At 39.2% G+C, this 134,856-nt stretch overlaps 12 protein-coding genes across 13 annotated transcripts in view; 6 read left to right on the top strand and 6 right to left on the bottom strand.

Moving 5' to 3' along the window:
• The first annotated feature begins 4,298 nt into the window (after positions 1-4,298).
• Positions 4,299-8,911, top strand: LOC108668763 (protein takeout). Its single transcript, XM_018156014.2, has 6 exons — positions 4,299-4,561; positions 5,458-5,553; positions 6,384-6,531; positions 7,036-7,169; positions 7,692-7,832; positions 8,139-8,911. Exons 1-6 carry the CDS (start codon positions 4,492-4,494, stop codon positions 8,354-8,356), a joined length of 807 nt encoding a protein of 268 aa, XP_018011503.1. The 5' UTR covers positions 4,299-4,491; the 3' UTR covers positions 8,357-8,911.
• A 3,322-nt stretch (positions 8,912-12,233) lies between these two features.
• Positions 12,234-21,602, top strand: LOC108668775 (protein takeout). Its single transcript, XM_018156029.2, has 6 exons — positions 12,234-12,422; positions 16,258-16,353; positions 17,452-17,599; positions 19,348-19,481; positions 19,848-19,985; positions 21,150-21,602. The coding sequence occupies exons 1-6, from the start codon at positions 12,356-12,358 to the stop codon at positions 21,380-21,382; spliced, it is 816 nt and encodes a 271-aa protein (XP_018011518.1). The 5' UTR covers positions 12,234-12,355; the 3' UTR covers positions 21,383-21,602.
• A 9,062-nt stretch (positions 21,603-30,664) lies between these two features.
• On the top strand, positions 30,665-38,321 carry LOC108668761 (protein takeout). Its single transcript, XM_018156011.2, has 6 exons — positions 30,665-30,806; positions 32,237-32,332; positions 33,664-33,811; positions 36,269-36,402; positions 36,672-36,812; positions 37,446-38,321. Exons 1-6 carry the CDS (start codon positions 30,728-30,730, stop codon positions 37,709-37,711), a joined length of 864 nt encoding a protein of 287 aa, XP_018011500.1. The 5' UTR covers positions 30,665-30,727; the 3' UTR covers positions 37,712-38,321.
• A 1,364-nt stretch (positions 38,322-39,685) lies between these two features.
• Positions 39,686-45,880, top strand: LOC108668755. The gene is made up of 3 exons (XM_018156005.2): positions 39,686-39,876; positions 44,445-44,540; positions 45,729-45,880. The coding sequence occupies exons 1-3, from the start codon at positions 39,810-39,812 to the stop codon at positions 45,878-45,880; spliced, it is 315 nt and encodes a 104-aa protein (XP_018011494.1). The 5' UTR covers positions 39,686-39,809.
• Positions 45,881-47,794: 1,914 nt separating this feature from the next.
• On the top strand, positions 47,795-50,190 carry LOC125177582. Its single transcript, XM_047879535.1, has 2 exons — positions 47,795-47,941; positions 48,302-50,190. The coding sequence occupies exons 1-2, from the start codon at positions 47,896-47,898 to the stop codon at positions 48,532-48,534; spliced, it is 279 nt and encodes a 92-aa protein (XP_047735491.1). The 5' UTR covers positions 47,795-47,895; the 3' UTR covers positions 48,535-50,190.
• Positions 49,319-56,740, bottom strand: LOC108668772 (protein takeout). The gene is made up of 6 exons (XM_018156024.2): positions 56,553-56,740; positions 53,551-53,646; positions 52,232-52,379; positions 51,842-51,975; positions 51,234-51,374; positions 49,319-51,056 (listed from the first exon to the last, which is right to left on the bottom strand). Exons 1-6 carry the CDS (start codon positions 56,617-56,619, stop codon positions 50,842-50,844), a joined length of 801 nt encoding a protein of 266 aa, XP_018011513.1. The 5' UTR covers positions 56,620-56,740; the 3' UTR covers positions 49,319-50,841.
• A 2,788-nt stretch (positions 56,741-59,528) lies between these two features.
• LOC108668762 lies at positions 59,529-61,332 on the bottom strand. Its single transcript, XM_018156012.1, has 2 exons — positions 61,190-61,332; positions 59,529-60,100 (listed from the first exon to the last, which is right to left on the bottom strand). The coding sequence occupies exons 1-2, from the start codon at positions 61,275-61,277 to the stop codon at positions 59,856-59,858; spliced, it is 333 nt and encodes a 110-aa protein (XP_018011501.1). The 5' UTR covers positions 61,278-61,332; the 3' UTR covers positions 59,529-59,855.
• Positions 61,333-71,302: 9,970 nt separating this feature from the next.
• Positions 71,303-77,978, bottom strand: LOC108668768 (protein takeout). Its single transcript, XM_018156020.2, has 6 exons — positions 77,792-77,978; positions 76,256-76,351; positions 75,689-75,836; positions 74,314-74,447; positions 73,706-73,843; positions 71,303-73,477 (listed from the first exon to the last, which is right to left on the bottom strand). Exons 1-6 carry the CDS (start codon positions 77,859-77,861, stop codon positions 73,230-73,232), a joined length of 834 nt encoding a protein of 277 aa, XP_018011509.1. The 5' UTR covers positions 77,862-77,978; the 3' UTR covers positions 71,303-73,229.
• Positions 77,979-82,643: 4,665 nt separating this feature from the next.
• LOC108668767 (protein takeout) lies at positions 82,644-95,913 on the bottom strand. The gene is made up of 6 exons (XM_018156019.2): positions 95,700-95,913; positions 89,310-89,405; positions 87,955-88,102; positions 86,523-86,656; positions 84,693-84,830; positions 82,644-84,452 (listed from the first exon to the last, which is right to left on the bottom strand). The coding sequence occupies exons 1-6, from the start codon at positions 95,905-95,907 to the stop codon at positions 84,205-84,207; spliced, it is 972 nt and encodes a 323-aa protein (XP_018011508.1). The 5' UTR covers positions 95,908-95,913; the 3' UTR covers positions 82,644-84,204.
• A 4,795-nt stretch (positions 95,914-100,708) lies between these two features.
• Positions 100,709-111,046, bottom strand: LOC108668754 (sodium-coupled neutral amino acid transporter 9). The gene is made up of 12 exons (XM_047879539.1): positions 110,660-111,046; positions 109,847-109,918; positions 109,258-109,522; positions 108,733-108,833; positions 107,636-107,793; positions 107,257-107,436; positions 106,533-106,778; positions 105,095-105,262; positions 104,527-104,561; positions 103,400-103,477; positions 102,939-103,109; positions 100,709-102,674 (listed from the first exon to the last, which is right to left on the bottom strand). Exons 1-12 carry the CDS (start codon positions 110,872-110,874, stop codon positions 102,438-102,440), a joined length of 1,926 nt encoding a protein of 641 aa, XP_047735495.1. The 5' UTR covers positions 110,875-111,046; the 3' UTR covers positions 100,709-102,437.
• A 5,336-nt stretch (positions 111,047-116,382) lies between these two features.
• LOC108668753 (prostatic acid phosphatase-like) lies at positions 116,383-124,352 on the top strand. Its single transcript, XM_047879537.1, has 8 exons — positions 116,383-116,636; positions 118,680-118,778; positions 119,645-119,896; positions 121,100-121,285; positions 121,483-121,515; positions 122,240-122,360; positions 122,810-123,021; positions 123,201-124,352. Exons 1-8 carry the CDS (start codon positions 116,523-116,525, stop codon positions 123,498-123,500), a joined length of 1,317 nt encoding a protein of 438 aa, XP_047735493.1. The 5' UTR covers positions 116,383-116,522; the 3' UTR covers positions 123,501-124,352.
• A 9,112-nt stretch (positions 124,353-133,464) lies between these two features.
• Positions 133,465-134,856, bottom strand: part of LOC108668774 (nudC domain-containing protein 1) — an 8,916-nt gene continuing 7,524 nt past the window's right edge. Inside the window, exons 9-11 of one of the 2 annotated variants that reach the window (XM_047879543.1) lie at positions 134,827-134,856; positions 134,108-134,280; positions 133,465-133,831 (exon numbers count right to left, since the gene is read on the bottom strand). The exon at positions 134,827-134,856 is cut by the window's right edge and continues 143 nt beyond it. In XM_047879543.1, the coding sequence (XP_047735499.1) occupies positions 133,587-133,831; positions 134,108-134,280; positions 134,827-134,856 (448 nt within the window). In that variant the 3' untranslated portion in view covers positions 133,465-133,586. Of the gene's footprint in view, positions 133,832-134,107; positions 134,281-134,822 lie in introns of both variants that reach the window. The other variant, XM_018156027.2, reaches the window with a different exon arrangement.

The raw sequence follows: 134,856 nt of genomic DNA, 5'->3' as shown, positions 1-134,856 counted from the left end.
ATCCTATGCGCTAAAATTTGAGATGAAGCATTTGTATCAGTTGCTAGCTTTGCAATTTGGGGTAGGTGAGTGAGAGAGTGGAAGAAAATACGATAACAAGTATGTATATTCATAGGACCATAATCAGAATACTGTTGTGTATATTCATGAATAATGGGAAGAAATAAAAGTCAATGTACGTCCTCATCTTGATATAATAATGTGTTTGTCAAAATTCCACACCATATTGACCTGCAATTGATGCGGGTTAAAGAGCATATGTAAATCGTTATTTTTTTCTAGTTTGCATTTGAAGTGATTAATTATAGTAATTCACCTCACACTAAGTTGTGTTATGTATGTTACTATGTTGAGTCTCATTTCAATGAGTCTCAAACAATGAGCCTCATCACGTTTCTTTATTATCACTTCTTCACTTGATTTAAAACATCCGCTGCTATTTGCCGCTCGTTAGTTCCAGTGTTTGCTTATTCGTTTGTTTATTTTTCGTGTTCCCTACAGTGACCTGCAGGCCATTAAGCACTGCACCTACAACAGTCTTCTTATGATCTTATGATGAGTTTGGGACTTCCTATATAGTCCCCGGTCACGCTGATGCGCCGCCTTCGTCGTCCTCCGTCTCCGAGTCGTCGCTAGGCAGATCACCCCGCCCTAGGGTCCCGGATGCAACATTGGACGTGTTCCGTCTATATGCCCTCCTTTGGGCCAGCTGATGCAAGATGTTGTTGCTTGTCACTTGCTGAGGGTGGTTTCCCATTACCAGACAATCCGGGATCTTTCTCAACCAATTGTCCAGTCGGGTCTTGAATGTTGCAAGGGTGAACTCCCCTCCTCTCAGCACTTTTGGCAAGGCATTGAAGAGCCTCGGTCCTACCACGGACAGTGATCCCTCACTAAGAGTCTGTACGCTGGTCGCGGCTTGGTTATTAAATGGGGGAATCCTGCACAGTCTCCTCCTCCTTCCGTTGTAATGTGTCACTATTCCGGAGGTTTCACTCTCAAAGTTGGGAGGCAGTCCGGTTAGCATCTTCCAAGTGTACAGTATGATATACCTTTCTCTTCTCCTCTCCAGTGAGTACAGCCGAGGTGTTTCAGCCTTTCCCAGTAGTTCAGGTCCATCTCCCTCATGCTGCTGATCCTGTACGTGAAAGTACGCTGCACTGCCTCCATGCGTTTCTGCACCGCACCCGCCTTGAGTGGTGCCCAAAGTTGGCAGCAATACTCAAGATTGGGGAGCACGAGAGCTCTGAAGAGTGTAATCATTGGTGCTGCTTCTCTCGTTCGAAATGTCCGCCATATCCACCCAATACCTTTTACGGCTGCGCGCGACCATTTCCTCGATATGGCGATATGGGCATCGAACGTGGCTTCAGTACTCATCAACACTCTGAGATCTCGAATTAGTTGCTTCTCCTCAATATCTGTGCCATCTTACAATGAGTCTCATCACAATGAGTCTCATCACAATGAGTCTCATGACAATGAGTCTCATCACAATGAGTCTCATCCCAATGAGTCTCAGCACAATGAGTCTCACCACGTTTCTTCTTTATTATCACTTCTTCACTTGATTAATTTTAACATCCGCTGCTATTTACCGCCCGGCAGTTGTAGAGGTTGCTTATTGTTTTTTTTTATTTTCCGTATTCTCTTCAGTGACCTGCAGGCTAATAAGCACTGCACCTACAACAGTCTTCTTATGACCTTATAATAAGTTCGGGACTTCCTAGTCCCTGGTCACGCTGATGCGCCGCCTTCGTCGTCCTCCGTCTCCGAGTCGTCGCAAGGCAGGTCATCCCGGATGCAACGTTGGACGTGTTCCGTCTATTTGCCCTCCTTTTGGCCAGTTGATGCAAGATGCTGTTGCTTGTCACTTGCTGAGGGTAGTTTCCCATTACTGGACAATCCGGGATCTTTCTCAACCAACTGTCCAGTCATCTATTGAATGTTGCAAGGGGGAACTCCCCTCCTCTCAGCACTTTTGGCAAGGCATTGAAGAGCCTCGGTCCTACTTCGGACAGCGATCCTTCAGGAAGAGTCTGTACTCTGGCCGTGGCTCGGTTATTAAATGGGGGAACCTCGCACCGTCTCCCTCTCCTTTCATTGTAACGTGTCACTATTCTGGAGGTCTCACTCTCAAAGTTGGGAGCCAGTCCGGTTATCATCTTCCAAGTGTGTAGTATGATATACATTTCTCTTCTCCTCTCCAGCGAGTACAGTCCCAGGTGTTTCAGCCTTCCCCAGTAGTTCAAGTCCAACTCCCTCATGCCGCTGATCCTGTACGTGAAAGTCCTCTGCACTGCCTCCACGCGTTTCTGCACCGCACCCGCCTTGAGTGGTGCCCAAAGTTGGCAGCAATACCTACTAAAGATTGGGGAGCACGAGGGCTCTGAAGAGTGTAATCATTGGTGTTGCTTCTCCCGTTCGAAATGTCCGCCATATCTCCCCCATCCGTTGCCGGCTTCACGCGACTATTTCCTCGATATGGGCATCGAACGTGGCTTCAGTACTCATCAACACTCCGAGATCTCGAACTAGTTGCTTCTTCTCAATTTCTGTGCCATCTCCAGATGCCAAGTAGCGATGTGGCATCCCGATCTCTGTGAGGACTCTGTATCTCATTACTTCGAAGTTGGTGCCGTTGAACTGCATATTGTTCACTATAGGGCCCAATCGTAGATTTTCGATAAGTCATCCTATAACCTCTGGCAGACTAGGTCATCTGGGATCTTCATCAGCACTCTTGTATCGTCCGCAAATGACGATGTAGATGCATGGGTAAGTTCTGAGTCGATATCAGCAATGTGGATGAGAAAAAAGATCGGTCCAAGCACTGAGCCCTGTGGAACTCCGATTTTCACCCTCGCTTCTCTCGATTCCGAGTTTCCAATTGCGACTGCTTTTACGCTATCTGTAAGGAAGTTGTGGATCCACCTCAACAGGCTTCCTCCTATACCCCCAACAGCTTCATACACAAGTACCGCACCCCCAACAGCCTCCTACACAAGCACCGCACCTACAACAGCTTCCTACACAAGCACAGCACCTACAACAGCTTCCTACACAAGCACTGCACCTTTAACAGCCGCCTACACAAGCACTGCACCTACAAAAGCCTCCTACACAAGCACTGCACCTACATCAGCCTCCTACACATGCACTGCACCTACAACAACCTCCTACACAAGCACTGCGCCTACAACAGCCTCCTACACATGCACTGCACCTACATCAGTCTCTACACCTACATCAGTCTCCTGCACCTACCTCCAGCAGAAGTGTTTGTTGTCGCTCTCACCTCAAGGTTGAGTTGCCCGTAATGAGGCTGGTCGCTACTGGGCACCGTAAGCGGAACAGTTCAGCTGGACCCCCAACTCCTTGCAGGGTAATTCGCGTCCAGCATTTCTGGGTTGCCGAGGTCGAGGACCGCTCTCTGGTCTACTGCAACATTACAGAAGTACATTATCCCTCGTGAACTACGAGTTAGTAAGTAGAATTATAAATAGATCATGATAGCCTAAGTCATGCATTTCTCGTCTCGAGAAACGAAATACCACTTCATTTATACTAATATTGAGAGAGGTGATAATTTATGCGTTTTGTATTGTCTTGTATGTTGTGTGAGCATTATTATAACTTACATATGTTAACTCTTTTAATCTAAAAAATTTTTCTTCAATATTGTGTAATATTTTGAAAATTATATTTAATCGATATTAATAGTAATAATTGAAATGCAAGATTGCCTGTAGCAATTAACAGTATTTAATAATAGTGATTTTGAAACCGAATTTTTTCTGTCTGTGATGCAGGAAATAAAAGCAGATTCTAAATGCACTGTGAAGCAAGTCATACACTTCCTGGTAACACTCCTCCAATTACACCCAGAAGTCGTTACCCAACAGCAACAACTAAAGATTTGAACTGCTACTTTTTTTCTCATAACATCAGTAATTGCATCACTTCCGCACGTCACATGGCACCGAGATTTCACCCAAAATCGTCAGAATCAAATTAGATCACCACGCTATAGAACAATGAGCGCCGTGTGTATGAGAAGTCCTTTTTTGGCAGCACTGCAATCAGTTCCTGGAGCTCGAGAGTTCCTACATGGAAGTTTGCGAACTGTTGAACCTCTTGTCGCGCACGAGGCTTTGTGTCGAGAATCATGCCCGGGTTTTTGGAGTTGTTTTTTGGTCGAGAGATTCCGTGTTGTTACTCTCCGTATTGAACGCAAGCATTGACCTTCACTGGACGCTATAAACTGACCATGCGAAGTCCGGCAGGCAGGAGTTGTACTTGGAGAGCCGCCGTATGACAAGCTCTCTGTTGCTCTGTTCCCTGTTGCTGTGGTAGCCGACGCGTCACACACCAAACTCAATACAAGTTAGCATAACGTACGAAAATAGAAGGATTTTCACAGCAAGATTGGACTTGCTCCAATTTTTTCGAGACTCTTCCTACAACGAAAAGCTTTAGAAATCATCCAAGATGATGCTGAAAATTAGCCTTGTCGCCGTCGTGTTCGTTTTCCTGCAAGCGGCTTCTGCGCAGGAATTCGGTGAGCCCGTTAATATTATTTGCTAACTTTATTATCAACCGATTTGATTCAAATCGATCCTGAACTGAAATAACGAAAGCAAATATATTTTCCAACTTAAATTGACTTTAACGTTCAACCCAGCAAAGTAAAAATGTCGGCTGCAACTAAATTAGAAAAGCTCGGAAATGCTTTTTCTCTTCACTCAAACGGTTAAATTAGGAAAAAGCCGACAATTGTCATGGGAAAACCGAAGAAAATTAACATGGAACTCTCACGGAAAACTTTATAAGTATTCTAATATTTTTTCCAGGATCTGTTATGCGTAAGAAAACTCTAGATCATTTAGAGGGAAAAATAATGAAAATGTTTTTCTTTTCAATCAAATGGATCTAACAGCCAAGTATACATTGTCTTCAATTTCTCTATATTTCATTCATTTTTTATAGAAATTTCCAAAGAAAAACAATAAAAAGTTATGTGAGGCATCAAAGAATATAATTTATTATGTGAATAAACATTATGAACATTGAAGCTAATTTATATTGCGTAAATAAGAGTATCAAATAAAAACGTGCAATTATTTGAATAAATGCAATGAACATATCAGTTTTATCGTATGGATAAAATTTAGTAAAATGCATAGCTATTCTATAAAAGACCGTTGTAAACATAAATAATTGTTTAACATGTTTAAATGACGGAATTGACGTTTTGCGCGAGAGTATAATAAATGAATGTTTAGCTCGTGAACGTTATGTAATATAAACGTTTAGCTTTAAAGCGATATAATAAACATTTAGCAGTATGATGTCATGTAATAAACATATTTAAAGATATGTAATAAATATTTAGCACTTTACCGTGACACAGTATACGTTTATACATTAAAGTAATGTCTTGTGCTCATATTGCAGCCCTGCTGGTGAGGAACTGCAGAGACAAACACCTGTCACGCCTCAACGAGTGCCTCGTGAGCGCCATAAAGCGCATCCAGCCTCAGCTGGGTGACGGTGAGTTGAGAGCATCCAGCCTCAGCTGGGTGACGGTGAGTTGAGAGCATCCAGCCTCAGCTGGGTGACGGTTGCTGGTGAGGAACTGCAGAGACAAACACCTGTCACGCCTCAACGAGTGCCTCGTGAGCGCCATCAAGCGCATCCAGCCTCAGTTGGGTGACGGTGAGTTGAGAGCATCCAGCCTCAGCTGGGTGATGGTGAGTTGAGAGCATCCAGCCTCAGCTGGGTGACGGTGAGTTGAGAGCATCCAGCCTCAGTTGGGTGACGGTGAGTTGAGAGCATCCAGCCTCAGCTGGGTGACGGTGAGTTGAGAGCATCCAGCCTCAGCTGGGTGACGGTGAGTTGAGAGCATCCAGCCTCAGCTGGGTAACGGTGAGTTGAGAGCATCCAGCCTCAGTTGGGTGACGGTGAGTTGAGTGCATCCAGCCTCAGCTGGGTGACGGTGAGTTGAGTGCATCTAAAGAGTGCAAGTAAACTTGTTACAGTTAATGTTACATATTATACAGATATAGAATACTCCTGCCATGCAAATAAATTTAAGGGACGCCTGCTGAGGGCGTCGGTTCCACATTATTATTAAAGTGCTTCTTTGCCTTAGCTCAAGTCTATGATATTCATTCAATTATCCTGTGAAAATTATCCTGTGCCAAGAAAAATTTCTAATACAAATAAGTTTACTACAGATTCGTTGTTATTTTACTGTGGTTAACTTCTTTCGTGCTGAATACAACTAATATACGTTGCACTTCATCGCCGAAAAAAGTTTAAGAACACACTTTATATTCGATCATCGCATATTGATAAGATTATAAGATGAAAATTTCCAGGCATCCCTTCCCTGAACATCCCCCCCATGGAGCCCCTGCTCCTGGATGACATCCTCTTCCGGCAGGCTGAAGGTCCTGTGAATATCGAGGCGCGCTACCGCAAAGTCATGGTTACCGGCGCCTCCATGTTCGACCTGAAATACTTCGAGTGAGTGCTTCATTTGCAAGATACAGGCATCATATTTTTCATACATACAGGGAGGCATCATATTTAATTGTGGGGTAGGTGTCATATTGCAGCATAAGAATAATAATAATTTTAGCAAGAGTGAATAGATTCGCCCTACTCAAAGGAGGACTGCTAGAGAGCGCTGGTGTTATGCTGTTGTTTATGTCCGTCATTTTGGTAGAATTCGATATGAAGAAGAGTGCTAAAGCACACAGTGCTCGTGCGCTGTATTTATACAAAAGAAGTAACACTAATTGTAAGCTTGAATTTTTAAGTAGGCTGAGATATACTTTCTATATTAGCGAAATAAGGGCAACTTGTGAAATTTATTGAAAGACAGAATGGGCAGCACGCAGAGTAGAATACATTTTCGAAATGGTCTGGACATAACCAGAAGCAAGTCACGAATAACATACTCGAGTTTCTCACTATATTTGCATTTCCAGTGGTTGTTTTACGAGAGATGTTTGGATTTCTGTGCAGTTGGTTTGCTGAGGAAAAAAAGATGTTCCTCGGCATGACTTTCCCCATGATGATCATGACTGGTCAGTACAACCTCACTGGCAACGTCTTCCAACTCCCAGTCGAGGGCAACGGCGACTTCGTTGTTATGCTTGGTTAGTTGACAACTTAGCAATATATTTATTAAACACTTGGTTAGTTAACGACTTAGCAATATATTTATTAAACACTTGGTTAGTTAATAACTTATCAATATATTTATTAAACATTTGGTTAGTTAACGACTTAGCAATATATTTATTAAACCATCTCAGTTGCTTCTGTAAGCAGCTAAAAGGTTCTGATGAGCATAACACAGTTACCTGTATCTGTCAATTACTGTGACCTGAACAAGTAGTTTATAGTTCTCAAAACTTACTTTCATTGTATCAATTCGTATGAAATGGCTTTCGAAAAACGCTCGAAGATAAATTTTTCTAGCCCACACTCGATGCTACCGTTCAAATTAAAATTAAGTTTGAATTTGAAAATTTAGTTTCCACCTTGAATCGGCATTTTCAAATTAAAAGTTCTCTCTTTGCGCAATTCAAACAAATAGTCCTTTTCCAGTCTGGATTTATATTGACCTTATATCAGTTTTTTAGTTAACACGTAAAAGGTTCTCTCAAAATTTGCAGATGGCATCGTTGCTCAGAGCGTCGGTGAAATTTCAGTGGCTGCCGATGGCTCAACAAGACTTTCCAACATGAAGCTCAACTTTGACATCATGAAAATGAAGAGCAAACTCATGAATCTCTTCAACGGCAACCAAGTTCTCAGTACGTATACTCTCTCCATGTCTCTGCTTTCCATACTGTGCCTTGTTGTATGTCAAATTCAGAGAGATAGAAATATATAAATATCGATAGAACATATAAATCCAAAACGTAAAGCAACGTTTTTAAAATGATCTCTGCGCTCCAGGTTATTCATTTATTTTATTTTTTAATCTGAAGTGATCACTCGACCTACCCTTGACTTAACGTTGAGTTTTTGCAGAAAATGAAAAGAGGGTTTCTTTTTCATGACTCAATATTTTCTACAGGACAAGTGATATATTTAATTGCTATGAATGTTTTGCACAGGTGAGACTCTCCACCACTTCCTGAACAGCAACAGTCAGGTCGTCCTTGACGAAGTGCGTCCAGAAATCTCGCGTCAGCTCAGCGGTTTCGTCACGAATTTGCTGCAGGCGCTTATCTCTTCGCTACCCAATGAGGTGTTGTCCACCATCGAAAACTCCAATACTCAGGACAAACACAGACAAAGAACCCTGCAGGTGCGTGCCGGAAACACCGTCTAGACTCTCTAACTGCGCGGTGGTTCATCGTCTAGACTTCCAAACTGCGCAGTGGTTCATCGTCTAGATTTCCAAGCTGTGCGGTGGTTCATCGTCTAGACTTCCAAGCTGCGTGGTGGTTCATCGTCTAGATTTCCAAGCTGCGCGATGGTTCATCGTCTAGATTTCCAAGCTGCGCGGTGGTTCATCGTCTACACTCCCAAATTGCGCGGTGGTTCATCGTCTAGACTTCCAAGCTGCGCGATGGTTCATCGTCTAGACTCCCAAATTGCGCGATGGTTCATCGTCTAGACTCCCAAACTGAGCGGTGGTTCATCGTCTAGACTTCCAAGCTGCGCAGTGGTTCATCGTCTAGACTTCCAAGCTGCGCGGTGGTTCATCGTCTAGACTTCCAAGCTGCGCGGTGGTTCATCGTCTAGACTCCCAAACTGCGCGGTGGTTCATCGTCTAGACTCCCAAACTGCGCGGTGGTTCATCGTCTGGTGGAAAACTGCATTGTTCACCACTGAGTGGTGAATTACGCAATATATAGCTTAAATATAAGTTATTTAATGTAAATGGTGGCCTTCACTACGTTGCTTTGCTTCACTGTAGGGCAGTGATTCATGGCGGTGTATTGCTTTATTGAGGTGCACTGCTTCACTGGGATGCACAGATTCACTGTGATGCAAGGCTGAATTGAAGTGATTTGCTTCATTACGGTGCACTTCTTCACTGTGGCTTAATGCTTATCATAGGAGTACTGCTTCTCTATGATGCAATGCATTTCTCAGTTGCAAGGCTTCACTTAACAGTACTGCTTCACTTAACAGTACTGCTTCACTTAACAGCACTGCTTCACTTAACAGTACTGCTTCACTTAACAGCACTGCTTCACTTAACAGTACTGCTTCACTTAACAGTACTGCTTCACATAACAGTACTGCTTCACTTAAGTACTGCTTCGCTTAACAGTACTGCTTCACTTAAGTACTGCTTCGCTTAACAGTACTGCTTCACTTAACAGCACTGCTTCACTTAACAGTACTGCTTCGCTTAATAGTACTGCTTCACTTAAGTACTGCTTCACTTAATCAGTACTGCTTCACTGTGGGGAGTAGCGTCTTTGAGGTGCACTACTTCACTGTGGTGAGATGCTTCACTTTATAGGAGTACTTCTTCTCACCAGTTCACTTCCTCATTAAGGCACAAACTGCTTCATTGTGCGTCACTGTTACTCATGCAGTACGCACGGCATAACGGCAATGCGCTGCATTATTGTCTAGGAATCTTCTCTACTGATGAGCTTTTCATTCTGGTAAACTGCACTGCACTGCACTGCACTGCACTGCACTGCACTGCACTGCACTGCACTGCACTGCACTGCAGTGATGCACCACTTCAATTGGTGCACGGACTTCCTGAAGAGTCTTAGCTTACAATTTCTGAAAATGTTCTCTCAATTGAAATGAGTGCACGGCATTTCAAAATGGAGATGTACTACTGCTGTTTTGTGATGCAGAGCTGTACAGTGTACAGTGGAGCAGTGTGTAGCTTCGGCAAGTGTCGTGTTGCTTCGCTGTCGTGCCTGTCACATCTTTTATTAACATGAGATCAGTTTTTGTCAGGGAGTAAAGTTGATAGTGGACGTACGAACCGTGATTCATGCACACAAGTACACCATCGTTTGGGTACAGATAAAAATGTTACCGATTTAAATTTTATTTTGGGTAATTCAATTCTACTTTAATTATTTATAATGCAACCAATATCTAGGGTAAATTTTTTAACATCTTAGTTCCGAGCGGATGTCATATCGGTAAAAAATATTCGCCACACGTTCGGGTCAGAGCATGTGAAATTGTGCGTCCAGAAGGTTTTCCAAGATGAGCTGCCATGGCTCTGCGATGGACCATAAACTGTCCTCCACCAATCAAAGAGACGTCCACATTTTCGAGGGCTTTGGAAGAAAATGTTTCCAAACATTGCGTGCAAAAAATGCGTGCATAATAGGATATCAGAACCTGTCCGACCTGCAAGTTGACAGTCATTCGCTAGCATATTATACTCCCAGAAAGGGTACATGAATGTTCTGTTATAATTTCTAAGACACCAATACCCAGAAAAGAGTTGTTCTTTACTCTACTCGGCTCAACACTGTGATAAATATTTTGAGTGGAAGCTCATGGACACGAAAATTATCACTCACTCTTCGGCGTGGTAAGATGATGGCCGAGTGGTTACAGTTGTGGGTACCAAGATTGGAGCAGTGAGTTGTGGTTTTGATGCAGCTACCTGCGACAGTACTGGTCAAAATAGCCGAGGTGGCTGGACAGTTAGGCAATGAAAAATTGGAGCAATGAGCATTGTTTGTATCTAAAGGACAGTCAAATATTCTCATATGAAGCTTCGGTGCTTCCTTAATGCCGATGTTACACGACAGAGGGACACCATGAAGGTACTGAATAAAAATCAGAATTTGATTGTTTCCAGTGAAAAATTGTATACCAAATTATGATTTGTCCTAATTGAAGCCCTAAAAGGCCACAACCAAAGGCTCAATGCGTCTGAGTAAGTGTTTAGCTGAAGTGCTAGGCATAGCAATGTAAATGTGACACCCGCTTATACATGTATAGCTTGTACAACTCTCAGCAGAACGTAATAATCTATAGAGCAAAGTGAGTGTGTCTTATTTGGTCTCCTGGACAACAGCATTACAGAGAATAATTTTTAAGGTTCAAATTCGATCGTTAATAAAACCCATCGCAATGAATTTAACTTTATCAGGTAAAAAGAGAGTGCAGGTATTCATTGCATATGGCACTTGTGAGGTCGTCGTTCTTGGCTTTGTGCTACATAAGGCAACGCGCCTCAACGTCTCCACGTTCTACAAGAGCTTGGAATTTGCAGAAGAAATTTACTTGTATGAATCTTTGTGCAGTCAAACTCAGTATGGAATTTTTGCAGTCTTAAAGTGAATGTTTTACAGTTCAATTAAATATTGACGCGTTGAGAACATGACTAAATCAAGTTTTTCATCGTCCAAGGATGAATGGAGAAATTTGAGGGCATTTTCCAATGCCAGCTACCGATAACTCAAGTGCATAAAAAAACAAAGCAGAAACTGCTGCCTGGGCCGCGAGTGACGTACATTAGAGTTATTATTATAGATATTTTGGCATTGAGGTAAGTTATCTCACCTAAGGCAAAGTATTCAGAAATGATTCATTAAATTAAAGATAATTTATAATTAATGTTGGTTATTCTAAATGACTGATGATTAATGCAATAAAATTTTGTTAGCACGGCGAACCTTCATGCGTGTGCGATGCGATGCTCCACCGAGTTAATTTATATCCGCGGCAAGTTTTTTTTGTTCGAGTCGAAGGATATTTTACATAAATTTTTACCGTTATTTTGATATCGTGAAGCTGAATTGAGCGTCTGTGCAAAGTACCGCCGCATCCGACAGAAGCAATAATGAATAATTTAAACATCAAAATTGAAATTTAAGCCTTTGATTTTATCTTTCACTAAAATTTAATCAAAATTACTAGTAAAAATTGGTCCTGATTTTTATTACCGAGTTATGAGCTCAATTCAAATGTTGGATACACGTTCGCTATACGCGCAGGACTGCGACAACGACACCAGAGCCTATACGTACTTTCAAAAAAAGTTAAGAGATCGTAAGTTCATCAGCCAATCGTTGACGGCCTTCCAAGCCAAATCCACCAATCATAGACAAGAAAATAGAGCGTAAGTATTTACGTTCACATAGCGAATTTTTAAAGTATGGCCCCTTTGCGCCTGCAGCTGGAGTTGCGCTGTACGTATGGCCTTCAATGGGCCGCGGTATAAGATCGAAACGCGCTCCAGGCTTCAGTCGTTAGTGCCGCGGCTTCAGGTAATGATCCCGTGAGCTGCGTCTATTGTCATTGACTTAAAGAAGACTGAAATTTATCTGAATTTGAATGCATAGAAATTGAGTATAGATCTGGAATATTAGAGCTGTTTTTGAAGATGCGTGAACTCAGCGTTCTGATTGTGGTGGTCCTAGGCGTGCATCTTGTTTCAGCTCAGCAATTCGGTAAGCATATAATGCAGTTATTCGATCGTCTTTGCAACCCTGCAAGATTATAAAGAATTTTAAAACACTAATATTATCTAGGAATAACGATTGTGATATTTTCTCATTGTATGAACAATTGGAATTGAGAAAGTTTATAACTGGACATAAAAAGAAATTCCTAAATACCGCTTCAACACCAATGTACGGTTCCATTAAAAAAATTAATTTCAATTTGCACAGGAACCTTCGCGAAGGTTACTAACGAGTGCTAGTGACAGGTCAGCGTGAAATTTCGACAATTATCCTAAATTCATATGAAATAAATAGTAATAATGAATATAATATAAAAAGAAATCTTACAGCTAATCATTGCTGAACAAGTTTAGATATGAATGTTTTAAAAAAACCTGTCTCATGAATTCCAATCGGATGCATTGGAGAATGGCCCACGGTGAAATTTAAGGAAAAGCTCTGCTGTTAAGCACATATAAAGTATTTTAATTGCTTGCAATCAGTTAAATTGCTTTAATACATTGAATGAAATAAAAATATGAATGAGTGAAATTGTTGTTACTGATACAAATTAAAATCTGACAAAATGAAATAAAAAAGGTTTTAATGAAACAATTCATATCTAATAAGTCATTAGACCTCATGCAACCGCGTTGACAAATAACAAATGTTTCACCGTCACCACCCACCGCCTCGTTACGCTTATCTAAGTTATTAACATTTGATATTATTTTGTCTGCTCGGTTTCAAGTTATTCCTTAGGCTGAACAAACTTATGGCTTAAGAATTGATAACAACTCCCACGAATGCAATAAGTTTTCAAGTTATCGGGCTCCGTTAAAAGTACCAGCCAGTCCAAGGACGGCCGACGAGTGGTCAACGATTAGCCACTGAATCAGCCGCCAGACTCTGGACCCTTATGAGTCACAGGGTAATCGTTTATCTCTTGAAAGAAGCTTGGTCCTTAATTGTTACGTGTTTACGTATTATACTGTTTCGAATAGAACAATAGTATTGTCATCAGCAAGTTGATATAAAGCAGAATCGCTAGGCGATTTCCTTAGCGAACGTAACAGTCTTGTTATATCAAGATTCGTATATATTAATCACTTGCTCAAAAAGATTACTTACTCATTAATTCATTCGTAACATATCCTCACCTAATCATTAATTCACTTCGTAACAAATCATTTCATTTTGATTTCAATTCTATTTACATAAATATTTCATCATTAATTTTAATCGTATCACTGTTATATGTAGCTCAGCTTCCTGGACATCAAAACTTCCTGTTATAGACGCTGAGGTCAACAAGACTAAGGGTGGCGGAGCAAGGTAAAAAATTAAAATATTCGACCTTGTGAAATATGATCAATGATAAATTTAAAAATATATATTTTTTGTAATTATCTTGTATAAAAATGGAAGATGAGGCATGCAGTTTGTCGACGAATTCATGTAGCTGTCATAGAGCCGCTTTGATAAGCGTTCGTCTAAAACTCTAAATTGACCGACTGGAAAGATTTGAAAAACTTCACTTCAAATTTATTGTTCGTGAAATGTCGGAGCTGTATAGGCGTTCCGTAGTAAGGCAATGTCAAATATTGCCATGTCACCAAACGCTCCTCCGTTTATTATGAACAAGATCCAGTTTTTATCTGACCAGACAACATTTAGGTCAGAGAGTTCGATGATGTAGAACATCAGGAGTGTAATGAGTGCTGCATATTGAATTAGGCCTGAGTTTCCTTGTACCCAAGACTCACGCGTGCTTAAATTTGACTCGTCCTTCTAATACAAATAAGTAAATAGTATCAGTTGCTAAAAATTTAAAAGCAAAGAATAGTCCACAAAAATTCATATCTTTATAGAAAATGTTTCGGAGTCCAGCTCCATCGTCAGTTCGTAGAATCAAGAATTTACATCGAAAGTCACAAGTTAAGGCAATTGAAAGGACAGGACAAAATTAAAACTTAAATTTACAAGTAATAGGGCATGAAAAAACCTATCTATTCTCAATTTCAAGGGGATAGGAGCTAACAGCTGAATTCAAACTGGGCCTAAGTTTTAAAAATGTACAATGATTCTAAGATACGCAAATCGGAAGTACCGGAGAGGGAAGCTAACACCCTATAAAGTCACTATCAGAAATAGAGACCTGCTCGGCGTGAGTGCGCACAGCTGAATGAGGAGGGCGCGATAGCAACTGTCCGGTCCTACAACTCCTGCCATTATGCTCACCGACCCTGGAATAAAGATTGCGTGACGTCATCCCGATTTACGCAGATGCACATTCTGCACAACGAAATTGGTAAACCAGGGACGATCGCATATGAACAGGGAGCACATCTTTATATCTAAAGAAAGAACCGATTTTTAAATTGTTTAACAGAACAATAAGAAGTTTGACGTATGAAAAGTATTTATTGAACAAGACTTTTAATTCTCTTGACATAGCTTCGGACGCAGGGCCGAAGTATGGAAAAGAACAATAAATAACGTTCCTACTATCGCGCTCGGGAGCAACCTCGCTGAATCGCTTCGACATGAATTTCTTGATTTAAGTATACACCAAACTTGCCGGTGTAGTGTGATGTCTCTATTTCTGACAGTGACTTTAGGGTGTTAGCTTCCACCTCCGGTACTTCAGATTTGCGTATTTTAGAACCATTGTGCATTTTTAAACTAAGGCCCAGTTTAAGTTCAGTTGTTGGCTCCTATCCCCCTATCCCCTTGAAATTGTGAATAGATAGGTTTTTTATGCCCTATTACTTGTAAATTTAGGTTTTAATTGTGTTCTGTGCTTTCAATTGTATTAACTTGTGACTTTCTATGTATATTCTAGATTCTACGAACTGACGATGGAGCTGGACTCCGAAACGTTTTTTGGTATCAGTTGCTTACAACTTAGTATCAGCTGCTTTACAATTTAGTATCAGTTGCTTTACAACTTGGTATCAGTTGCTTACAACTTAGTATCAGTTGCTTTACAACTGATACTCATTATCGCGACAAAAATGTAAAGTTGTAATTTTTGCATGGATCACCATTGCATGCATCGTCATGCGGTGCCCCAATGCTACGAGACTGTTGATAGCGGAGGCTTTCATCATGAAGGACGAGTCTCCTGCTATCAATTTACAAACTGCCGGATTCGTCAGGACGTTGATATTATTCTCGGATTAATTTGACTTTCGATTTTAAACCGTATTTACGATACCTTCTGTATGAACTTATGTCATGTCCAAATTTCAATTTTAAGCGTTGTAATACCTGTTCACTTGCTTGATAATGAATATTGATATATTCGAAACGTCGCATTCCAGTAAAATGTCACTTGGTAATCTTCTTTTTGATCTCCAAGCACCAGCAAGAAATTTCGTTCGGCTTATCGAAAAAAAAAAATTGTTAATAAAAAGTAAGCTCTGGTCTTCAATCAAACCTATATATTTTTATAAACTTGGGCCAGTCTATAGTGCGACGATTTTGAAGTAATTCTGCGAAAGTAGGTATAATTGTACGACGAAACCCGCTTCGCACGGTTTAGCCGGTAATTAGTTTCTGTTTATTGCGTTACAACGAAAAGATGAACGTTATTGGGCGACATGCCATGTAATGCCAACCTATTTAGGTTAGAGTTATTGTTAGGGGTGTAAAAAGGGTTAGATTAGGGTTAGGATCACAACACTGCAGGGGTTAGATCAATCCGGGTAAAGTCTTTTCGTAAATTTAAATATGGTTCAAAAATGCCAACATTATTGACACGGAAAAATCAATTGGTTGTTCCAGCACATACGTAGTATATATATTTGTGGCTCATTGTTGTCATGTTTTTCTACAGCCACGTTGATGAAGCAATGTCACGAGCAGTTTCTGGACCGCTTCAACGAATGCTTCATCAGCGCCGTGAAGCGCATGCAGCCCACTCTCGTCAAAGGTGGGTGATGACGTGTGCGTACAGCGCTGTGAAGCGCGTGCAGCTCACTCTCGTAAAAGGTGGGTGATGACGTGTGCGTACAGCGCCTGAAACGCATTCAGCCCACCACCGTCAAAGGTGATCACATAGCGCGCTAACATGTGCACGTGTAGCTCTCGCACATTGATGAGCACACAGTGCATGAAAGCTGTAGCAATCCCTCTGTACACATTGTTGTAATGTACGGGTGTTGAAGCAAAACATGTTCGTATTCACATAGCACATATGTCGTATCCAGGGGCTCGCCACATTTCATCCCATCAAGACTTCTTGCTAATTGTCTGAGCATAATGAGTTCATTATTATCATTTAAATCGATTAAATTCCTCTATACTCTTGAACGGCCCTCATTAACTGTTCTTTCAAATGACGACTTAATTTAGTTTAAGAGAAATTTTGGTAATGTGTATTATTGTGTATGTGATAAATCAGGAAGCGGTATGATATTATCTCGAAACCAAATCGATAAAACAAGCAGCAATAAATTTTAAATAGAAACGTTATACTATTTTAACCAAGCTAAATTGTATCTTGATTTCTGAGACCTGACATTGCATGGGAGCATGAATGAAACATACTAGTGTAAAATCGACGTGAGAAGGATACATCATGTGGTTGTTTATTGATTGATAAATTATATTCAATTATTTATTACACATTAAATATTGTTTATATGATTCATTATTTTGAAATCAAGACACACTGGATTCCACGTAGGCAAGATATAGGTTAAAAGGGAGTAAATTGAATCTAATGCATCCCTCCAGGTAAATGACGTTAAAATAACATTGAGCAGGAATTGATTCAGGATACAGCATTCATTTAATTTTATTTTATTTAATTTTTATTTTATTTATTATACGCCTGGTTCATGAAATAGAACTTAACTAATTGACTAAGTTCTTTCAGGACTAATGTCTCCGCAGTCTATGACCAATACTCAACATAATAATATAAATAAATAATACTAACATGATAATAAAATAAGTCAATCAGTGACCAACTAAAAGTAATGGCATAAATAAACTAACCAATAAGGCCATTTTAATTTTAACCTAGGCAACCCGGAGCTGAATGTGCCCAGCTTGGATCCTCTTCACATGGGCAACATCTCATTCACGCAACGTGAAGGACCGGTCACAGTCGACGCCTTCTACTCCGATGTCGCCGTGTCCGGTGTGGCTGATTTCGACATCAAGTACTTAGAGTGAGTGAAACAAGTGCCTGGGGACGATAACGAGTAGTAAAGAAATTCATAAAAAATATAAATAAAATTACTTTATTTAAAACTTATATTTTTTCGAATTACCGCAAATTTATTCCAGTTTGGGTTTCACCTTCAAACTACATTTTGAAAGTTATGGTGAATAATTTGTAGTGCAAGACAACTATAGAAAGACAAAATCTTGAGTATACAGGGTGGCGCAGAACCGATTGAGTAGTTTTGAGGCGGAATAAAAGAGTAATGGAGGTACATAAAGAAGAAAGTCTATTTTCCTCGATGTTAATTTGCATAACATACCATTTATAGAATACTTGTGTTTGAAAACAATATCAGGAAGATGGTGGCCGTTAGCTGCAAGACAATGTTGGAGTCGTTCTCGGAAGTTTTCTACAGCACGTTCACACATATGGCGAGGTATGGCCATAACCTCTGCTACAATAATCCGTTCCCTTAGCTGTGGTAGGGTGTGAGGGCGACTTCTGAAAACCCTTTTTTTTAGATGTCCCCAAAGACAGAAATAGAAAATGCTCAAATCAGGTGACCTCGCAGGCCACTGTAAATCACCCCTCAGAGACCAGACCTCCGGGAAACATGCGTCTCAAAACATTGAATAACACTCGGGCTGTGTGAGCTGAAGCCCCATCCTGCTGGAACCACACGTTTCCCAATGCTTCATTTTTAACAATTTTTTCCATCCTGGGCTGCAAGAAATTTTGCAACATTGCAGCATAGCGTTCGGAATTCACTGACACGGTTACTCCCTCCTCCGAGAACGACTCCAACAGTGTGTTGCAGCTAACGGCCCCCATCTTCCTGATATTGTTTTCAAAACATAAGTATTCTAAATAACTAAAAATTTAAAAGCAAAGAATAGTCCACAAAAATTCATATCTTTATAGAAAACGTTATATCATACGTTTTCTATGAAGATATGGATTTTTGTGGACTATTCTTTGCTTTTAAATTTTTAGTCAACTTGCGATTTAAGCAAATAAGTGACATTAATACTATTCTAAATAAATGGTATGTTATGCAACATCGAGGAAAATAAACTTCCTTCTTTATGTACCTCCATTACTCTTTTATTTTACCTCAAAACTGCTCAATCGGATCTGCCCCACCCTGTACTTTCAAAAATTGAAAAGAGATATATATGAGCGCAATCGTTAACTGCCATCACTCACCACACGGTTCTGTGGAATAGTAATAATTTTCTTCATGCTTGCACACAATGTTCTAGATTTGAAGGCGAAGTTGTCTTACTTCTTTTTTAGCAAAGCACACTTTTTTTACTAGAATTTGAATTAATGTTTCAATACAGAATAACATTTTAGAATCATTGCTGCCAAATAAGCAAGTAAAGACTAAATGCCGGCAAAATTCGCCTTTCGGATCGCTCGTCGTCAAACTACAGGCAAGGCCACAACATTTCCAGGTCGCGATGAGTGTCTCATACGATCATTCAACTACAAGTTTTCGTCTTTTAATTGACAAACTTGATGAGGTAGGAGGTAATAAATCTGTTTTATTGCGATATAACACAACTTGAAAGCATGCCAGTGCTGTCAAATATGCAAATAAGGTAAATGTACTGAAAATAAGCTAAATCGAAAGTACGAATACACTAGAAAAGGAAACGACCGTTTTTATTATTTCTGTTGCCGACGTAATTGACTGCCTGACGCTTAATTAATCTCGTCAATCTCTCACATCTATTTTCTATATCTCAGCCTGAACCTGCAGAATGGCTCCATGCTTTTTGGCGTCACGGTTCCATCCATTCTCGTCCGCGGACAGTACAAAATTGGCGGCCGCGTCTTCGAGCTCCCGGTGGTGGGAGAGGGCGCCTTTGGGACAAACCTAAGTAAACATTAGTTTGAATCATTTCCCGTTTTTATTTTCCTTTGTAATTATTAACTTGAAATATTTGAATCACATCTTCCCCTCATTATAGCTATTGGCTCTTGTTTCTGATTACCTGCTTCTTGGTGGCGTTAAGGCTGCCATGTACTGTTCGCAAAGCGTGTAGGACTGTAGGTGTATCCATTGAATCATTCTGCGCATTTACTGTCCAAAATTTCTTTGCTTTAGTTCAGGAATGAAATTATGTATAATGTTTTCATTGCACTGCAATCGATGCAATTATTCATTTGTAAATAATCTCCAACTTTTTTTATCGAAGGGATGAATTTATTGATAATATCTCATCTGCCTCAATTTATGCATGCAGCGGCCTTGACAGTGAGTGGTTACGGCGAAGTGAGGCCTCATCAGGGGTTCCTACGAATAGGCAACATTGTCTTGGACTTCAGTTTCAAGACGTTGTCGACCAAGATGCATAACCTCTTTCCTGACAACCAAGTTCTCAGTGAGTATCGCGTGCTCCGACATGTATAGCGGTTATACGTATATATAGAGGTTTCAGCGTTTATTAGTCCGTTGGCCTGTCGCCGATTCTTAACATTGCAGAACATTCACAGCTTGTTGAGGGCTTGAACTCGCAACCCACTGCTTCAATTTTGCTTTGCTTAACCGCCCGGCCTCCTCGTCGATTCTGACCAGAAACTGGCGCACAGAGCTGGGGTCGGACCCGCGCCTCTCTGCTCCAATCCTGGTACTCTGAACTGTAACCACTGGGCCACCCTGCCATGTCTACTTTCTAGTAACAACACGTCGTCACCCAAGATGCGTAACCTCTTCCCTGACAACCAAGTTCTCATTGAATATGAGTATTGGGTGTTCCTCTTTGTAAAACTTGTACACTTCCTAATTTCAATATATTGTCAAGCACGATGCATAACTTCTTCCCTGACAATTAACCAAGTTCTCAGTGAGTATCGCGTGCTCCGACATGTAAAACTTGTACACTTTCTAGTTACAACACGTCGTCACCCAAGATGCATAACCTCTTGCCTGACAACCAATTGTACCACGTATTTGAACATGTAAAACGTATACACTTTATGGTGCTGCAATCCGCTGTTGTTGCTTGCTTGGAACATAGCTATTGATCTAGGGAATATTTTTGGATTGCAGAATTTTTAAAATAAGGCTCCAACCATAAAGTTGCTGTCATAACGTTACAAGAGCATTTGTCATAAGTACCAAGAATGATATTTGAAAGTTAATTTATTTTAAATTGATTTATTTGGAAGTTAGAAGAACAATGTCTTCATTGGTATTCTAAGAAACGCCTCTATCAAATTGGGGCGATGAAAATTAGTCGCATCAGAAAAATCTTGATCAATATCTATTTATAAAATATTATACTCTCCAGGTGTGTAACTATTTTTAGGGAATATTATATAGAACGAATAGGAGGAAGTAAGACAGTGATTAGGTTATTAGATATTGATTAAAAGATTTTTAATTAATTCTACTTAGACCAATTGTTCTTCTAAATTGTAGACGGTTACTATATTATATAATGACTCTATGTATCATCACTTGGAATCCTATCATCTTTGCAATCACTATGATGTAAAATTACATGATTACATTAAAAAAAGCAATAAGCCATAATTGTTTGCAGGTGACACCATCCACCACTTCTTGAACAACAACCACGAAGCGTTGGCTGCCGAGATCAGACCTGAAGTGTCGCGCCAGCTCAGCATCTTCTTCGCTCAGATCTTCAACCGTATCCTGCCTACGGTGCCAGCTGCAGTGCCACGTGGTGCCAGCATCAACACCAACGACAAGCACAGGAAGAAGACCCTTCAGGATATGGCACTTCGCCGCAATGATCAGTCCGTCAGGGGCTGAGTGCTGACTTTAGCACTCAGTTGTATACGTCGGATTGGCGGGAGGCGTTGACATGTATATTCTAGTTTCCAGGAGTTTCCAATGGCAAACTAGAAACTCAAAAGTGTCTGATCGTGAGATACTTGATGCTTTCAAATACATAGACGTAGTGATGCCGAACTGCTTTTTCAGTTTTGTTGTAACGTATGACTTCGGAGCCGCGATAAACTGTTCTTTGATCTGTGATAATTTTTTTAAAACATTTCTTTATTTAGATAATCCTTCGTTTAGTTTTGGATGGGATGGCTGTAGAGATTTCCGCAACAACTGTTAATAGAAAAAAATATTGGCTCGTTTGCTGGAGCACGACCATGAAAGCACGATCGGCATAAGGTATACTCAGTTTCGATCTCAGAGAGATTTTTTCGAAATCCTGTGCAGACGTTCGATCACTCGATTGGACTGAGTGTGGCGGTATGCAGTGGCGTTGCGTCAATTAAGCACCACCAACACTAGAAGTTCTTTGGTTTGAAATAGAATTGTATGTCTAAAATTGTGAAAACAAATTCTATCGATCTGTATATTCTATGATCAATCTATTCTATTGAGATTCGAGTTGATCCTACTAAACTTTTGCATTAATATGTCAATTAAAGTAACAATTGTTTCGGATAAAAGGTGCAACATGAATCCAACTTAAAGCCAGTTAAAATCAAGTGTTATGGAAGAATTCTAGTATCGCCTATGGCTCTCTTTGCGGAAGTATACCGCCGATGTGAAGTTGTACGCTATGGAATCTCTTCGACAGCAAGGCTTACTTTAATTGTGAAAATCACCAATGATATGAAAGAGGCTGCATTGTTGACATTATTTCAGTGTTACAAAAATTACAAAGAATTAGAGCACAAGAACATTTGCTCAGGCTCACTAATAGGAAGAACAAAATCAACTGGGATCGATTCCACTTTTCCTGCCGTGAGCCTTATATCACTAAAGGACTGAAAAGGGGAAGTTACACAATAACACTTGCTAAGCACTACCAGAATAATTGGGGTAAATTTATATTCTGGCACACGAGCGATAATGTTTCACAAATAACCGCCTTCTAATACACAATGCAATTAAATTTGATGTTAGAAAATCAATTCCTAAAATAAGAGGAACATAATGATTGGATATTGCAGGGAATACTGACAAGGTCAAATCATTCATTTGAACACCCTGAACATTTACTGCATAAGTTGCCTTTCCCAAAGTCCTGAATTGTCCATTACCAACAACACGATACATATGAATGTCATTAATTATTGGGAGTTGTAGCTGATTGGTTAGTTCTAATGTAATAAGTGAACTTTCTGCTCCCGAGCCAATGACAGCAACTACTGACTTACCATTCAGTGAGACAGTCACTCGGAGTAATATCGTTCCCAGGCCTATGATGTTGACCACCTTCCTAGGAATAAGTCTCGAATGCCTTGAAGCACCAGGTAGTGGAGGTGCAGAGGACATTAATGGCTCAGAGGGCAATAATGTCTCAGAGGGCAATAATGACTCAGAGGGCAATAATGACTCAGAGGGCAATAATGACTCAGAGAGCAATAATGACTCAGAGGGCAATAATGACCCGAAGGAGCCATGGGAGCCATCACAACTAAGTCCTGCCATGGCATAGTACCTGTGGCATGACCCTTGGGACCCCACTTGGGCCTTGACAGAATTGGGAGAATCCTTTTTGCTCCCAGCAGTTCTGCCGTCCTGTTGTTCCTGATGCTGTTCTGGTATAGCTGAAGATGCAGGCTCAATAATCTCATCATGTTTTGCATCGAACCTTAATGCTTTGGATGGCAGTTTGTTTTGGTCTAAATCAATGAGGGATGTTTCCTGAAAAATTACAAAAATTGAACAGATTGGTAGGGTGATAACAAGGGTAGATGCCTTCCGGCATTAACAGTTGATAAAAATAATATAAATGTAAAATTTCATAAATGAGATTTCGTTTCATTACTAGGTATATGTTTAGTGTTGAATCGCAATTTTTTCTAATTTGTGAACTTTAGTTCACAAATTCATTGTATAAGTATTACTTGAACCATCCTTTCGACCCGAAACTAAATATGTCAACTATAAGACCGATAGATGAAATAAAGTCTATAGTCTATATGACTGTTAATCACGTAGCAGCCTTGTTACTATAAATAGCGTTTGTGAACATTTACCGCGCATCGCTTTTACAATACAGTCGTATGCATTCTAATTCCCTCAAGTTTTATTGCTCCCAGATTTATAATGAAACTATAGAACTAAATACCGTGGACTTTTGGGTCTGAATCCAGGCAAGATGGCCCAGTAAATTCCGCAGCCAGGAGTTCCATCAGTTCTGACGAACCTCCTGCTGAACTGATGGAACTATCGATGGACAGCAAACATCGCTTCAAGTATTGGAACTGGCAAGCAAAATAAATAGGAAAACGTTGCAAGTTAGACTTTCTTGCACCGTTCAACTTCAAGGACGTCTAAGCTCTAACTCAATATTCTCTATCGCATGCGGTAAACCGGACGTCTTAAATCTTTAAATACAAAGTGTTGAACTATGCAGGAAAAGGCAACTACAAACCATGGAGCGTTGACGTGCATCCTAGTTTGCGCCCAGGATGCGCACTTTGTTGTGTTATGTTGAGATTGGTGATTATTCGTTATTATTTCATATATTATTATATTAGGTAGGTATTTTATTTATTAAAAGGTATAACTCGTATAAGTTACGATCACCTTACGTGTTAAACAAGAGTGATTCTATTGATACATTAATTCAATATTACCGATGTACTTCCGAACTTTCGGGTAAACTGGTCCTCAATGTAAAATACGATACAGAAAATTATCAGTACAATGGGAAAAAATAATTGCTTTTATATCTATTTTGCCCCAAGCCGCGCAATCCAGTACGAACCAGTGCCAACTGTCAATTAATGCTTGCATCCTGAAAGTTGTAAAAACTTGAATTTCGAGAAGCATGCTTGAGCAAATTATTATAAGAACTTGAAGCCTGTTCTCGTTTTTTGAACGGAAAATCCCGGGCGCTTAAGACAACTCGGGTTCAATGATATTTTTTATTATTTTAGCACCGAAATTTATTCCATGCTTTTTAAGGCCCGAGCAAAAAAGGTGTTTGATATGAATTTAGAAAGATAAATCGCAGCTCTGGTAAAAATTTTTCAGATCACTGGTTATTGGAACTGATCAATTTGAAACAAAACAAAACAATTAAGACTCGAATCTACCAATACTTAATTTAATTTTCTGCTCAAATCGCAAGTTCTCTAAGAATTAAAAGGCAAAGAAAACCTCAAGCAGCTTCACCATTTCTTTAACTTTAATGGAAACGTTTTGGAGTCCAACTCCAGCATCAGCTAAAATCTTTTATATAATGCAAGGTGAAATGTCGAATCCACCAGCTTCAGTGTCGAAACATGAGCTATTTAATTAATTTCGGAGATAATATTATTGCCTACTTCATCAAAGCAATCATACGGGAAGAAATTGCAGAAAATTTCAAGGTTGTGTGCTAAGTTGACGGCGCAACTGATGACGTGACAAAGGGAGAAAGATGGTGCGCTTCTAGATGCGAGTCATTAATTAAATTGTGTTGTTTGCATGGACTTAAAATTTAAAAATTTCTGTCTGGAATAATTATTATTATTATAGTTTCTTCGTACTAGCTCCAGCATCAAAAAATGTAAAGATTATTTATCCCTTTTTCAAAATTTCTGAAAAGGGTGAAAATGGAACTGTGATTGTCGCGCATGTCGATGTTGTGACTTCACTTAAGAAACATCTTTTCTGTCTTTGCGTTATCTTGTGGTTCATCATTAATCACTTGTAACTGATAGACGAAAGATTGTGCGCTGCTCCAGAACATTATTTCCATAACACAATATCCAACTCATTGACTTTATATTGAGGATAATCTGTAGAGAATATGCATAAATCAAAATTATACGTTATAAAATTGCAAAATTACGTTTTTGGCTAGCAAGATGTAATAAATTATTTATTACCAAAAATTTAATAAAATTTAACTGGATTGCGGAACCGAATTTCGTTTGAACATGCGAAAACAAACTCACGATTAAACGTCTGAAAACTCTAACTGAAAAGTGTTGAACTATGCATCTAATAGATGCATGATACATAATATCCTGATCTCTGACTGCCTTCCCAGCTAGTATAGTCAGAGATCTGGAGCCGTACAGGGTAAGTAGTAGCTATCAGTATTTTACACGGAACAAGTAGTAGCTATCAGTATTTTACACAGGGTAAGTAGTAGCTATCAGTATTTTACACAGGGCAAGTAGTAGCTATCAGCATTTTACACGGGACGACTAGTAGCTATCAGTGTATTGATTTGAACAGGAAAGTGAGGTGGTGGTGCATAGATGGGTTTAGTGGACTTTGAATAAGAAGCATTTGTAACAGATGAGGACATGCAAATATTTCTCCTGTTCGCACTGTGTGGGTTAGATTCTCATGTCAAACGTGGAGACGCCGTCGTTAAATATGCGTTGCACATATGGTGGTATCTGTTGTAAATATTTTAATTACGTGAGTGAATTTCTGAATTTCGAATAATAATATCCTGTAGAAGTATTCAGTTTTGAAGTCGTCTCTGCTTTTATTTCTGCCGCCGTCATTATTCCAATATCTTTTTTGAGTAGTCAAAATGTGGGTTGTGAGGATCAGAGGTCTGGTGGATTTCGGTTCGTAGATAAATTCGGATTAATTCGGTTCCCAGATTAATATTTCAGTGGCTTTTTAACACGTTTTTCTTAGCTTAGCTTCGCGTTTGTTTGTTTGTTTGTTTTGTTGTTGTTAACATTGACAACGAAAATTAGCTCACTTCTGATTGCTCTAGAGATCTGAAATTCGGCATGCAGGCTATTTTCGCCTAACATTTTCAGATACAATCATAAAAACTAGCAATTAGAGACCTAAATTAGCTTAATTGAGTATGGGTAAATAAGCTCATTATCATTTAATAGCTCATTATCATTTAAACCGAGTAAATTACTCTTTACTCCTGAAAACGGCCCTCAGTTTTTCTTCCAAAAGATTATTCAATTTAGTTTAAGAGAATTATTTTGAAAGGGGTATTATTGATTTGTGATGGTGATAAATAAGGACGCGGCATGACATTCTCTCGAATCCACATTAATAAAACAAGCCGCAATGAATTTTAAATTGAAACATTATGCTATAATAACAAAGTTCACTTAAGACTTAATAGCAAAGAAAACTCCCCAAAATTCATATTATCTTTATAGAAAACATTTCAGTGTCCAGCTCGATCACCAGTACATAAATTCTGTAACAAAGAAGAATCAGTAATTAGCACAGTCAAGATTACAAAAAAAACTAAACGGTAAAACCGATCTATTAACAATTTTAAGCGGGTTGGAGCTAGAAGCTGAATTTAAACTAGGCCTCTGTTTAAAAATATATCATGATTCTGAAATGCATAAACCGGAAACACCAGAAGTGGAAGCTAAAACCTCGAAGTCACTATCAGAAATTGGAACATCGCACTGCTCGGCGCGAGTGCTCACAGCCGAATAAGGGGGGCGTGATGGTAAGTGGCTTAATGTTCTGCGATCATCTCCCTATGTTCTGCGACCCTTGAATAAAGATTGCGAGACGTCATCCCGACGTACGCAGATGCACAATGTGCACAACTACATTTATAAGTTAGGGACACTCGCATATGCATAGAACATATAGGGGACCCAAAAAAGAAGAGATTTAGAAATTGTTCATCCATAAAACACGAAGATTAACATATGGGAAGTAAATTGAGAACAAAAGTTTTAGCTCCCTTGACATAGTTTCGGATGCAGGGCCGAAGTATGCTACTGGGCAGAATTTATGTACGTTTGTAGAACGCCTAAATGATTTTACCGACGTTCAGGACCTAACTATGGCCTATTTTGACGTTGAAAATTTCTTTACTAAAGTGCCTTTCATGAAACCATTGAAATCTGCCTGAATTCTCTGTTTAAGGATGTTATTGACCTCGTTATAGGTTTGAAACGTAATTTTTAAAATCTCGTTTGGAATTATCTGTTCTAAACTATTTTTTTCATATTTTTGGACAAGTTTTACCGACATATTGCCTGTTTGGGCATGGGTTTCCTCTCGGTCCAACCTTTGCAAAAATTTTTTATGTGTTTTCACGATTTTTGGCTGTCTTGAGTGTCCAATTGCTCTCTTGATTTTAAGCCAATATTCTACAACAGATACGTTAATGACACTTTTTTTAATTTTTATGTATCCCTATCTCGACAAACTCTTCTTCGATTATCGAAATTCGAAACATAAATCCATCAAATTTACTATGGAGCTCGAATCTAACAATAGCCAATTCATACGCAATGTCTTCTCGCTTAATGGATTTCCGACAAATCTGGTGTTTACCCAAATAAAGAAATTCATGTCCAAGCGGTAAAATGAGGTTGCTCCACGTAGGCAAGACATCGGTTATAAAAGGGAGTAATTTGAATCCAATGCAGCCCTCCAGGTAAATTACGCTGAAGTAACATTGAGCAGGAATTGATTCAGGATACAACATTCAATTAATTCTATTTAAACATCAGGCAAGGCGCCTGGTTCATGAGATAGAACTTAACTAATTGACCAAGTTCTTTCAGGACTAATGTCTCTGCAGTGTATGACCAATACTCAACATGATATTAAAATAAGTCAATCAGTGACCAACTAAAAGTAATGGCATAAATTAGCTAACCAATAAGGCCATTTTAAATTTAACCTAGGCAATCCGGAGCTGAATGTGCCCAGCTTGGATCCTCTTCACATGGGCAACATCTCATTCACGCAACGTGAAGGACCGGTCTTGCACCGTTCAACTTCAAGGACGTCTAAGCTCTAACTCAATATTCTCTATCGCATGCGGTAAACCGGACGTCTTAAATCTCTAAATACAAAGTGTTGAACTATGCAGGAAAAGGCAACTACAAACCATGGAGCGTTGACGTGCATCCTAGTTTGCGCCCAGGATGCGCATTTTGTTGTGTTATGTTGAGATTGGTGATTATTCGTTATTATTCCATATATTATTATATTAGGTAGGTATTTTCTTTATTAAAGGGTATAACTCGTATAAGTTACGATCACCTTACGTGTTAAACAAGAGTGATTCTATTGATACATTAATTCAATATTACCGATGTACTTCCGAACTTTCGGGTAAACTGGTCCTCAATGTAAAATACGATACAGAAAATTATCAGTACAATGGGAAAAAATAATTGCTTTTATATCTATTTTGCCCCAAGCCGCGCAATCCAGTACGAACCAGTGCCAACTGTCAATTAATGCTTGCATCCTGAAAGTTGTAAAAACTTGAATTTCGAGAAGCATGCTTGAGCAAATTATTATAAGAACTTGAAGCCTGTTCTCGTTTTTTGAACGGAAAATCCCGGGCGCTTAAGACAACTCGGGTTCAATGATATTTTTTATTATTTTAGCACCGAAATTTATTCCATGCTTTTTAAGGCCCGAGCAAAAAAGGTGTTTGATATGAATTTAGAAAGATAAATCGCAGCTCTGGTAAAAATTTTTCAGATCACTGGTTATTGGAACTGATCAATTTGAAACAAAACAAAACAATTAAGACTCGAATCTACCAATACTTAATTTAATTTTCTGCTCAAATCGCAAGTTCTCTAAGAATTAAAAGGCAAAGAAAACCTCAAGCAGCTTCACCATTTCTTTAACTTTAATGGAAACGTTTTGGAGTCCAACTCCAGCATCAGCTAAAATCTTTTATATAATGCAAGGTGAAATGTCGAATCCACCAGCTTCAGTGTCGAAACATGAGCTATTTAATTAATTTCGGAGATAATATTATTGCCTACTTCATCAAAGCAATCATACGGGAAGAAATTGCAGAAAATTTCAAGGTTGTGTGCTAAGTTGACGGCGCAACTGATGACGTGACAAAGGGAGAAAGATGGTGCGCTTCTAGATGCGAGTCATTAATTAAATTGTGTTGTTTGCATGGACTTAAAATTTAAAAATTTCTGTCTGGAATAATTATTATTATTATAGTTTCTTCGTACTAGCTCCAGCATCAAAAAATGTAAAGATTATTTATCCCTTTTTCAAAATTTCTGAAAAGGGTGAAAATGGAACTGTGATTGTCGCGCATGTCGATGTTGTGACTTCACTTAAGAAACATCTTTTCTGTCTTTGCGTTATCTTGTGGTTCATCATTAATCACTTGTAACTGATAGACGAAAGATTGTGCGCTGCTCCAGAACATTATTTCCATAACACAATATCCAACTCATTGACTTTATATTGAGGATAATCTGTAGAGAATATGCATAAATCAAAATTATACGTTATAAAATTGCAAAATTACGTTTTTGGCTAGCAAGATGTAATAAATTATTTATTACCAAAAATTTAATAAAATTTAACTGGATTGCGGAACCGAATTTCGTTTGAACATGCGAAAACAAACTCACGATTAAACGTCTGAAAACTCTAACTGAAAAGTGTTGAACTATGCATCTAATAGATGCATGATACATAATATCCTGATCTCTGACTGCCTTCCCAGCTAGTAGTCAGAGATCTGGAGCCGTGACAACGATGCAAAAATGAGTCCTCATGAACAAACTGTTGCACAATTAGAAATGCAATGCAAATCTTGTCAAAAAAATTATGACGGAGAAATGATCGAACAACCTATCAGGTTTGTTCGATCATTTTTCCACAAAAGTTTGAGTTTCAAAGTCCCTGTAATTTTGATGATATTTAAGGAGGTGAAGTTCTTACACAGGATTTAAAGTTATTTACGACCTGTTGAAAAGAGCTGCAGCTTGTAGGATGGTCATTGAAGAATTATTTACTATGTGCTGAAAAGAAATACAGCTTGGAGGAAGGGAACTAAAAAATTTTTGCGACATAATTCTTTATAATTTTTCCAGATGTAATGCATGGCCTTTAAATTTTACGATGTTCGTTGGTTACGACGCAGTAATAACATAAATTCAAGTTCGATTGCCGGCGCATGATTTCTATATATTGCTCGGACATTTCGAATTCGTTACGATGTAGATATTAAGTCATCATTTTTTTATTCTATAACAAAGAGCATAAAATAAAACATGTAAAAGAAAAAGAACTAACATTAACGTTTTTTTGAGAATGCAGCTGATGAGCGGACAGTTTCCGATATATGTATTTGAGGCGAAGCACCAAAGCTTCTGCAGTTCTAAGAAGCAACTCGCTTACGGTGGTTGCGAACCTTACTGCGCTCTGGCAAAACTTCTGGGGTTGGTTTTTATGCTCAAGAAGATGGCGGTTATCAGGACGGTCGTAATCTTGCTGGCCTTGCAACTTGCATACGCCCAGGAGGACACAGGTGAGATTTGAAGGTTAATACGTAATTTCACTGAAATTGCGTCGAGAGACCGACCCGCGATAAGAAAAATACACGAATTAATTTATTTTAATATAAATATATTTTATCGGTTAAACATTTTGAAATAAATTTCAGATAATATCGTCCAGTGAGCAATCAGGACGTTGGAACCTCTAGTATACAATGAGATCAGGACAGTAGTCGATTTTATCAGAAGCTCTCTTTTTTCGTACACTGCGCACTGCGGTCATTCATCTAAATAATATAATGAATTTTGTTCGTAAATTCTGTCTTCCAGCGTATACTAAAAAATCTAGAAACGTGTTTGCCGAAAAAAAATACATAAAGTTGTGATGCTATGCAACCAATAGCAGCGTTGCAATTCAGTTGCCGCTAAGGTGCGGGGCATGTTGCAGCAGCTATGTACGTACGTATTACGGGCTGCAATAAGTCGCCGCCTCAAGTTTTGCCCGCGAATAGGCTTCTACACGGGGCAAGTAGTAGCTATAAGTATTTTACACGGGGCAAATAGTATCTATAAGTATTTTACACGGGAAAGTAGTAGCTATCAGTATTTTACACAGGGTAAGTAGTAGCTATCAGTATTTTACACGGAACAAGTAGTAGCTATCAGTATTTTACACAGGGTAAGTAGTAGCTATCAGTATTTTACACTACGTTCACCATCAAATTTCCAAAATTCGTGTGTTGTGTGCTTTTCGCTTTAATCATAAATCTGCCCGACACACGTTTTTTGGGGCGAGCCACAATTTATTTTCTACTTTTTATTTTGGAGGTCAGTTTGTAGCTATAGCAGAGGCACCATTAGTCACGGCGCAGAATCCAGGTGCGGAGTCGGTTGTCTGATTTGAGGAGGATTAACTTCTGCGGGACGCTTCGAATATATCGAATCTGTCAGTTATTCTCAGGTCTGTCTCCGGTCTATACTCATTTAGTTGAACCCTGTATGACTGTTGTATCGAGCTGTCGGGTTGCTTTGGTGGCAGATGAGTCGCTCCGAAGGATGATGAAAACGGAAGATGTGATAAAGATGGAGGTAGTCGAGGTTTTATAGATTAGTTCATAGTTTCATCTAAAAATAGTTTTCAGTGGCAAATGTGTGTTATTTTTAGTACTGTTCAGTTCTCATTACCACACAAAGGAAACAGTTGGCATGGCAGCGGTACCCAATCTTCGTGTGTATATATGTATACACGAATCTTCTATTCATCCATCAGCTTCTCGCGATCTATTGAAGAATATTTTCAAACAGGGGATAGCATATGACATACATTAAGCTATTTCTACCATCGCGATAATTTTATACCTAGAATTATTGGCAACTGTGCGCATCCGCAGTTTACTTGGTTGACATTGATCAATGACAAACGATCAATGAACAAGTTCAACATGAACTATTTTGTTGGCAGCTACCATGTTGACAAACTGCAGGAAAAACCACATCGAGCGTCTCAACGAGTGCCTCGTAAGCGCCATCATGAAGATGAGACCTCAGATTGCCGCTGGTGAGAAATTGGGTGTGATGCGCGACTCTGAAGTTTGGGGTGTGATGCGCGACTCTGAAGTTTTGGGTGTGATGCACGACTGAAGTTTTGGGTGTGATGCGCGACTCTGAAGTTTTGGGTGTGATGCACCACTCTGAATTTTTGGGTGTGATGCACAACTCTGAAGTTTTGGGCTGTGATGCACGACTCTGAAGTTTGGGGATGTGATGCGCGACTCTGAAGTTTTGGGATGTGATGCATGACTCTGAGGTTTTGGGATGTGATGCATGACTCTGAAGTTTGGGGATGTGATGCACGACTCTGAAGTTTGGGGATGTGATGCACGACTCTGAAGTTTTGGGATGTGATGCATGACTCTGAAGTTTTGGGATGTGATGCCCGACTCTGAAGTTTTGGGATGTGATGCACGACTCTGAAGTTTGGGGATGTGATGCGCGACTCTGAAGTTTTGGGATGTGATGCACGACTCTGAAGTTTTGGGTGTGATGTAAAACTCTGAAGTTTGGGATGTGATGCCCGACTCTGAAGTTTTGGGATGTGATGCGCGACTCAGAAGTTTTGGGTGTGATGCACGACTCTGAAGTTTTGGGTCTGATGCACGACTTTAAAGTCTGGCCGGGTATGATGCTCGACTCTAATGTTTGAGGAGTGATGCACGACGACTCTGAAGTTTGGGGTGTGATGCATGACTATGATGTTTCTTCACACAAATTTTGATTCGATTGACCGGCTACGGCTCATTTTAACCAGCCCGGAGCCACCGCACGAGGCTTTATCATGTCTGTAGGACGTAAAAGCTACATTTCTTTTGGAACTTAAAACATATTGTTGATGATTAAACACAAGAACATATAATCAAATGTAAGTATACAACGTAATTTGCTCAAACCAACGAATTTTTTATTACACTTAATTTTCAAAATGACCTTTACATTACCACGCATGGTCTGCGTTAATTAAAAAATTCCGCATCACCGATATTTCCCCTCCAGGATCTCATCGCGAGTTTCACGTCATAGATAATTCAAATACTCCACAACTCCCTCACCTCCAACTACTTTCGCTAATTTCATTCCAAAGCCAAAAGTTATCAGCTATTTTATCCCAATTGATAATTAATGGCTCCTAAATGCATTATGAACATGCCACACATCCCAAGCCATTGAGTTCACCTTATGACCACTCAAAGATTCCTTCGCCTACATTACCAAACCGAAAATCTCACCCCAATGTCAAAACTTCTCCTCAATGCCACTTCGTCATGTTCCCTCCATTACAGACGGTTTCTGCCATTTTATCAAACGCCTTATACTTCTCAACCACACGCGCAGGTATTCCACGGCTGAATTTTCCTCCCATGGACCCCCACCGGCTGGCCCCTATCGTTTTCAACCAGCTGGAGGGCCCCGTGCAAGTGCGCTCTCGCTTCGATGATATCGTCATAACCGGCTTGTCCAAGTTTGACATCAAATACTTCGAGTGAGTGACTGTCATGACCACTTCTTGAGGTAGGAGATCAATGCGTGACAGTACCAGCTGCGTCATAAGGCAAGAGTTCCATCAGTGACTCTAATGACCACACCTCCAGATAGAATTTCAATGCGTGTTTGCCTTGGCCGCGTCATGTGGTACGAGTTCAATTAGTGACTGTCTTGGCCGCGTCATGTGGCACGAGTTCAAGTAGTGACTGTCTTGGCCGCGTCACGTGGCACGAGTTCAATTAGTGACTGTCTTGGCCGCGTCACGTGGCACGAGTTCAATTAGTGACTGTCTTGGCCGCGTCATGTGGTACGAGTTCAATTAGTGACTGTCATGGCCGCGTCACGGGGCACGAGTTCAATTAGTGACTGCCTTGGCCGCGTCTTGTGGTACGAGTTCAATTAGTGACTGTCTTGGCCGCGTCACGTGGCACGAGTTCAATTAGTGACTGTCATGGTTGCATGTGACAGGTGTTTAAACCATGTGACAGGTGATTAAACCTTGAGGTTATTAATCGGTTGCCATCATTACAATGTTTCTAAACGACGAAATTCCAGGGAATATACTTAAAAATGTTTCACAGTCATGGGGATATGAAAATTTTGGTGGAGGTGCGATGCTATTAGGAAGAAGGAGAATGTGGGGCGACGACAGAGGGGAAAACGAAGGAGTAGCAGAAATAGAGTAAGATGCTGAATGGTGTTGGTCGGTATTAAAGGAATTAAAGAACAATCAAGGCAATAGTAGGTTGCGACTGCTGGTGTAGTAACGTAAAATATACACAGTTTAACTGACGTATTGATAGTATTTTCCTTTCTTCCATTTAATTTACAAATATTTTAGTATATCAATATATTGGCATTACTCACATGGATGAGAGAAGGTTTTGATCTAATTCGACGAGATGATTCGCTCCAGACCTGCTGGGTTGAAAAGTTTTTTTAGCTGTTTGCATAAGGTTGCTCCAACTGTCATTGATGGTTCGTCCTGCCGCTCTGTGTCTCATGTGCAGGGGCGTCAGCAGGTTTTTAGGACATGTTGGGGCTAAGCCCCCCGTATCTGTTAAGCCCCCGAATATTCATCATGATATTTCAGTTTATAATGACTGATTTTATGATTATTTATCTAATCTTCTATTCAGTTCACATTAAATTGAATTTGTTAACATTTTTTTAAAGAAAAAAGTTAGAACATAAAATCTCAATATTTTAATATAAAATTCTTTTACGGAAATCGATAATATTTTTTCATTTATTCATTTTGCGTGAGGCCAATTGACACCATGCTGCATCCGTAACTTTCTGGTGAGTTTCCCTACTGTTGCACGAGTGTGGGTAGGAACGTTGAGGATCAATTACCAACGTTAAGAACAAACTTGTAGAGATTGCTGCCCTTCTACCGCCCTCTGTGCAATGCGAAGTTGGACTCGCGTGTCGGCGCTATGGTTTTTGATTTTGGTATATCATATGGTTTTTGCTAATAAAGAGGGGTTCTGGGCATAACGCTCAAGTACCTCAGTACATTTTTAGCGCATTTTCTCATTTATGGAAAAAATGCACTGTTGTGCTCGCCATGTCCGTCTGTCTGTCTGTCCGTCTGTCCGTGACCTCAAGTTTTCGTCGACGAGAAAATGTGCTCTGTCACTCACTGCAGTGAGTACTGAGTTATATTTTTTGAGCTTTTGAGCAGTGAATAGAATTTGTGAAGGGTGCATGATCGATAAGTGAGTTTTTGATATTGTTTGGATCATTCGTGCGCGAATTTTTGTCGTCAATCAAAATATCGGATTTTCTAATATTCGGTTGGGATTAATTTTAATTTAGTTGCGTTGGGCTCTATTTCTGTATTTGATTTGACAGCGCTAACTTGTTTGAAAGTGACCCAGGATTGTTGTGATCGACAATGGCGACTATTGGCGAGTGGATGTCACCTGCACGATGTGGCATGCGTGATGTCTGGGATTTCGATGAAGTGAGTGATAGAGAGCGCATTTTCTCGTCGACGAAAACGTGAAGACACGGACGGACAGACGGACATGGCGAGCACAATAGGAAATGTGGTTTAGGTACAAATTTTAATTGACGCGATCCCGTGTTTTATGCAGGCTAATTGTTTTCTGCTGAATTAAATGTGCATGTCGAGTTGAGTGACTTTGTGAAGCTAGTTTACTCTATTCGATCAAACCAAACGAAGATGACATCTTGAATGACCGGTTATTGTGCTCGTGGGTGAGGCATATGAAGATTATTCCATGTAATGCGCTGAGTGCAGCGTGTTCCTGTTGACTGTATATAGTAATGTGCCTGTAGTAGGTATCTTCGAAATTTGAGTTGTCTGGAGTTTAATGGGTCATGTGTCTGTTTACCTTGCTAGCAAATGGATTTTCGAGTATTTCATATTATAATTTGCAATGTTATATAAGTATTTGCATTCCACTGAAAATTTTTGGTTTTACAGCTGGAATATCAAGCTGAAGAAAATGTTTTTCGGCTGTACCATCCCCTCACTCCTGCTAAAGGGCAAATACAACGTCACTGGCCGCATCTTCGAGCTCCCCATCGAGGGTGCCGGGGCCTACACATCCCTCCTGAGTACGTAGGGTGACACTAGTACGAAGTGGAGGAAAATCAATGTCATGATAAAACTTTGCTTGGTTTCGGAAAAGTTAACATTTTTATCTATTATAATTCAACCATTCCTTAATTCATTGACCGAACTCACGAACCGAGCTCATATCGTGGAGGCTTTAATAATTATTTGAGACAGCGGCTATTTTGACTGATGAAATCGCAACAATTTAGTGTTAACTTATTCCTGAAGACAAAATTTGTAGAGGCCAAAAATTGTCGGTATGTTGCAGCTGGAATCGTGATCGAAGCCGAGAGCGACATAGGATATAGGCCAGACGGAAAGAGGTACTCGGAGAACTTCGAAATGAGCTTCAAGATAAAATCATCGGATGCAAAGTTCGACAACCTCTTCGGCGGTAACAAAGTCCTCAGTGAGTATATATACAGGTTATTTTCGAATTTGCTTGACGAGGCATAATCTAGCATCGGTTGATGGAAGGCTGCACCAAGCGACCATCAAGCTCCTGCTACAACTACTGTGGAAATGTGAAGTCTGATTTCGTTGAGGGTCAATGAGTTTAGTTTGCTCATGAGCCGCTTTGCTGATTGTTGTTGTGATATGACGTGGCCTATATCACATTACTTTTTGAACCATGGGAAGCCTTTCCCAGGCAGCTCATCAGTTTAGCACCCGAGCCCTGTAGTGCCTGCCTCAGGTAATCAGACCGCAGTCGTTTCCGTGGGTTTCAAAGGGAAGGAGCTCCTTTGATTGTTCCTCTGCTGGTCCCATTGCAAAATTCAGGTAAACCAGCACCACTGCTTGTTTTTGACGCAGGTCTCCAGGTACTGTCCGGTGTCTATTGTCCTATTTTGTATTTTTTTATCTAACCCAGGCGGCGAGTGATGGTAGTCATGACTCAAAAAATTTATAACAAATTGTAATTTTGCTTGTCAAAGAAGCATTAATGAGAAGCATTCATCGTGAGATTTTGCTGGAAGATTAAATGTATTTTTCAAATATTGTACCTTAGGCCCTGAGTTTTATGCTACACTTTTCTGACCAGGCGACACCATGAATCACTTTTTGAAAGAAAACGACGCACTGATTATGGAAGAGCTGCGACCAGGCCTGCAGAAGCAGTTCGGTGGCCTGCTGGGGGTTATACTCAAGGCGTCTGTTGAAGCCCTACCAACCGTGGGCCCGGCGCTCACTGATCTTCCTAACGAAAATTCACAAGATAAGCATCGGCGCAGAACCAATGAAATATTAGCAGCTAAAGCTCAAGCACAGGCTCAATCGTCTCAACGCCTGCAGGGACAGCGTGGCTGATGGAGCTTTTACCCTGAAATCCTATTCGTGCATTTAGTTGTAACTGACGGTGCGAACAATTGAACAAAGGATGAACGTTTCAAGCATGAGCGCTATACATCATACACATTTCTTTGAAACCTCCGGTAGCTTTCAAGTTCAATTTTAAATCACTTCATCACATGACGTTTTAATAACTACTTTGAGGTAATGAGCCGTTTCGTTTTCGTTTTAGTGATTTGCGGTATTTTCAAGTGAGCATCAAATCGTTTCTTTTTTTTTCAAATTACTTACTTAGGCAGTTTAGGCTGCGTTGTTCCGTAAATCAGTTATTCCCATTGTTTATAAGTATAAGTAAATGGCGACGGCATTACCGTCGCCTTTTGCTATCCTGGCATAAATTATAGAGTAACAATCATTGCAATAAAGACCAAGCAGTGTATTTTGAACCAAATGAAAGACTTACACAAGTTCAGAGTAAAACCTTACTAAATTTGATATTTCTGAGTTACGTGACATATTGCCTATTCTAATTAAACTATTTTCTCACCAATACTACTATTAGTCTTACTAATGCTCCAATTTTAATGCTAATACGGATATTCTACTAATTCCATAATTCAATAAAATTGTGGAAAATTTTCAGGGAATTTTCTTTGCTTTTTATTTCTTGGTTTTGTTAATATGTATATGATAATTATATTAATACCATAATCAAAAATTTTCTTGAGGGAAATAATCAGTCGACTAGCCCACACGAAACTAAATCCTCGCAACTCATCATTCCTTTCTCAATTTGCTTATCGTACCGCGCGCAACTCGCCTTATGAAACTCGCCCCAAGAAATACATCATTTTGCCCCCCTGAAGGTCGGTTTTCCCCTCCCCCCAATCCCAAGCAAACCCCTAAAACTAACAACCAACCCAATAATGTGCTTTCCACCTTCAACTATTTTATCAATTTCTCCTTTTTTCTGACTACTCTATGCCACCTCTTGTTCTCTTCCCCTTTCCTATTGGCACCGCTACAACAAAACATTAATAATTTTCAAACTGGAGACCGAAATACACGTTGCGCTATCGATGACCATCGGGTTACAGTTGCGGCCTATGCAACCAATATGGAATGCTTAAGAATTTAAGAGACGGACTCAAACCTATCGGTATGTTTTTAAAAATTTCAAAAGAGTTATAGGAATAAAACGAAATCTGAAACAATAAACGAGTTATACGAAATTATGGAATAAATACTTAGATGTTCCGTGTACAGCAGTTTTATTTGTATCGATGTTTTTTTTTTGTTACATGTGTCCAAGTATCAATAATTTTCTATTCGCTTTTTGGAAGAATTGGTATACTTACCTTCCCGACTGGATTCAACTGTGTCTTCCCCCTCGGAGAAAATGGGCAGCAAAAGCGATAAAAAACCTGAAATTTTTTTGGGAAACAGAATGAGCATAAATTATTCGCGGGGAAAAAGTTTCAAATGCAACTAAATGTTACTTTCGTAAGAGTGTAGGCAAACAATATTTCAACTACACAGATGTCATGAACAAGAGATTGAGTTCGCGACGCTCAATTGCATGGACATGCGACAAGAAACTGAACAATCAAAATTGAGCTGTTGCACCACTCGATGATATAGAAAGCCCAATTAACAAAAGAAAAAGCCTTTTTCTTTTGTTAATTGAAATCCGTTATGAAACTACAAATCAATGCAAAACATGGCGCATTTTCTATCAAGTTTTCTGTCATGCAAATCTATCGAGTTCTTTGTCATGCAAGTCACATATGACATCTTGTGGCAACATATAATGTGCTAGTTGAAATTAACATAAATCTCACTCAAATTAGGACAAATTGAAGCGTTTTCATAAGGCTGAGAAGTTGCTGCAAAAAAATCATGAGTTACAATATCGCTGCAGGCTGCTATAGTGACCTTCAAATAGCCTGTATAATAAGACCTGAGAGCGCTCGCAGCCTTCAGTAGTTAGCATCTCGGCGTCAGGCTCAGGCAGTGATCCCGTTGCTTGCATTGGCTCCAAGAAGACTGAAGTATATCAAACTCTGAAGCAATTAAACTCGAGTCAAGACCGAAAATATCAGATCAGTCTTGGACGATGCGTGCCCTCAACGCCCTGGTTGTGGTGCTCCTCAGCGTACACCTTGTTTCTGCTCAGCAACTTGGTAAGAATAAACTGTTAATCGTTGGCGTTATAGTTACAAACAAATTTACGGAGGAATTCAAGGTCGATCACTATAGCGCGATACTAACGAACGTAGAAATTTGTGCACCGAAAGCTGTATTTGATTTGATTCTTAACAAGATCCATTATTCTCGATGCATTGATTTATGATCAGAATTAAATGAATTGCAGCTAGTCTATCTATGGGCTCAACAGATACAAATCACATCGAGAATTCCTACACGCGTGAGAAGTTATCTTGAAATTGAAGATTATATCTAAGTAATCATAGAAGCAACATATGATTATTGTTATTAAAATTCTCTGAATAGTTTACACGCATTTACAGGTGCAAGTTTTTATGTTAAATACGAGGCATTTATATTTGTATTAATTTTATGATGTCACGTCATCATCATCTGAGCTATCAAGTCATTGCAGGACATCTGAATAAGATGTTATGTCATCATCATCTGAGTTATCAAGTCATTGCAGGACATCTGAATAAGATGTTATGTCATCATCATCTGAGTTATAAAGTCATTGCAGGACATCTGAAGTAATGTTCTGAACAAATAGGTTCTCTGGAAGCGTACTGGATCCTTCTAAGGTGCAACCATGCAAGTGCGCATTATTGCGAACGGCCCTACCTCTGTCTCTTATACACATCTAGATGTGTATAAGAGACAGCCACAAGGTTAAATGGCCATCATGATAGATTTGTATAGTTTTTGATCAAATTATTGTTGTTTCTAGTTTTACATATTACTGCTAGCGGTCAAGAGTAGAATAGTGACAATTTTAACTCCTAAAGTATAAGAAAAATTACCTTCATTTATACCGCATAAGGACATTATTATCGTTGTATTAGAAACTGATCCAGTCAAGTTGATGATCATTTACTTACCAGATGTGGAGTTCGAATCAAATTCTGATCAATTCATCCATTACCTAATACTCAGTAATAAATTCACCTAATTTAAACAAAGAATTGTCGCACCATGTCCCGACGTAATTGATGCCAAACTATCGAAGTTGCACAAAGTTCACGTGCGAAGGCTTAAATTGATGCGAGTTTTTGGCAATAAATGTGAAGAAAATTAGCCCGCTTCAGATTTTTTCTTTGCCATGAAGTCGACAGCTTCAGTATTTTTCTTTTACATTTTTGAACTTTTATTCGCCTCTTGCCACGCCTCGGTCGCACGGTCGCACCTCGTTGAAGACCTTATATTTTGGTCGGCTTGGCGACAGTCGCACTCAGGGAAACCAGTGAATCACTTCGTCCACATTACGATGCAGTTTTCGCCCCTTATGGGTCATTCTGACCCAGTTTGGCCTTACAATAAGACACATCAGGACAGACAGTAAGACATATCGACAAGTACTCCAAATGAAAAAGTACTCCAAATCTAGGAGGAATAGGAGCATAATTCAGATCTGACAGAAAATCTTAGATTTTACAGGCATCAAGTTTCATGCGAAGCTAGCCACAGAGGTGTAAATCAAGGACACAACAAACAGGTTTCTGCCACATTTGGAGGTCACACAAAAAGTGCTGAGCCCGGGATCAGACTAACAAAGATTGATTAGTGAGTTTATCACTGTAATCATCTTATTTAATTCTAATTAATTGAAGACTAATACTAAATTCTAATTAATCGAATACCACCAATGGAATATCCACTGAAACCAATGACTTCCAACATTACCATCCATCACAAAGACATAATGAACAAGCTTTGAATTGGAAAAAGATGTTACTTCACTCAAAATTTGCAATTAAACTCGTACCCACACGCTCATTGTTTCAATAGAAAATTTGCACCTCACAAAATGTAGGTACCGCAAATGTCTAGACCTGCAAGATTTTCATGACTCTTATGTATTATGAAGATACATTTTATCGACACACGACCACCCTGAAGTGTTGATGAAAAGAAATGCTTTAAAATAAATGAATGAGAGAATGAATACTTCTATGTGAATATATAAATCTATCAAAAATATCAAATATTTCAGTGCTTCGATCGACTGGTTAACGAATAATATAGAAACGAAAGCTTGTTAAGGAATTAGAAGCTAATTTTGTCTTGTTATCTTCAAGATTGACAAAAAATTCATTAATTTTAACCAGCCAGCCATGGGTATTACTCTTTATTAGTAAAAAATAATGTCTCCGCGTTGCGTGCACCACCGATGAGAACATGGTTCACCGTTCATCTGACGCGAAAACGTTTGTTAAACGTTTTCATTCAATAATTTAATGAAAAAATGAATACATTTTTTGGTAACAATATTATTTCAATGCAACTTTATTTCAATTAACCTAACCGAACTAGTATGGGTTACCCCAGGATTAGATACAGTAAATAAAAGTTACAGTTATTTTTATGTTTTATCTTCCCTACATGGATGTGAACTTTAATCTACCAATCTAAGAAATTATCCACACATACATATAAAAATCAGTCTTTTTTTTGTATATATATATATGGATTATTTTTGAGATTGGTAGATTAAAGTAGACATCCATGTTGGGAAGGTGAAACATAAAAATAACTGTGTAAAAATAACTGTAAGCAAACTGAAAGATGAAAAAACCTGTTAGTGGTAACTGGTAACAACTTAACAAGTAACAACTAACATGTTGATACTAGTATAACAGGCTGAGGTTGACAACATTACACCGAAATCTTTCGTACAGTTTTATTCTGTAATTTATATTATGTATTCATTGTAATTTATATTATATTATATTACTGTAATTATGTAATTACTGTAATTACTGTAATTACTGTAATTATATTATATATTACTGTAATTTATATTATCATGCTTGTTTTTAAATAATATTTAATACTATTAAGGGACCGGCTACCCTCCAACAAAACTTTTTTGTTTACAGACGGATCGTTTTGAAACTTGGTACACATATGTAAAACAGAAATCTAAGAACTTTTTGTTCATGTAAATTTAAAAAAATTAAGGAAAACCTGGAATTAATAGAAACGGCTAATAAGGGGTACTCTAAAAAAGTTTATAACTTTAGCAAATCACATGCTACAATGTCGAGACACATATCATTCGATTTGTAACAAAAATACCTAGCGACTGTATATAGAGCCCCGATTTTTTATTTTTTTCATCGTTTTTTCGCGTTCTTCCATTTTTTCACATTTTCACCCTCCCCCACCTTCCTCCCTCTCCCATATATAAGTCAAACCATGCACATATTAAAAAAAAGGCTTCTAGAGTTGCTAGGTGTTGTTTTTACAAATCGAATGGTATGTCTCTCATTGCCGTTTCTTAAAAGCTGTTGGAGTTATAATTTTTTTAAGATGGCGTTTTTTGGATTTTTAAATTGTTCAGGGGAGCCAAATAAAGTAAAATTCGTTGAAAACAGAAGAATATGCCCAAAAAGTCTTGATATTGTAGCCCAAGCTTTCCCATTGCAAATTATTTGCATTCAAGGTACCAGCACGCGTCTTTAGACCTATTTATGTTCAATTTAACGTGAGTAATAGGCTATAAATGGGACTTTTTATATAAAAATATACATATAAAATATTCATTTTACATAACTTTACAACTGCATTACGCAATAACTATTGCATGAACATCCATGAATAGTAAGTTTATCACTGTAATCATCTTATTTAATTCTAATTAATTGAAGACTAATACTAAATTCTAATTAATCGAATACCATCAATCGAATATCCACTAAAACCAATGACTTCCAACATTACCATCCATCACAAAGACATAATGAACAAGCTTTGAATTGGAAAAAGATGTTACTTCACTCAAAATTTGCAATTAAACTCGTACCCACACGCTCATTGTTTCAATAGAAAATTTGCACCTCACAAAATGTAGGTACCGACTCTAGACCTGCAAGATTTTCGTGACTTTTTTGTATTATGAAGATACATTTTATCGACACACGACCACCCTGACGTGTTGATGAAAAGAAATGCTTTAAAATAAATGAATGAGAGAATGAATACTTCTATGTGAATATATAAATCTATCAAAAATATCAAATATTTCAGTGCTTCGATCGACTGGTTAACGAATAATATAGAAACGAAAGCTTGTTAAGGAATTAGAAGCTAATTTTGTCTTGTTATCTTCAAGATTGACAAAAAATTCATTAATTTTAACCAGCCAGCCATGGGTATTACTCTTTATTAGTAAAAAATAATGTCTCCGCGTTGCGTGCACCACCGATGAGAACATGGTTCACCGTTCATCTGACGCGAAAACGTTTGTTAAACGTTTTCATTCAATAATGTAATGAAAAAATGAATACATTTTTTGGTAACAATATTATTTCACAAATGACGACAGCGGCGGCGTTATCATGCACGCAAAAAAATCCCCTATTGCTATAGAAAAACGACACTCGGTACGTCAACGAAAACATCTCGACAATAGTTAAAATTTCGATCGCAACATTTAGTTAATGTTTCATAGTTAGTTCAAATGATGAAGTATAATTTATGTAACTATTTTCTACCATTGTTTGCAATTTCCGATGTTCATTGTTTGTTGGTTGACCCGCAGGCACGCTGATGAAGCAATGCCACGAGCAGTTCCTGGACCGCTTCAACGAATGCTTCATCAGCGCCGTGAAGCGCGTGCAGCCCACTCTCGTCAAAGGTGGGTGATGACGTGTGCGTACAGCGCCGTGAAGCGCGTGCAGCCCACTCTCGTCAAAGGTGGGTGATGACGTGTGCGTACAGCGCCGTGAAGCGCTTGCAGCCCACTCTCGTCAAAGGTGGGTGATGACGTGTGCGTACAGCGCTGTGAAGAGCTTGCTCATTAAATTAACATCGTTGACGTTATTATAATCGTAAGCTGAAACATACTATGTTGTGGGTATGGGTAATAATCCGATGTTAATCATGTACCGAGGTTTAAGCCTAATGCTTTGCTGCGCGTTGACGTGACCGCGACACGTAGTTGTCTTATAGGAGGTCGCGGCGCGTCAATCGGCCTCTTCTTGTGTCAACCTCCTACTGAAACACATGTGTGTGTCCCTGATCGTGTTTCACTGACTCGAAGGCTGATACAAATCAGAGTTAAATTATATCAACTTATTGTAATCTTAATCTGGAAAATGCCGAAAATCGCCATCGAGAGCACGTGTGAGAATGAGCGTTTTGATGTCTATTGGGCACGTATTCTCGTCAGCTTACTATCATAATATTTATAGCATTCATCGCCAGAATGACGTAGGAAAAAACATCGCTCATTCACGTGAAATGCGTAGCGTTTTCAGAGTTTGGAAAGTAAGAACAGTGGACAGGGTGGCCCAGTGGTTACAGTTCAGAGTACCAGGATTGGAGCAGAGAGGTGCGGGTTCACCTTTCTGGGCGGGGGCGGTTTAAGCAAAGCGAAATTTGAGTAGCGAGTTGTGTGTTCGAAACAACAACAGGCTGTGAAAGTTCTGCGATGTAGAAAATTGAAGGCAGGTTATGAGGCCTAATAAACGCTGAAAACACTATTACTAATATTATTATTACTATTGTTATTATTATTGATATTATTATTATTTACATATTATTATTATTATTATCATTTTGATAGCAAACCTTGAAAATATTGGGTGGCCGTAAGTTTTGGGTCCGCGAGACCGTATGCATTGATATGATCTTGTTTTACTTAAATAGGGTAGCATAGAACTATTGTTAATTTTAATCAATGATAAACATATCCAGTATCAGATTTGACTACATCCAGAGGAAAGTTTTCACCTATTTACAGGATATTTCTAGATCATTGTTAATATATGTCTGATAAGTACGAGTGAAGACCAAGTCACAGAGCCTTGCCTCGTTTAACCAGGCAACCCGGAGCTGAATGTGTCCAGCTTGGATCCCCTGAACCTGGGCAACATCTCATTCACGCAACGCGAAGGCCCCGTCACAGTCAACGCCTTCTACTCCGATACCCTCGTGTACGGCGTGCCCAAGTTCGACATCAAGTACCTCGAGTGAGTAGCGCATGTACCTCGAGTGAGTAGCGCAAGTACCTCGAGTGAGTAGCGCAAGTACCTCGAGTGAGTAGCGCAAGTACACCGAGTGAGTAGCGCAAGTACCTCGAGTGAGTAGCGCAGTATCTCGAGTGAGTAGTGCAAGTACCTTGTGTGAGTAGCGCCAGTACCACGCAGTATTCTTCGACCGTACTATGCGGCAACTTCGACTACTTGACCTTCAATTATTCCTTTGTGTGAGGATGGTAAGTACGTCTTGCTAAGAGGGCGAATAGTTCAAGTTAGTCACGACAATTTACGAGTATATCTTGAATTGCATACATACGTCGAGCTGCTGAATTAGTAACTCGAGTAAGTTCATTCAGAGCTCAGAATGAGTAGAGCAAGTGGTTCGAGTGAGTTGAATGAGTGCTCTAGTTTATTTCAAAGCATCTCGAGTGGTTAACAGATCTGGCAGGGATCAGGGATATTCCTAATCGGAAGGAGGAAACGAATTTCAATAATCAAATTTTTTTACGAAAAAGCTTTAATTTATATCAACAAATTATTCATAGTAAATGTAAGTAGTATATACAGTGAGCCTACCACGCCATTTTCCATAAACAGCTTAAATCATAGATTACCACAATCATTTACCCCGAATATTACCCAACAAAATTAACAATTACCTTCAATATTATTACGAACAATTACCCCCGAATCTTCATGAACAGCTTAACAGGGTACCTATCATGAATCTTATCCAACAAAATTAACCAATTACTCCCGAATCATGATAAGCGTCATGGGCTGTTCCCAAGGCCAGCTGACTGAACTGACGCTCCATATTGCCATCACTCAGTTCATTGTTAAGACTCATTTCATTGTAACGCCATTGCTCAATAATGTATTGCAATATGTTGTACAAGTATTGATGATGATATTCAAGTTGGAAAAAATTAATCTCAATTCATTCAAGCTTATTCATATGAGGTATATAATTTGCAGTAATTCATGTGTGATTATTTATGATCATATTCATGAGTTGATATGAATTCTTCAGGTAAAACAGATTTTTATAAATAATTTTCGGTCATTAACCTGGGGGGTGTGAATAAGTTTTGGAGCGAATGCCCAGCCTCAGAGACAATAACTATACTCAGCCCCACAGCTAGAAGCCGCTGACTACGCCGGAACATCGTAATCCAAACTAGTGAAGCATTGGTTCAAGATAGTAACGCCGTAGTTTTTCAGCCAATACTTTAGCATGCTCAATCATAAGCAGGCACTTCTGCTTACGGCCTCGCGAACTCCGGCCTAACCTCTCCTTGCCTAACCTCTTCTCGCCTAACCCTGTTCTGGCCTAACCTCTTCTGGCCTAACTTGTTCATATTGTCCTTACTCACAACGTTCTTGCAGCCAATGACAGGCCATACCAGCTCACTCGCTCTACCTCTCTAACCACCGTCAGCCAATGAGATAAGGTTAGATCTGCTCAGGTTTGTTTTGGGTATAGAATTGTAGCGACGTGAGTAGGTTAGGCAGAAAATGTTAAGCCGGAATCGGTTAAGCCAATGCAGTAAGACCTGCTCAACTTAAAATGCTGAAGCAGTGGCTGTGCACTTATATAACTAGAACTTTGAAAACTTGAGCTCAAAGGCTGCTACGTCCTCTAGCGTTCTTACCCACGGAAAGGAATATGAACGAAAGTGTGAAGTTAGGCATAACTGCCCTCCGGCATGCTCCTCATTCACCTGAAGTAATTATTTGGTCCAATTTATTTGCCAATATTTAAAGGGATGGAATATTTAATCGCAATCATGTGTGCAATTCAATTCATGCGAAGTAATTCAGGTAATAATTCATTTGTGGTCACCCATTTAATAGAATTTTTAGTAGTTTTTGTTATAAGATTTCGTGTAAAATATACAATGCGTTTTGTGCACAGCCGGCATCTCTGTTGAGGGTATCGGCGAAGTCAGGCCCCACGCAGGCTTCTTGCGCATAGGCAACATTAAGCTGGACTTCGATTTCAAAACCATGGTTACCAAGATGGAGAACCTCTTCCCTAACAACAGAGTCATGAGTGAGTGAAATGCATTAAATTTTGCATGCCTTACCTGCACGAGCTTTATGTTATGCGAAATCCAAAAAGGTATTAATTTATTTAGCTTCATTCACTTTTGATAAATGCAATATGAATTTAGTGATAGTTGCATTAAAATGAATATAAATATATTCATTGCAAGTCTTTAATTTTTTTTGATACCATAATTTCCAAATATAATAATTTTCTAATATTTTTAAAAATTTAGAAAATTTTTATTCGAGTTATATGATCCGACACTTCTTAATTGAACAACTGACATGGTAGATAATTTCTAATTGGAGATATTCTTCACAGCAGATATCATAATACACAATAACAACTACCAATCGTTCGCAGGTGACACTGTCCACCACTTCCTGAACAACAACTACCAAGCGGTAGCCGACGAAATCCGGCCTGAAGTGTCGCGCCAGCTCGGCATCTTCTTCGCTCAGATCTTCAACCGTATCCTGCCTACGGTGCCAGCTGCAGTGCCACGCGGTGCCAGCATCAACACCAACGACAAGCACAGGAAGAAGACCCTTCAGGATATGGCACTCCGCCGCATTTCTTCTGCGTCGAGAAACTGAGTGCATCAAATTCTGATTGAAGAACGCCCTTTGAGATTGACCCAGATTTACTGATAGTCTTTTGAAAATTTGGTTAGCAAACTTGGAAATAAGTGCAATGACCGCGAATTATGAACTCCAAAATTTTGTTCATTGATAATTGTCATCTTGTATACGGGATTCGTAGCTGCCATATAGGCAGTTGCCAGTTAATTTACGCATTCTGTAATCGGCACTTAAACAATGCTTATAAAATACTTGGTTTCAAAACCTTCGACAAAATATTAAAAAAATCGTGATAACTAAAATATCTTATGAATTTGGATTTGCCCGATCAGAACTGATCATTCACACAATAATTTAATGTCGGTCGATAAAGACGCTAGGGCTTGTGTCTCGAATTCAAAGTAAAAGATTTCAAGGTTTTCACTGAAAATAAAACCTTTTAATATTTCGGATAACCTGTACGCGATAGATTTCTTCTAAATAATAGGACAGGCAGTTTTATTGCTGCAGAAGTATCACCGCCTGGACGATGCATTAATTTATTCCCCTAATATTTTGAGCCAAAACAAATCTCGTAAAAAATACAAATGAGAGTCGCCCATACTGGAGAATATCAAAAAATTATAGTCCGAAGCTCAACCAAGAAGCGGTCAAATTTTTACACAAATTGGTTATTAGTTCTGAAGGATTCCTTGCGGTCTCCTCCTATTAGCGTAGTTTGTAATAGTTATTTAGCACGACTGGTTTTTAGTGTCCGTTTGTTAATCAATTTTGTTTAAGGACAATTATAACGCTCGCCATGAGTTTTGAGTTTAATTTAGCTTTGCACTTGAGTGCCTTTATCTTTAAATTGCTGCACCGAGAGCATTATTTCTATAGCTGAGGGTCTCTTTGATGACGATGAGTGGAGTCCTACTATTGCGAGAAATGTAATCAACCCGCAGATGCAATCCCAATCCGATTATTATTATAGTTTGAGTTTTGTGTACAGTTTCACATGAATTTTCAAATGGAACTGTGTTTAGAGACATTATTATAAATTGGTATACAGTCAGCCCGTAGTATGACTCGTCATATTTCGAGCTGACTCTCAAATGACCGTATATCATTGCATATTTTTGGGAAGCTTGTTTGAGTCTATGAATTAATTCAGATTCCAATAGTTTCAAAATGAGCTTTTATAAAAATAAATTTTACACATCAAATGTGGGCAGACTGTAATTATGAATATCTGTAAAATTCTCCAAGCTGCTTATAAACACGCGTGTACTGTCTTCTGCATTCTGGTTAGTCACTATATAGACAGTTCAAAAACGGCGTAACAAATTGAAATGTTCAAAGCTAGGAGTGTTGTGCAGTAAGAACTGCTCGGAATTTAAATTTCGAAAGAAAATAAAGCTTCTGAATTTCGGGCGAGCATTAAAAAATGCCAGGCGATAAACTTGAGGCGTAAAAGTCTAAATAACTATTACAGAGAAATCATTAGGTTTTCGCAAATAGTAATTGATTTTGGAGCTGAGATAAATGCGGTAAGGCTACTGTTGGAACGATTTCGATCCATCAATACATTGTCCTTGCCATTATACGGTTTAAAAATTCTTCATTTTGTTCATTTTGCGCTAAAATTTTCAATAAAAGCGTGTCGCTGTGTTGTTGATTAACAGACAATAACTTTTTATGTAATTTGAAGCCATGAAATTGACTATTCGCTGAGCTCTGTAGGTTGCCAAGAATTTCGAGACGATTAGATGTAGAAACATTTTTACTTGCTAAAAACGAGCCTTTCAGAGGATATTGAAGGTATAAAAGTCCGACTTAAAAAGGGTGTGGATAAAAACCAAAGCCAACAGCAAGCAAGAACTTGACTTGGTGTTCCTGGAAGAGTAATTGAATAAGACTTTGTCTGGGCTATAAATATGAATTTCCGGTGGATGCCGATGTCATTATTTTTTTACGTTGTTCTGCGAATTTCGAATATGCCAAGTGCTTGTACCTGTATTCCAGTATTTCGGTTTTGCATGACGATAGAGTTAGACTTCGTAACGTTTTTTATAAAACGTTGACGGTGGTAACGGCAAAAACGGTGAGTTTTTGGTGGCATCAACCTTGTTTTCAGTTCATTAATTTTAGTTTTTATATAATATTTATTCTTCAAACAGTTCGAACATTTGTACGGGTGTAACTTACAGTAATCACCCTTTTACAAACAATAATCGGTTATTGCAATTTCACCACATTAAAACTTACGCTTAAGTAGACCGAAGTATCGTGAAATTCTATAGTCACTGACGGAGATCGATGCTAGAAAATTTACATAATATTTCATGTAGCCTTTGTTTTGCGTTGCAGCGTCCTTTGTCTGTGCTTGTCTTTGCTACTGGCGTTGGGCAGAGAAGTGAGCAGGTCTTGCGGTAGCCCTGACAGAAGATTGTTGACGAGGCCCTTGACGTACGAGCTGAACGTTTTAGTCAGCTCCGGCGTCAGCTCGTCCAACACCAGCTGACTGTTGCTGTTCATGAATTCCGCCACTGTGCGACCTGTAAAAACGAAAGAAAATCTTATTATCAAACCTTCATGTATTGCATTGGCATAGTTACATAGGTTTCACGAGGTATTGTTTTCTCTGTTCAAATAAGAAGTTTATAATATTTTGCCTCTCGACTAATTAATTAAGTCACTCGTGCGTTTGCACGAAGCTGAGTTCCGCAATTCACTTAGTATTTCGTTTCCATTGAAGAGATTTTTGAGGTCCATTTTCAAGTCCTTAAACTTGAAGTTGAAGTTGATTCCAGTGACGTAGAGTTGTCCTCCTGGGGTCGCCTCCATCACTCCGTGGCCGTCCACAAGCATACCCTCTGAAAATGCGGTAGAATTAATATCATGCCGCGGCAATTGATATTTCTAAACAATATTGTCGGCCCAATTAGATTCTTGAACCACTAACAAGAATTTGTAAAGATTAAATTCATGAAGTATTGGCCAAGGGCACCTTCTGCCATTAATTGTGGCATTTTCCTTGTTTTTAAATTCGTTTAAGACAATATGGTTTGTGTCCCGCTGGCTGCATCTAATTTCATATTGGAAAACGATACAGTTTATTTAGAAAAGATTTGCAACAGCGTGCATTATAAAAAGTACGATGAAAATCTCATTCTAAATCTGTTAAGTTTAATTAGTGGTTTAGATTGTCGCTGGTAAAGTCGACTCGACATTAATTCATGTGCGCTGGCAAATAACTTAACTTAATTGTATTGCTCAGCAACTCATTTAACTAGCCTGTACAAGCATTAGGATTTTTCATATATGTGCATGTTTGACTCACTTATTTTGCCAATGAAGTCGCCTTCGCCATGGATGGGCAGCCCAAAGACCCGTCCCGAGATGTTGTAGTCACCCTTAGCGATGACGCTCGGCACACTCGCTTCCACATGTGTCTTCAATCCTTCGAAATCGATGCTGCACACGGGTGTATACGTGAGCTATATTGGAAAACTATCTCCATGGCGGAAAAGATCTTTAGATCATGACTTAAGGATGAGATATTCAAATTCTGAGCAGCCTGAGTCAAGTAAACTAATGCGAGCTCTGTTTCAATATAAACACAAGTGTAGTTTTTTTTTAACCCTGAAGATAACGAAACTAAGGTATAACTCAGAATCGACTTTCGAGTGAAATCATTAGCAAGAAGTATGTTATCATCAAGAGAGCTCACTCGAAGTGGGTCAAGTCAAATTTGCTGAGGCCGGCGATGTCCACCGCGTTGCTGTGGAACTGCAGCGACGCGAGGTCCGTGTTGCTGCTGAGGACGAAGTTGTTGATGCGCAGAGGGTCTACGCGCTGCAGGTTCAGCTCAGGAATCTCTGCTCAGGTTTCTACCCTTGATCAGCAACGAGGTTGAGAACGAAACGTAACTCACAATTTCAAATAATATAATGAAAATAACAATTTCAGCATTTATTAGGCCGTAGGTCTGCCGCCGATTCTTAATATCGATGAACATTCACAGCTTGTTGCGGTCTCGAACACGCAACTCACTGTTCCAATTTTTGCTGTGCTCAGTCGCCCGACCTCTTCGCCGATTCTGACCAGAAACCATCTTAGGAATCTTGGTATCACCTCCATGCTCCGATCCTAGTATTATAAACGGTAACCTCTTGATCTCCCTTTTTATTTACTTACAACCTTCCTGTAGTAATTGAATTAGTGAATGAAAATGTTGGCAATAACCATCACCACATGTCATTGCTATATCCTCGTCTACCAAAAAAACACATGCGTCTACTTTTCTATTTACAATTTGAAGTTGATTTTCTTATGAATTTACTAAAATTATTGACATTTTAGGTACTCACATAGTTTTAGAAAGTATTAACTAAACCGTATTCACCTAAATAAAAAAGATTAGACTCTTGTTGTGGATTACTCCGTGATACTTATTTGAAAAGAAGTGGTTTTCTTAATTATACAATTTTTATTTTATCATAATGAACTCAAGTAGACTACATGCGGGTTGTTGGACAGTATTAAACTTTCAAAATATCACAATGACTTCATGGAATCTACCAACCCCAGATTGGGACGAATAAACTCTTACTGCGTCACAGCATGAAGACTACCTGCCGTGGGTGGGCAGTATCAACTTTAAATATATTATATTATGATGACCACAAGGAGACTACCTGCCGCGGTTGGGCAGTATCAACTCCAAATATATTATATCATAAAGACCACAAGGAGAGTACCTGCCGCGGGTGGGTAGTATCAACTTTAAATATTTTATATCATAAAGACCACAAGGAGACTACCTGCCGCGGGTGGGCAGTATCAACTCTCAATATTTTATATCATAAAGACCACAAGGAGAGTACCTGCCGCGGGTGGGCAGTATCAACTCCAAATATATTATATCATAAAGACCACAAGGAGACTACCTGCCGCGGGTGGGCAGTACCAACTTTAAATATTTTATATCATAATGACCACACGGAGACTACCTGCCGCTGATGGTAATTATTAATATGAGCTTCGTACCACGACTCAGGCGAGGCTGCAGTCGTCGCACCGCCTGCACGATGCACTCGTTGAAGCGAGGTGCGTGGTTCTCCCGACACTTGCGCACCATCGTACCTGCAGGAATATTGTGTGTGGTAGTAGCTCCAACACTGGTACATGTGTATCATTATTACATGGATAAAGCCTAAAATGTATTCTGTTTATTTCACGCTTTCTTGATTGCAAAGTTTTGAGATATTTCCTTCAGATTTCGTGCTTCAGCTCCTGGCAAAGATTTGTTGCTTGAAATTTTCGCAAGAAAAATTTCACTGTTTTAGCCTGAGCACAAATTACTGAAGACGAAGCTTTGGACGATTTTCTACTTTATAAATCTTCCTTCCCAAAGCTAGTGTGTAGGTGGAAAATATTTTGGAGACTTGCGTTAAAATCAGGACCCTCGAAACAATATATAGAATTATGCGTTAGCTGTGTACCTCGGATAGGTTTCACATATCGCTTTGATGCACGCAAGCTCAAAGTTAGGTTTCAAATAAAGCCGTTAACTCTAAAAAAAAATTATTAGGAAAGAAATTTTACAATTTGTTTTTATTTTCTACGGTTCTAATAATTTCAGCAGCACGCAGCCACCCCTCTCCCTGTCATGCTTCCTGTCGGCAAGTTTTCTTGTCTGGATTTCAAAGATTTCTACCGCTTTCCCATGCAATTTTTTCAATAAAATTAATGAATATTCAACCAGAAGGAAAATTTTTTACATATATTTTTCAATTAATGTCGGGAATTTTATATTTCATTATACAAAAGCGCATATGTTGATGTCACATGCAGTTGGGCTCATTATTTTCCAGGCCGAACCAAGGTACATGTGTAAAACGAATTTGGAAACCGAGGTACATGCTTAAATTAGTTTAATAACTCTGATAAAATAAACAAAAATGTAGTTTTTTCATTGCAATTCTGTCTCACGATAAATATAAATTCAAATTAAATTTTCATTGCAAATATATATAATAGATTTATTTTTTCAATAAAATTTTGCTGCAAGCCTTGGAATGCTATAATTCTGGATCAATGAAACTCAAAGGATATCATCAACAATAGACGATGGCGCTGCTCGCGAAGTTCTATTATATGATTTACAGCTATAAACTATATTAATATCACGCAGATATTGTTTTGTTTTTCGCTTCCATTGAGCACTTTGTCAGGTCGGTATCGTGCGTATATACAAATATATTTAATCTGCTCCGTTACCGACGTGTCCCTGGCCTGTTAAGTATCCTGCGTTATACTATTTGCATATACAGTAACTATCATAGTTATACTATTTGCATTTAACTCTCCTAGCTATACTATTTGTATAACTATAGTATAGACAGGATACTGCTACGTATCCTATGTTCCTCTCATACATTTGCGGGGCATTTTAATTTAATTAGTGAGTACTTCAACATTTGTGCGCTCAGCTAACTCATCCTGGTCTCTTACATTTATACATTACCATTTAGGATATTATTGTCCTATGTTCGACCATTCCCATTATTTTGCTGCCGCGTCATGTGCTATCATATTCGACTAGACAAAATGCTTATATTATTAATCCCAGCAAAATGTTTATGTGAACGTATGTACTGTATATGCTGCATTCAGGCTATAAATATACATACATTATATGTGGGATCAACAAGTGAACAAGTGAACCTACCAAGTACATTCAGGTCTCGTTCATAGCCTTCTCTCATGTACATCCCAAGATAATTCCAGATATTATATCAATGGTCTCAACTACAGCCCTCATGGCCTTCCCTGCAGCCCTCATGGCCGTCCCTGCAGCCCTCATGGCCGTCCCTGCAGCCCTCATGGCCTAGTTATACTATTTGTATAACTATAGACAGGATACTATATTAAGTATCTTGCGTTATACTATTTGTATATAACTATCCTAGTTATACTATTTGTATGTATATGCTGAACGTATGTATATGCTGTACTCGGGCTATAAATAAATACATAATGTGGGATCAACAAGTGAACCTACCAAGTACATTCAGGTCTCGTTCATGGCCTTCTCTCATGTATATCCATGCATAGATAATTCCAGATATTATTTAGGTGGTCTCAACTACAGCCCTCATGACCGTCCTTGCAGCCTTGCAACTGGCCTTCAGTCAAACTCCCAATTATTTGGCCAATAAAAAGTGTTAACCTTTTATAAACACTTCATTTCGGAAAACATGTTGCCTACTTGTTTCAAGGTGAGCGAGTGGACGTTTACCGCTACTTAATTGGACAGGATCTTATTGCGACGCCTCCTGTATTTACGCTTGCAACTATAGTATCGAAGTTACTGATTTGCTCCTCAAATTTTATAAAGGAAATAAAACGAGATGTTCATCTGACATTGGGTTGAATCTAAGTGAATAGACTTCTAACATACGTTACAACGTATTAATATTTTGGCACTTGAGAAGGCCGGACTATAGGAATGCATTATTTAATTGCTGATGTATTGTTCGTATCCTTCTATCGTGCTAGGATATCAATTAGAAACGAATGATTGCCTTACAAACTAAACGTAAGCACGCTTTAAGTCACAATTAAGTGGCTTCATGAAACGTTTGCTTCACTGCAGTATATAAAATGCACTCACTGATCTTAATTCAAACATTGCATGCACCACATCAGCTTGATTTGATTATCAATTTGGCAATATCAACGTGTAATAAAACGTCATCCGAATCGGTCATATCCTACTTTTCATCCATAATAATTGTACAGGAACTACTTTTTTGAGCCTAAACTTGGAAACCGATAACTTGGACAAACTCTACATCGAGACATCTGAATATTTTAATTCATTAACTGGGAGACCGCCCTAAAATGAGTGAAATATATTAGGTTTTTTAAGCAGGTGAATATGAACTTGAAATAAGCATAGTTCAAAGTCCGAGATTTTTATTCTATATAGCGAGACGACTTCATGGCAATAATGCCAGTATGGCGTTTAAATAACTTGGTCTCACCAAAGTCCTGAGCGGAGACGAGCTTTATCACCATCAAGGCCAGTATTATCCTGGGTACCCCAGCCATGTTGTTGCGGAACGCAAAAAAAGCACCAAGGTCCTTTTTACAGCAAATATTTGGACGACCGCTTCATCCGAGCAGCTGCCTAGAACTGTTGGACGCTCGAGCAACAAGACGTGAAGATCGTGACCTCGCGGTGCTGGAACACGGCATTTTTATAATGACGCATGTAGAATAAACTTGAAATACAAAAAAAAAACTAATAACCCATAAGCCAAATTTATTTAGAATACGCGAGATTTATTGATTGCACGCGAGGAAACAACATTGGTTGTTAATTTTAATTAATTCCTGCCTGGCATCAATTACCATGATTAACCTCTACACTTACGGTCCTTGCATGGTTTAGTTTTATCCGCACCTGCCATGCATAATCGCTGGCCTATCCTTGCCAGGTAAGAGAATTTTGCCTGGTGTTAGTTTAGCTGTGCCCTTTTTACAACTAACTTTGAGAAGTAATTTATATCGTGGAACAGTAATGGCAACTTCATTTTTCGTCAGTAACATTTGGCACCGAATTGTATAACACGAGCTTATTGTAGGGAGACAAACTAGTGTTCTGAAGTAACATGAAATGTCATTCGCAGGTGAAAAATTGCTATTCTACTCAATAACATGAGATTCTGAAATCATTAGCCGATATAAAAATGCTGCTTTTCATAGCTCCAAAACACATTACAGTGTCTGATGCACCAACAATAATTCATTTTCTATTCATTTTTTCGTACCATAGGGTGCTTGTACTCGCGGATAGTGCAGACCATGGTTGATATGCAGACATATTAATTCAACCATGGTGCAGACGGCTAGTGAATCTGGCAAGTGTCGGTCACTTCGTTACTATCCGGCAAGTAAGCCTGTACACAAGGAGAGTATAAGGTGCCGCTATCTTCTCGCAGGCTCCCGCCAGTGCCTCGTTAGAAGCCGTTGAGTGAGGTCTGTGGAGATGGATGGATTGTGGGATCACCTTCAACAACTCGAGTCTGTATGTCGTTTTTATTCTCTTTATTCTAGCCCTTAAAAATGCAACGTCGGGAACAACTTAACCATGACTAATCTTTGTTGGGCTCTTCTTAGAACCATTATCGTTCAAACAAGCAATGATTCACTTGACTCAAAATACTTCACAGGAGCGGCACAGATAATCTCACCATGGCTGAATCAGCGCTACTAGCCACTTCTTCGGTGCAGAAAACAACACATCGTTGTCCCTCTCGGCCGCGTCTCGGGTACTTTGCCGGCGCATATGCCTCTGAAGCGGCTGAACCCCTAAACACGAGGCTAGTGGCGTGGACAGTTCAAGCGGCGGATGACCTAGCGGCTAGTACTATCCCTGTGTTCAGGCACCTATACGCACCAGTTTTTGTATTGCAGCGTTTCCTAGAGGCATCGCTACTTCAAGCTACGGTAAATTCAGTCACAGCTCCGTCTTGTTATTTCATAATCTCGATTATTTTGGGACCAATGCGTTAGAAAGCAATAGCTAGGGAGGTACTCTCAAGACTCGCTCAAGCACAGGTAGAGGCTTTTATCTCGCCTGGGATTGAGGAGTTTAGTTTGGAAAACAGTCAGTGTATGGCTGATGGAGGAACAAACTATATTTAATAGTGCGACAACAAGACAGCATGAATTCAGAACTGATAGTAAAGATATGGGATGATATGAGACCACTGAGTCTCATTGAGTCTTTACCATCCGACTATTGTGATGAACCACCTCAATGAGTGGCAGGAGAAAGTTCATATAGCCGCTCCAATTTTGATTTATCTTTCTGTAAATTTCATCTCTAACATTAAAATTCTCATCGAAAAATTGACGATCGTCCATCTTGTAGAATTAAATTGTCAATAATCTATGAATGGTTGAGTATAATTAAAGCCTTTGGGATACAATGATTTGTGTCATGAAGGTTCGAACATGCGAATTGCAAAAATTCATTTATACTCTATAAATATAATTGAAATATTGTTAAGAGTGGATGAAATGGTGCGTGTTTACATGAGTCTAGTATAAATATTTCTGGATCTCAATGTTTACTAGGGGACTTAATTAATAAGGGAAGGAAGGGGAATTTTTCAGTAGTATCCTCCCCGAGCAACAATCAACCATCAAACTGACTTGGACCTCCGCGGAACATCTATGATCACGCACATTTTCTACTGAATGCCAAGAATATAAGTGAAAGCAAGAGAGCTCAACATTATTCAATATTAACGATGCTTAATTGTCAAAATATTGATTACATTACCATCAAAGTTACGATTTTTGTGAGGTGAACAACCTCACTTCCCAAGAAGATGAACTTCTTGGATGAACTCTTCTCGATGACCTTGGAAGAAGACTTTCCAAGGTCTCTTTGCTCTCACACTCTCAACATTGGTCTCTAATTGTCCAAACGTCTTGTGCTTGCAAGGTTAACAATTTTGAAGTTTAAAACACAAAAAATAAAAACACACTCTTGTGAATATCATGTCTATCGTTTCCTCATAATCTTCGATTTTAAGTAGCAGCGATTGAATGCCACAGGAAATCTATTTTTTAAAGTATGAAGAGTCTATCTAAATTGAACGAAGCTCACATATAATTTAACCAATGGGAAGGCTAGTTGTACAGCTAGATTAATCGTATGCCACTAATTCGTTTGCTACTTCAGTTATTAGCGCATTTTCTCATTTATGAAAAAATGCACTATTGTGCTCGCTATGTCCGTCTGTCTGTCTGTCCGTCCGTTCGTGATCTCAAGTTTTCGTCGTCTTGAAAATGCGCTCTCTGTCACTCACTGCAGTGAGTACTGAGTTATATTTTTTTTCGTTGCTAAAACTTTATGTTGGAGACGACGTTAGCCAAATGTAACAGGATCAGGTATAAGCAGATAACGCTACAATTTAGTTACCCTAAGGTAAATAAGCTAATACAACTGTGTAATAATTTATTTGCTACAATACTGTAACTATAAACTAAATCAGGCAATACAGCAATGGCTTTGACATGCCAGGGATAATTGCGAACAATCCTTAACAGAGGAAAAAGTAACTTTGTGTTAGCACTTAATTTGTGGCACTGGGTGACAAGAATTAGCACGGAAAACTTGAAACATTTTGCCATGTCGTTTAAATTGAAAACTTTCATTTCACGCGATTGGATAGACCTGTTATAATTTCAAAATATTTGTATCAGAAGACAGGTACAGTGCGAGAATTTGCGACTGACATACATGCTGGGACTTAATTCTTCATCCGCGCTCATCCTTGACGTTGTGCGGGCGCTTGGGCTCGAGCTTTGGCTGCCAGTTTTTCATTGGTCCTCCGACGATGTCTGTCTTCTGTGTTTTCGTTGGGAATGTCAGTGACGATCTCCTTAGGAAGGGAGTCAATGAGAGCTTTGAGGATTGCCCCCAACAGGTTGCCCCACTGCTGCCGCAGGGCTGGTCGCACCTCCTCCATGATCAGGTCACCGTTCTGCTTCAGGAAGTGGTTCATGGTGTCGCCTGTGATAGGAAATAGTGAACACAAAAGCAGAACGCAAGGAAGCGTACTAGCAAATAATGAACTGTTGTGGATTTGATAAAAGGGAAAAGAAAAATTGATGAAACAGGCTTCCTCTTCGAACTCACATAACCTTTAAGTCCTACACAAACCAAAATTATGTAACACACGTGCTTTATCAATTCCATGAACATTATCGCCTATCAAAAATTCCTTGGTCATAACGAAGCAGCAGGCAAGCCTTCGATTCTCTAGGCAAATCAAAACAATAGACATATTAGTATCATCAGGCAGACTTTTTAAATAACTTCTGTTTTCTTATTATTACAGAACTTGTAACATGATCATGATTTCATCGTTTGAAGGTCCCACCATAATACTCGTCGATAGATCATTTTTAATCAATCTTTTATCATTTATATACTTCTCAGATTAATTATTTATTTTCATGATCAAAATATTTTTCTGCTGAGAATCTAGACAACTGCATATTTTCTTGCATTGATGATCATGTATGAAATGCAGCCAGCAGAACCTAACAATCGTTGGGGTTGCGGTGGCTGAGACATTGACTCATACATTGCGGTACATTGACTCATAATAACCGCAATTATCTTCAAAAACAGAAAACTGTCCACTGGAAACCTGGATACAAATTATGATTAAATAAACAAGCATTCAGCTTCTAGCCAAACCTACTTAGATTTGGCCATAGACAAGTGTTTACGTAATGACGTTATCATGACCATTGCGCACAAATATCTTCAGAATCGTAGATACGTTTTCTAAACCACACTCCTACTGGAACCACACCGACAATTAAAAACGTCGAAACGATAAAAAATCATCATACATTTAATATCCAAGTATAATTACTAAACATCTTGCTGTAATAAAATATGAAAGAGATTTCACTGGCTGCAATAGCTGCTCCATGTCGAACTCTCTATACATATATAAAATCTATCCCATGGGACGATGGGGCCGGATATTTTCAAAACAAACTTTTCTGTTGCAGACATGGTGCCAAAATTCGGCATCATCACTGAAATTTTGCTCATTAGAAAAAAAATCTGTCACAAGATACTCACTGAGGACTTGGTTGCCACCAAATAGGTTATCGAGCTTTGATTCGGATGCCTTAATTTGAAAATCCAGGTTGAGATTCTTCATGAACATACTATTGTCCGGCCGCACGCCCAGGTCGCTGTCCGCCTCAAACACGATCCCATCTGCAATATTCGCACAGTTTTTAAAGCAAATCACGATTCTCTAGTAATAAAATATGAGATGACAATGATGGAAGACACTGCCTTATATCAGATGACACTGATGGAAGACACTGCCTTATATCAGATGACACTGATGGAAGACACCGCCTTCTATCAGATGACGCTGATGGAAGACATCGCCTTATATCAGATGACGCTGATGGAAGACATCGCCTTATATGAGATGACAATGATGGAAGACACCGCCTTATATGAGATGACAATGAAGGAAGACACCTCCTTATATGAGATGACAATGATGGAAGACACCGCCTTATATGAGATGACAATGATGGAAGACACCGCCTTATATNCTCCGAAACGTTTTCTATAAAGATATGAATTTTTGTGGACTATTCTTTGCTTTTAAATTTTTAGTCAACTTGCGATTTAAGCAAATAAGTGACATTAATACTATATTAGATTTAATAATATTCACTGATTGCCGAATTTTTGGTCTTACTTTGCATAAGCTAAACAAGTAGCAAGGCTAGAAAGCCCAAAAGCAAAAATACACTAAAATAATTATTGCTGCAGAGATTGTAGATATGAAACAGTCGTTTCCGCATCTGAGCCGGCTCCATTGCCGAAAGTTATTATTAATATTAATAACTTAACATTTGTTACTGATCATAAACTGAAATTGCGTCAGGAACTTCTGAGTCATGTTCGTACTCACCTACGGCAATTTGCGGCCGTATCTTCATGATGGCGCTCACCATGCACTCGTTCAGTCTGGTGGTGTGGTTCTTCCTGCAGTTCTGCAGCATGGCAGCTGGAAAAAATTGTTATTTTCAGGTTTACTAGAGTATATAAACTACGTTTTGTTCACTGAATCCAGATTAAAGTTGCTGACTGAAACTTCAATTGAGAAGCATTACTTAGGTGGCTATTGCTTCATTTCCGTGACACAAAAACTTCGGGAGAAACTTCGTCTATTAAAAATTTTTCGAGCGCACTGGCCGTCTAGGCGCTTTCTAATTGCATATTTGAGAGTTATAATTATTTTGCATTATTTATTTCCGAATCATCCGAGGGGAAACCATTATCTTATGACCCATGGATGGTCAATGCATGATTAGTTAATTGCTAAGCAAAGAATGCACATTCGTCGTAAGAGTTTTTTGCTTGGTGTGAAGGAACTTGCTGATCATGCATATGAGTGCAGAATGGCAGATGACCGCAAATTTACTAATATGAAATTTGATGATTATGTTGATAATGACCATGATGGTGATAATTTTGTCACTCTTGATAATTTTGCTATTCATTACATGCATTAGATTGATGTTATGACAAGTAAAAACTTCGGCTATGCCATAATTATGATTTCTTCACCATTAGTGAAATTGGTTTTAGGCTCTAAGGAAGATCTTTCAATGAGGAACATTTCCTAGTTTATAGTAATTCTTAGACTTTGAATGTATTACAGTTGCAACCAAACTAATCTCGAACAACGTGCTTTAATAACATTTTAAAAATCTAGAATTTCGAGAGGATTGGGCTGCTCCACTGTTTTTTTGTGTGAATTAACCAGTCAAAAATTTTGGCCGTGGTGGCTGCGGTTTGAGGGCAATGAACTAACCCACGTTCCTATCGGCCGATCACTTGAGTCTGATATTACCGACGAATGTATGAACTATTATCGACCAAGACAACTGAAGATTCAAGACTCTTCGAGAACGAGAAGCTACCTATCAATAACATCAGGCATGTAACAATCCTGTTTAACTAACGTAGTGCACGTGATTGAGATCTCTTCGAAAATTTTACAAGACCGGACTAAATTTTCTGAAAAAAGCTACTGTTTCTGAAATATTAAGAGAACGATCGACGCATTTAATTAAGCAGCATTAGCAGCGCTTGTGCCCCTACGCAAACAATTAAAGCAGCAGTAAAATCAATGCTGAAAATAACAGCAACATAAATTACTACAGGAAACACAGCAAAAATAACTGTAACAATATCAGCAACATCAAATATTGCAGCAGTGCTAACAGTGAAAGCTACGAAAACAGCAATGTTTAAAACGGCTACTACAACAGCAAAGGCGAGAAGTTGATTTGCTCACTATAAATCCTGCCTTCATTGCAGGTTTCAATATCTGTTTCTCATTTTAAGGGCAAAAGTAAGATACTGTTTTAAAATGTGATCACTGCAATATTGACTAAAATAAATACTTTATTCTTCTGTTAACGGACTTATTTCTCAATATAAACTATTTTATACTGTTTTGTTTCGACACGAACCCTGTATTCTTGTTTGCATCAAACAATTGTCAAAAGAAGACAAAAGTTCTCTATTTATTTAAGGGCAGTTTTTTATAAACTCGACTAAAGCCGAAAATTTATTTTTTTAACTTAACAGTTTCTCATTGAGGAGAATAAAGGTAATTTTTCCTACTGTATTATTTGATGGTGTTACTTATCTTGCAGTAGCCTTGGAACCAAACTCAGTCTACTCTTCCATCGGTAGGCGCAAAAATTACAATCTTCGCCATTATGATACATGATTCAAGGTTCCCTATGTCAATGATGATGAATGATATCACGTCAAATTATCCAGATAATCGTAACCGGGAAAATCCTCACCTTGGTAATCGTTACTGCTAGAACTGGCAGCACCAAGGCCAAACTCAGAGCCAAACAAAGCCAGCTCACAGGAAGGTGTGAAAAATTCCTCCTTCCTCACAGTCTGCTTGTATTAGGCTTGGGTTTGCTTACAACATCTATTATTAGCTTAGAATTGTTGTTGAATCCGCTTCTCTAATTTCATAAAAAAAAAAATATGTATTAGTCTAGATCTGGGGTTCTGCCGCGGGCTTGTGAAGTCATCATCATTAGTTAGCCAATTCAAGTATCAAATGACAGGTATTAGCCGCCAGTGACAGCCCAGGGTTTTCAAATCTCGATGCAATTCATCATTCGAAACTTAAGAACTTTCGTGAAAATTACCGTTTCTGAACCGTTTGATGACTTGCCTGCATCAACGTTCAAGTATTTCTACCGTCTTGCTGTAAACATGTTTCTCTATTCCTTGGTTCGTATGAATGCCGAGTGAATTTTGTTTTGTTTATTTTTTTCACCCTATTGCATTTATACATTTAATCTGTTGGGACGTTGGACTCAGGCTTACAACTTCAAATTAATTCAAATTCAAACTTACACGCTTTTATTTTACTCATTACTTCATCGAAATCAAATCGTCCAATTCAATTTTTTAGTGTTCTTTGCTCAAGAAGTGTGTTAATTACTGTATATTACGTTTTTTTGCGAGGATCATTATTCAAACTCCAGCCTTAAGTCCTCATATCAATTTCCAAAGCATCAGAGCCTTCTAATGTTCTTTCTATTTTTCCTATCCAACTTCCCACCCCTTAAACAGTTTTCCACTAGTTTCAACCTTCAATTATTCTTTCTTCATAAAGTGATCATCACACTGAGCACTTAAACCTCAGGTTCGTAGTATTTTCCGTGCACAGGTGAGATTTTTATTATTTATTATAACCGTAGTTAGGTTATCCTGGCATATTACAAGATTTATAATTTAAATTTCTTTCTTCTACAGAATACATTTAATCCGTCCTGAGACCGACCAGCCTAACTTTATTTTCACGTTGCGCACTCGTCACCATATGTTCTGTCAGCCCGCCACCTTCAACTTCTTGTTTGCCGTATTTTGAAAATTGCATTTGTGGATTCGGCTCTTGATGACTGATCATTGCCGCCATTACAATTAAGCAATTCCACTTCAAATCAAACTTAAAACTTTATTGAATAAATTAAAATAAAAGCTTTCTTGATTATTTCTTTAATTTTACACCACCGTCGATTGTGTGAAAACCACACAGAGAGGTTATCAGGCTAGGTAAGGGTACAACTTGCTGAGGTTCTCTTACTGGAATGTCTTATCATAAATTGCATGTAGTGCTTGTACATCGGAGAGTATGTGGCGATCGATACACTTTTCGTATATACCAACTCCGACTAATAATCATGCTAGCATCCTTGTTTGCCGTACGTTAACTCTACCTTTAAAGTTTAAACCATCATATACAGTATAAAGAAGTAACTGTCGTAGAAAAACTCTGATGTCGGCAACGAATTGGCATCCATAGACATTATATAATCTCGAGCACGGAGGCAAAAAGTTTATATGCTGGGCAATAAGTCGTAGTTCCTGTTTAGATAAGAATGGTTGAACTTTTTATAACACTTTATGCAAGTTACATAAGCAATTGACGTGGCCTGTATAGCGTCTGAATAGAAGCAATGCCGGAAATTCAGTTATGTAATGTTTGTACCATAGTCATTCATTTATTCTGTCATCTAAATTTAGACTAATAAATAAAACATAGGTATATATTTCTAATCGCTTTTACATTTTTCTCAGCTGTTGATTTTGTCTGGCTTACTCATGCCTTCAATAAGTGAAGAACATTTAAATCCATATTTTCTTTCAAACTAAAACTCACCGAAGGAAATTTCTAGCTATGTTTTGATGTCAATAATAATGTAGACAAATGGATGGTCGACGGTCCGCCACCGACAATTTCTATATTTTTTTTTATTTTTCATTTTTTTTATTTTATTTTTTTTTAAAGGCCTCCCACACTCACCATTCCAACAAAAAAAAGGGAATTGATTTTATTAAAAAAAAATTCTATATAACATTCAACAGCGTCATCCATGAGCAGGAATTTTCTGTGCGACTAATACATGATATAATTTTATGAGGTCCAATTTTTTCTTGTAAACTCGAATTACGTTCTACGACTGATAGCAAGAAAATAATTTTCCCAGAATTTGCCATTCAGTCTGGGCGTTTGCGTGTTAGGATGCAGTGCCTCAATTACAGGGAGCGAAGGCCTCGATTTGAAGGCAAAACCTTAATTTTGAAGGCAACTGCATGTTTTACTCTATATTGTTAGAATTTTTTGTGATTTTAACGCTCATCATTGTTTGATTATTATTTTTTGTCCTAAGCTATATAAATATTGGTTGATCACTGTATTTTTTTTAAGCTCACATTTATCTGGACGCCAAAGCGACCGCTCCCTTATACCTAATCTGGTAAAAGTTGCCACTGTGACACGTCTGATATTTTTCGTTCCTGACTCCAGTACTTTTCTCGCTATTTTATGTTTTTATTTCGTGGAAAAATCGTTTAGGTTTCCATGATTACAAACAACGAGTCGTGCTAAGGAATTTATTATTTGAAATCAATGGACGATTGCATGGCCAGCAGTTCTCACTCCTGTGCACCAGAATGCAGGGCTAAGCGCACTTTTTCATTTGAATTTTGAAAAGCGAATTGATTAATTAATTTGCTGTCAACCAATTTCCCATTCAAAATATGAATTATTTGCGCTGTAATTTTTCAAAACTCGCAGTCCGACTCCAGTGCCCAACATAATACACAAAGGAAAATACGAAGCATTTATTTATTTTATAATAATCTGGGGCAAATCTCTTTGAATTGTTGATTGAATTTGTGTTGAATTTTTAAACAAATATTCTATAGCGAACGCATACGAGAACGTATACGAGCACGTACTTGCTGTCTACCATGGCAACATGTGGTGGAGCCGCGGGGACATATTATTTCAAAAGCATTGTCATCAGATCCAATTTCTGGATTCCTACTAGGCCTGGTTTGTGAACCGCCTCCATTCAGCGGCTGGTTCTTGCATGCCTACGGTGAAACTGTCAGGTGTTGGCAGCAGTATTTATATCGTGACAAAGGTAACCGAAATTTTCCTACAACGGGATTACACGAACTGATTCTTCACCCACTTCTGAGTCTCAGACTAAATGTACGGCAATCGAACAATCTCTCCTAGTTTTTAACTAATATTTTTGAATGAATTTTTTGGATTCGACAACGAAAATTTTTTACATTGTTCGTGTAGAATTTCGTCCTGAGAAAAACAAATTGCAATGTAGCCTGAAACATACATGCTAAAATGCAATGAGAGAATTTTGCGTACTTCAGATGAGTATGTTCTCTAGACTATAGAGCCTAGAGCAATGAAGAAATTTTACTACATATTTTATTAGATAAAGTTAAAAAAATTCCTTTATTGAGACACAGTTACACGAAACCCGAACGTATAAATGCCATCAAAATCTCACCTAAGTCCTGCGCGTAGGCGAGCTGTAAAGCCACCAAGGCCACTATGGTCCAGTGTAAGACAGCCATGTTGTCGTCGTCGTGCGCGCAACACTCAAATTGAAGCAGAGAAGTTGGCGACCGCCTTATCCCAGCCGTCCGTTCCAAATGCCAGGCTCGCCGACTACCCGTGATAAATATATAAAACCCGAGCCCCCTTCCTGCTACAATTTCCAAAAAATGGTGTGGATAACGTTTAGAGTCTGAAGTCTCCTATCATGTTTCTAACTGTTCACCTCTTCCTTATCTCGAAACCCTCGTGTAACACGTGCACGTACATTACACTGATCTGTCTGCTGGACAAATTAATCCATTCTTGCAGTGCCGCATCCCCGCCTCTGCTAGTAATTGAATGTTGCATCGATAACTTATAAGTACACAAAAGATTTACACATCGGAAACCAAGAAGCAATGATGACAGAGCAAACAAAACTTTCAAAATCATATTTAGAAAAATATTTTCATTGATCTTACACTTTGTGCGAACTGGAAAAACTTAGATTGCTATCCTAAATTGTGCTTTTTGATGGCCCGATTTGTGAAGCCCGCGATGTTACTTAATTACTATGGGAGACCTGCTTAAGCTAATAGCGTGCAATACATGCAAGTTTTCCACGATTCATATAAGTGCAATTTAGAAAATCAATCCTGAATTTTTCAAGTACCTAATAAATGCTAACATATATATAATACATAATACAAAAATAAGCATTCAAATCGACTTTAAATTTATTAATTTTATTAAAATTCTAATCTATAATAAAAAGTCCGATATTTACATTATGTTACTCTCATTTTATGCCGAATAAACCAAAAGCTAGGATTCATTGCCGAACGAATGGTAGAAGTATGGAACTCCTCACAAATGTATTCTTTATAAATTGTACTGTTGATAAACAAAAATTTGGCCTTCAAAATATCCACACACAAAGTAAAGCGAGTCGTAACGATCATGGCCAAGGCCTTGCATGGCGTGCACGACTGCACGTGTTGGCAACCACGACTGCACGTGTTAGGTAACCACGACTGCACGTGTTAGGCAACCACGACTACACGTGTTAGGTAACCACAAATGCACAGGTTTGGATTGCCCATCGACCAATCATAAGCGTTATAGATTCTCAGTTAGGTGCTTCACCTTGATTTCACCTTCGGACGAAATCAAAAAACCGTCAGAGGCACCAGCTACAGGGTGACTTGAAGCTTTAAATCATTTTTTACTGCATCTACGTGAAGCGCAACCTTGAACATCCTCGTTCGATTATTCATGCCGAGACTGAAAAAATAAAAATTTATGGACGAGACGAGTGAATTAGTTCCATAGTTCATCATCGCCGACGCAATTAAGTATTCGTATATTAACGAATACTTAATTTAACGTATTATTATTAACGTATATTATACATATAACGTATATTTTATTCGAGTGCGCCGCACCTTTTCACAACTAACATTGTTAACTATCCAAGTTCACACAAACAGTTGCTAATCCTCTTCTCTGTAATATAACAATGGTTTATCTTCTTAGTTTTCCTTTCTGTTCGCTAATCAACACCTTTTTCGTCACATTTACATTCGTACGTGTGGACATGACATTCATGCTCTCGATAGTTATATTTATGCATCTTGACTATTACATCTTATTCAAATACGCAAACCTATATTCTGACTGAATATATAATTTTAAATGGAGACGTATTGTCTGGCAGGACTAAGCTCAGTCCAGAGCTGCATATATTGCCAGGAGAAGGCGAAATGATGCATAGAACTGAATAATTGATATTCCTACAAACTTACTTATATTATCAGTTTGCTTATATCGCAAGTTCACAAGGAATTTAAAAGCAAAGAAAACACCAAGCAAATTCACCATATCGATATTGAAAACGTTTCGGAGTCCAGCTCTATCATCAGTTCGAAAAATTAAAAGTTAAAATCATATTATTATATCAAAATTCAACGACAGACATAAAACCTAAACAAGACCTAACATTATATGAAAAAAAAACAGGACTCGATTGGAACAACTTAGTCCTAGGGTTCACGAAAAGAATATAAAAGCCTAGCGATTCATTATTTCCAGATTATATGAACAATAATACATTTAGTTCATATAATCTGGAAATAATAAATCGCTAGGCTTTTATATCATTTTCGTGAACCCTAGAACAAAGTTGTTCCAATCGAGTCCTGTTTTTTTTTCATATAATGTTCGATCTTGTTTAGGTTTATGTCTGTCTTTGAATTTTGATATAATAATATGATTTTATTCATTGGTAGTTTTTCGAACTGATGACGGAGCTGGACTCCGAAACGTTTTCAATATCGATATAGTGAATTTGCTTGGTGTTTTCTTTGCTTTTAAATTCCTTCCTACATAGTTCTATGATCAAGTAAAAAACAAATTAACAACTGTGGTCGTTTATTATAAATTAAACTACTGTCATTATATTGATACACAGTATTCAAAAATTTAGACGAACAAAACTAAGTACCCATAATTTAAGAATAATTCCAAACAAACCAGATTTTTGTTTGCGACTCTACCCTACAATCGTCCGAAGGCCGCAAGCGGTTTTTACGTACGAAAAGATCGGATCTTTGGTCCATCTGTTGAAAATTAATGTTGTTAACAAATGTTGTTAACAGATTCATGGCGCCGATGAAACCTAGCATGAAGTGTTAATTAATGCATGGTTAGAGCCTTTTTTGTTGCGAGCATCCAACATGTAAATTTAGTTGTCCGTTTGCCTGCATTTGAATTATTGAAATTTTGATGGAGCAGGTCTCAGAATCTTTTTACAGTGAAATATTGAAACAAGATATGGTACACCAATTATTTTACAGGCATTTCCATCGCGTTTAGACGGTTTATTAATTTTGGATCTTAGTGTATTCATGTCTCCATTTTTCATGACTTCAATTTGATGGGGATCAGGAGATATTCTTTCATATGTCGATGGGGTATGCGGTATCATGGCCAATGTTCGATTGTCTTCGTAACAACATACATTGTATAGGTTATGTTGAATTTTATCAAGCAAATGTGATGCATTTCCTTTGGTATTAGTTATCGATAAATGAGCAACTCGGTCACTTGAGAGCGCATGTACCAACAATTTCGAAGATCTTTTATTGATGTTACCGAGCTTTAATAAAGATATAGAGATAAGAATGACCAACTTGCCGATGAAAAACAAATCAACGCGATCACCTCAAGCGAAGGTTATGAGATATATTGTTGATTATTATTTATTGTTCAGAAAACTTATTGACTGCAAATACCAACCTGCCGCCAAATTGAGTATCAAGCTAGAGACCAGTGACCTGGCAAATAAAATGAGTGGCATGACTCGGCTGTTACCGTTCAACTCGTACCCAAAAATTTTTCCTTATTATAAAGGCCTTAAATATATGAATAAAAAATGAAGCAAGACTAATTCAATAACCATATGGCGAGTGCTTTAATGTTTGATTGTAATCTTGTAATCAAAATTGCTTGTTGCGCTTGCTAAGAGTGTCACTTTATAGTAAATCCGTTACCGTCGTAGGCCCACCCAAGTGGAATTTAGAGTCCAGAATAATTAGAGCCCCAGCACAGACCTTGACTAGCACAACTGCATGCCAACCGGGCAGAGCCATGAAAAAACAACTGTCCATTTATCAGCGAATAGCTCTATCCGACTGAAGCCTCAAATGGAGACGACTGGACGTACATGAAATGGAGTTTCGAGATGAGGAGGGGAAAAATAGTTTGCAAGGTAGTGGGCAGCTTTCTTTATTATTTTGTACTTGATCCACCATACAATATTTGAGTCCATTTTTAGTGCCAGTTATGATTTTTCACCACGTGACTTGCATACAAATTTTTATTCATTAAATAACAAAACAATTTAATTTGCCGTCTAAAGATTTCCGCTCATGCAAAGAATTACGGTAAAATGTACTTATTCTAAAAGCATTCATGAAACACTATATTCTGAGATCGTAGTCACTTCCTCCCAATCCCACCGAGAGACAAAAGAAAATAATTTTAAATCGTCGGTCAAACACAATCGGTCAAACTCGACAGTCACCGAGCACTGTTAGAGCCGCTCAGAGCAGGTACTCAGCTGGTTTGCCCTGCTGCATGATTTAGAGAAGCGCAACTTCACGTCATCATATCGGCACTTACGCCACTCGTAATTCGATTTTGCGTACTTACGAAGTTTTGATAATACGGCCCCTGGTTGGCAGCTGCACGATATGTGGAGCCATTGGCGACAGCTGCATGATAAAGCCCGCCAGGGCAGGTAAGCAGAGCCTAAATTGAGCTGGAGACCGGGGGTTGGAGATATCTTCTCTAAATTGCACATTCCTGCTTTGTACCGTTTCTCTCACGTCTCAAACTCGACGTTAAGGTCCTCAATGACAGGTATTCGTCATTGACAGGCTGCATGCTTAAGTATTGACGACAAAACTGTATTATTCTGGCTGCCTGTGAGACAGCAAACCAGAGCAAAGCTACATTCAGCAAAATTATTCAAACAATGATTAGGTAATACACGATAACTTTTCTTCCAATGACGCTATGAGCTTTTAAACGCATGGGCTATTGATCGGGCTCACACATATGACTTATCATAGCTTTCATTCTGCTATTGAATAGACTGGGTCAAACGGTTCGTGAAGCGAAGTACCTGAATTTATCAATGGTTTACGAGGCCTTATTGGTTCGAGCTTTAACATTGGCGAGACATGGTGACTTTGTGGTTACAGTCCAGTATACCAGGATTGAATCAATGAGTTTCGGTTTTGATCACTACTTCCTGTGACAGTTTTCGTCTAAGTAGGCCGGGAGGTCGGATGAATGAGAATGGCAATTTTGGAACAATGAGTTGAAACTCTGGCAAGCTGTAAGGACTCTGTTACATTTAGAATCGGCGACAGGCCTACTCAACGCTGACACCACAACTACTATTACTTTTTTCTCCGTATCTGAATCTTCCCTCGAGAGAAGTTAGCTGACACCGAGTTAAATTACTAGATTCTGTGAATATAAGTCAACCTCCTACCTGCTTATGGAAACATTGTGCTCCTTATTCCAGCAAAAATTTTTATTGGATGTCCTACAATAAACATATTTTTTGAAGCACCAATGCAGGGGAGAATGCATTCATGAAGTAACTCAGCTGGCTTGTATACAGCAAGCGGTGGGCTCTCATCCAAGAAGTTCGGTCAGTAGTCTGGCCCGCGTAGTTCCAGGTTTTTAACACCTAATTCTATGGACAGTTCGCTCAGTACGTCTGCCAGCGGGGTTCGTGTTAATATTGTTTTGATAATAAGTGTGATTCACAGACTAATCTCTTCAGTACATCTGGTGCGTTAAACTCAAATCAAAGACCAGTTTATAAGTGCGTTTTCACGCATGTCGCTGATGTCCATGACTTAGTTACAGAGAGCTGTACGCTAAGAATGCCACGGCACGCGTAATCGCGATATTTTTAAGGGGTGGTTTTTCTAAAAACTCTATACCACTCGATTTCTGGTATCCTAGATTCCATTCGTAGATGGGTTCTTCTAGACTCTCGTCCGCTTTGTTAAATTAAATTAGGCTATTCTTAAAGAGCTGTTTGATGCAGTATATTGACCACTTCTATCATCCTCATGAGAGCCTAAAACTAATTTAGAAATCGGCTCGACTCGGACGCTAGCCCGCGCGACTCCCAGCAGCCGCGGCAGCGTTGCGCTTCTCAGCCTGCACACGCAGGGTGCGCGCCCGATGTTTGTCCAGGGAGTTTGTGTTGGGGATGCGGCTCATAACGTCACTGGGGAGCTGTCCGAGGATGACGTTCACAACCGTCGTCAAAAACGAGTTCATGTTGTTCACCAGCGTTGGGCGAACTTGTTCAAGCACCACGTCTGTGTTTTCGGTCAGGAAATGCTCCAGAGTCGACCCTGACAGTGAGACAATCAACTCAAGTTTCGTATAAATTTTAGCTAAATTACGAGTATATCATCAGATCAAAATGAATTTCTAAAAAATTTTAATACGTATGTCAATTTTACCCTGAAATATTAAGAAAAATTTTGTGAATAAGATTATTTCATTCATGTATTAATACTCCTACCATGTTTTTGATGGACGATGACTGACAATGCATGCATATTCCTATCAGAACTCACTCAGTACGTCGTTGCCCCCGAAAAGCCTCTCCACTTTAGATTTAAAATTCTTAATTTTAAAGTCAAGTTCCATCCTAGTCATCTGTAGGCGATTGTTCTGGACACTCACAAACCCAACGCCTTCAGCCACGATCCCTTCTGCAGTGCGAGATGGGAGGACAGTGAGCAAACAGCAGTATAGCAACTAAGGATAAATGCGTGGAATACGAGTACCTAACTGCACACTAACATGAAAGGACGAAAGGAAGAATGTACTACGGATGCCATTGGAATTGCTCAGATGCAAATAATTTTGTTTCCTCATTCATGGCTTCTTCGAATTTTGCATTGTATTCATGGCTTCTCCAAATGCAATCGGGTAATAAGTGATGCTCAGAATATTCCCTGGTCCTAATCAAATATTAAATTTTGGATAAATTTTAACAAATATTCCGACTTCTGCTTCAAGACTGCTGAAGGCTTCTAGTATACCACGGTTGACATCTTTTAATTCATTGCTAATGTGTTTACAACATTGGAAACAAACGCAATCACAAATACTTAATAATTTTATATTAATTTTCAGTCAGTTTTATACCATTTCTGTATTTCATAGACTATAGATGTACCCAGCAGGGCGATGAACGGCCCATTGCCCTCGACTGGAAGTTCGAAGACGCGGCCGTTGATATCGTAGTTACCCCTCACGCTCAGCGCCGGCACTACGCAGCCGAGGTGTACGCTGCCGGCGACGGTGTTGATGCTGCACAATTAACTTCGAGATTAGTGTGCACCTTAATAAATATTTATCGTTTGAAGGATTGAAATAAAGTGATTATTGGTCACAACCCAAAACTGGGGACCAAAGTTGCAAATAAATGCATGCATAAAAATGAATACTACACGATGTCCAGATCGAGTAGGCAATAGGCAAGATGTTGCTTATTCTAAAACGACAACACTACTTAACTACATTGTTCTATCGCTATCTTACTTCCCTAGATTATTCTAAAATATTCAGCGAATAAAATAAAATTCGCATATGATATTTTTTTGCTCCTTTATGTTATATATATTGTTCCATGGTTCCTAGTGAGAAGGAATCAATCGGAAAATATAGATAAAAACGACTCTGATACAGAGCCACCGTTTTTTTCAGAGTCGGTTTGTTAGCTGTAGTATAATTATCATCAATCAATGTGTGAAAAAGCTGTGAAACTAAATTAGAACCATCGAGACATGTTCTTAATCATTTGAGTTGACATTTTAAAAAATATTGTAAAAGCTCCGTAAATAATTGCATTAATGAACTGTAGCACAATTTTTGCCTTCATATGAGACCTATTAATGGTTGAGGCGCCGAAATTCTACCGATTGTTGGTCCCGAAATTTCAATAGAACAGTCTTCGATGGGCGACTGCTCTAAAATTCAATAGCCTATGAATTTTGAAAGCTGAGGTGAACATGTAAGCGTGAATGGGTTTTCGACAAATTCTCATCGAAAATTTACTTAGCAGTTTGCCCATAAATGGCGTTTCAATATTGGCACTAGCCCTAATATAAATTTTCTTTCAGCTATCTAATGTGTTTGTTATCTTCATGGCGGTTGAAAGGGATCACATGTGAAAAACAGTGAATATTTATGAGTTTGGGATAATATATAAGAACCTACTAAACGAATCAGCCGCCTGCAGGTGCAGTTAATTGAGTCCACGATGTACTGAGACACATTCCGTATTTGCATACGCAACTGAGACGTGTCTGGAACATGAGTCGACACTCAAGTGACTGCCAACGAAGAGAAAAGACTCGATCGCATTTACTGCTACTTTACGTTCAGTCCCTAACTCTGACCTCCTTATAGTACTAACATCTTTTAAGTTTATAAAAAATATACGCAAGATAATGGTCTGAAATTTGGAAAATCTTGCACCTTAGCGTGATGCATAATGACAATAATGATGGAAAACATGTCACAACACCCGATGCAAGTGTTCTACTCACTCGAGGTATTTCAGTTCAAATCTGCCGACGCCTGTGATGGAGAGGTTCCTGAAGTTTGCGGAGAACCGCACGGCGCCATCGGCTTGATTTAAGCTGAAGTCCTCAAGCTTCAGAGGATCCATCCTTGGCAGGCCCAGCTCAGGGATGCCTGTGAAACAGAGGGCAATTATTATTAGTTCAGGAAAATACAGTTTAAAATGTTTTAATATAAATTAATTATTTTTTATAATTATTCCTCAAACGAGTTCGATAAATCTGTAAAAAACATATCTTTAAGAATTCAGCGGTGGTTCTGCTTCATCTCATTTCAGTTTTTACTTGTGTGTTTGAAGATATGAAAGCAATCTATTTTAATGCCTATTCAAAGGATCGATGCGTATTATGGAGGACTCTTAAACGATCCCTGGTACAGACAGGATTGTGTATTGCTTGCGGCCGAGGCGTTTAAAATTAACCTCACTATCTCTCCCATTCCAATAAAAAGCAAAGATTCACTCACTCCACAATTTCAGGTTGCGCTTTACGAGTTCTCGCACGCAAGCGTTAATTTGCGAAGAGGTAACCTACCTTTGGCAAACTTTGGTTGCATGATCTTAACGGCCCCCACGACGCACTCGTTGAGACGCTCTGTATGTTGCACCCTGCAGTTGCGGATTAGGCTCCCTGTAAAAAAAGATTAAAGCTATTAACAAACTTTTTGCAGCAATAAGAACATAATTTCGAAACTTGTTCATTCGACAAGATCCACCTAATAAATATTTTTCTGAAATCTTGCTAGCGAACTCGAACGCAAAAAAAACACTTGTTTTCCTCACGTAAGCAAGGCGTTGGTTCGTCAATTCTAAACCGATCTGGATACTATATAAAACATAGCTCATCATTGTGAATGCACCGTCACAAGCTTAGTCAATTTTTTTGTAGGCACAGGTTTAAAAAAATGTCTATATTTTTAAGAGGTTACGTTAGATGAGGATATGTTGGGTCCTTTATAAATACGACATCATAATGACTTAACCTAAAGTCCTAAACTAACTTAACCTAACCTATCCTTGTCCAAATTATTCTAAGCTAACGTATCCTTTCTATTATTCTAGCTAACGTAAACTAATCGTTAATAAATTGTTTTAATCAAATATAAAATTTACTAAAAAATGTTGACTATGTCTGCAGCGGCGCATTAAATTTTTGAATTGAATTTAATAAAGCCATATAGTAAATTAATTAAATTTGGTCCACATCGTTTTTGATTGACAGACTTGTGGAGCTAAGCACAATGCGTGTTTCGGCATCCAGTTCTGTTTAACGATAGATGTCTAATTAAAACGCATTGAAATAATTGCAAAATCGATTGAAATGGCCATTTTCGTTTCAAACATCCCCTCTCTGCTGATAAAAAAATAACGGAAGGGTTGCCGTCCAAAATAGAATACGAAATATCATGAAATAGTCATTTATATGATCCATCCCATGCATGATTGTGAAGATCAAAATATGGTGGTACTTCCACTACCGTCCACTTGTTGATCAATAAATTTACAGTTTCAGCGTTAAAATACGTATCAAATAATTTAACAGACAATGTTTTAAAGAAAATTTTTAACGTAAATGACTCTGATTGAATTTTAGATATAGTATATATATCACAGGCCATGCTCAAACAACGATCGACAAGGCATTCTATCCAGCAAAAGTACAGATATATCTTCTGACAGAGAACAGGCTGGTGGGCGCATTTGTCGCCACAAGTCTTAACCCCAACTATAAAAAAAAACAGATATATCGGACTCGAATCACTGTTAAACAATTAAGAACACCCTAGCTACCTGTGACCTTGCGGGTGTTGCTAACGGGGCCAGTTCCGTACTTCACCGTCTAGACTCTAGAAGCTGGCTTCCGCGAAGCATTTAATGGAGGCAGGCTCGTTATCTCACCAAAAAATTTACATCGTGGCCGGCTGACCTTCACGCCGAAAAAAATATTGGCCGCAAGCAAGTGGTGATCACTAGCTGTGCTCGTTTGTGCTCGCTGATCAAATGTTATAACTGTTCACGCTATCGTACAGTAACAAGGCAGAAAAATAGATAAAAAACAATAGAACCTCACCAAAGTCTTGAGAGAAGACGAACTGCAGGGCCAGCAAGACGACGACGCTCCTAAGAATATTAGCAGTCATGTTGAAAGTGACAAAAATAAAATATGGCCCTCGCAATAAAAAGAAAACAATGAAGTCCTCGTCAACGCTGAGATGCGGGCGACCACCAAATCTAAGCAGCTGATGTGAAGTGCTAGACGCGTGTTCCACCTGCAGTTAATATACTGGCCATGGGCCTCTCTTCCGACTGCATTCTCGAAGAATTTACGGTGAATCCGAGTTTTCTGTTGGTTGTACATCTGGTATGCGCCAAGGACTTACAAGATTGCTGGATCGCGATGGACGGCTAACTTCAAGTGGCGTACGTAGTTTTCAGATTCAGTCTGCAGGCTTTGTGTACACTAAATATTAATTAAAATTTTGCAGTTTTTTATTGATATGAAGATCTCAAGAGCAACATTTCTGGATGATCCTAAACGCTAAGAATGTTCGTGAGTATTAACAAATCATCCAAAACAATTTTCGTTCATAATTTAACCTCAAAGTATGTATGAATGATTTTAAGATTTATTTATTTATCATACAGTCTTGATTGTTTAATATTATCGTACAATTAAACTTATCGTACATATTGAGCATGGGCACAAAAACTCTCGTTAGGGCAAGGTAATTATATATATCTGCTGAACCGGATATTTATAACCAAAATAAGATGCTATTTATTGTCACATTCCTTGCTTTATTTGCATATATTGAGAATTCATTGACAGAGACTTATGAGCAAGTTTGGGACTCAATTCATAATCATTATCCGAAAATATTAATTAGGGTTTTCATTTTATAGACTGACCTATTTAATCCAACTGCAGAATTTGTTCGGTGAGTGTTTCACAATTTTAAAATTCATTTTTGAGTATCCAGCCACCGATTGATAGTCATTTCTACAATGCCTTTCCACTTTTTTTATCGTCCTTTCCACGGTTCTAATAATCTGAGAGGTCCAAAATTATCTTAGAAATAAATAAATTAAGTTAAATAATATACCTTAGAAAGTCAACAGCCAAAACTATATAAAAAAGTGTAAATAAATTAAATTGTCTCAAGCGTTAATCGTGTGCCACAATGCAGGATTTCTGAATTTTCAGTATTTGAAATGAATTGCCGGAATCCAAACACGTTTTGCCTTTTAGAGCTTATCATTAAAATTATTCACAATTTTTCTAAAACTTCTCCTTAATAGCAACGCTTCATAGAAATGATCTGTAATCGGGCGTCTCCGTTTGAAATTATATTAGTAAAAAATATTTCTATCCAGGAAAAATCTTATATGAAATTGTGTCTCATTTGGTGAGATTATAGTTGATCGACAATATATTTAGAAGGCTTATTCATGCGCTTATATAGCTAAACTTCAGATTAATTCAACCCTAATATTTTTTCTTCGGGTTTTAATGTAGGTGCACGATTGTTGGCCTTCACAAGTCGAACACATCGTACGATTAACTCGTAAAGATAATCGTACGATGTTTCGCCGCTTAATTGCGTCCAAATGAAAATTGCATGTATAGAAGATAACGATGGCTGGTCCAGAAATGCTTTGACAACAACATTCGATCGTAAGTTCTACCTGTTCATCGTACCGTATCTTGAAATATGATGAGCGAACACCATTTTTTGTATGTTCGTGTCATCAAACTACATATTCCTTTGGTTTTTCTCTTTGCGCCGTTGGTACTTGAAATATTTCGAAATGTTTTTTTTTTTGCGTTACAAATATTTCAAATTTTATATGGTTACCTGCTGTAAACGAGATTTCATAAACTTTTACCACTTTTTATGTACCAGAAACGTGATTTCTTTCTGTAAATTTTAAAGAAGAAAATTTTATATTACAAGTTATAAAACTTATATAATTACGTGGTTGTTAAATCATTTTAAAAATGAAATCAACTGGAATAAAAAATCATTGCACTCGTGTAATGCCTTGTCTTAGGAGTCGGCGTCCGCCTAAGAACTTTTATTCTAAAAATTACTGAAAGCGTAAAATTCATAAAAATGTAAGTGATTTCACTTGAATATTGTGATTTGTATTAATCTCTTCCTTGATTTATAAGAGGCAATTCCTTGCATAGCGTCGGTATCTTTAAATTCAAAAAATAAAAATTACGTGTCTAAGCTTGCCCAGGTTTTTTGAATAACACAATTTAATCTTGATGCTCGTAAATTTTTCGGATTGGCACGGTTATTAATTATGAATTTATTTCGTAATTCACTGTCTCTCGGGCACTACTGAAATTGAGATGGAAGCGAAGATGATAACCTCGTGTCCGATAATTTGACGGTCCAGTTTTTTCTTCTTCGATCTGTTCACAAATCTGACAATCTAGTTCAATTTTTTCTATCTGCAGTCCCATAAGATATTTGACTTAACGTATAATTTCTCAGTATCCGGCAGGCCGCAAAAAAACTGGTTGAATAGTTCTTTAGTTGAGTTTTGTGAAGAGGAAAAATGAGCCTTATATACACTTTGACAAATTACGCATAGATGGAAATTGAGTACACTGCTACCAGCGTGTACGTTTTTGCTTTCATCCAAAAATTAGCTTACATAGCTTTATGCTCATCAATACAATTTATGAGTTATACTTTGTACATGAGTTAAATGCATTTTTTGCCCATTCATCAAAAATGCCTTGTCCGATGTTTGTCACCTCGAACGATAATTTCTCATAATAATAAACCGCGATGAGTCGCGACATGGACGTTGAAGTCCTTTTACGACGAAATATTTTCGCCAGAGTAGCAGCTATTCGGTCTTGAGCGAGAACTTTCTATAGGAGTAATTTTTGCTGCGATATGTGCCACACTTACAATGGTAAGTGTGGTCATTTTACAATGGTAAGTGTGGAAATTAATCTGTTTTTCACATGTCATTTGCCGTGTAATAATCTTATATTATCTTATTATTTTTGCTAATATTCATATATATTTTTTTGGCGACCATTTGGTAAGGTCTCATATGTTTTATCATCAATATTACGTTTCCATATACTTCGCATGGTATTGTTCCTGCAACTATATTAGAACACAAGGCTTACTCTGCTTCATCGTATCCTACATTCCATTGTTTGCAATGACAGTCTTAAATCTACATTACAAGGATGCAGAGAAATTTCATATTGGATATAAATTTCTTCATATTTGATCAAAATTCAAATCATTTGTACTACGAATTAGAAATCATTCATTCAATTTAAAATAATGGATTTACGCGAATTAAAGAATTAAATCAATGATTTCAATCATTTGAATACTTCCAGGTTCAAGAGAGCATTGATGGGTATTTTAATGTTTCACTATTATGATACAATATAAACTATAATCGTTTACTTAAATCATCATTCGAGCAAATTGCAATGTTATTGCAATAATTACTTCCTCTTGAACTTGTGCTTAATATTTTTGATGTAAAAGTAAAGTGTTCGCACTTCATAGAACATCCGTGAGACTATATCCTCTCTGCCACATAAGCGCTGCCTTACTTGTCTGGATTTCAGAGCCCTGCAGCGTCTAATATGAAGGCTGTAGCGTCTATGGAGATAACTTCTCTTATAGCAACGAGTTCTGTAGCAGCGACACACTGCAAATTTTCAACCGCGCAATAAACGTCCGAATTTTTTAACTGTGTCTAAGGCAAGGTGACTCTCAACTTTGCACGTGAAAAAATCGTCAGGCGTTTTTATGCACCACGCCTCTTGCTTCGTTTTGTTGAAAAAAAAACTCGTCCTAGCTCCAGCGCTAGGACGAGTTTTTCTGACTGGTGCAGTCGTTCATCTTCATTTCATTATCACCAGGAAGAGAAATGAAATGATAAGATTGTGGTTACTTGTGTGAAAATCCTAATCAAATAACTAATTAACTGTATTATTATAAGAAAATAACTAATTAATTATTATTATCAAAATTAATTTCTTGGATGTGCTGGTGCATTGCATGGTTTCTCCTGTAATTCATGAATATTGCAACTAGTTTCCTAAGTATATAAATGCTCCTAAATTATTCCTAATTTAAATTCTACATTCATTCTAATTTATCTTCGTGCACACTTCTTATGACCGTACATGATTTCACTAATCGTACCTTATCAAAATTCCTACAGTTCCTTCTTTTTAAGATATGCAAAAATGTCATGCTCAAAAAATGTTATAACATTGAATTGTGTAGCGCAGCCATGGATATTGCACGGGATATTTACTTTAGAGCTGAGAGAATCAACAGGACGATATGCGAAAAGAAAGATCAGAGTTTTTTTTTGTCTTTATTTGTGACGTAGAAACGCAAGTCAAGCTTATAACGCGCCAACGCAGTACCAACGGCTGCTACTATCTTATAACGTACCAACGCAATATCAACGACTTCTGCTATCTTATAACGCATTAACGCAGTAACAACAACAGCTTCTGCTATCTTTTAATGCGCCAACGCAGTATCAACGGCTACTGTAATATGTTATAACGCGCCAACGCAGTACCAACGGCATTCTACTATCTTATAACGCGCCAACGCAGTACCAACGGCTTCTACCATCGAACTGTACCAACATGGTGATCTTGACCATGGGCAGCTGTCCAAGTTCGTAGGAGGTGAACATATTGTTTCATATAACATGCGACACTTATGTTTTCCAGTAGCATAGAGCACAACTCGCATCCTCTGTTTAGTTTCTGCTTTTATTCAATCTTTTTCAACCTATGTTGATTCAATCTTTTGTATATGTTTTGTCGTACCCCATCTTTTTAATGTGTTCCGTAGCTTTTTAATTATTATTAGTAAGAACTTATTTTTGGGCAAAATAAAAGCAACTTTTTCAAATATTCAATTTCTTAAAACATAGACCTAACAATGTGTATTAATAAGGTATATGCGCAAATAAAAGAACTTACATGCAGAACAATAATCGCAGCATGCCTGCTATAGGCTATGCAAAGTGTACCAGATTATTGCACAAACTTAAACAATGTTTAGAAAAATATCGAAAACCGATGTTGATGATTAATTAAGGATCGGGATAAAAATGCTCCACTACGCAAATATTTAATTAAAAAATATTCTTATATTCTTGTTTAAAGTTATTTTTTCCTATAACCCAGTCTCTAAATACAAACATTAATTTGAGTCTTAATAGGCTACTGATGCGATATCACGCTCACAGATATGTATTTTTTTAATTCTGTTATTTGTAACAAATCTCCGTTACAAATTTTGATACACATTGTCAAAGTTTAGGCTTTAGGCCATTAGGCAGAAAAAACCGTCCATATTTAAATTGTTTAGAAGTTTACATAGAGTAAATATCTACACTAATCATTGCACTCATAGATAAATCTGTGGCCGGATAAGTAGCACATTGACACGAGTCAAATTATTCTCAATCTTATCCAATTCATATAAAAGACTTTCAAAAGTAAAAACCCAAAAGAGAGAGTTCACTACCTTGCCTCAAAATATGGTGAAATACATAAACGATAAAAAATTAACATTCGATTTCAAAGGTATAGTACCTTCGTCCCGTTGAATTTAATGACTTGCAAATAAAATGATCTCTCTGAGTCAATGAATACACAATAACCTTAGCAAATATGATGAGGAAATATAAGGCGGGATGAGAAAATTCTGGGCCGTTGCATGATGACATTTCAAGATATTTTAAAAAGATGGAGATCGCAGGAATAAATGACAGACAAAGAATATGACCACGATAAGGCTTGTTTTCACGAAAAAGATCGCTCAATTAATTAGCTTTAAGAAACGAGGACTCTGATTATTTTCTCTATCAATCGCTTCCATCACGCAACTAGCTGTTCATTGTGTATGATATTTTACTGAAATGTGATCTTCTTTCTTTATTCGGTAGCCATGTTCCAGTTGTCTTCAACTTTCAACAATTTAACCTTCAAATGATGGAAACTGCTTTTTCGGGCACTCGTTCGGACGTGACAAAATTTTGTCGATTAACGATGAAGTTTTGACGAGCCTAAATCGGTTTGTTCGATACACTCTGGTAAAAACTTTATGTGCACTTTCTTTTTTATTGTTCCTGGTTTGTACAAATGCCATGAAATAGTCATGCGGAGAGACAGGGAATGAAATTAAATTCATTTACACAAGCAAAACAAGCAGGGTCGTTAACAAGTTTCATTCGAAATCAATGTAAAATAGGGCGCTTATATACTTGATTTCGAGGGCAGGGCGCTTATATACTTGTATCCAAGAATTTCTAGATATAGAAGTACTCTCAGGACGCCAACCAACGCAGTTCTTGATGACTTAAACCTAGCTCAGTAAAGAGAAAAATCGGCTTTGAGGTAAGTTTTCACCCTGCTCCCTAGATTCAATTCAGACATAGCTAGGTTTACCCAAAACTCTAGCCCGCACGGCTCCTTGCAGTGGCAGCAGCGTTGCGCCGCTCAGCCTGCACACGCAGGGTTCGCGCCCGGTGCTTGTCCAGGGAGTTGGCGTTGGGGATGCGGGCCGAGACGTCGCTTGGGAGCTGTCCGAGGATGACGTTCACAACATTCGTCAAGAACGAGTCCATTGTGCTCACTAGGGTCGGACGAACTTGGTCAAGCACCAGCTCGGTGTTTTCCGACAAGAAATGCTCCAGAGTTGACCCTGTTGGAGAAAGAGAAAGCTCTGTATTTTTTCCACTCGGACGTGAGCTTGAATAACCTAAATTAAAGGCCTTGGTTGCCTTGTAAATTTACGAATCCGCTATGCATCTAGTTTCCACTATCGTAAACACTTCTAAGACATAAAGTAGCTGCATTCAAATCACAGTTATTCCTGGAATTTTAGTTTAAAAAAATGTCAGTCTACATGAAATTTCAGAAACTAAATCCCAGTAAAACTCACTCAATATTTCGTTCCCTCCGAAGAGGTTCTCCACTTTGGATCTAAAGTTCCTTATTTTGAAGTCAAATTTCATTTTCTTCATCTGCAAGCGGTTGTTTGTGACAGTCGTGAAACCCTCTCCCTCAGCCACAACCCCTTCTGCAATGAGAGAAGGGCGATAGTATATACATTTATAGATAATTTCGCAACGTTTTCTAAGCGGTTGCCACCGAGTTACATAACAAACTTCAAGTATGGAATGAGACAATCAAAAGCAAAACCAATCAAACAAATGTCGAAATAACAAAGCAAGTTATACATCAAACATCCCAGAGCACAGCCTGAAACTGACCGACAACACGCTACTAAAATTAACTGCCTATATGTACTCCTAATTTAGCCATATCGCCTGCCTCTCCCGCTGACAGGGGTTCAGTGGCATCCTCCCAAAAACACTAAAAGCGAACTACGACATCGACTTCTCATTCCATGACAGATACTCTGCGATAATCTTTAATGTCTTCTACTATCTAAGACTAAAATGTCGGACACCGACCATAACTTTAGACCGGATTCAAACACGAAAACGACCTCACAAGATCTTCATTAAACCTTTCATAAATGCACAATGACGATGACAAATCTAGGAAATACCCTCCTCTCTCGGCTCCGGCAACTACATACATACCAATTAATCAAACTATTCAGGTGTTCCAATTAAGACCAACCCCACACCCAGCAGCTCCTCATAACATATGCTATATTGACGAAATGACTTTAAAAACTACGAACTGATACTCTCTGTGAAAAATTAGACATGCAAAATATATACTCGACTCTTTGAAAAGAGATCAAATAAAATTCTACCATATCCCACATTCAACTTAATCTGTCATGAGATTTTATCAGCCTTGAACAGACACATCACAGTCATTACAACAACCAAAAAGACGGACCCATGTACATCAAAACGTCTATCACAATGACCACCAAATAAAAAATGCTATCACCGCACAACCGGACCCTGTACTGGGACAAATAGACACATAGCTAAACGAAACTTCTATTCCCTCCTTAGTACCCCGCATCATTCCCATTTTATCACTCCACACGAGTCACTACACACACATACAGGTATAGTTATATGCATACATGGCAGGACCTCATCAGCACCTTGGAAACACAAAGAGATCCCCAAAAAATATGGGTTTTCCTAAAACGCATGCTAGGTCCAACAAGCGCCCCATACCTCAAACACAACGCTATAAAACGTAACACACCAGAACAAAAACAATCCATTTTCAGCAGGCACTGGCAGGCATATCCTCACAGAACGACATAAGCAGCGAAGATTTTGACAGCGAGCACATGCGCTCCAATATAGAGACCACGCACGCAATAATATTTACCTTGACTAATATTTTTAAACATTCAAACAGAAAGCTTATATCGTTGAAATGAAATGGCCTCCGTTCGACATCGATACCTTTCTATTTTTCAAATATACTTGCTTAACTAAGTAGGTGGTGGCCCAGTGGTTACAGTTCAGAGTACCATGATTGGCGCAGAGAGGCGCGGGTCCGATCCCAGCTCTGTGCGCCAGTTTCTGGTCAGAGTCGGCAAGGAGGCCGGGCGGTTAAGCAAAAGCAGAATTGTAGCAGTGAGTTGCGAGTTCGAGACCGCAAATGCTGTGAATGTTCTGCGATGTTAACAATCGGCGACAGGCCTACGGCGTTATAAACGCTGAAACCGCTATCAAACTAAGTTAAATGATTTAAAATAAAACTTTAACTATAGATAATTCAGTTTTTGTTCTGATGCGTACTTAGTTGAAATGAGCTATGAATGTACCTAGCAGGGCAATGAAGGGCCCTTTGCCTTCGACGGGGAGTTCGAAGACGCGGCCGTTGATATCGTAGTTACCCCTCACGTTCAGCGCCGGCACCACGCAGCCGAGGTGTACGCTGCCGGCGTCGAAGTTGATGCTGAGGAGCAAACACAAAGTGAGCATAACACGAATGAGATTACATAAGTTGATGCCGCATAACAAACATTAAGATCGTTGTTTTCATTTTAATTATGCTTTTCATTTCAATTATGCATTTCATTTTAATTATGCTTTTCAATATAAATATGTTTTTTCTTTTAATTATGCTTTTAATTTTAATTACGTATTTCATTTAAAATTTGTGCCTTCTTCTGGATATACTGTTCAAAAGAAAACCTGTAAAATGGTATTATCAGCATTTCAGTGGCCGGCCGGCACGTCAAATAAAACACAGTGCCGCCGTTTTTCTTTCCAATTTAACATAAGAAACCGATACCAAATTTGATGAAATGTGAAACTGTTTATTTCCATAGGGCGGAAAACCATTTCTTAAATACTATAAAAAACTTTGACTGAACAGCCACGACATGAACGCCTTCGAAAACCTTTAATAAATTTAGGTCGAGATTTTAACATGATGGAAATGGTTTGGTGTCACTCATGAAATTATTGTAATATTGTCTTATTTTAACTGTTTCAAGAAATTCGGAACTTATTATTACTTATGACAGAAATGAGGTGATGGTTATTCAAATAGAATCAAGGTAAATTTTCGGCTAATATTAACAACAAAGTTAAGCAAAAATAAATTATCAGTCAGAAATTCTCTCCGTGGCCTTACTATCTTCAAAAGCAATCACTAAAATCTGGCCTACAGTGCATTGACCAATGTAATTTTCACTAGAACCATAACATGAACTTCCTCTAATTATCGTCACCTATTCGATTTAAAAATATTTGTGTTAGTACAAGGACATAGTTTAATGAATTATACGAAAAGTGAATCATATGAGTAAATGAGCTTGATGGCTTTGTGGACCACAGCAACTTTCCGTGCCTATATTTAAATTAATAAAGCGATTCATTAATTGATTAAGAGATAAGGCCATGGCTATGGAATTAAACGATTCATAATGCCCATGGTGCCCATGAAAGCAATTCATGACTTCAACGTTATTTTCGTTCAAAGAGAGTTCAGCCAAGGTGTAATCCGTAATTAGTTTTTCCATTTAGTATTTCTGCCGTCCCCGCTAAAATAACTTTCAAGTGGACTCTGCGTCTCTGTCGTCCACTTGAACTCCTAAGACCCAGATCTCCCGAGTCCAAATGTATGTAATTATTTCAGCAAGATTCACGTATGAACTTGAAGGTGCATCAAACGACGTAATAATTTTTCTAGTACTCTTTTAAGTATTTAAACCTGTTCACAACACCCGATGCAAGTGTTCTACTCACTCGAGGTATTTCAGTTCAAATCTGCCGACGCCTGTGATGGAGAGGTTCCTGAAGTTTGCGGAGAACCGCACGGCGCCATCGGCTTGATTTAAGCTAAAGTCCTCAAGCTTCAGAGGATCCATCCTTGGCAGGCCCAGCTCAGGGATGCCTGTGGAACACGAGGATTTTCATACAAAAATAATTAGGAAATCTGACTTATAACATCAATAATTTTAGGAATTGCTTCGCAAAACCAGAATTTCTCCAGAATTTATAGAAGATTGATAACGACTAAGAGAGGAAATTGAAACGAAATAATATTCGTTTAAAAATTGCTTTTTAAAGACAACACTTCTAAAGAATCCAGTGTCTTTGATGTTACACATGTACAATGAATTTCTAAGTTTATTTTCAAATATTAAAAAAAGTATCTCTCATTTTTTTAATATATAAAAATTTGGTAAATTTTAAAAATTATTTATTCTGTCAACTGATTCATGCATTTTCTCTGACTTTATACTAGTGTGCAAAATTTCAGATCGATTGGACAGGTAGACGTGTATCAAATATCGGTTATAAGATTTGTAGCAGAAAAAATTATTTTCAATTTTTTAATATTGAAAACAAAAATTTTTCAAAATTATTTATTATGTCAATTGATGCATGAATTGTCTCCAATTTTACGCAAATGTGCAAAATTTCACATTGATTGGACAGGTAGAAGTGTGTCTTTAATATCGATTATAAGATTTGTAGCAGACAGACAAACAAACAACAAGAAGTGAAGAAAGAGAAGTGTTATAATAAAAAGACGATAAGCAAACCGAATGATGGAGAAGGTGAGTGGGCGTAGAAGCTGTGATGAGAGAAGATACCTGTATGGAGAACATGTGTCAGGAATTATGGTAAATCTTTTGTCTAAGTTTTGCCGATGTTTAGGTCTAAGATTTGCCGTTGTATTACAAACTTGAAACCATAAATAAAAAGCGGGCATGTTCCTCTGATGTGGCGGAAATCTACGCTGGCTCGAAGCCTTATTTGCAAAGCTAGTAGAGTACATCGGCTTTAAAAAAGAACCGAACCTCCCTTAATGGACTGGGATCGAAAGGCTAATAGTGGGTGATAAAAGTGCATGAGAGTGCGAGGGAGGATTTAGCGGAGGAATCGAAGATGTAGGGTCGGGTGAAGGGTAGTCAGATAGTTTTTACTGCATTTAGCCACTGTGCAAATCAACAAATTTTGGCCTTTTTGGCGAGCTTGCAGGAAAAAAATTAGCATCTACCATTGATGCATGTAACTGCTATATATATAGCGTATTACCGACCCAGCAATCACATATTAGTTTAAGCACCAACGTAAGAGATAAGACACCCAACCTTTGGCAAACTTCGGTTGCATGATCTTAACGGCCCCCACGACGCACTCGTTGAGACGCTCTGGGTGCTGCAGCCTGCAGTTGCGCGTGAGACTCTCTGTAAAAAATGAAGGATGTTACTTCATAAAGCATGAATAAGAGTCGGATATGTAATGTATCAAGTCATTATTGGAAATAAAAGGCTCACAACAAAGAATTGGAGTCAGAAGAGTCTTCCAAAAATGATGTTAAAAGAGAACAAGCGAACCAGAAATTTAAAATTAAAGACAATACCACAAAAATTCACTGTATCTTTATAAAAGAAAACTTTTCGGTTTTTTTCATAAATGAGAAAATGCGCTAAAAAGAGCCGATTCTAAAATTGTTAACTAACAACACATGAAGATTTACATCCGGAAGATATTTACAAATAAAACTTTTAATTCCTTTGACATATTCTCAGATGCGGGGCCAAAGTAGGGAAAAGAAAGAACAGTAAACAGCGTTCCTATTGTCACACTTGGGAACAACTGCAGTATATTGCTCGGACATAAACTGTTTAATTTGGGTAAACACCAGGTGCGAAGGAAAGCCATTTTGTGAAAAGATATTGAGTAACAATTCAAATTCAGAGTGCATGGCTAGGAAAGTAGAGCAAATGCGAAAGCCGCGGTTCATCAATATTTGGATCCCATTTAATTTGAAACGGACTTTAATTTGAATTTAAGGCTCCGCATCACTGAGCTGCGACGTGTTCCTGAGACCGCCAGACGGCTGCAATAACAATGGAAGGTCCTGAGCATGACTTGACTCCTGCAATAATATTATTTACAAGAATCTAGGGAGAAATCCTGCGTTTACATCTTCGGTTCTCTTTTTAATTATTTTATTATTTCTTTATATCTACATAAGTCTTTTTATTAAAAAATGCATAGTATACTAATCGGTGGATTATTAATAAGGAGAACGGGTGCTCATGTCGAAAAAAAAAAATTAAATTGTAATGCCTCGCGAACATCGGGGTGCAAAATTTTCCTCCATGTGAGTAGTTGTATTCCCAAGTTTACAAAATTAATCTCTATATCCATAATTTAGAGAATTTAATTAATTTAAAATTAACCTATATATATAAATGTATATATAGCTGGAAATAGCATTCAAAATCCCAGCGTGATATCTCATTTACGAGTTAAGTGACAGCGGGAGAGCTTAGTGAAACATTTCCACAGGAAACAGCTCGGTCCGTATATGGCGCGGCAGACTGCGGTGAACCTACCTCTCTCAAGTGCAAATACGGACAACGAAACCGTAGTCACAAATAAAAAGGACTAAACAACCGTCAACGTTTGGTCGCATGCAATTTTCCGACGATCACCTTAAGAATACGCCTATCACATTACTCCGCACACAATTCGCTCTTATCTGATGTGTTCGATGGCACAGGTAGCAAGCGGCAACGCTGCTACCGAAACATAGAAAATTACCAGATTTATGTACAGTCAGTCCGCAGTTTATTTGCTTGTTAGTATCGAGTAAAAAGTCGTATCTTTACTCTGCCGTATTTGTACAAGAACGTATTTGAGTTGCCCAGTCCTACTTTAGCAAACTATCGTGGCATGTCGGTATTTGTCCCCAGCATTGGTTCTCACATCCAAGCTGAGTATGTTCCACAGGGATAGTCCGAGCTGCTTCGCTTTTTTTCCTTGATGTTTATATATTCGTCACCAGCCATTCGTCCGACGCCTGCTAAACTATCAACCACACAATCAAGCATCAATACATTCGGAAGTTTTCTTCAGCAACTGCTCAGACATTGAATGCGATTTTTCAACATTGAACTGATCTAGTGCTTAGTCCAAGTTTGCTTGTAACCTCCTGGCGAAACAGCGAAACAAAAGCATATAAATACTATTATACGCTTGTTATCAGCGTGACATTTGAGGTCTGGAAACCAGGATGCCACAGTCTAGATTGGAATTTCAGGGCCCGATAGGACGTTAGGTTTCTTTGCTCAAGGACTAGTTTTGGGTCTCAGTTTATGCCGATAAGGAATTGATTGGTCCGCTTCTTGTGTCCGGCGTCTTTAAGCGAAATGGCCTTGAAGTCTCCTCAGCCCTGAAGCCGAAGCGTGATGTTCGTCAAGATCAGTTCTAATTTACTTATTTAGGTTTTTTTACGTTTTACATAATGAAAATATAAAATGAATAATGCGTCATCTGTTGAGCGTAAAAAGATCCGACGTTATCCTCGCGAATTAAATGGATCAAATCAGTTGATCCTCTCTTAATTTATCATAATTAAACACACATGCCAGGCAATACTGCACTTATAGTTGCATGCATCAACGGACATTTTTATGGTAAGGATGATTTTTAATTGAATCAACATAAGAGAGTAATAATGAATTAATGCAGGAACGACTCGATAGAAGTAGCTACTTAAATAGTGACTCATTAGAATACATGATGAACTTGCCAGCTTGCGGGATGTGTTATGACCATATTAACGGGGTGAAGCGGTCCCAGAATTTGTAAAACCTAAATCTTTACTTAAAATCACGAACCAAAATTTCTATTTCGTAAACTCTCACCAGGTCAGAGCTAGGAGGAGAAATTCATTTTGCTATTGCGTATCGTGGGTTCAGCGATGACTGTCGTCAATTGTACGGTAAAATGTCGATACGCCGCAATTTTTATTAACTCCTCAGTTTTCAACGAAAACTCTGCACTTAGCGAGTTGATTCCATCGCTGTTACTAGGTCTAGGCGCTTCAGATTCTTTCGTTTATTGATAGAAATTTCATTTATTGATAGAATTTTAATTGCAACTTAACCAGGTTTTCGTTAGTTTATTTTGCGCCTTGTACAGATAAAGTGTAAATTGAGGTAATGATTTCAATTTATCTATTCCTATTAAATGAATGATAATGGACCATTCATCCTTATAATATATACAGTGTGGGGCATAGGAACATGCTTATTTGAATAATTAGCCCAGTGGTTACAGTTTCAGTGTACCATGATTGGAGCAGAGAGGCGCGGGTTCGATCCCAGCTCTGTGCGCCAGTTTCTGGGCAGAATCGGCAAGGAGGCCGGGCGGTTAAGCACAGCAGAATTGGAGCAGTGATTTGCCAGTTCGAGACCGCAAAATGCTGTAAATGTACTGCGATGTTAAGAATCAGCGACAGGCCTCCGGCCTACTAAACGCTGACCTCGCTATTATTATTATTATAATTAATCAAGAGCGCAAAGTTCATTTCCTTAAAATTAAGTTCATTAAATACGGTTAAGATATGCATTTAAATTAATATCATTCTATTACTGTAGACATTTTGTTAAGTCTAAAAAGTAGGCCGTAACAACACATTGCACATTGCTTAATAATCTGTAATAATAATATCAAACTGAATATTAATATCAGCCCACTGAATTATTCTAATTCTGAATTTCTGATTTAAATTATTATTGCTGTGAGTGTAAAGATTATGATTTATATGATAATAAAAAGGCAATTATAGAATAGAACGTGTCGGCGTTGAAGAAATAGGCCCATGGCCTGTTAATATAAATACTTAGTTTTAAATAACCATAAATAATAGCAGAGAATGTTAGCTCAGGCCGCCCGCTGGCAATTCATATGGCCACCTAAAGCCGCCCCTTGCCTCAAGCAATATCCTTGAGGCCTGGGGTGTGTTAGCCACAAATATGTGGCTGAAGTGATAACGAGACCAAGGGCTGGTGACGGCCGAACTTACACGCTAGTGCAGATTTTACAAAGATCTGCTGGTCTCAGGGAACTCGGACTTCGCAGCTTAGTGATGCAGAGTCTTAAGCCATCGCCAACATTCCTATTTGAGCTGCTGGAAAGAGTCCACACCAATTTCCGGACAAGACTGTCACAATGTATTGACGATAACAGAAGTCATTTACATGATATCATCTTTAAAACTGACAAATTGTGAAATTTACCTAATCTTGATTATGCTATTACAAAATACATTTGTATACATATAGGTAATATTTTTCTTATAATGTATACGTTTCAAATAAGCAAGTTTCTCTGCCCACCGTGCATATGACAGACTAGTGTCTCCAGTGCATCGACATTAAACACGAACTGCTCAGTAAAAAATATATTGTCTATGTAGACAAAGAAAATAACTGGGTTGTTGGGAAAAACTTTGAATTTAACAGCAGTCCAGTTATGATCATTCAATGGCATTTTATGCTTCGGAAACACCGAGGCTAGCAAATATCACCGACAAATTTGAAGGGCTCCTTTATTTATAATTATTTTTATTTTATTATATTAGATCACTTTAACAGGAAAATATTTTGTACGCGGGATGATTTGTGAAGGTCAACTTTTTAATATGAACTTGTAAACACTTGTCCTCCTTCAAAGACAAAGAAATTTCTTTGACTGTGCAATGTAACTCAAGGTAAGAGTGGACTTATACTGAACTTATTATAAGAGAATGCCATTTATTATTTTTTTTGCGTGAAAATGACGCTAGATTTTCCATTCCTTGAGATCTTGAAGTTATTAAAATAAATTTTCAGATTTATTGCGGCGGTCTGATTGGTCGCCTAACTCATGATTACGTAACTCTAACGTCGATAACATATATCTATTCCCCCGTGCAGCGATACGGCAGATTCAGGTTGTAAAAAACAATTGAGATCGTCTGCAAGACCCAAATTGTAAATTATTTATGGGCATATGTAGACCTGTTCCAGTAGCTTTAAAGTCTTCTAATTTGATGCACCACAAGACTGACAATCATTCACAATACTGAGCTCATGACTTTTTTGGATCTCGTTTCTAGACGAGTGTGCCATCAACCAGTCCGCCTCTAAAGCACCAGACAGGACGAATTTTTATCACAAAGATTTCGAGCCTTCGCGCAAAAACTAAATTCCGCAACATACGCTGCAAGTTTTTTCTATTAAACGATTCTTTGTTCATGGACAGCGTTCATTTTTCTGTAAATCTTCGTTTTGTGGCCAGTAATCGAACCCAAAGCAAACAAGAACAAAGTCGAGCGCAAGCAGACAGTTCAATACTATTGTATACTACAGTTAACGTTCCAAATCAAAGGACACCAACATTTGAATGCAGGCGAAAATCTTTGAATATTTTTAATTGTATTGGTTATTATGCTAGTGATGATTGGTATATAGTATTGCACCAATACTATAGTAATAGTATTGGTGATAACTGATTATGCAAGTGATGATTGGTATATAGTATTGCACCAATACTACAGTAATAGTATTGGTTATTATGCTAGTGATGATTGGTATATAGTATTGCACCAATACATGGTGATAGTATTGGTGATTATGCTAGTGGTGATTGGTATCGAGTATTGTACCAATACTACAGTCCAAGTGTTGGTGATTATACTGCACAAGAATTTGAGAATAATGGAATAATAATAAATCCAATGGGGAATAATTTTCTGTCTTCGTGGAGCTCGTCGGGTGCAGTTGAAGTCAGCCGTTTAATTATGTAGCTCCTAGTTACGTAACAAGTTTTACCTTGGTTAGCTAATGATAATTTGAATTATTTCTTTGCTTCACAATCAAATTGTTTTGCGAAAAGTGAATTTTAACATTCGATCTTATAAATACTTATAATTTTTTTTTTAATTTTGAGCTTGTGAGTAAATTAATATTATACTCGATAGAAAATTCCGGAATTTCGAATGAACCCTTCGCAAATCAGTTAATTAAACACTACTGATGGCAGCGATACAATTTTGTAATTAATTTTATTCTCTTTTATAACCATTCAATCAGTAGCGAAAGTTATGACCGCACAACTTATATTACAAAGTTAGATTATCTATCTTTTTATTATTATTGCTCGGCATCAGCGATAACTCGGCGCTTCATCAACAATCGAGAATTCCAGGCTGGTGGAGTGTCCAGCTGATGGATGAGCATGGCTTGATCTTCACTCTCGATGCCAAACAAAAATTTACTTTATTTCCATTTAAATCTTATGTACAAACGTCCCTGGCAGAGCTCGGGGCTCATGGCTATGATAGATTGTTTTCTTGTTACCAGAGTCCTCCTATGATGGTCGCTGTTTAAACCGCAATGGAACTACGAAGTCTTGTCACGCTGGATCTATATTCTAAATTTCCAGGCCTAAATTACGCAATCAATGCCGGTATCTCATTAGCAAGTTCTTTTGCAATCTCAGGTAAAGTTTAGTTCAGATGCCATGTCAACAGATGCTGAAAAGAGCATTTCAGGCGTTCGATCTTCAAAAATTTAAAAAATACAGATATACAGTTATTAATGCGGAATAAATTATAAAATCATAGTTGTTTTTCCCACTCATTACTCAAAAAAAGGCTATCATCACTTCTAACAGCGTCAAAGTTCCAGATTTCCACTCACCGAAGTCCTGAGCGCGGGCTGCTTGCATGCACATGAGTATGGCGAACGTTAACTTCACAAATGCCGTCATCGCAACTGAATTATCCTCCCTTCGTAATAAAATCTTATTAATTGACCAAAATCTGTGATAAGGATGAAACCACGACTGCTCCCTGCGACGAAGCTGAGGAGTGTGGCCGCAGCTCCAGAGCGTTGGCTCAGCGACCATATTTTCCTTGAGAACTGTCGACACCAGTTTCTACAGCGCCGGATAACAACCGGGCTCCTACAGCGCCGGATAACAACCGGGATCCTACAGCGCCGGATAACAACCGGGTTCCTACAGCGCAGGATAACAACCGGGTTCCTACAGCGCCGGATAACAACCGGGTTCCTACAGCGCAGGATAACAACTGGGCTCCTACAGCGCCGGATAACAACCGGGCTCCTACAGCGCCGGATAACAACTGGGCTCCTACAGCTTCGGATAACAACCGGGCTCCTTCAGCGCCGGATAACAAACGGGCTCCTACAGCGCCGGATAACAACCGGGCTCCTACAGCGCCGGATAACAACCGGGCTCATACAGAGCAAGATTACAATAGAGTGCCCAATAATTTCTACTGGGCGTTTACAGTTTATAGGATCCTACCGGGCTCCTACAGCGCAGTATTCCTATACCGGGGACCTACAGTGTATGATTTCTACCAGGCGCCTACAGCGTATGATTTCCATCATGCACCTACAGCGTATGATAATAATAATAGCGGTTTCAGCGTTTAGTAGGCTGTAGGCCTGGTGCCGATTCTTAACACCTATGATCCCTATTGGGCACCTCAACGAAGAATTAGGGCGATGTAGGATCGTGTGTGAAAACTCTCTGAATAATCTCATACAGAATTATAATAGAAATCGCGGTCCAATAAAATTATATTTGTCTGAAGGACCAGCCCAGATATACGGTTGGGTTCTAGTAGGATGCATGGAGCAGAGGTCCAGATCCCTGGGCGACTGGTACAGAGTGGGTCTGGAGGCTCGTGGTAAGTAGGAGGCTAGCCTAACACTACTGTTTGTGGACGGGAGCAAGACGGGAGCAAGATGATAGACATCAGTGGACATCGGCGGGGGACATCGCCGAACGTCTTCACAAAACCTGCTTTGCTGATGGACGTCAGTGGACATCGCCGAACGTCTTCACAAAACCTGCTTTGCTGATGGACGTCAGTGGGCATCGCCGAACGTCTTCACAAAACCTGCTTTGCTGATGGACGTCAGTGGACATCGCCGAACGTCTTCACAAAACCTGCTTTGCTTGATTATCGTCCAAGCAAAATCACAACTGCGGGCCTGTAGCAGCTCAGTTTTTTTCATAAAGATTCAATGAAAAGTGCAGACAACAATGCGATACAAATAATTTACGGTCAGTGAGTTGTTTGGATCATAAGGATTATGCATGGATTTGTGGACCTAATTTATTTTCGTATGAACGAGATTTATTTCTAATTTAGCAATACATTTTACCCCTCCAATTTCGCACCTTCAAATATCAAGATTTTCAACAACTTGTAACGATTAAAAGAAATTTTAAAGGCATCAACGAAAATTGAGCAGCGATTGGATTATTACCCTGCATTTGGGCGCAGTTGAATTTTCTTTCAGTGTTTTAGACGAAGATATGCTGCGGTTTTAAATGAATAGCAACCTTGCGTTAAACGGATTAGTCATGACTTAAGCCACATTTTAAGTAAAACTAGATGTACAAACCTGAGAATGTACCTGTTGAAAGGTTGATAAAGCAATAGTAATCATGAAGAGGTGGCAGAAAACTATCAGCTAATCGAGACTGTATTCACAAGACTTGTAAAAAAGGCGCAAAGAAATAAATTAGTAGCAAGTACAGGTGCACAGCAACAAAGAAGTGGCTAGTACAGGTGCACAGCAACAAAGAAGTGGCTAGTACAGGTGCACAGCAACAAAGAAGTAGCTAGTACAGGTGTACAGCAACAAAGAAGTAGCTAGTACAGGTGTACAGCAACAAAGAAGTAGCTAGTACAGGTGTACAGCAACAAAGAAGTAGCTAGTACAGGTGTACAGCAACAAAGAAGCAGCTAGTACAGGTGTACAGCAACAAAGAAGTAGCTAGTACAGGTATACAGCAACAAAGAAGCAGCTAGTACAGGTGTACAGCAACAAAGAAGTAGCTAGTACAGGTGTACAGCAACAAAGAAGCAGCTAGTACAGGTGTACAGCAACAAAAGACAAGGAATGGACATCGGAGATGAAGTCTGGACCGGTGCACATCAGGAAAGAAGTACAATGCAATCATCTTGTAGAGACGGATCTTACACGCCTCTGCATGACCTAATAGCGAGATTCATAGGGAAGGAAGACCTATTACCGGAAAATGTCCCAGCAGATATCAAGCTATTTTGCACCGGAGGTTAGAAATTAATACCGCAAGCAAGGCGGGATGTTTTATAAATGACAATTTCTCAAATTATGCATCACCCACAAGAAGCGGAAGGTATCAATTGTCCAGCCCTCTGAAGCTGGCGCGAAAGAAGCAGCGTTAGCATCTCAAAGAGACGAAGTGACAAGAAGGGACAGGTGAAGGGCAACAGAAACTAAGACACTCATACAAGAGGTCGCTTACACGGGACGTCGGCCGCCCGCACGAGAGAGACAGAGAAGGGAAACACAAGGAATCCTACCTACATTATAACTTAATGCAAGGAATCCTACCTACATAATATTTTAATGTAAGGAATCCTACCTACATTATAACTTAATGCAAGGAATCCTACCTACATAATAACTTAACCCTACAACAGAGACCAGCCGTCAGACACTGCGCACTTTATTGTGGGGCGCTTAGGAACAATCCCCCTAGGAGCGCGAAATCCCATAGGACTTCTGACGCGCACAGACACGCGTCAAAAGTTCCCAGTGAAGGAGGAACTCGTCGAGATGCTAAAAAAATATACTCAGAAGCAGGGCAAGGAAAATTTCACAATAGTTCTGAGTCTATAATTATTAAAATATTTCCATCTCTGAAATATATGCATATATATAAAGCTTCATCCGACGAGAGACTAGGGCGAACGAAGTAACTAAATCTAAGGATCGTAAAATATATATTTTACGAAATATTGATTTTATAAAACATGTGCAAAACCGCTACCGCCACCAGTTAACATTGATCACGGGGCTAGGACAAGTGACACAAAAAAATACTACCAAAGATGACAATAGTTTTTTTCAATGATATTCGTACCTGAAAGGCAATGCAGAGCCAATATTATTTTGTACGACGAAAGTTTGGTGATGTTACAGCAACAAAAAATAGTGCGAAAAGGCGGTCACTGTTTTTGCACGTTTAGTGGACTCCAGGCAGTGGCAGGCACAGACGATAACAATTTTTGTAAAAAGAAAACTAGGCTGAATAAACAAAAATATATAAAATAAATGAATAATATATAACTATTAAGAACACGAAGCGAGATTCGAGAAGCAGTGATGTAACGATAACATCACTGGCGCAATAACACGAGCATTAAGCTTCATAACTTCAGATATAAAACAAATAAAAGTAATCAAGGTTCTACGAGATTAGTCTGGCGGACGCGTTACAAACATTTTACAATCAGAAATACAAATTAAAAAGATCATCTCTTGTTAGTGAAGCATTCGGTCATTCATTTCTATTGACTGAACTTTTACAGTCAGTGCAGCGAACAAAAACAAGGCAAAATTTTACAGTAGCTTTGGCTAAAAATAATCAGAGCAACTTCCTGAATGAGGGAAGAGATAACGTTGTGATAGAACTAATAATCTGTAATATGATATAGAAATAGGTAATAATCATTCTATTGATAATTCTTATCAATAGAATGGTTTGCTCTGCATCCAAACGCTTAATTCTAATTTAAATTCCTTGTGAACGAGAGTGTAATTATCTATCGCTAACCAGCGTCTGTCATCTGCATCAATGTAAGTGGAAAATGTACAGAATAAACACGGTTAAATAAAGTTATTCCCCGCTAAACGAGATAAACTTACGTCTTTGATAACAAGCGAGCGTAATAAGAGCAAAGAACTTAAGATAAAAGCGTACCATATCAAAATAATATATTTTCTATAAGATTATTATTGCGAATATGGAGGCAGAGAAGCAGTTCATGAGCATGCGAGTATAATATGGGCTCGAGGTATTTCTTGCTTTTAAAACATGAGCAGTAAAATTTATTCTGAAATATTCTCACGAAATTTATTATATATCGAACTCTACATTAAACATACACGAGTATATTCTTTACATACACACTCGGGCACTTTTATCAGGTAAGTGGAGCCTTCAGTGTTCGCATCGTTCGAGTCTAATGTTATTGAGTAAATAAATTATAATATTAGGAGAAGATGTCAGCTCGATATAATCTCTCTGGGGGTTTGCAGTCAAGAGCTCATTGTAAATAAACGACTTTGCACAACATGAATAGAAGAATAGTCAATAATAGCAAACAGGATACCTCGTCCAGACACTCACTATACATAAGTATGCACGTCATAGTGTGTATAATAATATACATACCGTATATTGCATACCAGACGCTCGTAGTGAACAATTCTTGGGCGTTCAATAAAAACGATATTTAGGGCAGCTGAAATTCGCTTACGTTAGCAAACAATAATTGAAAATGGAAGACGGGGAGTGAATGAAGCACTGCACTCATGGTTATACAGACACCACTGCACAACACAGATGGTTATACAGACACCACTGCACAGCACAGATGGTTATACAGACACCACTGCACAGCACAGATGGTTATACAGACACCGCAGCACAGCACAGATGGTTATACAGACACCGCAGCACAGCACAGATGGTTATACAGACACCACTGCACAACACAGATGGTTATACAGACATCACAGCACAGCACAGATGGTTATACAGGCACCACTGCACAGCACAGATGGTTATACAGACACTACTGCACAGCACAGATGGTTATACAGACACCGCAGCACAGTCACTACAGTGATGGTTGAAATAGACTGCCCTGCAGCTATGATAGGTTTACAAAGAAAATAACCTGGCGTGACAGGGGCCACAGGCATCAATTTAGTGCACATCAGGCATTGGATTTTCTGTGACGGACATCAAGGCAAAAGCTTCCTGAAAGCCTGACGAGTTGGGAGCAAGTGAAGGTTACACAAGCTTCAGCTCGACATAGCTAAGAAGAAGCTAAGGGTCAAGATAATATTAATACAAACTAATACAAACTGCATTAATATCAAGATAATCTTGGCATAGCATCGAACAAAAAACATATGTATATTGGTGACCTTGAAATGCACTAGACTGGAAAGAATTCTTATGAAATGCAATACAGCGAGCTTTCATGAGAGTACATTAGCAGTCACGTAGAGTATTGTAAATTAAACATATGCTCATGAGGCATTCAGCAACATGAATATGAGAATGAATGGCACCTGAACAAATGCCGCTAAGCATAGGTATAACAGAGACCAAAATTAAACTCTAAAAATAGAAACCAAGCACTGAAGTGAACAAGTAAAAAGAAAGAGGAATAGAGTAAATAGAGACTAATATCATGGCGTTAAAATAAACACAAATGAGATTAAAATCAGCGAGAAAAAAAAGAATTGCGCTGGAAAAAAAAGAATCCCATAGAATATCTACAGGGGACAATGTTACAACGCATCACTATCATCACCTGATCGCTTTAGTTGTCTTACAGTAGACGTTCCCGAGTGGCCTCATGTCACCCAATTTAACCAGCCTCAATAAGCGTATTTAACTTTCAACGTAGTTTAAAAACATTGCTATTTCCAGCTAAATTAGATCTCATGTTTCCACTTCCATCTGACAAGAGGGCAATTTGCCGCCGTATTAAAATTATCGCATCTAGTTTGAGCTACCATTGATTCACAGAGGTACTTCATTAACAAGAGTATTGACTGTAATTTATGTCAAGAAACCCCATAGTCATGGAAACAATTAATTCGTAAACTAGAATATCGTCAGTATTGACTCTATTTAATTAACTGTCAGCGAATTATCCCCGTCTGATGTCATTAAATATCGTCTCTGACATGGGCGTATAGATTCCATTGCGTTACATAGATTCCATTGCGTTACCTAGATTCCATTGCATTACATACATTCCATTGCGTTACATAGATTCCATTAGACCATAGATTCCATTGCGTTACATAGATTCCATTAGACCATAGATTAAATTGCGTTACAATGAACCTTGTGATTATTTAGTTTTGGGCGCTCCACACAAAAGGATTCAGCATCAAGATGTAGTACATGTCTCAACTTATTTGTTAATTGAATCTAGCTTATTCCATTACATACAGTTTGATTGTAGCATATTTTCTAGCGAAGTTCAACTTAGAATGCAAGAGATCGTAGCTATATTGTGGGACATGGGCTCTAAAATTTGTCCAGTCCGTTTCTAAGAAATATGCGCTAAAAACTATAAAAACGCGAATTCCTATATTCACTTTAGTAAGACACGGTGATCTAAAACTTGAGCCATGGAATGTGCAAGCTCATCCTATTCTGCTTAGACATAAGCAAGGAAATTACTTCACAAAATTTTTCCCATTTTTCCCAGATTACCAGAAAGCACAAGCAATAGCACGAATTTACGAGAGAACACATGCAATAAAATACGCGAATTTCAGTATACAGAATCACTAGGGCCATAACAGGACGCGCGTTCAGAGGAAAAACTGCGCGACGAAGTTGGCGACACCGAGGCAGATGACGAAGCCGTGCAGCAGGACGGCGGGCGCCGTGAGCTCTCCTTTCAGGAACAGCGCCTGCAGGTGCAGACCGCACGGCAGCAGGAACACGTAGACCAGCCCTGAGAACGCGCCCACCCACCTGCACGTTAACAGACTATTAAAAAGACCGTTACCAGCACGTAGACCAGCCCTAAGCACGCGCTTACCCATCTGCACGTTAACAGTCCATAACAGAACACTTCACATTACTACGCAGGTCACCTGATGAGGGACAACTCACCGGTTACCTGCCGAGGTCTTCCAAGCAAACCACAAATTTTCACCGCTCGTTGCTGCTCTGCCCTCTGAGAGAGAAACCATGAAAACCTTCCGCCAGTACCGTTCTGGCCTCGTCACTCATAGTTTCTGGCATCATGCCTGCCGCTCTTCAAAGGCTTCTTAGTATCCGGGCAGCCCGCATCCCATCCCTCTTACATTATTCCGTCGCCCCTTCAGCTCAGTGTAGAGGACGGCGACGAGGACGCAGGTGGCGAGGAGGGCTGCGTTGACGGCGGACGAGGCGACGAAGGAGGGCGGGGGGGCCGAGGGGCCGCGGACGTAGCACAGCAGCTGCGTTCTTAGGAACACGCACAGCAGCGGGAACACCTGCAGGGAATGAGGGTAATTGTGGGATTTAATCACCATCAGCTGAACATACGCAAAGAAATGTTTAGGACACTGCAGTCACCGACGCTCAGTCGTCACTACTCCAAATGCTAGTTCAGGGTCGTTATACACAAACACTACTGCCCTGTGCAGCAGCCTTCAGAACAGCCCACGGCTAACCAGCTGCCTTCAGAACTGCCCACGGCTAACCAGCTGCCTTCAAAACTGCCCAGGGCTAACCAGCTGCCTTCAGAAATGCCTGCTAGTAGCCAGCTGCCCTCAGAACTCACGGTCACCATCTGGAAGAGGAGGAAGATCCTGACGACTGCGAGGGCCGTCGCGTGAGGAGGGAAGTTGTCCAAGAAATTCTGCGAAAATAAAGCAACTTTTAGCCATGCAAAGAGCGGCCGTAACTTGCTTGCGTCATTCAAATATGGCGAAGCTTCCGTACTTTGACCAGGTTATACATTTGTAAAAATTTACAAATATTACGTCGTCAGTACTTGCATAAGAAGGAATAAATATTTCAGTTCATGAAAAGCACGTTTTTGGATGATTTATTGTTAAATATTCGACACAATACGATACTATTAATCCTAAGTTTTGCTTTTCTCAATCAAGAGATTGATATAATAAATGTATTCACTAAGTGTATGGTGCCAAACTAATTATTAATGATTTCTGTAGATGACTATCTATAAACTTAATAATTGTATATACATGATTCCCCGGCACTCAAATTTTTCTCTCAAAATAGAAGTTAGACAAACTTAATGAGACTATACAGTGATCACAGACTATACAGAGATCTCTATTCTTGTGTACTTTAAGACACACATACGTCAGCAAGGCAGTATTTAGGAATAAGGAGGCTACACAGAGATAAGAGTGTGTACACATACAAGACACATACATCAGCAAGGCAGTATTTAGGAATAAGGAGGCTACACAGAGATAAGAGTGTGTACACATACAAGACACATACGTCAGCAAGGCAGTATTTAGGAATAAGGAGGCTACACAGAGATAAGAGTGTGTACACATACAAGACACATACGTCAGCAAGGCAGTATTTAGGAATAAGGAGGCTACACAGAGATAAGAGTGTGTACACATACAAGACACATACGTCAGCAAGGCAGTATTTAGGAATAAGGAGGCTACACAGAGATAAGAGTGTGTACACATACAAGACACATACGTCAGCAAGGCAGTATTTAGGAATAAGGAGGCTACACAGAGATAAGAGTGTGTACACATACAAGACACATACGTCAGCAAGGCAGTATTTAGGAATAAGGAGGCTACACAGAGATAAGAGTGTGTACACATACAAGACACATACGTCAGCAAGGCAGTATTTAGGAATAAGGAGGCTACACAGAGATAAGAGTGTGTACACATACAAGACACATACGTCAGCAAGGCAGTATTTAGGAATAAGGAGGCTANCTCCGGGATACGTCGGAGCAGCATGTCATTTTGTTCCGAAGGTAACAGGAGGGTTAATCATAAAAATATTGATACCAGTAAATCAGGAATTTAAATGAAAAAAAATAGGAACAAGAATATGCAATATTTCAGTTGATTTATTCCCTGTTGAAATACCAATCATGGATTTTTATGGCATTTCATTCTTTCGGATTTTTGATAAATAGAAGACAATTCATCATTATCATCACACGTCATTAATGGTAGAGTGGCATTAATGTTCCTCTTGGTGCGATTATAAATAGGCATTAAAAATATATTAATATAATATATAAAATATAAAAAAATATAATATTACTAATATAAATAGGCTACTTTACATGCTAGTGTAGAGTACCAGTGATGGGTGGGCAAAACTGTAACTACAAGCCAAGATTCAGGATCACAAACAGTAACAGCCAAGTTGTTTTGCATTTAGGAACCATTCTGATGAAAATATGCGACTATTATACATTTGACACAGGCAACAACACGTACAAATTTGTCTTTCATACCATACGTGATCTCTTGCAACCATTGAACTGTATAATTGGACCTAGCCCCACTCACGCGGATCATGGGCACGAAGAAAGGGTTATTTGAGTCCACAAGGTCCACGTTGATGCCCCAGGTGATGGTCTTGGCGATCACGAAGAAATAGATGAAGAACACCGACACGGCGCCTGCACAGGGACAAACATATCTTATACTATGCTCACAATGTCATAACACTGAACCTTACTATATGCATTATGATGACACTCTAGTGTGAATATAACAAGTGATGCAAAATTATATCAACACATAGTTTGGCCATTAAGCTAAATTTACCAAAATTCAAAAAAAAAAATTTTGTAATGAGATGAAAAGAGATGACACACAAATTAAGTGAATACATTTAAAAAAACAAATTATTAAGTAAAATATGAAATCTTGGTTCTCACACGAGGTTTTGACAAACGATTAAAAAGATGAAGACGCCTGTTTTTCTGTATAGAGCTACAGAAAACCCTACCATAAAGCCCCAACTACTACCTAATCATAATTCCAAATCGGAATCATGTTAGATTCTGATAATCAGAAGAACTAAATATTGGGTAAAGACTCAACATTTTTAAATGCATTTGACTAGGCTATATTTAAAGGAATATGCATAGCACATTACCAACAGGTTCAACTAAAACCTGTATAGTACGCTCATCAAGAACCTCAAGAAGTTCAAGCTGGAGGTTTCAGAGACAAATGCCTTGCCTGCACAACAACTTGACTTCACAACTGCATTGCCTACACAACAACTTAACCCCACAACTGCCCTGAATATACAACTTGACCCCACAACTACCGGGCAAAACACAACTTAACCCCACAACTGCCGCGCCAACACAAAAACCTTACCCCACAACTAAGGCCTGCATTCAGACACTTGCAGTCTCTGCAGTGGGACACTCAGTTACCATCCTCATGATAACACAAAAGCTCTGAGATTTCAGGAGAACAAAGCAGCAGGATATCCCACAGAGGGGCCAACTGCCTCCAATGCCTCAAAGAGTGGCCAACCGTCTCAAGTGCCCCACAGAGTGGCCAACCGTCTCAAGTGCCCCACAGAGTGGCCAACCATCTCAAGTGCCCCACTGAGTGGCCAACCGTCTCAAGTGACCCACTGAGTGGCCAACCGTCTCAAGTACCCCACAGAGTGGCCAACCGTCTCAAGTGCCCTACTGAGTGGCCAACCGTCTCAAGTGCCCCACTGAGTGGCCAACCGTCTCAAGTACCCCACAGAGTGGCCAACCGTCTCAAGTGCCCCACAGAGTGGCCAACCGTCTCAAGTGCCCCACAGAGTGGCCAACCGTCTCAAGTGCCCCACAGAGTGGCCAACCATCTCAAGTGCCCCACAGAGTGGCCAACCGTCTCTAGTGCCCTACTGAAAAGCTAGCCGCCAAAAGAGTGCCGCACCGAGCGAGTTGAAGTAGCTAAAGATATGCGTGTTCTTGATGCAGAGGAGCGGCACGAAGAGGAAGAGCAGGTAGAAGGGCACGGTGAGGCGTCGGTCCCACAACAACTGAAAAAGGCTGGTATCGTCATCGCCATCGAGAGACGAGGTGAGCACCAGGGACGAGTTAACCACCGTCACGCTCTCGTTCACGGGGCACAACACGTCGCTCGTGTTGCGGTCCGACGACGCGTCATCGTAGATGGTGTCTGTAACATGTCATTGCTCATATATGTGATACAATGATAATCTAATCATTGCTTTTGATCTAACAGTTAATTCGCGTAAACTGGTTGGTGGGTCACGTTAACTGATTAATAGGTAACATTATCTGATATGTAGCTCATGTTAACTGGTTGATAGGTAACATTAACTGGTTGATACTAGCAGGTAGGTCATGTTAACTGGTTGATAGGTAATGTTAACTGGTTGATGGGTGACGTTAACTGGTTTGTAGGTCACGTCTGGTTGGTAGGTTCATATAAGTTGTTGATTTGTCACATTGATTAGGCAACTCAACTGGTTTTTACAGTTAGGCAACAAAATAACAGGATTCCTAACTGGTTTCTCGCTAGTAGTAAATAGTTATTTATGAGTACAGAAGATGAGGTAGAAGTAAAGCAAGAGTTGACTGTAGTTAACTACATACCGCTGTAAAACTATTGCACTACAAGCTACCCGCCTGACCGTGTAAGAAGACTCCGGTGTTGAAGAGAAAGTTGGACATGAGGACCCAATAGACGACCAGGGCACCCAGCAGGGTGATGATGGAGAAGATGATAGCTCCCCCCTCCATGAGGCGCCCCCAGACGCCCCCCAACACCTCCCGACACAGAGTAGAAGCTTCCCGCAGCGGGCCGCTCACACCTGACACAGGCGACGCACGTTATGAGATGTTGAGCGACACTTTATTTGCTGTGATGCGCTGCCCAAAATGTACCTACACTTGTTTTATGAAGCAGCAGAATCGGTAGAAACAACTGAATTATCAACATCAGCTGAAGCAGACACTGCAACAGCAGCTGCACTGATACACAATGGCTGGAGTGACACCTTGCCCACCTACCTGCCACCCGCTGCACGGTTAGGATCCTGTAGGCGGTGAAAAGACACACTAGGCCCATGGTGACCATGATAACCAGGCCGCCTGCGAAGCCAGCCTTGCCAAACGCCCATGGCATTGTCAGCAGGGACGTTCCCATCATTGTGTTCCAGATGCTGATGCTGCGGGCACATCATTATACATAGGTACGTATTAATGCCGTGATGCAATACAAGAAGTAATTTATAAAAGAGCATAACAATTGGCCTAACGTTACGGGCCTCACGTCGCGATGTACAGTTTATATTGTAAATTTACTACCTATATAGAAAAAATATATGGTTGATTAACTAAATCAACTCAACATCTTTAGGAGCACATCACATTCATGAAAATGACCAGTAATCATTTATACACAACCTTATCCATAAAGTTTCATAGTTAGCTTAAGTTTCTTGTGAGCAATAGTAAAATGTACACTGAACACAAATCAAATGAAAACATTAAACATTTTAGCGCAGTGAATGCTAATTTTTAGTGGTGTTTTTAGGAACAGCTTGTACAAACAAAATTTGCCCTTTACAAGGTATAATTCAGCAGGACAAATTTGAGCAAAAAGAGATGTCCGGGTCATCCAAAGTTGTGCAAATAGGGGCATATCAATATATTTTCATACTTCTGTTTAATATAACAGACAATAGAAAATTCCTTAGAATGTGAAAAATTAGGTTTCATGGATATTCTACCCCTAATAGTTGATTAAATTTTCCTTACATGTTATTTGTGGGATATAAAATTAGTTTTTTCTACACTCTTCTCAGATATGCAGGATTTTTGTTCACAATCACTTTTGTAGAAACAAATTGGGACTAGTCCAATCCAAGTGGCAATGTGATTGACTAAACTATCTTTGCTATACATATGATTTTGAAACATCTCATGGATTTTGAAAAAGTGATAAGAACCTCATGCTTACCAGCCAGCATCTTGCATCATGGTGGTGCTTCAAGAACCTGAGATATGGATTAAGTATATTTTCTTAATTTTTACTGGTAACACCTGCTAATTTCTTCAGTAATTGTGAGGCACTGAAGGAAACAAGATATTATCACAAGCCTCACATGGTGATATATGAAGCTTGCTTGCCATCAGGTCCGACAGCCTTGCTGCCAGGGATGAAGGGCAGAAGGAAGTCAATAGGCACCACGTGATCAGGCATCAGCTGCAATCAGGAAATTGTATCATAAATAATCTATTGCCATGGCACATAAATCATATATTATCAAGTTAAAACACAACAAACCATTGGGAAAAAACATTTGAAGACTTGGCTAAATAGCTGGTTTTTATTGGACTACACTGAAGAGATTGAATTTTAATAAGTAAAACAGAATAATAGATGAATGACACAAGATTTCTAGCAGCAAGAACTATGCAGCAAACTAAATGTATTCATATATCCTACCAAATAAACTTCTTAAGCAACTCTCCTATTTATTTCTTAATTCATAGATTCAGTACACATAGAAAAAATATAAGAAGACCAAAAGGATTTTTCAATCTCTTCTGGGACAATTGCAAAAATATATACTGCCATCTGACCACATTTTCTGGTCACTGCCTACATAACATTGACTTTGTCTCACCAGGGCATGATCCTCAGGTTCAGCAGGTGCTCTGAGCCTGGAGTAGTAGCGGTATCGAGTATAGAGCTGCGAGTGCGGGTCTGTCACGGTGGAAGTGCGCCTTGAGGGAGGGTTGCTACCTCTGCTTCTTGCTGCTGCACCTCCAGCAGCTTCAGGTGAAATTTGCTCCTCAGCACTGCTATACCCTGCATAATTTGCCTCAGCGCTGCTGCCTCCAAGATAAAAGTTACTGTTTGAAGGTACTTGGGGAATGTGGAATGGACGTCTGGAACAAAAAATTAGCATTAAATTTTGGAAATAATCTAATAACAGGAACTATTCCCAATATGAGGAGTAGCAAAGCCTCTGAATTATCAATCTTAGCAAGTTATGTATGTGAGACAAGCATACCGTTACGGCCATAGTGGCAAAGCAGTAAGTTTTTTAGACTCTCCATCAAGTTCATTTTTGAGTCTTATAAGTAGACCAGTAAAGTATCCAGAGCATTATCATACATAAGAAATTGGTTTAAATTTTGGGTAAATGAGGAAATTGAAAATGAACCAATTCTAAAAAATCTCTGGTTTGTCAGTTGTCACTATGCCGTTACCTATTAGGTTTGTTTTCTTCAGTATAGGGAGAGGGGCTGTAGTAGTTTGCCCATGAACCAGGGAGCTGGGTTCTGAAAAGGATATAAGAATTGTGAATTTTAAATAACCAATACTAGGAGCTTAAGTCAAATTAATAATTTATTATTTTGATCAGATTAAGTAAATGTGATTCAAGTTGTGCACTTTAGCCTTTGCTAAGTAAGTAATGCCAATTTGGAAAATTAGACAGAATTTTCAAAAAATCCATGTTAAAAATAATCATATAACAAATAATTTTGATACCTAATTGCAGGCAAAATGCATATTTTTCTCTAAGGTGAAAAATTGGTTATAGCCTTAGCCTAAGTCCCTCTGAATCAGCAAAAAATGGAAAATGCCTGCAAATCTGACCAATTTCATCTGTTCGTACTCTCAAAGGCTTTTTTTCCAAATTATTCAAGGAAATATAAGAAAAATCGCCAATTTCTATCTAAATTCTTCAAAAATTACACATGAAATGTAAGACAGGAAAATGATCATTCTTACCAGCAATTTTAGGAAAAAGTCATAATGGGCCATAGTGAGGCTAAGTGAGCCATACCTATGATCCTATCTCTACTAGATACTATCTCAAGTATCTGTACCTAGAAATGTCCCAAATCCAAATAGAATTTTTCTAATTTGAAAGTGAAGAATGCTTAAAATAAGTAATTTAGGGACAAAATATATATAGTTAGGTAATTAAGTTGAATTTAGGGGTTTTATCAGTCTCACCAGTCACCACTGTCAGAAAGAATATATTTTCTACAGTCTACACTAAAGTTTGTTCTCACCCATAAGAAGAAATCTTTCGTAAACCTCTATCTCCAGGCTGATTTGGAACTTCTAGTGCTGATGAAGGTCTTCTTATTCTGATTGGAGGTATATTTCCTCTATCTCCATCACCTCCAGATCTTTCCCCCTGGAGTAGTGGAGTTCTTTCATTCCTGGCATCTTGTACATGGGACTGAGAGGTGGATGCTCTCGTTTCTGAAACATCTTTCTCCATGATTAAATTTCAGAAAATTTTTTCTGGCGATTGAAAACTATACGAATTGTAGAATTTACTTAAAATACTGAAATCATAGATGGGATTCTTTATTTACGTCCCCAAAAGGTTTCCGAGAGTCCCGAGTACCTAATTATATACGAAAGCAGCTGCGAAATTCAAACACGGAACTGACGACCACACGTCCCTAACATTGCTGTTGATTTACTTCCGGAACTAGGCCTAAATTCCGGAAGTCGTTTTTTTTTAATTTCTAAGGATTGCAAATCGAAGAAAGTTTAGATGTTCTTCAGCAGTCCAGATGCAGGTATATCCTCATGAATATTGTGATCGCTGTGCTAAATTTCTCATTGTCAATTTATTATGATGAATGAAGAGCAAGTTATTATGATGTAATTATTTAATTTTTCACGAAGCTTTGGTTTTCAAGAGAGCATTATCAAATATCACAGAGTAATATTATTGTCAATTAATAGTGGTATCAGAGTTGAATTAGCCAAATTTGGACTGCTGCCAACACTAGACATCGCACAATTCTTCCAGCAGGTTTGGATTTCTAACTTTCAATTCACTGCCCTACTATTCTCAACCATCCAGCATTTCACCGATTGTGACGAAAACGGTTCGCCTGCCGAAGACCACCACTGCCCTGGATGTAATGGACCATCATGATTCCTGCCTTCCGGACCGTAGCCTTTAACACTTCTGGACAATCATACCTGGGTCGTGCGTCGACCCAGCCCTTGGTGGAACGGCCACTCGTAGAAGGACGATAAATTTTGGAACAGAACAATGCCATCTGAAACCAAACCTGAGACGCGGTGGACATAAATAAACATAAAAATTACGTAATTTAACGTTGCCCGGTAGTCATATTCAATCCGCGGCCTGGTGGTGCACGGCAGGTTTTATGCAAGACCGGAGGAGGACAAAACCGAGTGGTTCACGGCTCATTGGGGATGTCCAGAGAGATCCAAGGCGTTCGATTCAGGGTTTATTGGTGCACAAAATTGGTGGTGCACGGCTGCGCTCCCGCGAAAACTGAGTCAGGATCGCGAAAATAAACTCTTAAGTCACTGAGCCGATCTTGGTAATTTGAAATTTAACCCATCACATAACAGATGATCATCAGTGTTTATTTCAACAATAACTTTGAAATAAAAGTCTTCCAAAAAATGCAGTGCCGATATTGCAGATCATTTAAACCTTTTTTTCTTTGATTTTACCATCAATGTTTGCTGAAATTTTGCTTCACCGACAGTCTCTAGTTCCCACGTTCCATATAGCATGATGAATTGAATATTATATTCTATACCATTGCTGACTATATAAACAGACTGTTTAGCCCTGGTCTTAGCTGTGTGTAATGTGACGATTACCTGAACTTATTTACGATGTCCGTCAACAAACAGAGATAAGAAAACGAATTAATTCATCCATACATTTTAACTCAACACAAGTCCTACCTCCCTTGGCAGGAATAAATAATCAGAATAGCCCAGTGGATACAGTTCAGAGTACCAGGATTGGAGCAAAGAGGTTCGGGTTCGATCCCGTCTGTGCGGCAGTTTCTGGTCAGAATCGGCGAGGAGGCCGGGCGGTTAAGCACAGCAAAATCAGAGCAATGAGTTGAGAGTTCGAGGCCGCAACAAGCTGTGAATGTTCTGCGATGTTAAGAATGGGCGACATGCCTACGGCCTAGTATACAATGAAACGGCTATAAATATTGTAGGGTATTTCTCCCTACGCAGATTGTAATCCTAAACTCTAAGTTGAGACGCAATAATTTATCAAGGTTTAATCAAGTGACAACAATGAAAGGAGTTAAACCGATTTAATCATATATATCTTCTGCTGTACAGGTAGTAGTTGTTCTCCACGAGGAAATACAGTTTTTAGAAAACGTAGCGTCCAGGTCGGCTTTATGGTGGTCGTAACTTGAAGTTTAGAAGATGACATACTGAATGAAAAGATACGTTGTATTAAAACCTCGGAGCTACAAGTACTAGGCTAAGCTGTTAAAATTTCAGAGTTTCAGTATTGAATTAATTCCAGTTCAGAGCTCACCTTATTAAATCAAAAGTACACAAGCTGTGCTTTCAGAGATGCCGTGTCCATATAAATATGCAAATTTTGACGAAAGTTTTAATGCGGTATTATTTAGACGATATTGAAACCCGCGAGCTATAGAAGTCAAATAGGTCGCCACTTTTCCACGTATAAATGCACCAAAACTTAACAAGAACACTTTGGCTTTTATAGGTTAAATGTAATAGTTAAAGCAAAGTAAGAGATTCAACTATACCCGCCAATCAAAGTAGAATGCTCCCCAGGTTTAATCATAATTTAGAGTGTTGGTCAGCAAAGGCTATACTATTAAGCAAATGAATTAATCAGGGCAGACAGACACCATGGTTGACGGGCCAGCCAAAGCGTTCGTAATGAAGTGACAAAAACATGCACCATAAATCAAAGGAATAAATAGGCTAAGGTTGTGCACAACAAAATAAGACCGTAAGTAAATATTTAGGAAAACGTGGCACAAAACTAGGAACAGTGGAACTTCAGGTGACCGTTCAAGTACGCGGTTAAAGTTATTAGCAGAGAGCCGCGTGTCTGCCTTAAGACGAGCCCGCTCTGCTTCTTCCTAGTAAGCTCCAAGAAGGCTTGTTGAAGAATTTTCCCAACAATATAAAAATATAAATAATGTCTGAAAACAGCCTGCAAATTTTACTTAAAATGATGAGTGGCAGGTATTCGTTTGGTAATCCCTAGCTCAATCACCTCGATCCTTCTTACCTTGATTTATCTTGATGGTGTTCAAATTTATTCTCTGCTACACGGTAAGCCTCGCATTACCTTGGTTCCATAATTTCGGGAAATTTTAAATCCTGTTATCCAAATTCTGCTAATTCCAGTATCCCTAATCCCGTTAATACTGATGAATCTTAGGTGATAACAATAACGAATTCAACGTTGATGGGCTGCAGGCCTGTCGACGATTCGTTACATCGCAGATAATTCACAGCTTGTTGCGGTCTCGAACATACAACTCCCTGCTCTAATTTTGCTGTTCTTAACCGCCCGGCCTCCTCGCCGATTCTGACCAGAAACTGGCGCACAGAGCTGGGATCGAACCCGCGCCTCTCTGCTGCAATCCTGGTACTCTTAACTGTGACCACTGGGCCACCCTGCCCATTCCATGTGCATTTCAATTATACAAAATTCAAAGTCATATGTAACATAGGATATACCCAAATAAAATTATGGCTGGTGCACCGATGCTTATTATATCTGCTAGTCTAACCTCGACTATTAAATACATTATGAGAAAATGAAAATACCTCCTAAGCTGGAGTCGCAGCTTGGATTTTACGTAAGATTTAAGCGTTAAATTTACGCCAGATCGAGGTTCACGCTAGATTTAGGCTGAACTCGTAGTCCCATTTTAATTTTTATTAAAAGAGTGTCGTGTGTTTTGATTCGAATGTTTCGAGCTTTTTTGTCAGGCCAAATATTTGGGACTAATGAACATATAAGGAAACATTGCGTTCTTCTGGCTACTTTTACGGTGGATAATTATGACATTAAGAATTATCGTGTTATCCGAAGCAGAGTGGCGCAAATTAAGGAAGGCAAAATAACATCTTTCGCTTTATCGTTTTCAATATTTTTGGCAGACAAGCAATTGAAAAATTTAAAGAATCGAGGGATATATTTGGTCAAAATTGTTCGTACCAAGAAACAAAACTTCTGCTTTAGTATATTTTTGTTCAAAAGCTTTAAGAATTAAAATAGACCTTAATTATGCCTCAAATGTATTTTATCGGTACTCGCGCATTAAGCAATGCTCAAGTAGCCCTTGCCAAACATGGCGAAATCCAAACCACGTCCACGTGCGCGCCGTGGGCATGCACATCGGCCGCTGGGGCATGCACATCGGCCGCTGGGGCATGCACATCGGCCGCTGGGGCATGCACATCGGCCGCTGGGACATGCCATCGGCCGCTGGGGCATGCACATCAGCCGCTGGGGCACGCCATCGGCCGCTGGGGCATGCACATCAGCCGCTGGGGCATGCACATCGGCCGCTGGGGCATGCACATCGGCCGTATAGGTAAAAGATCCTTTAAACTTTTTTTCATTGACTTTACCATCAATGTTTGCTGAAGTTTTGCCTAACCGAAAGGTCTCTAGTTCCCACGATCCATATAGCAGTTGGCCCAGTAGATACAGTTCAGAGTACCAGGATTGGAGCACGTACAGAGGTTCGGGTTCGATCCCGTCTGTGCGGCAATTTCTGGTCAGAATCGGCGAGGAGGCCGGGCGGTTAAGCGAAGCAAAATTAGAGCAATGAGTTGCGAGTTCGAGGCCGTAACGAGCTGTGAATGTTCTGCGACGTTAAGAATGGGCGACATGCCTACGGCCTAGTGCACAATGAAACCGCTATATATATAAAAAGGTAAATATAGTCTGAGAACAGCCTGCAAATTTTACTTAAAATGATGAGTGGCAGGTATTCGTTAACAAGAGATGGTAATCCCTAGCTCAATCACCTCGATCCTTCTTACCTNTCTGGACCGATACTGTTGGTGACAGTCTGGACCGATACTGTTGGTGACAGTCTGGACCGATACTGTTGGTGACAGACTGGATCGATACTGTTGGTGACAGACTGGACCGATACTGTTGGTGACAGTCTGGACCGATACTGTTGGTTGGTGTGGACCGATGCGTTCGACGAATGTACGTTGACGTTGGTGCCAATGAATTGGATGCACGGACTGGTACGACTGTGTCCAGTTATGACTTGAGTTACTGGAGCGACTGTAACCAGTGATTAGTCATGACTGTATAGTCAGCGGTTAATAGAGTGGCTGTGCTCAATCAATGATGTCTGTCCTATTGGTGACGGGCGTAAATGGACGGATACAGGTTTAACATAACAGGTTTATCCGCATAATTGAAGATAGCAATATAGTTGCAATCATTTTTTCTAACTATCAAATCTTTTCATTATTGAAATGGCTCTCTGAAAGAATGATACATAAAAGAAAAAAACGATAGGAAAGTAAATTATCGTTTGTTTGAACCAGCATTAGCGGGTAACTTCAAGAAGGGAAATGGGAGGCGCAGGATTAGAATCAATAAATGTTCTATAATCCTACTCTCATCTGGGCATCACACAAACGAATATGAACGGCGGAAGTACACTCAAAAAACAATGACGCAGAGATAATCATTCTTCTCGTTATCACATGGTTTAGACGAAGGATATCTAGAACCAAAAGATGCCCAACCACAGAAGTAATGAAATTCATTGTGTTTGATATCAAGTTTAATTCCGGTGGGTGGAGATCGCGGACGCGATAAGCGTAGATTATATAGCTTTAAGAACCGCCCTGAACGTTCAGTCGGCAGATCTATCGTACGGTGGCTGCGTCTTAAGTCACGACGTAAATTATTCATCAGGATTGTTATGAATAGGTTAAAAAATTATACAAGTGGATAGTATATATATAAGAAGAAAAATGAATTTTATATTCTAGGTTTGCGCTAAATTCCCTTGATTTCAAAGTTCACCTGAAACCTGAACTTTGGCTGTTTCAGTCGGTGTGATCGCGTTAATAAAAGGCCTTGAAACCGCCATGTTATTTCATTTGTTCACATTGTTCCTGGCCGCATCGAGCTGCGCTGGACAGATCCTGTACGATGAATACATCTACACTCCAGCGGCCCCCACCCTGCAACACGTCTCTGTTGTGAGTACCTTGTCGTAAGGGTTCCGTCTGTGTCGTAAGCGCCTCGTCTGTGTCGTAAGTGTCTCGTCTGTGTCTTAATTGCCTCGTCTGTGTCGTAAGTGCCTCGTCTGTGTCTTAATTGCCTCGTCTGTGTCTTAAGTGCCTCGTCTGTGTCGTAAGTGCCTCGTCTGTGTCTCTCGTCTGTGTCGTAAGTATCTCGTCTGTATCGTAAGCAGATCATTACTGGCAAGGTATTCAAATATTTATATAAATTAGATTTGATCACGGGAAAACTTCCTTCCGCCAGTTATCACCATCAGATGTAATTAAGCTAACGAACAAAAGTTCAATTTTATCACCGAAAAAATTAGTACCATGAATCTTTATTAAGATCTTTTCTGTGGAATAGTGATATTATAACTTTTACAAAGTTTACGAACAAAACTTGTAATTTTGAAAAAAAGCGCACTCGCCGGGATTACAGTCAGTCAGAAATCAATGGAAACATCTATCAAATTCCAGGAACTAATACTTCAATTAAGGGGTATTCACTTTTTCTTAGACAAAGAGAAACATATTCAAAACATAGATTTAAGATTATTGAAGCAACGCAAACCAAGAGGTGCCTTCAAGTTCTGTTTATCTCTGAGGTTCCCACATGAGTAACTCAAATGATACGACATATTCCCATATGTGGTCGTCGGTAGATTAGGTTTAATGTACGGACAAACTTCCAACATGCGGGGATGTTGCTCACTGGAATCATTTTGGTTGCTCACTGGAATCATTTTGGTTGCTCACTGGAATCATTTTGGTTGCTCACTGGAATCATTTTGGTTGCTACCTGGAATCATTTTGGTTGCTCACTGGAATCATTTTGGTTGCTCACTGGAATCATTTTGCTGAGCGCGCTAACGTCGAATGGAAGACGCTAATTTCACTTCCGGCCATTTTAGTAGAGCTTGACGTGCACCATTTTAGTAGAGCTTGAAGTACATGCGGTCCCATACGTTGTCGATTGTTTACCAGCGCCAGATAATACTACAATTAAAACCATATTTGACCGGATAACGTAACTGCTGTTTGTGAACTCTGCCACGACAGATGAGTTTGTTACGGATAACGACGACTGATAAACTTTGATAAAAAAGGTTAACTTTGATTGATATTAGATATTGTGGATGAACGTGCGAACATTCGGTGATATTTTAACTTACGTGTGTGTGTGATTTAGTTATTAGTATGTAAATTGTGAACATTATCCTTTATGAAACAAGCAAATATGGTTTCGTTGCATTGGAATTATAAAAATCTTCATGCAAAATCTTCATTTTGTATTTAGCCTAACCCTAAATAAGCTATTCAACTGATACAAAAATGCTACATTTTTAACTTCTATCATATTGGCCGACTGCAGAAGAGTCCAAAAATTTTATGACAGAAGTCGAAATTTTTTTCTGCCATGAAAGCCTCTTGCCTGTATGATCTTCACATACACTGACGAATCGCATCGATAATACCTTTTAAACATATTGAATGAATGCAAGCCTACGGCGCTGCAGTTTTCGTGGTATTTTAATTTTATACGTAGTCATTAAAAGAATTTCCTGAACGCATTGTGAAGCTTTAGTTGCCCATAAACATTCAGTGCAACGAGAAATGGTTCATTATACTCGTTGAAATACTTCCCGCTTGTCAGAAATTTACGGAGTAAAGAACTACTTAGCTTTTCAATGTTCTTCCCATTCATGTTAGAGCTCTTCAGTCACGGTATTAGAAACCAGTCTGGGTGTTCTCCCAGGACATCTGCTGTTTACGTTTCTTTTCTGGTTGTTCTCACTATGCCATAGCATTTCACGCTCATCTTGTGTTCGTTTCAGTTGTTCCGACACTGCCCCCACTCACTTGTCTGGTTGTTCTCACTATGCCATAAGGCCCGTAACATTTCACGTTCATCCTGTGTTTGTTTCAGTTGTTCCGGCACTGCACCCACTCACTTGTGTGGTTGTTCTTACTGTGCCATAAGGCCCGTAACATTTCACGTTCATCTTGTGTTTGTTTCAGTTGTTCCGGCACGGCGCTCGTTCCCCCATCTCGACTTACGCCCTGGACCCCAACAGTCACCCCGATGTCTGGCCACAGGGCCTTGGTCGGCTAACTCGGGTAATGTCATTGTAGGCATCAATATTTATTATCAAAGATCTTAATATCCGTAGCATCTAACGACTAGATGGTGAAGTGCTACGGATAGTGTCAGAAAGAGTACATTAAAGACAATGTTTAGTTACATAGAATGTTTTGTGGCAGAATGAAGCTCGAGTTGCAATCCTTAGTTCCGTATAATTGTTGACGATTGACCTTTGTATGTAGGTGGTAATTTCCATGTTTTTTGTTAAAGTTTATTTTAATTCTGAATAATGAACGAAAGTTAAACAACACGTTAGACAAATATTACAATTTGCCTCTTGAACCTTCGACTTGAGGCGTGTGTTATGAATTTTAATATACTTTATCTAATTAGCTCTAAAATTCTGAATGATAGAATAGTGTGACGAGATAAGTGCAACTTTTACAATCGACTCTCCTGGTGAATTATTCAATGAGATTTTTGATGATACAAATGTTTTGTTAATGCTAATACGGTAGCTGTGCTGAAAGCTCTGTATCACCTGTAAGCTCTGTATCTGCTGATATGATGTGAGGTAAGCTCATACTTTAAAAGGGAGCATTCATTATATCAATTCCACTTATGAACTCGTTAGTACATTATTTATCGTAAATAAAGCTGCTTATATTTGCCTTTAACTATATTACAAATTTGCTGATAAAAAATTCATCTGAAAATACACGGTAGCACTTCCTGAATAAAATATCGGCTTACTGACAGAGCGGCCGAATGCAGAATATTAAATCCACAAATTAACCTTGCATATGACCTCCAAAATCTGCACGCAATATTTATGAAATTAAATTTTTACAATATTCAACTTCGGATTGATTATTCAACTTGCCATCATCATTTGGTGCAGGAAGGACTGAAGCAGGTGTACCAGCTAGGACGATGGTTACGTGAGCGTTACAGCGCAGTTTTGTCGGTCGCGTGGCGCTACAATCAAGTGGTCGTCAGGAGCTCGGCTGAAGACCGTGAGCTGAACTCGGCCGCAGCTCTGTCGGCAGGCCTCTACAGCGAGTATTTCTTGCGTAGTCCGAACGAGCGATTCGATGAGGAGATGCCCTGGTCTCCCGTACCCGTACACAGCGCCCCACCTAAAATGGACATGGTAAGGGTTTGATTCGAAAATCGAAAATTTTGGAATTCGATTTCTGAGTGGTGTGAATTGCTTGGCCTGGCCAAGCAATCGTGCCATCTTGGAAAGTGACCTCGAAATCTGGTGTGTGTTTAAGGCACTCGTACACGGTGTGGTCAAATATTTATATCATTCATAATTGGGATTTAGGGAGTAGGATTCAGGGGTAAGATTTAGGGAGTCGACTGCTCTCAGATTTAAACATGAGGACATACACTAGATTAACCGGATTTCAATAACTCTAAAATCATTCGGATTGGACTTCAACTTTGGAAACAGTTTTCACTTTGGAGTAGCTGACGTTATGTAAAGAAGAGAAGTGATGGAGTATTCTACGAAAAATTTATAATTTTCCCAAACTATTAACAAAGTCAACAGATGATAACGGCGGCTTCATTTGTAAAAGGTTCGCCAACAAAAATGACTTTAAAAACTGCTTGCATAAATGTTAGATTTTAGTTTCGGGAGCAAAAGATCCATATTAATCCATCTACCAAATTAATCTTTTTCAAATCTTTTCCCAAACGCGTTCTTCAACCCTGGGCGTTTCATCGAGTGTTAAACGAATGGAGAAAAATCGGGCACTTCCAATAAATATAAGTATTTCTAAAGAAATAAAAGGCCATAGATGGCCACCATAGAAAGCGATTCGGATTTCAACTCCAATTGCAAGCATGAAAATTTAATATTAAAATTTTCCGCAATCATTCAGCACGGTCACAAATAGCACATGAGAAGTTTGAATAAATACGTATTGACAAATTAAAGTATGACAGCTGGATGCCGTCTTGAGTTCATATCGACTTTAAATTAGGTTTGTTTGCTTGTTGTCATGTATTTTTTATCAATTCAATTTTTTGTTTGCAAATTTTGACTGCTGGTAGATCGTACTTGTATTCTATAATTTTCGAACTGGCAATGGAGTTCCTCAAGACAAGCAATATCACTGAAACACTGGCTACATTTATAAACGGAACAAATATCGATGATTATATCTCCACTATATAGGCTATAGAGGATTAATTTTGTTTCTTCAGAGGAAATAAATATTGGGGATTTCAATCTGTTTATCTGCACGAAATAAATATTGCGCTTTGCTTCAATTTATCTGTAAGGAAATAAATGTTTAATTTATTTTTTTTTTCTTGGCAAAATGTTACTGGCTTTTTGTTACAGGAAATAGATACTGCGGATTCATGCACGAGACTCCAACAAATCGAAGCTGAACTGCACCAAGATGCCAGCGTGGTGAAGTTCCTGCAATCAATCAACTCGACACGCAGCATCCTCGCCGCGAAGCTCAACCAGTCCTTCGACACTGTCCAATCGTTATCGTTTCTTTACGATACCTTCAGAGTCGAGGTGAGTCATCAAGCTATCGTTTCTTTACGATACCTTCAAAGTCGAGGTGAGTCATCAAGTTATCGTTTCTTTACGATACCTTCAAAGTCGAGGTGAGTCATCAAGTTATCGTTTCTTTACGATACCTTCAGAGTCGAGGTGAGTCATCAAGTTATCGTTTCTTTACGATACCTTCAAAGTCGAGGTGAGTCATCAAGTTATCGTTTCTTTACGATACCTTCAAAGTCGAGGTGAGTCATCAAGTTATCGTTTCTTTACGATACCTTCAGAGTCGAGGTGAGTCATCATGCTATCATTTCTTAGCGTTACCTTCAAAGTGACATAAAAAACTTTATTTGCGTTGTAATTCTTGTGGAAATATGATTCTTGAAAGGAGGCTCCAGACTTCATAAGGAATATTGGTTCAATCTGAATTCAAAATATTGTATGGACTCATAGCCGAGTTTTCACCTTGCCTAATCCTGGTTGATATTACCAATAACCGATTTTTTAAACATCTGCTTGCACTGGTTTTATTAACGTATTCTATGTAGGAACTGCTAAAACTTCAGAATTTTCAGAAATTAATCAGGAAACTAAAAACTCGTGCTTATTAAATTACTCGGGAGTAATATTAAATTACAAAAGAAGTAATAATAATCAAACAAATCTCCAGCTGTGTTGGGTTCAAGTATGATAATGCCATTTTCCGCTAAAGTTATTTTTAATCCAAGAGAAGATACCAGATTCTAGATAAATCGTCATATGCTATACCACCATATGCAGAAAGCTCGTGAGGATTTACAATTTTAAAGTTTGCTAAAACCTACGCTAATCCGACACGCTCAATCGCATCTCAATCAGGATGAACCTTTACTCCAATCAAATATTGATTAATAGCATCATACACTAAATAAATATATTTTCGACATAAATGTAAGCAAATAAGTGTGTGTATTCTGTTCCCTGGCGCAGAAAGAGAACAACCTAACTCTGGCAGACTGGGCCGAGCCTCTCATGCCGACGCTGGACCTTGCCAGACGCCGCGACTTCCAGTTCCTGGCGGTGACTCACGAGCAGAAAGTTCTTAGCGCTGGTCAGTCCGCTTAGGAACTCGAATTTGTATGAAACTTTTTATTTCATTTTTCTATCCTTTTCTAGATCCTTCTATCCTTTTTTCTATCCTTTTCTAGGATATGGTAAGACACTAATAGCTTTCATTCGTATTGTAATTTTGAAATGAATCGTAGATTTTTTTAAATAAAGAACTCGGCAATGTCGCATATGCAGAAGACAGCCTTTGTTATGTGCAATTACTACAAGTAATGTTTACATTAGCAAATGTAAATACTTTGATTTAGTCAACGGAAAAAATCATGTATTCTTAAAATCCAGATCGAGTCGTCCACTGTGATCGAAACATCTAGTTGATTTCACATTTTAAAATTCCAAATAACAACATTTCATTGAAATTTATAGTTCAAATTGGAGGAGTAGAGCACCACTAGCGCAAATGTCCCTCATTATAGCCACGTATTCATGCAGGACCGCTGCTACAAAAGATCGTCAACAACATGTTATTGAAGCACGACATCGGGCTGAATGCTGTGAACATGTCGTTGTTTGCGGTACACGACACGAACTTAGCCGTGCAGCTCATCACCATTGACAACTACGACAACAGAGTGCCTGATTACGCCACAGCTCTGCTCTACGAACTTCATCGCCATGAGAAAAATGGCACCTACTTCGTTAAGGTCTGCAGTCGATGGATGTTATCACTTTTTATCCTGAAACAAAGTCTCAAAAACATTGTTGGTAGACTTGAACTGTTCATAAGGCCTGAATTCCACCCACCCATTGTTTTTCAAATTTCTTTGATAATTAAGCATTATTTCCCAATTCAAACACAAAATTAAACCTGAACTTTGTGCAGATGTATTACCACAACAACACATACGCCCAGAGCCCCATGAGGGAGCTCAAGTTGACGACCTGCGACACTGAGTGTCTCTTGGACGACTTCATCTACCACGTGAGCGAGTTCATGCCAAAAGACCTCACCGAACAGTGCCAGATATTGACTCCTCCACCCCAGCCGAGCTTCCTCGATACCAACAGGACGGCGGTCATCTTGATCGCGCCTTTCTTCGCCATCTTCGTCAGCGCAATAATATTCGCTATCGCAAGCAAGATCAGAAAGTGTTGCTGTCTGAGAAATTATGAGTTGTTCTAGCTTCATTTGTCTCTCAGTTGTTGATAGTTTTGGAGTATTATTTGAAATATATCCCAACTTTCACACACGAGTCTGTGCTTTGCTTCCAATTTTTTTAATTAAGGATATGTCGAACGTGTGTATGAGCTTGGATGATACAAATGACATTTCGTTGACTTTTGCTCAAACAAAAATGGGAGACCCCACTTACCATAAAAATTTTGAAATTATTGTGCAGTTTTACATGAGCGATGTCCTCAGGGTTTATCAAAGAGAAAACTTGGAATAAGTCAACCTGTGTTAGAAATTACGCGCGGTTTCTAAACGGCGAAGAGTTACATATGCTAGCAAATCCTGGTAGATCGTGCTGTTCTTCAAGTAAGTTATTGGTTCGGTGTGAGGTGCACTAGCTATTGTTTTAATCATGATCAGAACGAAAATAATTATGTGAGTAAAAGTTGTTTAATTCAAGTTATAATTTTACACAGCAGTAAGCTGGGACATCGCGATATCTGATTCACCACTAAATTTTCTGCCATGCAGATTAAATTGCTGTGACAAGTAACGATTCTTTGAAGTAATATGATCTTTGAAGTAATATATAGTAATTAATTCTATTTGAAGGCTAAATAGCTTCTAAAACTAGAGATCGTACCTAGAAAAAAGTAATCAACTTATTCCTAATTCTTGGTTGGATTTGACGATAATAACGTCGTGGCATGGACGAGACTAACAACGATTGAGCATTTAATCAATCTTTTAGTATTTATTGAAAATAAAATTGACTAAACCGCTGGAGCAAGATGGAGCTAAACCGCTGTCCATGGAAAGGGCAATCGAGCTGCGCCACCCCTTCTTCCACACGACCTATCACGTCCAGGACACTAGACAATAGGAATTCGCTTGAACAAGTAAAAATGAGAAATCGATTCATCATCAATTATCCCTTGCATCAGTTATAATAAGATCGACTATCAGTTAATAATCACCTCGTTTTATCAGCTATCGACTAATCAAAATTGATCATTTATCAATTAATCATTTATAAATTAATTATTCATCAAGTAATCGTTTATAAATTAATTAATCATCAATTAATCATTTATCAGTTATTCATTTATCAATTAATCATTTATCAATTAATCAAATTATCATTAGTTATTATAAATCAAATCAAAGTGTCTAACTATTGCAACACTTCTCTTTAACCACTGCTAGTTGTTTGTTCGTCTGCTACAAATCTTATAATCGATATTTAACACACTTATACCTGTCCAATCGATTTGAAATTTTGCACACTTGCGTAAAGTCGAAGACAATGCTTGAATCAATTGACAGAATAAATAATTTAAAAAAATTATAGATTGAAAAAAGAATGAAAAATAATTTTTTTAACATTTAAAAATAAAATAAGAAATTCATTGTACATGTGTAACATCTTAGACACTGGCCTCTTTAGAAGTGTTGTCTTTACAAACTAATTTTTAAAAGCATATTATTTATGAGGAACTTGGCGAAACAAAGATCATGGCTTTTCAAGAAGCAGTCTATGACCAACGTGAAAGGTGATATTTTTTTTTATTTTAACCTCGCCAGGATAGATGTTTCATTGTCGCGGTTGAGTTCTACTTTTATCAGAGAAATGTAATCAGAATCAAATTCCAATTACTTTTATTTACTGAGAAATATTTATAGTTTGTTTGGATCTCTGTAGAATAAATAATTTTCAAATATCTATCTTTGTTTTAAGTCATTTTATCTGACGAAGACTGAGGCAAGCTAGTGGCCTTTCCAGGCCTGACAGGTTTATTCTTTAATGCCGAAGATACTATACTAGTGGTGATGACCGTTCCACGGTCTGCCCACGAACTACGCATGTGCTTGTTCCTTAACTAAAAACTAAGACTGCACACTAACACATGCTTTATATTTCTCGTGCTTCTGAAAAATGAGAGAAAGCGTAACTATGTTTCCACTGCGAGAGGTAGGTTCTGTTATCTTATAAATCAATAGTCTGTAGGGCTAAAGTATATTTGTGTATAGGGATATTTGATTGAACGCAGCATAATCGTGCATAGGGAAATTGGATTGCCGAAGCGGCCAATAAACACTAGTTAGTTATGGACTGGGCTGAAAGTCCATCTAGGTGGGTAAACTTCACGATAGAGGCGCTGTGCAAGTTCGTTCATCTTTCAAAACTAATCTGCTATCCACAGTTCGCCTGGAATGACAGAGGTCAGCCTACCTATTCTTTTCAGCGTGATCTTTTTCGTATATATTATGTGAACTATAAAAGCCATCCTCTATAATTAGTCGATTTACTAGCAGCATTCATTTATTAACACGGGCATTTTTCGAGTTAGTGTGTACCTGCGTATAATTTTTTATCGCATCTGGCGTGAGCGCTTCAGTAACATAATGGTCCGGCCTTGGTACAGTAGCAGTTACGTGTTGAGAGCGGATTGGCTGGCTGTAAGTTAGCATGCTCGATTCTGTAAGTTGTTGCCGAGCCTTCTTCGTTTAATGTCCCGGAGGGCACAAGCATTGCACTGTAAAGCCCCGTGAGGCGTCCACACGCTCAAACTTATCGTCAAACAGTCTTGCATGTCATGCCAGGTTTGACTGGCAAGACGGAGCGTGTGGACGCTCAAAGCTTGACGTATTGCATGACGGGTGGGCGGAGTTTGAGGTTTGACAAACCTGGAAAAGACGGACGGGCGAGACCTTTGGGTTCATGCAAGACTGACTATAAGTATGAGCGTGTGGACGGACAACCGACTAATTGGTCAAACTTTTACTCTATCTTAGTCTATATTGATGTTGAGAGCTGTGACATTGTTCTTCGCTAGGTCTAGTTTTTCGTATCTCAAGATTTCTGACACTGGTTTCACGATTTATTTAGGTGAGTTAATCGAATTATATAGTAGTTTCCCTGGTTTGTGGTAAATTCAATCATAAAGCTACAGTGACAAGACCAAGAAAGCACTGGCCTAAGCGGCATCTGAAGTTGTGTGCAAAGTTGTAACGAAGAAAACTAACGAAGAAAATTAACTCTTTATCGAAAAAAATGTGCCAAAATGAAGTCGTCAATGCGGCCTGGTGCTGGTAGTGGTAGGGATGCTGTATATCAACCCTCATTGTGGTATTTTTTAAAACCATTTTCGGGACCACTGAGTGGGTTTGTATCGCTTTACCCCAATTTTGGTGGTAGGTACAAACTGCGATCACTGCAGCGAGCAGCACTAGCTCCTCCATTGCCGTGAACGCACACATGACTGAAGGAAAGTTTGAATATTGTGGACGCTCGTCAGTCGTCCGTCTTTTTCGGTCAAACTTTGGTTTTTTGGTGTGACATGCAATACGGACGAAAAGTTTGGGCGTGTGGACGGGGCATATAAGGCCACACAGTCTGCGTCAGCTTAGATCAAGGATATGGCTTGCCTTGTCGTGGAACAGCACGTTAACCAGATTGTACTTAAATCGATTCAATTCAACCAATATTTACGACTTAATTGATCATAATCTGTATTATCATGATCAATGTGAATGCCTTTTAGATAATGCGCCCATGGCACATTCCAAATTTTTTCCAGACATTCGTGAATTGGGAAAAAACGATTTAAACGACAATTACGACATATGTTAGCGTTAAATTTGGGTCGATTTTAGTTATGACCCACGAAGGGGCGCATGCCGGAGGCTAGCTTCGCCAACTTTACACTTGTGTCAAATTCCTCTCCGTAGGTAAGAACGCTAGACTGAATAGCAGCATCTGAAGTCTAGACCAGTGGTTCCCAAACTTTTTCAGGCTGGCGCCCTCTTTGGCTCCCTAGTGAATTTATAGCGCCCCCACAGACACATATAAAAACATACGCCTCTTTCTTGAAATTTAGTACGCTGCAATTTTAAAAGATAAAGGTTAAACACAAATGTGTATTTCACAAATAGGACCCCATTTAGTGAACCATTATGTTTTTCAGCTCTTTTTACCGTTTCAGTACTAGAAACCTAGGACGTCTCGGCAAATTTACTGCCCGGACTCGTGACCGATCTCACGACCAATCTCCAAATTCAATCATCAAGTAATATCTCCTAAACTAATGAACGCAGCTCAATAAAACTTGGAACATGTATTCATCAGAACTTAACGGTGATGTTTATCATGTGAAAAATTTTTAAATATCACCTTCATTCGTGAATTATATTGCGATACAGGCCGAAATTCGCAGTGATCAAAGAATTTCTTCCAAACTACCGAACAGATTTGAACGAAATTTTGAATAAACATTCCTAACTACCACATGGTGTTTTTTAGATTTTAAACAAATTTTTGATTTTACCTTCGTTTGCGAGATTTTTTTTTTCATTTCACCGTCATTCTTGATTTCAAAACTTCCTTATTCGCTTTCGTTCGCAAGTTGTACAGATATAGGAGGAACGACCGGCTTTTCTACCGGCTGATTTAACCAAGAGCCGTTTACGTATAGCCGTATAACTCGCAAACGAAGGCAAAACGTCGCCACGTGTCCACAGCCGCCCATTAAGCATGTCCAAATTCAGCATGGTCAATTATTGGTCATACGGCATCTGGCCAACCTCTTCCGGCCTAACCTCTGCTGGTCACACCCATACACGTTGCAACATTTCTCCACCCAAAACAAACCGCAACCCTCTTAACCTAACCTCATTGACGGCAGGAGTTAGAAAGGCGGAACGTCAGCAAGGAGAGCCAGTGATTGGCTTCAAGATGGTGGGGAGTCGAGGCAGCGTGAATAGGTTCGGCCAGAAGAGGTTAGGTTGGAGTGTGTGAGGCCGGATGCAGAACAGCCTGCTTATGAGCGAGCATACAGAAAACAGAAGAATTTGCTGATGGCCTACGGCGCTATTATTTTCGAACAGCGTTTCACTGGTCAAGATTACGGTGATTACTCTGTGGCTGAGTAAAGTTACTGCATGCTGAGGCTGGGCGTTGGCGCCAGGGCTCATTTAATTAAAAGTTGAACTTGGGATTCACGGCTGCTCCCCCCCCTCCCTCAGTTTCGCACATCGCAGATTAATCAGTATCCACATTTCAATGGCGATTTGAGGACTTCCGTTCCTTTTGCGACAGGTTTGCGACGTTACCCGGTTGTTTTCCTTAAATATATTATTTATATTAACGAGCTACAAGCCTACAACTTACGATTACAAATGATTATAATCTTGTGTTATCTGCATACTAACAGGGTACTTTTCTCATCGTTAGAACGCGGGAGAGCATCCGTAGGCCACAAATTTAACTCTTAGATAAGCCCTGAAGCCAACGCCCAGCCTAACCATGCTTCAACTTCACTATGTCACAGAACTAAAAGCCGCATACTGCGCTGGAACCGCAATACCGGCCAATGACACCCTGCCTAAAGATAATAGCGCCGTAGGTCTTCAACCGATACTTTGACATGTTTGCTCATAAGCACGCAGTTCCGCATCCGGCTGCACCCATGGTTGAATTATCCAAGGTTGACCCACGAGGATTTCCCTGTTTCAGTTCAGCGTTCTAGTTACGTCACTGAGATCAAGAAGCGTAAACCCTATACCGGTACCGTCATTCCCATGACAGATTGGTTGACTGGTTTGATCGCATTTCGGTGGATGGTTAATGCCCGTGACGTCACTTCGATCAGTTACGTCACAAGCGAACAACAAACTACATACGTAAAGATGAGCTTCTGAGAACCGTTTCTGGCCGGATTTTTACTAAAGGAGGTTAATAGGGAATTACCTCCTCAGGTGACCCTCAGATTTCAATCTTTAATAAATTTTTAAGTTGAAAGATATCAAGAATTCACTTCCGGCAAATATTATTCGTCTTAAAAAAGCTCTTTCAAATTGTATATATACATTTACAGAAAGTTGATCGGAAGTCGACTAGAAGCACCTGTCGGATACCTATCCCTTTACCCAGAAGGGAAATTCCCCCTCGATTTTGGACCTGTCATGACAGCTTTTGACCTTCGTGGGGGTACGATTACAGGGCCTGTTCATGACAGGTGGTGCAAGTGAGGGTAAAGCTCTGTAACAGGAAATAACATCGGTTCCCTCGAACAGTGAACCTCGTGGTCGGGTGCATAATTGAAGGTAAAGTATTAGTCAAGTGTCCAAATGCATCTAAGGATTTCTAACATTGAAAAACCTCATGTATTCTGGCGATCATTAATCGACTTTAGAGGCTGATAAATTGCATTTTTCTGGATATTTTCCAGGAACATATCTATCTTTTCTTGACGTTTTATTATGAAATTCTGACACTGCATGACAGCCTAATAACGAGGTAGCATTATCCGTAGACTTACTTACACTGCTTCCTTATGAGTATTCGTTAACTTCTGAGCCCTTTTTCTTTGGGATAGTGTCGACCGACAGCAAATAGCTTGCAATCTCTTCGCGCATGCAGCATCGCCGTCATACGAGCGTTTCAATTGAGTGTTTTTGCACTCGATCCGAAAAGCATCCCTCACAAGATCTTTCACGCCAGAGTCAATATCAGGTGCCCGCACACATGAAAGTGAGTAAGGGTCTTTAAAGAGCTGTGTTGTGCCTAATTAACGCGGCCTATGATCAAAGGCAGGGTCTCGAATGTTTTTATGACCATGGCATACTCGGCCCTGTTCTTGAGGATATAGGTACACATTTCAACCGCAGTTGTCAAATGGTCGGAGATTCCCAGGAGGCAATACGAAGGGTATAGGCTAACTTTCAAGCCACCAGATTGCGGATTGAGGAGAAGCAACGCGGTCATACGGTGCTTGTCACCGCGAAAACCCCTCTTCCTCAGAGTTAGGAGTACTTCCATAGGGTGGTCATGTAGGCTGCGGCCGGATTGCTAGCCTCAGCTGCCGTTGCGTTCCCAGTCGCACAACAGCCGCGCAGTTTCGTGTTCACGGAGGGGATATTCTCATGGGATGCTGTCCCAATGCTGCTCGCTCTTTTAATGTCCCCGTCCAATTTCTTGCCTCGGAGATAGGATGATTTCCCGTACTCTAGATAGTTGCACGAGACATTCGTCTCCATTAACTTGATGCTAAGCTTGACGTCCTGTGAGAGTGTTCAATGACTAGCAGTGCTGCCTGCTAATCACTTGGTTGTCTCTCATGCGAATATAGATGGGCTCAGACCATTCCCTTAGAGTGATGATACGATGCCGCAGGCCGTCACAAGGGTCCAGAGCTTCTGGAACATCCTCTCCCCGAATGCGGTCAAGCCAGGGAAGGCACTTGAGTCGGGGATGGGGAGCCCATTAGGACCCTGCTCCGGGATCCGAGCACTATCCTGGAACAAAAACCATTGGGATAGGCATAGAGATGGAGAGACTTGTATAGAGGCGATACTCTAAAAATGCGGTCTATTTCTTGGGCAATGGCGACTATGAGAAATAGTCTCTGATAGTGGCACAACTTTGAGAAGTCCACCACGGTCTTTATGGTGCCAGCTCTTAAGGATATAGTTAGGAGGAGCCGTTGTACATTGTCCCCAGAGAGGATCATCGTTATCACGAGGCAGTCTTCCAGGATTGTCTTCATATTGTCTTGAAGTGTGACCTGGTAGGCTCTGGCTGGGGAGCGTATTTTTGGTAAAGCATCTACCCTTTCTCCTGTTCAACTCTCGTTCCTTTATACACATGACACTCACGTGGCCCTCTGGGTGTTTCCTCATAGCCTAGTCCGTCAGGACCTCTTTCATGTCAACTTGAAGCCTCTTAATGAATTCGATCAACAAGCGCATCTCCTGTGGAGGCCCCGGACTGCAGCGCTTGTACCTGGGACGGTGGTAACGAAATCTTATTTCCTACATCAAACCGCAGGTTTACGGCTACTGCTTTGTCACTCAGCAAGGCAGTGGGATCGAGCTGCTAGTCGAATTCAAGGCGCTCTTTGATCTGGACAATTGCAAAATAATTATAGAGCCAGGGTCGGTTGGGCCTCTCTAACCATGTCCCCTGCTTGCCGTTCACTGTGCATACAAGGGTGATAGGTGACCATACCCCATGACGACGGACATGAGTATGGAAGATTTTTCTGAACGCGTTGTGGGCCTTCTTGCCTATTTTTTCACGTGGGTCATAGATGAGGGACTACCCTACTACATTATCCATATCCTTAGCCTCCTGTATCTCCACCACTGGGTATGTGAAACATATGGCCGGTCCTGCAAGAGCGTGATGCTTTGCCGCCTCTGTCTCATTTGCCCTCGTCTGAGATATCAACCTCTAGAGGGAGCACTAAGGATGGTCCCTGAGCACTTCATCTCTGAGGAGCTGGTCCAAATCGCTGTCGACTATTTTGAGGATCTCTCCGACATACACGGCGTGAGCTGATTTAAGCTCGTCATATGCCTGATAGCCGACTGAACAAAAAGATGCGAGCGCAGCCCGACACAACTTGTCAACCAGACCAATTCTCTTGCTCGTCCCTCGCAGCTGGTCATCAATAATGCTGTAGAATAGTGCATCCACCATCCAGACGAGTTAGTCTTGGGAGGCTACCAGCATTAGCCGCGCCACCATCAACACACGGTCACTTCGAGTGCGTCTCACAACGCATGTCCTTATAAGAAGAAGCTGGAGAAAGCTGCACTTGTAGAATGTAAATATCCACTCCGCATGCCTCAAATGTCATACCGCTGGTATGACATTTGTGTGAGGAGCTGATCCCAGTCTTGTCTAATGTAAGTGTCCGCAAAGCAACGAATTCTAGCGGATAGCGTCAATATCCAGGTCAACTCCGGCCTACGTTTTAGTTTGTATGGAGAGAGCGGGTACGCAGCCGTGCACCACCAAATTTTTGCACCAATAAGCCCTGAATCGAACGCCTTGGATCTCTCCGGACCTACACCAATCAGCCGTGCACCTGAGAGAGTTGTTACGATACGGCAGTATCTGATTTAACAGGAACTGAGCGTAGTTAAAAGATTGGTCCAAAGAGCAGTCCGAGGGAATAAGCCGCACCAAGTAGGTCCGTAAGTCGTCTGGAGCCAGATCTTCTTCGGACCATGCGGTTAAATGCGATATGGTGCTCGCAATGAAGACTGGTCTCCTTCCTCCATAATCTGAGGTTTTCCGATGACGAGGTCGGTTGGGTGCATCAGGAAAGTCAGACCCGTCCATGTGAGTTAGGCTTATCTTAATGAAGTTTCTTTTAGTTAACAAAGCAACAATTGTGGTAATATGGCTTTAATTGTTTTATCAATTGTCTTGTGTGGGCTAGCACCCGACCACACTTTTGTTTGACTGACTCCGACTCAAGGGATTTTAAGGCCAGGGTAACAAGAGTTATGCCAACAGGAACAGATTGAAATTAACTAGGACGGCTTGATGTAATTGGTTGGGTAATGATAACAAATTAAAGATTGCCAGTATTTATTGTAAGCTCACGTGACCTGCTCGATGATGGTGGTCCCGGAAGGAACTGGGAGGCCAGGGCACGTAACGATGACAAATGTGAGGTGAAATCTCCATTGTTAATAGACATCTGGAGTGTACAGTCAATGGAGAGGATGTTTTGACACTTGCATTACCACAAAATGTAGCATTGAATCGCAAAAACGAAGTAATTGGTATGAAAAAATATTTTTATGCATCTAAATTGCTATAAAAATGAGATCTGGAATAGATATCAATTGAGAAACTCTCCGACAGATAAGCCGTTAGTGTTCAACTTCCTATCAAACAATTGGGACCAACCTCAAGCCTGAGCTTCGCTATCTGAAGCTACGCGCTGAGAGCTGCTTTCAAACAGTACCATAGGTTATGAGCAGGTAGTCGATCGCAGTTTTAAAAATTTAAAAATCGTTAGCATTCTTTGGATAACTTTGAAGATGCGGTAATAACATTTCAAACGAACAGAGACCCTGATACAAATTAGTACTTCTGCTCTTATCAGAAATAGAACACATGACCACTCTTACTTTCGTTTTTTAAATTTATCAAATAAAGGGTATTGACAACTAGTGTAATTATAACATGTATTATACGTGTGCTTAGTAAGTAAAGCAATTCAATTCTCCGGTATATTGTGGACATCAGTCATTTATTCCTCATGTGACGACCAAACACAGTAAACTGAATTTATATTATTTTTCGTGCAGAGCCAAAGCGTAGGCGAAAATTTGTTCACGAGTGCAGACGACCACTAGCCCGGGGAGGGTAACGAGCCCCTGGATCTCGTCGTGTGAGGGCAGCGACAGCAGGAACTGCCGGGCTACTTTGCTGGTAACGCGCCCAGTGCGTCGGTTCTTGAGCTCCCCGCCAAGCGGTAGTGGCTGGCAGAACACGTACACGTGACTGCGTACGTCGCACACGCACACGTAGCTGCAGTCTGCCCACCAGTCATATGGAGCACGTTATTCAACCGTGAAGAAAAGAATAATCAGTTCAATAAATTAATCAATTCAACTATGAAAAGAAGGAATTGTCAGTATTCAAAATAGTTATCTACCAAAATTTGTTATGGAAAACTAGGAGTGACTGAAGCACAACCTTTAAAATAACTAACGTAAACTGAACTATATCCTAATAACAAAATTGGTCTACATCTGATGAATTAATTTGTGATTAAATAGCCGATTGAATAATCACTTCTAGCGTCACTGACCATGAGGAGCAGAGGTGTACTTGGCCATAGTCTTGCTGGCCTTGACATAGCCGAATGCGTTGAAGGTGGCGGTGTGGGAGAAGCGTTCGGAGCTGCGCTGGTCGTTCGTGCGCCAGACGAGCCCGTCGACGTCGTGGCGCAGGCAGAACTGAGCCGGACTCCCGCTACACGACTGCACGTAAATGTTATTAAGTTAATGTCAGGAGGGCATGGCACAAAAATGACGCACGAATGCGTTTGATACGGCTTCTTTCTCAACTATTTCAATTATTGAATTACCGTCATTTGTTGAAATATTCATAGATTGGACCAATTAATTTTTATCTCTGGAGGAGAATTCTCAGACATGTCAATTTTTGTTTTCTGAAATTTATTTTCTTCAAGGCGAATGGACTCGCCGAAGTCGGTTAAGGGTAATGAAGTAGATTTACATGAACTTTCACATAAAGAAGGAATTTCCTAGTTATTACTGTAGACGAGAAAAAATTGTATATAATAAGAGAAAAGGCTTAATGTGAAAGGAATTTTCAACCAATACAATCACTTGTATGGAAAATTAAAATTTCAGATGATGAAATTATCTTCTTTTTCGAGAAAATACATATAATCAACAACACAACAATACAAAATGTAAAAAGCAATACAGTGGATAGAATGGGAATCGTGCAACAGAAAGACACCTTGGATGAATGCAGTAATCCTACAACGAACTGACCTGCAGTGTAGCCAAATACTGTGTGTTGCCCAGC

The sequence above is a fragment of the Hyalella azteca genome, unplaced genomic scaffold (assembly GCF_000764305.2).
Source record: "Hyalella azteca isolate HAZT.00-mixed unplaced genomic scaffold, Hazt_2.0.2 contig3312, whole genome shotgun sequence".
Taxonomy (NCBI): domain Eukaryota; kingdom Metazoa; phylum Arthropoda; class Malacostraca; order Amphipoda; family Hyalellidae; genus Hyalella; species Hyalella azteca.
Note: the sequence above shows the minus strand (reverse complement) of the source record. Positions and strands in the feature narration are given on the sequence as shown.

Excerpts from the sequence above, each read along its gene's own strand:
- LOC125177582 (XM_047879535.1), top strand. The coding sequence starts at position 47,896 with ATGGTTACCAAGATGGAGAACCTCTTCCCTAACAACAGAGTCATGA. Across the intron at positions 47,942-48,301 it reads CCCTAACAACAGAGTCATGA|GTGACACTGTCCACCACTTC; the intron begins GTGAGTGAAATG and ends AATCGTTCGCAG.
- LOC108668762 (XM_018156012.1), bottom strand. The coding sequence starts at position 61,277 with ATGTTCATGAAGAATCTCAACCTGGATTTTCAAATTAAGGCATCCGAA. Across the intron at positions 60,101-61,189 it reads TGGTGGCAACCAAGTCCTCA|GCGACACCATGAACCACTTC; the intron begins GTGAGTATCTTG and ends TTCCTATCACAG.
- LOC108668768 (XM_018156020.2), bottom strand. The coding sequence starts at position 77,861 with ATGACTGCTAATATTCTTAGGAGCGTCGTCGTCTTGCTGGCCCTGCAG. Across the intron at positions 74,448-75,688 it reads TTTGAACTGAAATACCTCGA|CATCAACACCGTCGCCGGCA; the intron begins GTGAGTAGAACA and ends TTAATTGTGCAG. Across the intron at positions 73,478-73,705 it reads CGGGGGCAACGACGTACTGA|GGTCGACTCTGGAGCATTTC; the intron begins GTGAGTTCTGAT and ends TCTCACTGTCAG.
- LOC108668753 (XM_047879537.1), top strand. The coding sequence starts at position 116,523 with ATGTTATTTCATTTGTTCACATTGTTCCTGGCCGCATCGAGCTGCGCT. Across the intron at positions 116,637-118,679 it reads CCCTGCAACACGTCTCTGTT|TTGTTCCGGCACGGCGCTCG; the intron begins GTGAGTACCTTG and ends TGTTTGTTTCAG. Across the intron at positions 119,897-121,099 it reads CCCCACCTAAAATGGACATG|GAAATAGATACTGCGGATTC; the intron begins GTAAGGGTTTGA and ends TTTTTGTTACAG.
- LOC108668767 (XM_018156019.2), bottom strand. The coding sequence starts at position 95,907 with ATGGTCGCTGAGCCAACGCTCTGGAGCTGCGGCCACACTCCTCAGCTT. Across the intron at positions 88,103-89,309 it reads GCAACCGAAGTTTGCCAAAG|GCATCCCTGAGCTGGGCCTG; the intron begins GTTGGGTGTCTT and ends CGTGTTCCACAG. Across the intron at positions 86,657-87,954 it reads TTTGAACTGAAATACCTCGA|CATCAACTTCGACGCCGGCA; the intron begins GTGAGTAGAACA and ends TTTGCTCCTCAG.
- LOC108668772 (XM_018156024.2), bottom strand. The coding sequence starts at position 56,619 with ATGGCTGGGGTACCCAGGATAATACTGGCCTTGATGGTGATAAAGCTC. Across the intron at positions 53,647-56,552 it reads CGTCTCCGCTCAGGACTTTG|GTACGATGGTGCGCAAGTGT; the intron begins GTGAGACCAAGT and ends ATATTCCTGCAG. Across the intron at positions 51,375-51,841 it reads CGACTTCATTGGCAAAATAA|AGGGTATGCTTGTGGACGGC; the intron begins GTGAGTCAAACA and ends CCGCATTTTCAG.
- LOC108668763 (XM_018156014.2), top strand. The coding sequence starts at position 4,492 with ATGATGCTGAAAATTAGCCTTGTCGCCGTCGTGTTCGTTTTCCTGCAA. Across the intron at positions 7,170-7,691 it reads CGACTTCGTTGTTATGCTTG|ATGGCATCGTTGCTCAGAGC; the intron begins GTTAGTTGACAA and ends CAAAATTTGCAG. Across the intron at positions 7,833-8,138 it reads CAACGGCAACCAAGTTCTCA|GTGAGACTCTCCACCACTTC; the intron begins GTACGTATACTC and ends TGTTTTGCACAG.
- LOC108668755 (XM_018156005.2), top strand. The coding sequence starts at position 39,810 with ATGCGTGCCCTCAACGCCCTGGTTGTGGTGCTCCTCAGCGTACACCTT. Across the intron at positions 39,877-44,444 it reads TGTTTCTGCTCAGCAACTTG|GCACGCTGATGAAGCAATGC; the intron begins GTAAGAATAAAC and ends GTTGACCCGCAG. Across the intron at positions 44,541-45,728 it reads GCAGCCCACTCTCGTCAAAG|GCAACCCGGAGCTGAATGTG; the intron begins GTGGGTGATGAC and ends TCGTTTAACCAG.
- LOC108668775 (XM_018156029.2), top strand. The coding sequence starts at position 12,356 with ATGCGTGAACTCAGCGTTCTGATTGTGGTGGTCCTAGGCGTGCATCTT. Across the intron at positions 16,354-17,451 it reads GCAGCCCACTCTCGTCAAAG|GCAACCCGGAGCTGAATGTG; the intron begins GTGGGTGATGAC and ends ATTTTAACCTAG. Across the intron at positions 17,600-19,347 it reads TTCGACATCAAGTACTTAGA|CCTGAACCTGCAGAATGGCT; the intron begins GTGAGTGAAACA and ends TCTATATCTCAG.
- LOC108668761 (XM_018156011.2), top strand. The coding sequence starts at position 30,728 with ATGCTCAAGAAGATGGCGGTTATCAGGACGGTCGTAATCTTGCTGGCC. Across the intron at positions 32,333-33,663 it reads GAGACCTCAGATTGCCGCTG|GTATTCCACGGCTGAATTTT; the intron begins GTGAGAAATTGG and ends CCACACGCGCAG. Across the intron at positions 36,813-37,445 it reads CGGCGGTAACAAAGTCCTCA|GCGACACCATGAATCACTTT; the intron begins GTGAGTATATAT and ends TTTTCTGACCAG.